Source organism: Thalassophryne amazonica, chromosome 8 (genome assembly GCF_902500255.1).
Source record: "Thalassophryne amazonica chromosome 8, fThaAma1.1, whole genome shotgun sequence".
Taxonomy (NCBI): Eukaryota; Metazoa; Chordata; class Actinopteri; order Batrachoidiformes; family Batrachoididae; genus Thalassophryne; species Thalassophryne amazonica.
In genome coordinates this window covers 52356964-52501142 of record NC_047110.1, presented here as the reverse complement: position 1 = coordinate 52501142, position 144179 = coordinate 52356964, and the positions used below count along the sequence as shown (strand labels likewise).

At 41.5% G+C, this 144179-nt stretch overlaps 4 protein-coding genes across 9 annotated transcripts in view; 2 read left to right on the top strand and 2 right to left on the bottom strand.

The window, feature by feature from the left end:
* lmo2 (LIM domain only 2 (rhombotin-like 1)) overlaps nt 1–13059 on the bottom strand; it is a 15230-nt gene extending 2171 nt beyond the window's left edge. The window contains exons 1-2 of the mRNA XM_034176260.1: nt 12574–13059; nt 3635–3850 (exon numbers count right to left, since the gene is read on the bottom strand). Of these exons, the coding sequence (XP_034032151.1) occupies nt 3635–3850; nt 12574–12614 (257 nt within the window). The 5' untranslated portion in view covers nt 12615–13059. The remainder of the gene's footprint in view (nt 1–3634; nt 3851–12573) is intronic.
* A 31028-nt stretch (nt 13060–44087) lies between these two features.
* Nucleotides 44088–90735, top strand: caprin1b (cell cycle associated protein 1b). 2 transcript variants are annotated; one of them, XM_034176258.1, is made up of 18 exons: nt 44088–44247; nt 48629–48793; nt 49383–49445; nt 49542–49628; nt 49719–49957; nt 50054–50136; nt 81895–82074; nt 84001–84053; nt 84147–84230; nt 85106–85279; nt 85362–85470; nt 85565–85626; nt 85706–85798; nt 86089–86235; nt 87999–88152; nt 89718–89894; nt 90006–90112; nt 90213–90735. In XM_034176258.1, exons 2-18 carry the CDS (start codon nt 48629–48631, stop codon nt 90297–90299), a joined length of 2064 nt encoding a protein of 687 aa, XP_034032149.1. In that variant the 5' UTR covers nt 44088–44247; the 3' UTR covers nt 90300–90735. The 2 variants fall into 2 exon arrangements, with proteins under 2 accessions (XP_034032149.1, XP_034032148.1); XM_034176257.1 differs by having other exon boundaries at nt 44089–44247; nt 86086–86235.
* A 2825-nt stretch (nt 90736–93560) lies between these two features.
* On the top strand, nt 93561–118788 carry nat10 (N-acetyltransferase 10). 5 transcript variants are annotated; one of them, XM_034176253.1, is made up of 29 exons: nt 93561–93709; nt 93940–94066; nt 99729–99820; nt 99904–100075; nt 100161–100283; nt 100366–100427; nt 100521–100635; nt 100736–100843; nt 105832–105965; nt 106078–106171; nt 106252–106350; nt 106445–106581; nt 106737–106861; nt 106935–107085; nt 111592–111688; nt 111801–111917; nt 114092–114193; nt 114269–114343; nt 114424–114540; nt 114643–114776; nt 114859–114907; nt 115715–115811; nt 115892–115996; nt 116062–116234; nt 116329–116448; nt 116527–116625; nt 116714–116787; nt 118428–118508; nt 118586–118746. In XM_034176253.1, the coding sequence occupies exons 2-29, from the start codon at nt 93953–93955 to the stop codon at nt 118713–118715; spliced, it is 3096 nt and encodes a 1031-aa protein (XP_034032144.1). In that variant the 5' UTR covers nt 93561–93709; nt 93940–93952; the 3' UTR covers nt 118716–118746. The 5 variants fall into 5 exon arrangements, with proteins under 5 accessions (XP_034032144.1, XP_034032142.1, XP_034032145.1 ...); XM_034176251.1 differs by having other exon boundaries at nt 118428–118788; XM_034176254.1 differs by having other exon boundaries at nt 116714–116825; nt 118399–118587.
* A 35-nt stretch (nt 118789–118823) lies between these two features.
* On the bottom strand, nt 118824–130986 carry adal (adenosine deaminase-like). The gene is made up of 10 exons (XM_034176259.1): nt 130854–130986; nt 130581–130711; nt 127663–127723; nt 127233–127320; nt 120999–121080; nt 120699–120825; nt 119671–119751; nt 119451–119589; nt 119272–119372; nt 118824–119170 (listed from the first exon to the last, which is right to left on the bottom strand). The coding sequence occupies exons 1-10, from the start codon at nt 130896–130898 to the stop codon at nt 118979–118981; spliced, it is 1047 nt and encodes a 348-aa protein (XP_034032150.1). The 5' UTR covers nt 130899–130986; the 3' UTR covers nt 118824–118978.
* Between the last annotated feature and the right edge of the window lie 13193 nt (nt 130987–144179).

The following is a 144179-nucleotide window of genomic DNA, read 5'->3' as shown; positions in this document are numbered from 1 at the left end:
ACTAAGTTAGATTACTAGTTACTTTTTTAGTTACTTTCCCCAGCTGCCGACAACAACCCTCTGCCACCTCAACATGACAATGATACCTGTTTTGCCAAAACTCACTTTATAGTCACCCTTTCTTGACTTCAATGAAAATAAATACTTGTTTTATAAAAAGTAAAATAAAGACCTCTTTCTTGACCTCATATTTAACTGTTGACAGCACTGTAACAGTAAAACTTGCAATTTCAAACCTACATTGTTTATAAAGGTAACTATTAAATTCTAACATTTTTCTAACATTTAAATTCTCTCTAAACATTTTACTTGTCGAAATTATTATTATTTTAAGCAATATTAGTTGTAGTGAAAAACGGCTTCAAAACTGGACCTTTAATCTAGGGGTGTTGTGAGGGGGGCACATCCTTGCCCCACGCCCCCATTCCATCTGGATTCGCCCCTGCTTTGGCGTTTGAGCACAAAGAATGGATAACATTTATTTATGCAGAAAACATGACCAGATTTACAGGTAAGAAAGTTTTATTGCGTTTTCACATCATGTGGTCCTCAGAAAGAGAGTTTAGGTGCATCTGAGTGGAAAATAGTGTTAATTGTTGACGCGTCGCGGAGGATCAACTGCTTTTAACGACCAGATACAGAGCGGCTCAGCTCAGAATTCTAAATAAAGGAGGAAAAAAAGTATAAAAATGTCTTTGTAAAGTTCAGTGCAGGTGTGCTGATCACCGCGCTTTAAGAGGTGAGGACGAGTCCAGCAGCTGCAAAAAACCGTGGATTAAAAGCTCACAGTTCGCTTAAAGTGGGCAGTTCAGTCGAACCCCGACCTCCTGCCCACAGACCAAGTTTAATGCTGCTATCGACCCACAATGAAAAATAATAGTAACGCACAGTGACATGGAGAAGTAACTTTAATCTGATTACTGATTTGGAAAGATTAACGCGTTAGATTACTCGTTACTAAAAAAAAGTGGTCAGATTAGAGTACCGGCATCACTGGTCATCATCAACCACTTACTCCAATTAAGCGGCACAGTGGTGGTGGTGGGGGTGGCTGGAGCATATCCCAGCAGTGCTTGCTTGTCTCCCAATCAAAATATCCTAGGTTCAAGGCTGCCTGAGGCCCATTTACCTTGTGCAGCTAGTGTGAGAAAAACCAGATCAACATGTTGATTCCAGGCCAAACCTCCCACAGTGGCCCAGAGCGAATGGGATTCACTGTACACTAAGTTATACTGTAACTGCAATTAAATTCCACAGAAATTATTACTAGCATGATAATGTTAATTTAGTAGAAAAATGCAGTTGGATCTACATGTTTAAAACGTACATTTTTGCAAATCAGAGCTTTATACTAAAATTTACAGGATGTTCTCTAAAGGTATTTCCACATTTTTATTGTATTTTTTTACACAATTACTTTTTTAACCATTAAAAAACAATGGATTTTTGTAAATGTTTTTTAACTGTCATCTGGAAAGAAGAAATATAAGCAGAAATCTGTAGAGTTCCAATGAATATACAACAGTCACCATGTCCATCATGTGTTGTGTGGGCCGCTGAAGAGGAGGTACTGCTGGCCCACCACCAGAGGGCGCCCTGCCTGAAGTGCAGGCTTCAGGCACGAGAGGGCGCAGCCGCCTCACGGGAGCAACCGGGAATGACAGCTGTCTCTCATCACCACCTGACAGCTGTCACTCATCACCACCTCATCACCATCTCCATAAAAGCCGGGCAGCAACTCCACCTCCCTGCCAAGATATCGTCTACCAAATAGGTAAACTACTCAGCCGTATTGCTGACCGTTTTGCATCTGTACTTTTGCAGTTGGTGAGTGCTTGCAGCTGGAGGCTGGGTTTGTGGTTCGTGGAGGGCTGACGTTTTCGCTCACCACGCCAAACTGGGATAAGTACTCACAGATTTCTGCACGTGCCTAGTCTTCTGGATTAAAGGTGGAGGTGTTTTTCCCACCCGGCTACAGAAAGAACGTGTTTACTGACTGTTTACTGGGTGTGTACATACACCCACCATTAACTGTTTCTGCTTCCTGCCAGCAGTACTAAGTCTGACAGCTGGAGACGGTGGCCACCTGGGGACTCAGGACTTGGCGGCTCCGGTGTGCTTCAGACCCGTTGGCAGTGGAAATCGTGTGGGGCCCGGCTCTTCTCTGGACAGACGTCTTCTATCCTCGAGCCTGCCCACACGTCACCTTTGTATATTGATTGCATACAAATTCTGTGATTGTCTGTATTTCGTTGTGCACATTCACAACAGTAAAGTGTTATACTTTTGGCTCACCCATTGTCCATTCATTTACGCCCCCTGTTGTGGGTCCGTGTCACTACACTTTCCCAACAGCAAGAATTGCATGCCAACAGTGAACTGAAGGACAATTAGACAGTCCAGCAAAACAAGATTGCAGAGCTGATTTCTTTGTGACCCAACAAAGAGCAGGTAGCTCAGGGCTACCAATATGTAGATGTGGGTTTGATTCCCAGTCATGCAACCTGTCTGTGTCCTTTAACAAGACTCTACATCATCCTAGTTCACCTAAGTGTAAAGGCGCATCAGCCTTGACTAGGGAAGTAACCTGCAATGGCCTTGCAGCCCGTCCGGAGGAAGTTGGGCTCTTCATGCTATGAAGTCGAAAGCAGAGTTTTTCTGCTATTTATACAGTGCAGTATTCAAAAGTAGTCAAAATTGGCGAATTATACCCTGGATTCCAGAGGGTACTGCTACACTGTGTGGGATTTAGTGTCATCTACTGCTGAGGTTGCAGACTGCATTCTGCTTTTGCCAGTTCCAATTTTGTTTCCCTTTATGTTTTTACTTCATTGGCGATTTCACAAAAATGAGGGTTCTTAAACTCTTTAACCTGCATTAGCAACCAGTAGACAGAGTATAGTTGAGCAACCACTGACTCCTCTTCTTTTTGCTTCAGTGTTCTTATTGCACTGCAAACATGAAAGGTGGAGTAACTATGTCTCTTTTGGGCTACTGTATTAACATGGCAGCCTCCATGAGGGTGGAGAGTACCTGTCCTACATGTTTTCCACATCTACCTCCTCAAGTCACACGTGATCTTTTAAAAGTGGTGTTTTCCTGCTCTTGATTGGCTGAGTACACATGATAGAGTTAATTGCCTGAGCGTGAAATAGGAAGAGTTAGGAAACAAGCAGGGCAGGGGCGCTCCAGGAACAGGGTTGGTGAACCCTAGCTTTGAAGGAAATGACAGATGGTTATCTGACTGGTTTATTTCATATTACAACCAAAACACAGACATGATTAATTATTAGACTAACACACCACCCTATGTTTGCGCTCAACAGTCATATGTTTTTTGAGATGCAAGTGTCTTTACACATTTGTGTTTTTATCATTAATAAAGCATAGTTGAGATTAGAGAAGCAAGCTGTGTCTGGGAGTGAATTTAGAAATCTCAAAAAAGATGGAATAACATGATTTTATATCTGTTAGATTTGGGCTCATTCTTGATGTTCACTATGTGAGACAGTATGGCATCAGTTCTGCAACCATTTACATTTAAAACAGCACTCACTCCAGAACCAATCAAAGCGATGTCTGTCTAAGCACATGTTATAGTTTGGCTCTTGCCAACAGTTCTGTTGAGACCAACCTGAGGTAATCTCGCCGGCACAGTTTCCTTCCCAGTTTATAATACAGCCGGCGGCCCACCTCCCCGAGTCGGCAACCACAGAGGTCACAGCTCAGACAGTCTTCATGCCAGTACTGTTCTATGGCCTTCAGGAAAAAACGGTCACCGATACTCTGCTGGCACCCACCACATGTTAGCAGAGATGGGGGTATCTGGAGGACTTCATCCACTGGCTCCCTGCAGAATATAGGTTAAAGTCATCTCATATTCAGTGGTTGTAAAAATGCAAATATTAGAGCACATAAAATATTCTGGTTGATCCAATTTATTTTGAGCTGATAGGCAGCCAGCTTAGTGGTTAGCACTGTTGCTTCACAGCAAGAAAGTCGTGGGTTCAGTCGCCACCTGTGGCCTTTCTGTGTGGAGTTTGCATGTTCTAGCAGTGCTTGCGTGGGTTCCCGCTGTGAACTCCAGCTTCGATATCCAAAAAAAAAATATGTGTTGGGTGAATTGGAAACTTTAAATTGACTGTAGGTGTGTGAATGGGTTTGTCTTTTTATTTGTGGCCCTGTGATAGACTGGCATCCTGTTCAGGGTGTACCCCGCCTAATGCCCTCTGACCACTGGGATAGGATCCAGCCCCCACCCCCACCCCTGGGACTCTTAACTGGAGTAAGCCGGTATAGAAAATGGATGGATGAATGAAATCATTGAATTATTCAGGTACTCAGTTGCAGCCCAGTCTCACGTTTTTGTTTTTTGTTTTTTTGTGCTACTGTCACAAAATGAGTCAAATTTTCGTGACGGTCACTATTCCTAACCCTGTTCCTACCCCCAACCCTAACCTTAACCATAAGCTAATCTTACTCCTTCCCCCCACCCTAAACATAACCATCCCCGACCCCCCCGCTTCACTTTTAATTTCGTGCAGCCATCACAGAATGAATTAGAATGAATTTGTGCTGCTGTGATGATAATGAGCCGCTTTTTGTCACAATATTACAAACTAATAGATTAATGTATATTTCGTGCTGCTGAATCACGACTTGCCATGAGACCATCTTGCCAGTTGAGAAAAATAAATATTTTCTTCATTATCCACTTCCACCATATAGATTTAATTTTATTTGTCTTCCTTAACTCTGAATATTAGCCACAATTTTAGACTTTGGGTCTGGAAAAAATAACTGTTTCATCAACAACTTGAAGCTTCTTTTGACAAAACATTACAGATTACTGTCATCTAGTGGGCAAATAATTAAAATCACACTAACTGATATTACAACCTGGAGGCCACATAGCACAATTTCTCTCACTCGTCTGTGCCTCGTTGAATGGTATGCAGTGGTAGGCACTTCATATAATCCGATAACAGATAATTATCGAAGCTAATGTTTTTGGTAGCGGATTAACTTTTCAGATAAGTTTCAAAATCATCATCGGACCAATTATCTTCCGATAAATTTAGTTCAGATAACTTTCAGTCCATTAACAATTTTTTTGCTGGTAAAGTGAACAAAGTTTAAAGGTCAAAAACATTTGTAAACCCTAAAATCAAACATTTTAGTCCTTCGGTTGTGTGTTTGTGGCAGACTGGCTGCCTGTCGCTTGCTGATGACATCATCATGAAGCACAAAACATGATTGGCCGGTCGATGCAGGGAACATTGTGGGTAATGTAGTTCAAGTTCACTTTGGGTGTTACAGTGAGTGTTATTGCCGACTCGACACAAAAACAAAACGGACTATTTTTAACATTATTTTATTTCTCTGTGGTTGACGGTATAATTTAATAGCCAAGACTTGGTGTGGAAGAGGAGTTCTCACGGCGCAGCTGTGTACAGGGGGACTTTTCTTCACCGTTTTGACACTGTTTTGGATTTTAAAAAAAGGATACTTTATGTGGATTATTTCTTCAGATGAATCCCACTGAAATTAACAGGTAAGAATTTCTATTTACTACGTGTCTTTTACTCTGCCAATCAATGCATTAATGGACATATTTCAGTTGTTTAAGTTGCAGGGTTCAAAGCATGTGAAAAAAGCAGCAGCTTTTTAGTTCGGAAATTATATATTATATGATATACAGGGTGGGTCAATAAAATGTTACCACCTTTTTAATTTGTACAATTTCCAATATAACAAAGATTTCTTTTTCATTTTCAGGAATATCAATTCCTGAAAATGAAAAAGAAATTCAGAGAATCTCTCTTGAGATGTGTGGCAATGTCATCACAAACTTCAATGTGCGTGTTGCAGCTGTAATCCAAAGAAGAGGAGCGTGGATTGAACATGTCATCAATTATTGAACTGTGCGGAAAACAAGAGACAAAGTGGGAAAACTTTGGTATCAAATGTTAATTTGATGCTTCTGTTACAAGTCTGTAAATAAAATTTTAGAATAAGTTCTCATTTCAAAAACTTGTGTACGATCAAAAACTGGTGACATTTTATTGGCCCACCCTGTATAACACAGAGATAAACTATGACTTCTAATACTGTGTTTTACTGCTTTTGAAAGATGATGACAGTGTTTGGAGTTTTATTTTTTATTCATTCATTTTTCATGCATTCTTATGTGTTTGTTATCCTTGAATTTACCCAGCAGCCCCTGCAGTGCTTAAAGTGAAACTGGTTTATCAGAAGCCGATAGTGTAATCTGATGTGGCTGTATCCGAATCAGTACTAAAAGGTATCGGTTATCTGTAATAAAAATTAATTTTTTTAGCAGTTGATCGGTTTAGTGTCATAAAAGATAACTTTTGAGTCATCGGATTAATGGTAATTGAAGCTAACTTTTTGATTAGCTGTGCCCACCACTGATGGTCCCTTACCAAAAAATAGTACTGATAAGTATATAAAAAGTAAACTGGAAGTATACTTGAAACATACTTGCATGTACTACTTTTTGGTAAGGGGTATGTTACATTTTTCAACTTGTGCAAAGATTCCTTCCATTGCACTAATTGCAAACATTCATTATTTGTTTTATATGACACCTAAATAGATCCATGTCCCTTGAAATTTTACTTAAAATTAGATGAGTCTTTCTTGTAAGAACAGGAAGCCAACAGCAAAGGGCAGAGTCACTTTTGTGATTGCCCAACAGTGCATTCTGGCTGGCAGGTGAGCTGACACACCACTAAGCTCAACGTGCACCTTTTCGCTCCTCAATGATGTGTGGAGGGACACGTCTGCCTTCCTCAATCCAGTGAAAAATCACCATAAGTAGATGTCTAATTCTTCATCTGATAGTGCTTTGGGACACTGAATATATCCCCATAAACACTGCAGCTATTGTATTTAGCTTCCTCATATCATGGATACATTTTTACAAAAAGCTAATAGACTGAATCATATTGTAGAAAAATGCATGGTAAACAGAACTCAAATGCACGATACATGACATCACATACAATGGGACAAATAATGAATGTCACATGATGATGATGATCCACCACTCAAATGACAATGATCATTTTGGCATCATATAATAAGCATAATATGAGGCATCACAATGGGCTCTGGAAAACATTCATCAACATTGTTTCACCATTTTCTGAGGTTTTATAGACTGAACAACTAATCAGTTGATTATTTTGGCTATTAATCGACTATGAATTGTTTGTTGCATCCAGAATTATTATTTTATTTATGTTATTATTACAATAGAGATAAGGTAATAACATCTTCTGGTGATCTTTAATACAACACGCTTTTTGGTCCACATACAGGACAAATAATGCTTTCTTTTAGCTGTGCAATGTAGTGAAGATTTGCCCTATGTTGTTGATGGTTGATGCAAAGATGCTGCTACATGCTTTTTTTTTTTATCTAGAATTGCTTAACCCATAATATTATTATTCAGAATGCTGCTGCTGTAGTTCTAAAGCAGATCAGCAAATTTGATTGTATTACCTCTATTTTACCCATCGATTTGTATTTAATGCACTAGATGGCGGATGCAGCCTGTGAGCTGTTGCCATCAGCCTCCATGTTGCTTAGCATTATTTCGCGTTGTCAGTCATTAGATTAAATAGACATCTATGATGCGTTGACTTAAACTTGGGTTAAAGTGATCTGAAAATGCTGTTTTGTGCAGCGTTCAGGTCCAGCAAAAAGCTGACAAAACATTATCAGCTGATTAAATAAATACAAAATAAATAATAAGAAATTGTGTTGTGAGCTTTCATAAGTGTGTATTATATGTAATATAAATGATGTAGGGAAATGACTAAAATGGCTGAAAAAGGTTATAAAGTGATTTATTTTTTGTGTTGGGGTGTATTCTGTTAAGTACTGACTTCAGTTTTACTACCTGTTTTGTGTGATAAATATCGCACCATTAGAAGTCTCAATTTATCCCTTTTTAATTAGCCTTGGGGTTTTTCGTCACATTGGGTTTTCCATCCTGAGATATTCTGTAAGAGCAAATTCATAGAATGGAAGTGTTTTTTCTCTCAATTTGGTGGGTCACATGACAGTCACTTTGACATTGTATATTCTGCTAATATAAGACTATACACGAATGAGATTAATTTCTCTGTGATATACTCCGTATTTCAGCGTGTTTTCAGATTTCTTTCAACTTGGTCCAGAAATTATTAAATAATCTTACTTTCACCCTGGCTGGCAGAGAAGCGCTCCATAAAATCATGTGATTTTCAACTTCCGGCTCCAAACAAAAAAGGCGCGCTCTCATTAACACTGAGAACTGCACTGAGACGATCTGATCAGGCTGCGCTTAAACCGCTGCACACGGACAACAGCATTAACATCGCAACATAAAACTCTTTGTATATTGTGCCTAAAACTCTCCTGGATATACTAACTGGGTTTATAGACGTTGTTACTGCGTTTGTTTTATGTAAAAATGTCAGACGCTCAGGTTGTTTCTCCGTTATTTTCAGTGGTTGTTGCTGCGAGCTGCGATCGCTTCCTGTTTGCACTTTAACGTCCTGTTTATTGTAATAAATAATTTTTTAACAACAAACAGACATGTATATTTTACCTGTGCATAATAAAATATGTAAAGTAAAAGAAAAAAGTTTTATTAAGTGTTCTGACAATAGAACCAGACGAATGTGTTTAACGGAGGTGGAGGCGGAAAAGGGAGGGACGCAGGTTTGCGCACAATGTAAACACAAACTAAACTTAAACTGTAAATCCTTAAAAGGATCAAACAGACGTATCTTTAATTGTAAACTTGGAGGTCTTTGGACCCGGAAACAGATTTATCACGTGATGCGTTACGTCAGCGCTTAACCAGATTGTGAAAGACATGAATATAATGTCTTTTATTGACGGTAGAAAGTACAGAGATAGCAAAGCAAGATTTGCACGAACGCCAGACAAAATCAAGCACCGGTGGAAGACGTGCGTCACTGTTTAGATGGGGATATTCCAAATGATACCTGTGACCATACAGGAGTAACTCTGTCTGCTTAAGCATGTAAACGGGTTATTCCTAATGATTCAGAAACCGGAATATTGACCTTATCCCGAATATTAACGGCATGTAAACGTAACCACTGCCAGTGTACCTATGGTCCCACTCTGACCAGAGTAGGACCATAGGTACACTGGCAGTGTTAATTTAACACTGTCAGTGTTAGGTCTACACTGGTGATTTTACTGTGTAGGCTCCGGGAGCCTCAACAGGACTAAACATGTTAAGAAAATGTTCAGTCACAAAACATGTTCAGTCACATGTCTCGTTGTGCGAAGCAAGGCGGGGGTGTTGCTTTTATCTATAAATCCAAGTTTACCTTCTTGACCGTCGGGGGGCATAAATATAATTCATTTGAGCATCTGACTCCCCGCTCTGCCCATGATGCTACATATTGTCAGGGTCAGAAGTATGGAAATCAGTCATGCCATGTTGTCACTGTTTATAGGCCTCCTGGCCCATATTCTGAATTTTTAGATGAATTTGGTGCATTCATCTCTAGCCTGTCAGCTAGTGTGGACAACATTTTGATTATTGGTGATTTTAATATTCACATAAATAAGCCCTCTGATCCCCTTTGCAAGTCATTTATGGAACTTGTGGATGCGCTGGGATTCCAGCAATGTATTCAGGATTCAACACATACTAGTGGAAATACCCTTGATCTGGTACTCACACGTGGCCTTGCTGTCACAAACATTGACATTTTGCCTCTTGCCTCAGTGATCTCTGACCACTCATTTGTTAGGTGTGCATTTATGTTGCCGCGCCTAGAGGATCGAAAGCCTTGTCTTTCTTTGCGGCGACGCAATACTCCTTCAATTATAATAGAACTCAAAGCCAGACTGCCTGAAATTTTGGCCTCGGGGTTAGAGAATATTCAATCAGTAGATAGTCTTGCAGATGGCTTGAACTCAGCGCTCAAGGCCACAGTGGACAAGGTTGCGCCTCCTCTCTTGAGGACACGCCTTCCCAAGGCATACTCACCTTGGTTTAATGGTTACCTGCGTGACCTTAGGCAGAAGGCTCGAGGTTTTGAACGGAAATGGCGTAGTTCTAAGTTAGAGGTGTTCCATCTTGCATGGCGAGATGCTGTCTTGGATTATAAGCAGGCACTACTGGCTACAAAGCGTGCCTATTATTCTGATTTGATTAATAAAAATAAGCATAATTCCAAGTTTTTGTTTGAAACTGTAGCACTTCTTATTCATGGGCAGCCAGTTATTCACTCTCCTTTCTCAGCACAGGACTTTTTGGATTACTTCGAGAAGAAAATTGAGGATATTAGGTTGAGTATATCTCAGCAGGCTTTGGCCCAACCACTGCATACTGCTGTGGAGGTGGATGCGCCCACTGAGGTGGTATCCAGATTTACAGATTTTGATGGTATCTCGCTAGGTGCACTGACGAAGCTCATGACGTCTACTAAAAGCACAACCTGTTTAATTGATCCTATACCAACAAAACTGTTTAAGGACCTGTGGCCCATTCTTGGACCAACTGTGCTGGAAATTATAAATCTCTCATTAACTTCTGGATCTGTTCCTAAGTGTTTTAAGTCTGCAGCGATCAAACCATTACTTAAAAAATCTAATCTCGACCCTAGTGTATTGAACAATTATAGACCGATATCAAATCTGTCATTTTGTTCTAAAATCGTGGAAAAAGTGGTCTCGCGACAGCTCGTGGACTACCTCACTGAGAATAATCTTTTTGAGCCACTGCAGTCTGCTTTTAGAAAATTTCACTCCACAGAGACAGCACTTACTAAAGTAGTGAATGACCTTTTGCGAGCAATGGACTCGGATATCACTACGGTCCTGGTGCTGCTGGATCTTAGTGCTGCATTTGACACTGTGGATTACCATATTCTACTCAATAAGATGGAAAATCACTTTGGGATTACTGGAACTGCTCTTGCATGGTTGACGTCGTACCTGTCCAGTCGTTCTTACTGTGTATTGTGTAATGGAACCTCCTCCGATCGTAGAAACATGAAGTTTGGGGTTCCTCAGGGATCTGTTTTGGGCCCCTTGCTTCTTTCTCTTTATGTAGCACCCCTCTGGAATATATTGCGGCGTTTTGGGATTCCCTTTCATTGCTATGCTGATGACACTCAATTGTATATGCCAATAACTGCTGGTAATCTTACTCACATAAAATCCTTGGAAGATTGTCTTGCATCAGTAAGAAGTTGGATGTCTAGGAACTTCCTACTTTTAAATTCTGATAAGACTGAAGTTATGGTTTTTGGTCCAGCGAGATATCAGCATCAATTTGATCAGCTAGCATTTAGCTTAGGTCCGTGTGTTATACATCATACGGATAAAGTGAGGAACCTTGGAGTAATTTTTGATCCTGCGTTGTCCTTTGATCTCCACATTAGAGACATTACAAGGACTGCCTTCTTCCATTTGCGAAATATAGCGAGGATTCGTCCTATTCTGTCTATGGCTGATGCTGAGACTTTGATTCATGCGTTTGTCTCTTCTAGATTGGACTATTGTAATGCTCTATTCTCTGGCTTACTGCAGTCCAGGATCAGGGGTCTTCAGTTGGTTCAGAATGCTGCTGCCAGACTTTTGACACGGAGCAGAAAGTTTGACCACATTACGCCAATCTTGGCGTCCCTGCACTGGCTTCCTGTTTCTGCAAGATCGGATTTTAAAGTACTGATTTTAGTTTATAAAATTGTTCATGGACTTGCACCTCCCTATCTGGCTGACCTGGTAAGCCCCTATGTACCAGCTCGGGCAGGACTTCTGTGTGTTCCCAGGATGAATTAAAAAGTCTGCTGGTCACAGAGCTTTTTCCTACCGTGCCCCAGCTCTGTGGAACGATCTCTCGGCACACATTCGGCAGTCTGATACTGTGGAGACCTTTAAATCACGTTTAAAGACTCATTTATTTTCCCTGTTTTATCATTAGTGTTATGATGTGTTTTTAATCTTGTATTCTTTTACTGCTGTCTTTCTTTTATGGTTGTTTTTATTGTGTTTTAAATTTGTAATTGTTTTTTATGTTGTGAAGCGCCTTGAGACGATTTTGTCGTGAATTGGCGCTATATAAATTAATAAATTTGAATTTTGAATTTGAAAATGAATAAATGAAAGAATGTGTCTGGTATGTGTTTGGCTATTGTTGATTATATAGTGTGCTGTATTTTATAGTGTCCATATACACTTTAAATATGACTCTGTACAGTTTATACTACTTTAGTTACATGTTAATAATGTTAAAGCACTTTGAATACTACAGCTTGGCACTAAAAAGTGAATACATGAATATATGTAAATTGTAAACTGATCCTTCCGGATCACCCGAACTTTTGCTGTCCACTCATTTTCTACTTATTATCTTGAAGCTTTTGTGCTGCACAATATAAACAGTGGCGTTTCTCTAGTTTTTAAACGCATTCACGATGGTGCGTTCACTGACTTCTCCCATTACATGTCTATCGATGTAATATCGTCTATAATAATACCAATAATATCACCATTTATACAACTTACTCATTGGCTTCCAGCGTCTTCCTCTCTATGGTGGATGTCATTCCAGGCTGATGATGTCCGAGCTGATCCAGATGGTTTCACAGTCCTGATCCTGCAGGGCGCACCTGCTCCGGCTGTTCGGTCTTAAACTTAAAAATACGCCACAAATGGCCGCAAGACACGAAAATGTGTCAATACTGAGCTAAACGGAGATGGAGGACACTGTCATCATTTGCTGAGGTGACACTTCCATGTCTCATCTGATCATCCTGCGGCCACTTTGAGGTCCGAGCGTCAAAACGTCATCAATCGGCCGAGAGGGTCACTGGCGCGGCCGTGCGTGCGTTTTCCGCGCTTCTCCACATCAAGCCGTTATGATGGTGCAGCATCGTGTTTAAATAGGTCTGAGCTTTCGTTTCCCTCTTCCTGCTCACGACTCTTTTTGACAATGGGGGGAAATGGCTCTTAAAGCGGTAGTGACGCGTCGTGACTCAGACACATGAGCTCTTGACGCGCTTCACACCGCACATACGGTGCGTCGTGATGCAATAAACCTGTCTTTTCTTATCAAGTTCATCTTTAAAAAAAAAAAAATCGCGAATAATACGTTGAACTTGCAAAAATGTTTGTGTATTCTACAGTAACACGTTTTTGGTATTCTGTGGGGGAGACCGGGATGGTTGTCACAGGTTGATTCCTTTTCTTTTTCTTTTTTTAAATTAATATAGGTATTCATGAACTGAAGAGTTGCTCGTTCAAATCCTGTTTGTGTATATGAATGTCCATCAAAAAGAAGGTGTTGAAGATAAAGCATTGTATTTGAAGAGTCTGCTCTAAGATGAGAAACCACTACAGAAACGTTTTCCTTTACTAATCGATTTCATATCCCCATCAGACTGGAAAATCACTCAAGGTCCTTGGGCAAGGCTCTTAATCCCAAAGTTGCTGGCAGTGTACAGTGAGTGTCTTGTGTGGCAGCATCAGTGTGTGAATGGGTGAATGTGAAGCATCACTGTAAAGTGCTTTGATCATGAAAGTACTATATAAATGCAGTCCTTTTAATGATAAGTAAGTAACATTTACTTAGAAGAGAAAATGCCAAAGCGGTTAAGTGAATTCGTTTCCAGTAGTCCACGAGCCAGTCATGGTCAAACTTTAAAAATGCTCCAGTCATGTTGAAAATTATATCACATTATTTGTCTGATCATAATAATTCCAAAATTGTATAGTTGGGACTATCTATGATGGAATGTTCTGGGGTTATGGGGTAAAAACAGCAAAAATGGTGACAAAGGTCAGTTTCAGTTTGTACAGGGGTCAAAAGTTAAAGTTGCTCCAATTTCAGAAAAAAAAATGGTGCAAATTATTGGTTGAAATAAAAGGATCAATAAATGGAATAGTTTTGACTGTGTTGAATGTTTGGTCTCCAAAGTAAAGGTCAAACAAGGTCAACATTCATTGAATTCTATGACGTGTGACATATGTTACTCTGTCACATGATAACTAGCATGGCAGATGGTGCAAACTATTCCTTATTAGAACCCTATTAACCCAAACAATGATTTGCATATTTTTTACTGAAATTGGAGCTACGTTAATATTTGACCCCTGTACAAACTGAAATTGACCTTTGTCACTATTTTTGCTGTTTTGACCCCATAACTCCAGAACACTCCATCATAGATAGACCAAACTATACCTTTTTGGAATCACTATGATCAGACAAGTAATGTGATATATTTTTCAACATGATTGGAGCATTTTTAAAGTTTGACCTCTGTGTAATTCTTCATTGACCCCTGCCTGGCTACAGCTACCACCCTGGGATGGCTATCATACATTTTTGTGTAGGCCATGATACACTGAGGCTGGATTCTAAGTGTCGTTTTTTTTTTCCCCCTTAAGTGGTACCGAAAACCTGCTTGGCCCATGGACTACAGTGTAGAAAGTTCCTGGTTCGAGGTGACCACCCCATTCTCTATGTAATGGCATCAGGAACTTGTACCACAACAACATGCAGATCCACCTCACATCTGCTCTGGTGAACCCAAGTGAAACAGGAGAGAAGCTGAAGAGGACATACTCATACTTACAAGAGGAAAATACACAGTGAAGTTTACTTGGAAATTCTTTTAAGTAAATTATACTCCATATTTTTTCAGTGGATGCACTGATGCTGCCCAATTCTGCCAGTCTAACAGCCATCCACACAGTTGATGACTCCATAATATTGTTGACATGGAACAACAGCAGTTTGGGTATAATTTCCTATGTCTTTCATCGCCGTGGTATCTGCTTGTTGTACCAGCTGGCCATTTCCAGAAAATCCAGACAATACCTGACTCATGTCATGACCACTGTTTTCTAATCTATTCTGCTACCAACAATTGCAACCCACCAATACGAGATGAAGGCGTCATCCAATGATGGACCACTGTCTGCCAGCTTGCACTGCACATTAATACACTCATCTGAGCACTACTCCAGAATCTACCCGCTGTGGTGTCTGTACACAACAGCAAGGAGATGTGCATGCACTGCACACCACTGCACAGACTGGCCAGGTTACAAAGGTGTTACCCCTTCCACTAAGGAAAGGTAAAAACAAGCATTTAGGTGGACAAACTTTTTTGTTGTTGTTGTTGTTGCCGTTTTCAAATATGATTCTTCGAGAAATGTACTTCAAAATAGATTTTCTTTGCAAAGCGCTCACATTGCTGTACAGCATAATCCAGTGGAACGGTTCACTGGACAAATTCAGAACTTGTGAAGGTTTTGTCTGTGAGAAATGAATGCAATAATATTTCTGCATCATTGGTGTCCTTGCAGCCACACCAGAACTGTTGTGGACCCTTCTTCTTATCTACTGCCAGCACCTCAGGGCCGCCTGCAGGAGGGAGGGCCACAGACAGCAGTTGGCCGGCACTCGGAGATAAACCACCCAGCAGCCAGAATCAGGTCCTCACACAGAAGGAAGATCGCAGGCGAACTCCAAATGTAGGCCGAAGGCATCCTCGGGCTACACAGTTGTTGGTCTGTGTTTAGGCTCACTGAATAAATATCACACTAAGAAGGCCCAGGAGCAACGTGAGCCTGATACATGAAAACTACAACAGTGTGACAGGAAGCAAAAGTACACAAAATTCTAATGAAACCACTTTGAGGAGAGAAGATTATGAGTTGAGCATAATGCAGCTAAATATGTTGGCTCCAAAAAAAAAAAAAAAAAAACATCCAGCTTTAATCAGGCACAGAAACTTAGTCATCCACAGCAAAATGACACCTACAGTACAAAAAATAAAAGTATCCCAATATTGCTGTGTAAATGTAGTTTGTTGATTTGTTTTCTACATTTGAATTCCAGTAAAAGATTGCAATTCATTTTCAAGGAAAAAAAAACAAAATCAAGGGTTAAACAGAATTTTTAAAAGTTTATTAATAAACAAGTGTGGTCAAGTCCAGCGTTGTGTTCAAGACCATCTAAACCGAAACCAACTCATCACCAAGACCAGATTGTACGAAGACAAGACTAAAGGCTTTGTGGAGTTGAGACGGTTGAGTCCAAGTTCAGCCTGAGACTAGGCAGAGAAAGACCTATTCGAGACTGAGACCAGACAAATGTGAGTCCCACACTCCATGAAACTTTTACGATAAAATGTGGTCTGTGCAAACAACATGTACAATTGATCTGAAAAAACACATTTTCATTTCCATAAGAATACCCACATGCAAACAAATAACTAAAAATAATAAGTGTATCACTGTCCACTGGACCTGACTAGTGTTGTGCATTTTCACTCAGTCTTGTTTCTATCTCAACTGAGATGAGTCTGCACTTTATTTCAAAACCAGTCAAAATCGCAACAGCAGCCATATCTCTAAATTACCTGCATTTAGGCCACTGAATGTTAGACCTCTTTGGATTCAGTGTCTTATGGTGCTGTGAAAATATATCAGTTTAATTGGAAAGACCTCTTGACACTGATTCGTTCAGTCAAATGCAACCTTAAACCTGCAAAACAGTGACAACTCTTTTAGTTCACACTCGATGATTGTTCCTAAGCATCTTCATTTTTAATTGCTACATATTACTTCTAATATTGTTTTATACTTGCTGAAATAATCCATAACCCTCAGTACATCTTGGGTATTTACAGGTTGTACTAGATTTAGCTATGTAGTCAGCAAATTGAACACATCTATACAAGGCTTGCTGTAAAACAACAAAAACTTAGTGGTTTGTATTTAGTAACGAATAATTACATCTGCCAAGGATGTAATAAAATCCATCCATCCATCCATCCATTTTCTTCTGCTTTATCCGGAGTCGGGTTGCGGGGGCAGCAGCTCAAGCAAAGCCGCACAGACCTCCCGATCCACACACACCTCGCCCAGCTCCTCCGGGGAGACCCCAAGGTGTTCCCAAGCCAGCCAAGAGACGTAGTCCCTGCAGGGTGTCCTGGGTCTTCCAGCATGTCCTGGGACTCCTCCCGATGGGACGTGCCCAGAACACCTCTCCAACGAGGTGTCCAGGGGGCATCCGGAAAAGATGCCCGAGCCACCTCAACTGGCTCCTTTCGACGTGGAGGAGCAGCGGCTCGACTCCAAGCTCCTCCCGAGTGACCGAGCGCCTCACCCTATCTCTAAGGGAGCCCCAGTCACCCTGCAGCGGAAACTCATCTCGGCCGCTTGTACTCGCGACCTATGGTCATGAGCCAAATCTCATGACCACAGTTGAGGATCGGAACGTAGATCGATCGGTAAATCCAGAGCTTTGCCCCCCTACTCAGCTCCCTCTTCACCACAACGGTCCAATACAGCGACCACATCACTGCAGATGCTGCACCGATCCGTCTATTGATCTCACGCTCCATCCGTCCCTCACTCGTGAACAAGACCCTGAGATACTTAAACTCCTCCACTTGAGGCAAGGACACTTCACCAACCTGAAGAGGGCAAAGCACCTTTTTCCGGTCGAGAACCATGGCCTTGGATTTGGAGGTTCTGATTTTCATCCCGGACGCTTCACACTTGGCAGCAAACCGCCCCAGTGCACACTGAAGGTCCTGATTTGACAAAGCCAACCACATCATCTGCAAACAGCAGAGACGAGATTCTGTGGTTCCTAAGCCAGACCCCCTCTACACCCTGGCTGCACCTAGAAATTCTGTCCAAAAAGATAATGAACAGAACCGGTGACAAAGGGCAGCCCTGGCGGAAGCCAGCGTGCACTGGAAACAGGTTTGACTTACTACCGGCAATGTGAACCAAGCTCCTGCTGCGGTCGTACAGGGACCGGATAGCCCTTAGCAAAGGACCCCGGACCCCGTACCCCCGGAGCACCCCCCACAGGCTGCCCCAAGGGACATGGTCAAACGCCTTCTCCAGATCCACAAAGCACATGTGGACTGGTTGGGCGAACTCCCATGAACCCTCGAGCACCCGATGGAGCGTGTAGAGCTGGTCCAGTGTGTCGCGACCAGGACGAAAACCACACTGCTCCTCCTGAACCCGAGGTTCGACTATCGGTCGAATTCTCCTCTCCAGTACTCTGGAATAAACCTTACCGGGGAGGCTGAGGATAAAATCATTGATGTTTATTCATTTGTCTGTCTGTTAGCAGGATTATATCAAAACTACTGCACGGATTTTGATGACATTTTTACCATAGATACTAGGCCATGGAAGAAACATTAAATTTTGGAGGTGATCCAGATTCTGGATCAAGATTTCACTTAATATAGGCTTTGAAGGATTGTATCAAATCTTCTCTATGGATTTTCACCAAATTCGCACCACAGATAGATATTAGAGCATGGAAGACTCCACTACATTTTGGAGGTGATCTGGATCCAGATTGCTCTTGTTGTTTAATACGTTCCTTACTTGATGATGGTTTGTATGGGAAGACAAGAGTCACAAAACCTGATGCTTGCACATAAATTGTATTGTGTTTGGTAGATGGTAAAGCATAGAAAAGAGTGTTGAATAAAGAGTTTTAGTTGACTTCTCTTAGTGTTTGTTTATATGTGGGTGTTTTTTATAGGAATATGGAACTATACCATGTCTAAGATTTTTGCCCAGGTCTTTACGTACATGAAGTTGACAGCATGACACTGACTATATATTACACTTATTCAGACATATTCAAGATATTTTTATTTTGTGCAAAATTAAAGACAGTCACAGATTATCATGGAGCTCCTAATGAGAAATTAAAATTAGCTTCCAAAAAGGTAAGGACTGTTATATTGAATACTGTGTTGTTGATGGTGAAAACTAAACAAAAAGTTAAATAAAATAAAAAATGAAGTTCCATGTTTTGTGCAGTTGGAAAACATTTGTAGTTATGGACTCAATAAAGGCCTTAAAAAAGATCATTAGAAAGGCACACAGTGTCCAAAAATTTCAACATACAGTACAATGCCAAGCTCAAATGTGTCATAGATACAAGGGAAGAGAAAGTCAGCGCTGATATGATAAGCCTTCCTGTGGTGGTGGTTGTGAAAGCCCAGAGGATGTGTCGCTGGCATGCAGAGATGAAACCTGCATCTCATGGCTTTCCATTTAGACCGGCTGACTCCAGATGGTTCAGTGTGATACAACTAACGAAGCTTGTGACATCCTTATCTGTGTGGTAAGGTTTCCTAAATGCCACTAAAACGCAGTTGCACAAACGTGGTGTGTTTGGCTGCAGAACTGACATGAACACACATCCTGCCCTCCACAAACTGAAAAAGGTGTAATTTGCATTTCCATGTCTCAGTTTGAGTTTTTATTCACAGTTACAGTTCAATCCTTCATGTCATATTGCTTCCTGCAGTCTTCGGTGTTTGTTGCTGACTGGGGAAGGAATGTGGGACGCAAACAGTTTAGATGGTAGACCAGTTTTTGGGAAGTGGCGTCACTCGTGTCCAGCTTCCTGTTTTGCCTGTTTGCTACTGAGTGCTTTATGGAGCTGAAAGCAGTGTGGAAAATGAGGGCCAGCGCTGCACACTGTGAAATCCTTCTAAAAACAGCTCCTGTTCATTTGTGGTATTTTCAAACAAATTATGTGACTTTATCAATAATATAAATTACTACCTGAGTTACCCATTCTACGTACCGGTAATAGAGACGAATTTTGCCCATGTCATTGTACTGTATATTTCATGTCACTTTAGTTAAGGTGTAGTAAGTTGCATTGCATTGTGTGAATGTTGTCGTCATTAATTTTTATCAAGCAATTTGTGACATTCATGAAACTGAAGTGAATGATGATAAAAGGTGACAGCATGTCATATCACTGCAATGCTCTGGGATATATAATGTTCTTAGTGTGACCTTGAGGTGCACAAATTAAAAGTCCTCGGGAGCATCTTACATATAGTTGACCATGTGAGATTCATGCTGCAAAATTGCAAAAATGCGTGCTATAACTCACACGCGACACACTCGGGCCCATTTGGATTCTAATTAAAGTGCACCCTAGCCATCTGCTGCTACATACTAAGTAAAGTGTGATGCTTGACCTGACCTGAGCACCACGTGAACTGTGAAAATAAGGGCTCCAGTGAGTGTCATGGTTGTAATTAAAGCGTACATACACTTTCAACCTAAGGGCCCCAGTGACCTCCCACTTGGTGCCCCAGTCACCATAGCCTAGTCTGGTGTCGATTGCTTAATTACTGTGGCTGTGCATAGCGAACACACATGCACACATACCAACCCACTCTCACAGATTGTTGTGATTGAGCACCACAAAATATACATTAATCTATTGGTTCATCATACTGTCACGAAAAGTGCCAAATTTTTGTCATGGCAGCATGAATTCACTCTAATTCATTCCACGATGGCTGAAGGCAGTGACGGTCCTAGAGTGATTTACTCACCGGGTGAAACCCCCTGCATGCGCCCCCCCGCACACACTAACATGGCCACCACCTCCGCCCCACCACCCATGAAAACACTAACTTCGTCCAGAACACCCACAATCCCACAAATTAACTCACAACAGCTATTTTCAAGAACAAATTTCCGGTTTTAATGACTACTGCAATAACAAACACAAAGAAATTGGCACAGTCTAATGTGTCATCATCCATGGACTTATCTGCAATGATCATCTCAAAAGTTTGCAGGAGGGCATCATAATTGTTTGCCCCAGTGCTCACTATCCGTGATGTGAAATTCCATCGAGTAGGAGCATTTCTGGGCAACCTTGAGCAGCCTGCAGACTCAAGAAAAGACATCCTCTTTGTGGATTTTGAGAAAAATGTGGCAAACCCAGAGAGTAATGCAAAAAATATTCTGCACTCAGATAAGCATTTAGCCCCCTGAGACAGAACCAGATTCAGTCTGTGTGCATAGCAATGCACAAACATTGCACTGGGGGCTATTGCTTTAACTTTGGCCTGCAAACCATTGAGAGCTGAAGCCATGACAGCAGCCATGGCTTCTTCATAAGGAAGACTATCAAATGGCTTCGCCAAAATCCGGTCCACAACATTCAAATTGTCTGCCATTATGTGCAGCTTGCTACCTAGCTAGCTCGCTAGCTGGGACTGGCGCAAGGCTCGTGTGAAGTGTGTCCGCCTGTGAGTGCTTTGTGACGGTGGAGGAGCTCAGCAGCACCCGCTGCTCGGTAGGGACAGAAACTGTGATAGAAGTCAGAAAGAGTGATAGAAGTCAGTCTCCAAACACAAGCAGCTACAAAAAAAAACCCCACCAGAAATAGAAGCTCGATTTGTCGCTAGTCGTTTTTAACAAAGAAAATGCCGCTAAGAGGATTAGGAAAGTCTCCGGTTCAACTCAGAACAGAATGAAAATGCTCCCACGGATGTTTACACCAAAAGATCACTGATTCGCTCGTTTCGCTGTCAATCAAAAAGGGATTCAGCCTCAGACAGATCATCCAATCATCATGCAGAAGCTGAGCGTCCGGGCCAGCCGAGGCCAGCCCACTGCCCCATAGACCCCCAGACACGCTGAGCGTCCGATGGGCGGGACAAAGCCCAGCATTTATCCAATGACTCGTCTCGTTTCGCTGCATGCTTTGTGTCGCTATTGAACTCTGTGGACCGTTTAAAGCACTGTGAAGCTGCGGGAATGAGTGAGGGGAAAGCCGCGTCGTTACCAGTGATAAGACGCTGATTCTGAACAAAAGTTGAGCGCGTTGTAACCACGAACCCCCCCGTCAGGACAACCGCCCCACCCCGTTTTTTTTTTCCCCGCACGGTCGTGCCGCCCCCACCCCGCGGTGCCGCCCCGGGCGGCTGCCCGGTCGGCCCGCCTTCAGAACCGCCCCTGGCTGCAGGTAATTAAAAGTGCAGCGGGGGGTTGGGGGGTAGGGTTAGGGATAGTAGTAGGGTTAGGTTATGGGTAAGGTTAGGGTTGGGGGTAGGAGTAGGGTTAGTAATAGTGAGTTTAAAAAAATTTTTTTGAATGATTTCGTAACGGGAGGACAAAAAAAAAAATGTGAGACTGGGTTGCACATACACACACACGGTCAGCCTGATTTATTAGATTAAGCATCCTATGCTAAAGAACACAGTATGGAAAGTTTGTTATAGGATACAGCGAAATCCATAATTTTTTGGGTACTGGAACAGTTTTTGTAGTTTTGCTTCTTTGCACCAACATAATGAGGCTGAAATCAAACAGTCAACATGTTCTTGTAGTACAAATTGTTCGCATTGATCCAAGGGGTTTAACATGAGTATTGCATTTACCATTTCAGATTTACGGACATTTGTATATATCGTGCCTCCATGTTCAGAGACATTGTTATTCGTCAAACTAAAAACATGGATTATTGTTAATGCAAATCATCACTTTTACAGCCAGTTTTCTTTACACGACTCAGGGGGTGAATGCATTAACTTTCTCAAGTCACTGAATAAGTCTTGGATTTCATTTACACCCATCACTAAGAAATACAAACAGTATGGTACTGTGTGGAAAATCTATATGGGAGTAGGTCCTGTTCAAAAATTAAGTGACTGCACAACGACGAAACAAGTGAAGGAAGCTTCCAGAACAGCTGTAATAGGCATCTGTGGTTGTGATTGGAAAGGGTGTACATGGTTCAGCTTTCATCTGTCGCACCACCAGTTATACAGCTTTATGTCGGAGTGGCACGGAGAAGGATTTTCTTAAAAACAAGACAGGGAATTTCAGGAGACACAGAGCTTTCTCCTATCGTGCCCCTGTTCTGTGGACTGATCTCCCTGCGTCAATTAAACAGTCAGATTCTGCAGACATTTTCAAGTCCAGACTTAAGACACACTTATTTTACCTCTCATACTGACATAGTATGTTACTATGCCTTTTACTCTTTTAAATTCATTTTATTAGTAAAGAGGGCAGGCCAAGGCCTCAACTTTATCTAAATTCTGAGTCTTTTAGTGAAGCTTATGGCTAGTGGCCGGCGATCACCTTAGTATTTCTTCTGGTTTTCTTGTTGCTTAATGCTGACAAATTATACTGTATTTGTTGTCTTTCTGCCACCTGATTGTTTTTTTTTCTCTCTGTTTGAGGTGTGGCTCCATCCAGAGATGGGAGTGGGTGTCTTCTTCTGCAAGTATCCTGTCCTGGACACCAGCATGACTCCCAAAATTTCCTCATGGGTGATTCTTTAACTACGGGCACTATTGGCCTTGTAATTTCCACCACACCATTGCCTTACAATATAAAGCGCCTTGGGGCAACTGTTTGTTGTGATTTGGCGCTATATACATGTGCTCTGATGTCACTGTTTATGTCCATAGAAACTACCCAAACAATCTTTCATACAAACTGTTTAAAGGGACATTACAGTGTTGTGGTGGAAATTACGGCAATAGTGTGGGACAAAAAAATCACAACAGTTGTATGACATTGAATACCCCAATTATGTTTTGATTATTTTACTGATATTTTATTCTTATTTTATTTACTGATATTTTTATATTCAGAGAGATTTTTGAAACATTAGAAAAAACGTTTCTTTACCATTCATTTTTATCATTGAAGATCAAAAGTCTGGGTGTGGGACAAGCACAAAACAGCAATATTTGCATATAATGAGGCTGAAAAAAGGTGAAAAAGTCATCATAGACTACGAGAACAAATTTCTTAACACACTTTCATTGTAAAGATAACTATAAAAGTGTGAAATTTCCCCTTTTTTCTGTTTTTCATACAATATGATCAAAGGACATAATAAGTGCCCGTAGTCAAAGAATCACCTCTATATTTGTATTAAGTGTGTCGGTAGCATGGCCCAAGCAGAGGGTCACCGCTTTGAATCTGGTCTGCTTGAGGTTTCTTCCTCAAATCATCAGAGGGAGTTTTTCCTTACCACTGTCGCCTGTGTGCTTGCTCTAGGGGTTGGTAAGGTTAGACCTTACTTGTGTGAAGCACCTTGAGGTAGCTTTCTTGTGATTTTTGCTATATAAATTGAACTGAATTGACAAAAAGTAGAAACCTAGATTTGGTCTGTTTCTGTGTATGAAAATCATTCCACTCCAACTTGAAGCTGTGATACTTCATGCAGCAGTCAAAAGCTACACCTTTCACATATTCTACAGTTATGATCATAAAAGCCGTAAATAACTGAGCGCTGTCTGAGTGACTTGGTGGCTTCCCTCACTCATATCCATCTTGCATGGTTACTCGCTTTTTCATAAGTGTCTATTGCAGACTGATTTACCATACAGTACTTTTTGTATTCCTTGATGTGTTGGGAAAGTGAAATGCATGGACCCACGCCAGGGGGCATAAATGAACGGCCAATAGGAATTCAAATAAATGACACTTTATTATGCAAATGTGCAACACAACCAAATATGCTTAAGTCAATCAGTAACCAAAAGGGTGACGCGTGGGCAGGCCTGAGGGTAGGAAACGCCTATCCAGAGAAGAGCCGGGACCCACGAGGTTCCACCGCCAACGGAGACCTGCAACACACCAAAGCCGCCAAGTCCCGATTCCCCCAGGTGGCCGGCTGTCAGACCCGGTACTGCTGGCAGGAACAAAAACAGAACAGGTTAGGGTGGGTGTGTGAACACCCAGCAAACAGTCAGCAACTCACAGAAATACTCTTGTAGGAATAAATCCAAATACTCCCAGAGTGCAGAGGAAAAACTGGAGGACGTGCAGTGTCAATTGTTATACTTAGTAAGTCAGAAGTGAGGAGTGGAGACGCCAATTCTTCCAACTTCCACAAACTCGGCTACAAGCTGCAAGTACAACCCCTGGCAAAAATTATGGAATCACCGGCCTCAGAGGATGTTCATTCAGTTGTTTAATTTTGTAGAAAAAAAGCAGATCACAGACATGACACAACTAAAGTCATTTCAAATGGCAACTTTCTGGCTTTAAGAAACACTATAAGAAATCAAGAAAAAAAGATTGTGGCAGTCAGTAACGGTTACTTTTTTAGACCAAGCAGAGGAAAAAAATATGGAATCACTCAATTCTGAGGAAAAAATTATGGAATCACCCTGTAAATTTTCATCCCCCAAATTAACACCTGCATCAAATCAGATCTGCTCATTGACATTGACTCTATGTGTCTTTTTGCAAGGAATGTTTTTGCAGTTTTTGCTCTATGGCAAGATGCATTATCATCTTGAAAAATGATTTCATCATCCCCAAACATCCTTTCAATTGTCCAAAATATCAACATAAACTTGTGCATTTATTGATGGTGTAATGACAGCCATCTCCCCAGTGCCTTTACCTGACATGCAGCCCCATATCATAAATGACTGTGGAAATTTACATGTTCTCTTCAGGCAGTCATCTTTATAAATCTCATTGGAAAGGCACCAAACAAAAGTTCCAGCATCATCACCTTGCCCAATGCAGATTCGAGATTCATCACTGAATATGACTTTCATCCAGTCATCCACAGTCCACAATAGCTTTTCCTTAGCCCATTGTAACCTTGTTTTTTTCTGTTTAGGTGTTAATGATGCCTTTCGTTTAGCTTTTCTGTATGTAAATCCCATTTCCTTTAGGTGGTTTCTTACAGTTCGGTCACAGACGTTGACTCCAGTTTCCTCCCATTCGTTCCTCATTTGTTTTGTTGTACATTTTTCGATTTTTGAGACATATTGCTTTAAGTTTTCTGTCTTGACGCTTTGATGTCTTCCTTGGTCTACCAGTATGTTTGCCTTTAACAACCTTCCCATGTTTGTATTTGGACCAGAGTTTAGACACAGCTGACTGTGAACAACCAACATCTTTTGCAACATTGCGTGATGATTTACTCTCTTTTAAGAGTTTGATAATCCTCTCCTTTGTTTCAATTGACATCTCTCGTGTTGGAGCCATGATTCATGTCAGTCCACTTGGTGCAACAGCTCTCCAAGGTGTGTTCACTCCTTTTTAGATGCAGACTAACGAGCAGATCTGATATGATGCAGGTGTTAGTTTTGGGGATGAAAATTTACAGGGTGATTCCATAATTTTTTCCTCAGAATTGAGTGATTCCATATTTTTTTCCTCTGCTTGGTCTAAAAAAGTAACCGTTACTGACTGCCACAATCTTTTTTTCTTGATTTCTTATAGTGTTTCTTAAAGCCAGAAAGTTGCCATTTGAAATGACTAGTTTTGTGTCATGTCTGTGATCTGCTTTTTTTCTACAAAATTAAACAACTGAATGAACATCCTCCGAGGCCGGTGATTCCATAATTTTTGCCAGGGGTTGTATAAGTCACAACCGCAAAGACTTCAGTAACAATGAATGTGCGAACGGCACAAAACGGCTGAGTCGGTTTACCTGCGTGGTAAGCTGATAACTCGGCAGAGTAGTGGTGTCTCTCCCAGGCTTTTATAGATGAGATGATGATGAGTTTAGATGACTGACAGCTGATACGGTGCACCTGGTGGATCCACCTGGCCAGTGCGCCCTCTGGTGCCTGAAACCTGCCAACAGGTAGGGCGCCGTCTGGTGGTGGGCCAGCAGTACCTCCTCTTCGGTGGCCCACACAACAGGACCCCCTCCCTCAACGGGCGCCTCCTGGTGCTCGACCCGGTTTGTCAGGGTGCTGCCGGTAGAAATCTGCCAGGAGGGCGGGATCCAAGATGAAGCTCCTCTTCACCCAGGAGCGTTCTTCTGGGCCATATCCCTCCCAGTCTACCAGGTGTTGGTACCCCCGACCCCTCTGACGTACATCGAGGAGTTTCCTTACAGTCCATGCCGGTTCGCCGTCAATGATGCGGGCAGGAGGAGGCGCCGGTCTGGGGGTGCAGAGGTCCGAAGTGTGCTATGGTTTGATTTTAGAGACATGGAACACCGGCTGATGACTTTGAAGATTTTGTATGGTCTGATGAACCGGTCAGTAAGCTTCGGTGAGTCCGTGTGCAGAGGTGTGTTCTTTGTTGACAGCCAAACCTCCTGCCCAGGCTAATAAGCTGGGGCTGATCGGCGGTCTGCATGGACCTTAGCCCACATCCAGGCTCTCAAGAGAGCAGAGTGGGCTGTCTTCCACACCCGACGGTATCTCCTGAGGTGGGCCTGGACCGAGGGCACCTCGACCTCTCCCTCCACGGCAGGAAACAATGGGGGCTGGTACCCCAAACAGACCTCAAAGGGGGAGAGGCCAGTAGATGACGTGATCTGGCTGTTGTGGGCCAGATGTTGACTCCAGGCCGTTGGGTGCGCAGAGGTAACACACCTTAAAGCCTGTTCCAAGTCCTGGTTGGCCCGCTCTGCTTGACCGTTGGTCTGGAGGTGGTACCCGGATGACAGGCTCACCATGGCCCCCAGCTCCCTACAGAAACTCCTCCAGACTTGTGAGGAGAACTGAGGACCACGGTCCGATACGATGTCAGTGGGGATACCATGCAGACGCACGATGTGGTAGACCAGGAGGTCTGCAGTCTCCTGGGCAGTCGGGAGCTTCGGGAAGGCCATGAAGTGGGCCGCCTTGGAAAACCGGTCCACTATCGTCAAGATGACACTCTTCCCCTGAGATGCAGGGAGGCCCGTGACGAAGTCCAGGCTGATGTGGGACCAGGGGCGACGAGGCACGGGCAACGGCTGGAGGAGCCCCTTCTCAGGTTGGTGAACTGCCTTGCCCCTGGCACAGATGGTACAGGCCCGGATGTAGTCCCTGGTGTTGGCTTCGACTGACGCCCACCAGAACTGCTGCCGGACCACTGCCACGGTTCTTCGCACCCCCGGATGGCAGGAGAGCTTGGAACCGTGACAGAAGTCCAATACGGCAGTCCGAGCGTCTGGTGGGACGTACAGCCTGTTGGGTGGTCCACCTCCGGGATCTGGGTGTTGCGTCAGGGCCTCCCTGACCATTTCCTCCACGTCCCACGTGAGGGTGGCGACGACAGTGGAATCTGGAATGATGGTGTCTAGTGGGTCTCTTCATGCACCCTGTCCTGGGGCGATACGTGATCTTGAAATTGAAGCGTCCGAAGAACAGTGACCATCGGGCTTGTCTGGGGTTCAGATGCTTAGCGGTCTGGATGTATTCCAGGTTCCGATGGTCAGTGAGAACCACAAATGGGACCACAGCTCCCTCCAACAGATGTCTCCACTCCTCAAGGGCCTCTTTCACCTCCAGGAGTTCCCGATTGCCAACGTCATAGTTCGGCTCAGCGGGGGTTAACCTGCGGGAGAAGTAAGCACAAGGGTGGAGAACACTATCGGACTCCCTTTTCTGGGACAGCACGGCTCCTATCCCTGAGTCAGAGGCATCCACTTCAACAATAAACTGGAGACTAGGATCGGGCTGCACCAGAAGTGCTGCAGTCGAAAACCAGTGTTTCAACTCCCTAAACGCGGCTTCGCACCGATCCGACCAGGTGAAGGGGACTTTTGTGGAGGTCAGGGCTGTAAGGGGACCAACTACCTGACTATAGCCCTTAATGAACCTCCTGTAAAAATTGGCGAACCCTAGGAACTGTTGCAGCTTCCTACGGTTTACCGGTTGGGGCCAATCTCTCACCGCCACTACCTTAGCCGGATCAGATGCAACGGAGTTGGAGGAGATGATAAACCCTAGGAAGGACAAAGAAGTGCGGTGGAACTCACACTTCTCGCCCTTCACAAACAGCCGGTTCTCCAACAACTGCTGCAAGACCTGACGGACATGCTTAACATGAGTCTCAGAGTCTGGGGAGAAGATGAGGATATTGTCTAGATATGCGAAGACGAATCGGTGCAGGAAGTCCCACAGAATGTCATTAACCAAAGCTTGGAACGTCGCGGGGGTGTTGGTGAGACTGAACGGCATGACCAGGTACTCAAAGTGACCTAAAGGGGTGTTAAATGCCGTCTTCCATTCGTCTCCCTTCTGTATCCAAACCAGATGATAAGCATTTCTGAGATCCAGTTTTGTGAAAATTTTGGCTCCATGCAGGGGCGTGAACACTGAATCCAGTAGAGGTAACGGGTATCGGTTGCGAACCGTGATCTTGTTCAGCCCTCTATAATCAATGCATGGACGGAGTCCGCCGTCCTTCATGCCCACAAAAAAGAAACCTGCACCTAATGGGGATGAAGAATTTCGCATTAGCCCGGCAGCTAAAGAGTCCCGGATGTAGGTCTCCATTGATTCGCGCTCAGGACGTGAGAGGTTGTACAGCCTGCTGGACGGATACTCAGCGCCTGGAACCAAATCAATGGCACAATCATACGGTCGGTGCGGGGGCAGGGTGAGTGCCAGATCTTTGCTGAAAACGTCAGCAAGATCATGATACTCAGCCGGCACCATCGTGAGATTGGGGGGACTCGGACCTCCTCTTTAACAGCATCGCCAGGTGGCACAGAGGATCTTAAACACTCCCGGTGGCAGGTTTCGCTCCATTGAGCCACAACCCCAGACGGCTAATCGATCCGGGGATTGTGCTTCACCATCCATGGAAATCCCAAAATAATCCTGGAAGTAGAAGGTGTTACAAAGAACACAATCTCCTCCCTGTGATTTCCAGAGACAACCAAAGTTAAAGGCTGTGTCTGGTGTGTGATTTGTGGTAGTAGGGTGCCATCTAGTGCCCGCACCTTCAATGGTGAAGGAACGGCCACCAGAGGGAGCCCCACCTCCTTAGCCCACCTACTGTCCAGTAGGTTCCCTTCCGACCCCGTGTCGATCAGTGCTGGAGCAGTAAGGGTTAAATCCCCACAGAAGATTGTGACTGTGAGTCGTGCGAATTTGCTTGGGACACCCGTATGGTTAGTATGGCTCACTCTTAGCCCAGTCTCTAAGGTTGAGCCTTGTTGTTTAACCGCCTGGGGCCCCTTACTCTGCGCATGCTCATTCGAGCCGCAGTAGACACAGTCTCCACGTGCCAGTCTCCTTTGTTTTTCCTTTTCAGTCACTTTTGCCCTGCTCGTTTCCATAGCAACATCAGCAGGGGGAGCTGGTGTAATGCGGAGAGCCCTGGCTTTGGAGCGGGGGGGAGGACGGCACTAACTCGGATCTGGATGGGAGAGGGACGGCGCGCACCCGGCCACGCCCTTCGTCTCGCTCCCACTTGAATTCCTCTAACCGATTGTCCAAGCGAATAACCAGATCAATAAGCCCATGTAAATCCCGCGGCTGATCCTTAGCCACCAGATGCTCCTTTAGGGCCGGAGACAGCCCGTTTACAAAGGCGCCGCGGAGTGCTACTGAGTTCCAACCGGCCCTCACTGCCACAACACGGAAGTCGATTGCGTAATCAGCTGCACTCCGGCGTCCCTGTCTCATTGACAGCAGCATATTTGAAGCGGACTCGCCTCTATTGGGATGATCGAACACCTGTCGAAATTCCCTGATAAACCCAGTATATGTCGAAAGGAGCCGTGAGTCCTGCTCCCAGAGCACCGTAGCCCAGCCGCGTGCCTTGCCCCGAAGCAAATTAATTACATAAGCCACCCGGCTGTGGTCTGACACATACATCACGGGGCGTTGCAAAAAAACAAGCATGCACTGCATCAAGAAGTCCGCGCACGTTTCGACACAACCCCCGTATGGTTCCGGGGGGCTAATGTAAGCTTCAGGTGACGGGGGGGGGGAGACCTTTGAATGACCACTGGATTTTCTGTGTTTAGCAACAGGTCCACAGGAGGAGTGGCTGCAGCCGCGCCTGACGCGCACATCTCCACCTGAGTGGTGAGAGCCTCCATCCTAACTGATCACCTGCAGAGGAATGGTCTATTTGAAGAGTTTCAGTCAGGTTTTAGAATTCATCATAGTACAGAAACAGCATTAGTGAAGGTTACAAATGATCTTCTTATGGCTTCGGACAGTGGACTTATCTCTGTGCTTGTTCTGTTGGACCTCAGTGCTGCTTTTGATACTGTTGACCATAAAATTTTATTACAGAGATTAGAGCATGTCATAGGTATTAAAGGCATTGCGCTGCGGTGGTTTGAATCATATTTGTCTAATAGATTACAGTTTGTTCATGTAAATGGGGAATCTTCTTCACAGACTAAAGTTAATTATGGAGTTCCACAAGGTTCTGTGCTAGGACCAATTTTATTCACTTTATACATGCTTCCCTTGGGCAGTATTATTAGACGGTATTGCTTAAATTTTCATTGTTACGCAGATGATACCCAGCTTTATCTATCCATGAAGCCAGAGGATACTCACCAATTAGCTAAACTGCAGGATTGTCTTACAGACATAAAGACATGGATGACCTCTAATTTCCTGCTTTTAAACTCAGATAAAACTGAAGTTATTGTACTTGGCCCCACAAATCTTAGAAGCATGGTGTCTAACCAGATCGTTACTCTGGATGGCATTTCCCTGATCTCTGGTAATACTGTGAGAAATCTTGGAGTTATTTTTGATCAGGATATGTCATTCAAAGCGCATATTAAACAAATATGTAGGACTGCCTTTTTGCATTTACGCAATATCTCTAAAATCAGAAAGGTCTTGTCTCAGAGTGATGCTGAAAAACTAATTCATGCATTTGTTTCCTCTAGGCTGGACTATTGTAATTCATTATTATCAGGTTGTCCTAAAAGTTCCCTAAAAAGCCTTCAGTTGGTTCAGAATGCTGCAGCTAGAGTACTGACGGGGACTAGCAGGAGAGAGCATATCTCACCCGTGTTGGCCTCCCTTCATTGGCTTCCTGTTAATGCTAGAATAGAATTTAAAATTCTTCTTCTTACTTATAAGGTTTTGAATAATCAGGTCCCATCTTATCTTAGGGACCTCATAGTACCATATTACCCCATTAGAGCGCTTCGCTCTCAGACTGCGGGCTTACTTGTAGTTCCTAGGGTTTGTAAGAGTAGAATGGGAGGCAGAGCCTTCAGCTTTCAGGCTCCTCTCCTGTGGAACCAGCTCCCAATTCAGATCAGGGAGACAGATACCCTCTCTACTTTTAAGATTAGGCTTAAAACTTTCCTTTTCGCTAAGGCTTATAGTTAGGGCTGGATCGGGTGACCCTGGACCATCCCTTGGTTATGTTGCTTTAGACGTAGACTGTGTTTCATAATTATTGTATGGCCTTGCCTTGCAATGTGGAGCGCCTTGGGGCAACTGTTTGTTGTGATTTGGCGCTATACAAGAAAAAAGTTGATTGATTGATTGATTGATTGATTGATCCTACGGCTGAGGTAAATGTCCTGCTCGGTTAATAGATCCAACCGAGCAGTGAGGTTGGTGAGAATGTGTTGCAGCTCACCCAACACACCTCCTGGTGGAGCCTGCACACCTTGCATCTCCATTGGCTGTTCAGTTGGTGGTGAACGCCCCTCGGAGTCCATGACGTGTCCGAGTTATCCTGTTGGGAAAGTGAAATGCACGGACCCACGCCAGGAGGTGTAAATGAACGGCCAATAGGAATTCAAATAAATGACCATTTATTATGCAAATGTGCAACACAACCAAATATGCTTAAGTCAATCAGTAACCAAAAGGGTGACGCGTGGGCAGGCCCAAGGGTAGGAGACACCTATCCAGAGAAGAGCCAGGACCCACGAGGTTCCACCGCCAACGGAGACCTGCAACACACCAGAGCCGCCAAGTCCCGATTCCCCCAGGTGGCCACCGCTTGTGGCTGTCAGACCTGGTACTGCTGGCAGGAACAAAAACAGGTTAGGGTGAGTGTGTGAACACCCAGCAAACAGTCAGCAACTCACAGAAATCCTCTTGTAGGAAGAAATCCAAATACTCCCAGAGTGCAGAGGAAAAACTGGAGGACGTGCAGTGTCAATTGTTATACTTAGTAAGTCAGAAGTGAGGAGTGGAGATGCCAACTCCTCCAACTTCCACAAACTCGGCTACAAGCTGCAAGTATAAGTCACAACTGCAAAGACTTCAGTAACAATGAATGTGCGAACGACACAAAACGGCTGAGTCGATTTACCTGCGTGGTAAGATGATAACTCAGCAGAGTAGTGGTGTCTCTCCCAGGCTTTTATAGATGAGATGATGATGATGAGTTTAGATGACTGACAGCTGATATGGTGCACCTGGTGGATCCACCTGGCCAGTGTACCCTCTGGTGCCTGAAACCAGCCAACAGGCAGGGCGCCCTCTGGTGGTGGGCCAGCAGTACCTCCTCTTTGGCAGCCCACACAACATGATGATTGATATAAATACGTCCAAGACATATTTGCTGATGTGAAAATGTATGTGTCCATCCGCTGATGTGTCTGAAGTAAACTGGATGTAAAGGTGTTGATTTGTATTAAGATAATCCTTGTATTTAGATTGAACAGTTAGTTATGGCTTCTGTCTTGTAATTTGAGATCACCTATAAAATAAGTTGTATTTGGTAACTGAATAAAAAAAAAGATTATTATATTAAGCTCAACTTAGAGGCCTGTTTCCTAAAACAAGATGACTGAGGACATGTTGTTGGCATTGTGATAGTCCAAACTCTGGAAAAGTAATAACAAACCTATCGTACCTCTTCCTGTCTAATCTGAAGTGAAACAAAAACTGGTTGCTAGTGCAAAACACCCCGAAAAATAAAAAACAGGAAAATCTGTAATGTTCACTGTTGTCAAGTGGATTTTTAGCAGAAAAATTCTGATGTGGAATGGATCATTCTAAAAGCTCAGTTTGTCTAGGTCAGAGGTCACACGAAGAACACAATAGTTTGGTGATGGACTTTGTTGTTCTTTGACTGAAATGCAGCAGGATGTGGAAATGAGTCATCTGTTGGAAGAGAGCTTCACTTGCTCCTGGAATCCTCCCGTAATCAGTATTATCCTGAAAAGAAAACACTCTTTCAGTGGAACAGTGCAATCAAAAAGCTGTGCAGCCTTGTTAACTGCTTCCTGTATTTGACAAAACAAACGGGAGTGAGTGTCACAAACCTTTTCACAAACCTCTTCACCAACAAGTGAAGTTTATGGGCGAGTCACTGCTGTGCGTTACTGCATTACTGCCACCTACTGTACTGACTGAAAATGAACAAAGACAATGAAGAATAGACCCTTGATTGAAGCAAGCTGGTACAGAAAGTGAATGAATGGCTGAATTATGACGCCTCTCGACTCAGTTTGGTTCATTTAACTCTTAGGTGTGGCTACAGTTTGATGTAATTTTAATATTCCAGTTGCTTTCAGATGTCTATATTTTTTTTTAGACATTTGAGAATTACAATTTAAACTAGGACTGCAAGCAGTCATGTACGGGCCCTCGTTCCGCGCAACCGCCTACCCAGGCCAGTGGGTGCCCTTGTGACCACATGTGAGCATGTGCATGCAGGGGTAACCACTCATCACACAGTTAAAATTTTAAACAAATCACACAATGCATCAAGGAGTTATGACATGTTGATTGTTCATCCACTAGGGGGCGCTCAGTGTACAAACAGAGGGGCTGGGTGTGTTCAGGGGCCAACCGTCATCATACATGTGAAGTTTCAAGTCAATCAGGCAAAGCATGAAGGAGTTATCATGACTTGATGTTCCATGGCAAAGGGTCAAAATGGCGGCACCATAGTGGCCACACCCTTCAACATAGAGAAAAGCTTTCAATAACTTTTGGTCAGTATCATCTTTGGATGCTGTCAAAGAAATTTGAAGTGCATTGGACAAAATCCCTAGGAGGAGTTCGTTCAAATACAACATGTGGAAATCACGCCAAAATGACAAGAAAATTCAAAATGGCCGACTTCCTGTTTGGAGTAGACCCATGATGCAAGAAACTTTTTTGTACGTCTATGCAAGTCACACGTGTACCAATTTTCATCTCCCTACTCCAAAAAACCCCTATGCGGAGGGGTTTTTGAAAGTTTCAGGGGGGCGCTATTGAGGCATTTTGCCCCGCCCATGGGCAACGCCCCTATGAATTGTAAGAGGTTGTCATGCTCGACCTGTGTATCAATTTTCATGATGATGTGACAAAATTAAAGCTGTCAAATGGAAGAACGTAATTTCATGGCGAATGGGCAATATTCGGCACGCCGCCACACGGACGTCGTTACTCGTAACTTCACGGCGTTCATCGCCTACGTTCACCAATTTGTTGTGCATGTTTTAGAAGTGGAAGGAAGTTGATGGTGTTAAGTATGTGACATCAGTACCTGTTTAAGTATAATGTTCCATGGCGAAGGGTCAAAATGGCAGCACCATAGCGGCCACACCCTTCAACATAGAGAAAAGCTTTCGATAACTTTTGGTCAGTATCATCTTTGGATGTTGTCAAAGAAATTTGAAATGCATTGGACAAAATCCGTAGGAGGAGTTCGTTCAAATACAACGTGGAAATCACGCCAAAATGAGAAGAAAATTCAAAATGGCCAACTTCCTGTTTGGAGTAGACCCATGGTGCAAGACACTTTTTTGTACGTCTATGCAAGTCACACGTGTACCAATTTTCATCTCCCTACTCCAAAAAAACCCCTATGGGGAGGGGGTTTTGAAAGTTTCAAGGGGGCGCTATTGAGGCATTTTGCCCCGCCCATGGGCGACAACCCTATGAATTGTAAGAGGTTGTCATGCTCGACCTGTGTAACAATTTTCATGATGATGTGACAAAATTAAAGCCATCAAAAGGAAGAACGTAATTTCATGGCGAATGGGCAATATTCGGTACGCCGCCACACGGACGCCGTTACTCGTAACTTCACGACATTTATTGCCTATGTTCACCAATTTGTTCTGCATGTTTTAAAAGTGGAATGAAGTTGATTGGGTTAAGTATGTGACATCAGGACCTCTTAAAGTAAAAATAGGACATTTCCCACCACCACCGGGGGGCGCTATGGTGCAGGTGGGAACTTAAGATATGTAGACGTTCAGGGCGGAGCCCTCATCATGTCCAGCAAGTTTGAAGGATCTACGATTAAGTATGTGGGCGTGACAGCCGTTCGAAGTGAAATGGCGTGCTCCGAAAAGCTCGCCAAAGTTTGACGACCCCTAGCAGCCACGCCTTTTGACTTAATTAGAATCTTTTGATAACTTTTGATCACCATTGTGTTGTGATGATTTTGACCAAATTTGAAGTCGATCGGATGAAATCCCTAGGACGAGTTCGTTCAAATGTAAGTAGTGGAAATGGCCAAAAATGGCAAAAATTTGCTCAAAATCGAAAACTTAAAATCAAAATGGCCAACTTCCTGTCGATATTTCACCATGACAGTAAGAGACTTTTTCCTGCGTCCTGGCATGGTAAATATGTGTACCGAATTTCGTGAGGCTACGACGAAAAAAGCCCAATGCGGAGGGGTTTTTGAAAATTTCTAGGGGGCGCTATTTGGTGATTTTTCTGCGACCATGTGCAAGGCCCCCAAAATATCGAATTTCGGATCCGGCCGGACGACTTTGGAAAGTTTGGTGAGTTTTTGAGCATGGGAAGAGGCCAAAATTTCGATTTCAAGAGTGAGAATAATAATAATAATAATAACAATAATAATAATAATAATAATAAACAGCGCAATTACAATATGGTCCTCGTAGGACGTTGCCCACTCGGGCCCTAATAATAATAATAATAATAATAATAATAATAATAATAATAATAATAATAATAATAATAATAATAATAATAATAATAATAATAACAATAATAATAATAATAAACAGCGCAATTACAATAGGGTCCTCGTAGGACGTTGCCCACTCGGGCCCTAATAATAATAATAATAATAATAATAATAAATAATAATAATAATAATAACGCAATTACAATAGGGTCCTCATAGGACGTTGCCTACTTGAGCCCTAATAATAATAATAATAATAATAATAAATAATAATAAATAATAATAATAATAATAAACAGCGCAATTACAATAGGGTCCTCGTAGGACGTTGCCTACTCGAGCCCTAATTAAAATCCATCTTACAAATCGGGAATACGGGGTCCAACGTCTTGCTCAAGGCCACTTCATAAGAAAGAGACAAACATGGGAATCAGACCAACAACCTTGAGCTGAATAAACATCACACTCTTCCATCCGAATTACGGTTGCCTCAGCTGCAGCTTTGACATATGGTCGGTGTAATGCCGGTGGAAAATAGAAAAACATTCACACCCACACACAACAGCAACAGTTAACATTTAAAACAATTAGCATAAGCAATACAAAGTACATGAATTTTTCACTCTCACTCTCTCTCACACATACACAGACAAAACCATTGCAACAGCAACCAACAAACAAATACAACTGATGCAATAAATGATAAAATACAAAAAACAATTAAGAAAAACATTGTATAAGAAAAGAAAAGGAAAATAATGATTCAACACAACTCCAGCCTATGTCAGTTATAAGAAAGAGAAAACACATGAGTCTTTAACAGAGGTGGAGCGAAGTCACCATCAAGTCACTCTGAAGTCATGAATCAGGAAGTCCCAAGTCAAGTCTCAAGTCATAATGACCACCAATTGCTTGCAAGCTGGCTTGAGACTTGACTTGGGACTTTCAGATTGGTGACTTGAGAATGACTTGACAGTGACTTTGTTCCACCTCTGGTCTTAAATGTAGATTTAAATGCGTTCACAGAATGCAACTGTCTTATCTCAGTGTGTAAACTGTTCCACAAAAAGGGTGCATGATTAGAAAAGGCTCAGTCCTTTTTCTTTCGGTTGCTCCCGTTAGGGGTCGCCACAGCAGATCAACTGTAACTTCCTCTGTCATACCAACCACCTGCATGTCCTCCCTCAGCACGTCCATAAACCTCTTATCCTCCTACCTGGTGGCTCCATCCTCAGCATCCTTCTCCCTATATACCCTGTATCCCTCCTCTGCATGTCCAAACCATCTCAATCTCACCTCTGACTTTGGCTCCAACCCCCCCCCCCGAGCTGTCCCTCTGATATGTTCATTCCTAATCTCGTCCGTCCTTGTCACTCCCAAGGAGAATCACAACCTGTCTTTTTCTTCATGCCACCGTCTCTAAGCCATACAGTAAAGCTGGTCTCACTACTGTCTTGTAAACTTTGCCCTTCACTCTTGCTGATATTCTTCAGTCACAGGTCACTCCTGCCACCTTTCTCCACCCACTCCATCCTGCCTGCACTCTCTTCTTCACATCTGTACCACACTCTTCATTACTTTGGACAGCTGACCCCAAGTATTTAAACTCATCTATTTTCGCAACTTCTGCTCCTTGAAACCTCAATATTCCACTTTGCTCCCTTTCATTCACACACATGTACTCAGTCTTGCTCCTACTGACTTTCATTCCCCTGCTCTCCAGAGCATATCTCCACCTTTACAGACGAGACTCAACCTGCTCTCTACTGTCACTACAGATCACAATGTCGTCTGTAAACATCATAGTCCATGGAGACTCCTGTCTGATCTCATCAGCCAACCTGTCCATCACCATTGCAAACAGGAAAGGACTCAAAGCTGCTCCTTGGCGTAACCACACCTCCACCTTGAATGAGTCTGTCATTCCTATTGCACATCTTACTGCTGTCACACTATCCTTGTACATGTCCTGCACTACCCTCACTTCTGTCACTCCAGACTTCCACATAGAATACCACAACTCTTCTCTTGGCACCCTGTCATAAGTTTTCTTTAAATCCACAAACACACAATGTAACTCTTTCTGGCCTTCTCTATACTTCATCATACTCCATCAGTATTCTCGGGGCAAACGTCGCATCTGTAGTGCTCTTTCTTGTCATGAAACCATATTGCTGCTCACAGAGCTTCACCTTTTTTCTAAGCCTAGCTTCTACTACTGTATCCCTTAACTTCATGCTGTGGCTGATTACCTTTATGCCTCTGTAGTTACTGCAGCACTGCACATTACCCTTGTTCTTGAAAATAGGAACCAGCACACTTCATCTCCACTCCTCAGGAATCCACTGACTTATCAAGATTTTATTAAACAATTTGGTTAGAAACTCCACTACCACCTCTCCTCGACATTTCCATGCCTCCACTGGAATGTCATCTGGACCACCTGCCATTCCACTCTTCATCCTCTTCATGGCTGCCCTCACTTCATCCTTACTAATCTCTTCCTGATTTACTCTCTCCATATTATCCAGCCTTTCCTCTCTCTCATTTTCTTCATTCATCAGCTCCTCAAAATACTCCCTTCACCTACTCAACACAGTCTCCCCACTTGTCACCACATTACCATCTGCATCTTTTACCAGTGTAACCTGATGCACATCTTTTCCAGCTCTGTCCCTTTGTCTGGGCAATTGGTACAAGTCTGTTTCTATTCAGCTTGTTGTACTGCTCACTAAATGCCTTTTAGCTTTTGCCACTTCTGTTTTCACCTTACGCTGCATCTCCTTGTACTCCTGTCTACTTACTTCATCTCTCCCACTATCCCACTTCTTTTTTGCCAGCCACTTTCTCCTTATGCTTTCCTGGACATCTTCACCACCACGTCTCCTTGTTTTCCTTCTGCTGTCCAGATGTCACACCCAGTACTTTTAAGTTGTCCAAAATTGCTTCCCTTGTGTCCAGTGCCTTTCTCACCTGCTCACTGAATTTAACACAACAGTCTTCCCCCTTCAGCATCCACCATCTGATCCTTTGTTGAGCTCTCACTCTCTTCTTCTTCACCTCTAAAGTCATCAACAGACCACCATCCTGTGCTGTCTAGCTACACTCTCTCCTGCCACCACCTTACAGTTTCTAATTTCTTTTAGCTTGCATCTCCTACAGAGAATGTAGTCCACCTGTGTGCACCTTCCTCCACTCTTTTATGTCACCCTGTGCTCTTCCCGTTTCTTAAAGTACGAGTTCACCATAGCCATTTCCATCCTTTTTTGCAAAATCAACTACCATCTGCCCTTCCAGATTCCTGTCCTTGACACCATATCTACCCTTTACTTCCTCATCACCTCTGTTCCCTATGCCAACATACCGATTGAAGTCCACTCCAATCAACACTCTTCATACTTGGGCACACTCTCCACCACCTCACTGAACTCACTCTAGAAATCTTTTTTTTTCTCCTTCATCTCACAACCTACCTGTGGGGCATATGCACTGATGATATTCATCAGCACCCCTTCAATTTCCAACTTCACACTCATCACCCTGTCAGACATTCACTTAACCTCCAACACACTCTTAACATACTCTTCCTTTAAAATGCAACCCAGCACCATTTCTCTTCTTATTCACACCATGATACAACAACTTGAATCCACCGCCTATGCTCATTGGCCTTACTTCCCTTCCACTTGGTCTCTTGCACACACAGTATGTCTACCTTTCTCCTCTCCATCATATCAGCCAGCTCTCTCCCTTTACCAGTCATACTGCCAACATTCAAAGTCCCGACTCTCACTTCTACCCTTCTAGTTTTTGTCTTCTCCCACTGTCTATGGACATGTTCTCCTCCTCTTCTTTTTCTCCCAGCAGCAGCCCAATTTCCGCTGGCACCCTGTTGGGCAGCAGCACCGGTGGCAGTCATTGTTATCCAGGCCTTGAGTGATCCGGTATGGAAATTTGATTTGTACTCTACATCTTTAATTTTTTGGCATGTTTTACACTGGATATCCTTCCTGCTGCAACCCTCCTTATTTATCTGGGCTTGGGACTGACACTCAGAATGTACTGGCTACACACTTCATGTGGCTGAGTTAGAAAAGGCTCAGTCCACCCACTGTAAATGGGTATTGGCCTTGGCTGGGGAAGTAACCTGTCATGGACTGGCGCCATTTCCAGGTTTAGTCATAGACTTTAATCCACTTCATGCTACCCAGTTGTAAGATAAGCTTGGGCTTCGGGGCCTATATAGGACATACCTCTTCTTACATGTATACATCGGTGTGTGTACACTCTCAAACTACAACTAAGCTAAATTGAAAACTCAGTTAAAACAAATACAAATGGAAAACCAAATGGGAAATGACTTAACTTTGTACCAGGTGTTCCCTATATTTTTCTTCCTCTCCACTTTTTCAGACAAGGAACAGCAGGATGGGGCTGGCCACAGGATGGTCCAGGCCACACAATGGTCCAAGCATGAGGGCTTTCTAAGCCTGGTTGGATATGGAGGAGACTGGGTGGACTTGGAAAAGAAGCGCTCAACTGCTTCACCTGAGGGAGCTTTGATGGATGATGCTCCCATAAATAATTTACTGTGCAGTTTGACACCTTGCGTGCAGATGCATTCCCTCACCAGAAAAACCTCTCCCTTCTGTAATCAACTCAGTCCCTCCATCTTAATAGCAATGTATCAGATTGCCCTAAGGGTATTTTCTTGATTTTACCATGCCTTAAGAAATTCCCTAAGGTACATGCACACAGTAAAATGTACATGCATTTTTTTTTTTTTTTTTTTTTGTTATTGTTTTGATTTTTTAAATATTTATTTCATTCATTTAAGAGAAAAAAAAACAGAAAAGCAGAAATAACAAAACATTACAAACCATTGAATGAAAAGGAGCAGATTGGAAGAACAAGTCTTATATATTCTGCCCCTTTTTTACAATACAATCTTGCAGTATCAAGCATCATTAATCAACATAACATTACATTTCTATGACTTTGTCACATGCCACCGACTTATCTCATAATTTTAACCATTATTTAAAAGATTACATCCCTAACAGATTACATTTTAAACTTCAAACATTCTAAACATTATTAACAGATTACATTTTTGGCTTTATCACAGCCCACTGAGTTATTTCATAGTTTCATACTTATGAAATACATCAAGTTTAATACATTTTTTAAATAATTTAAGCGTCCTTGATTCTTTGATTTCTTTATTGAGGTTGTTCCATAATTTTACACCATTCACTGCAATACTCCGTTCCTTTATCTTGGTTCTGAATCTTGGTTTTTTAAAGACTTCTATGCCCTTCAAATTATAACTACTTACTCTTTTTTCAAACATATTTTGAATGTTTATTGGTAAGGTATTGTTATTCGCTTGGTACATTGTTTGTAATAATTTCAAATCAACTAAATCATGAAATTTAAGTACCTTATACTTAATGAACAATGGACTAGATGGATCTCTAAAACGACTGTTGCTGATCACTTTTAAAGCTCTTTTCTGCAAAATAAATCAAAGTTGTGTATAAGTTGTACATGTTGATCCCCAGATTTCTACACAATAAGTAAAATATGGAACAATCAATGAATTGTACAATGTTAATAATCCATAACTATTTAATGAATATTTAACTTTATGCAAAACAGCAATGGCTTTCGCTAGCTTTCCTTTTATGTAATTTATGTGTGACTTCCACGTAAAATCTTCATCAATCATAACTCCTAAAAATTTTGTTTCTTTTACCCTTTGAATGTCCTTTCCATCTATTTTTAATGACACATCTTTTTTTTTACTCTGTCATTAAACAATATGAAATTTGTTTTATTAAGATTAAGTGACAATCTGTTTATATCAAACCAGTATTTAACTTTTTCCAACTCTGTATTTTTATCACTTGTGCTACTTCCTGTATATCTGATCCAGAGTAAAATAATGTTGTATCGTCAGCAAATAAAATGCTACCAAGTACATTAGATACATTCACAAAATCATTGATATACAAAATAAACAGTTTGGGTCCAAGTACTGACCCTTGTGGTACTCCACAAATAATATTACACACTTCTGATTTAGTATTATTTATCTGAACAAACTGTTTTCTATTTTCTAAGTAGCTTTTTACCCACTGATGTGCAATCCCTCTTATTGCATATTGTTGTAACTTGTGAAGCAATCTTGAATGATCGATAACATCAAAAGCTTTTTTCAGGTCAATAAAAACACAAAATAATCCTCATTATCTATTGCTGTTGATATTTTCTCTGTTAATTCCATAATTGCCATAGCTGTCGAATGTTTTGTTCTGAATCCATACTGAGCATTATTTAAAATATGATGTTTCTCAATGAATTTATCCAACCTTGTCACAAAAACAGACATGATGCCATTCACAGACTCGGTGAACGGTGACTTGCTGTTGCTCAGCAACTTAAATGGAATGGAAGTTGCCAAAGTCACAAAAAGTCACCAGATTTGTTGTGAGGGAAGATTAAAAAAAAAGCAAGTTCCTTCTGCTTCTCCCTTTTTTTCTACATGGGGTTGCCACAGCACATCTGATAGTAGAGGTGGGCGGATCGATCCCAATATCGATACCAACACTGGTATTGATATTTAACGATCCTCCTTTAAAAAGATCGATACTCAAGCTTTTTTTCTGTCCCGCACGCACTGACTGCTGCGTACACAGATTCATCAAAGTCTACTCTCTGTCTGTAAGAGCAGCGCTGTGTCACACAACACGGAGAAGCGCACCCTTGTATTGTGGTTTGTCAGCCCTCTACCTCAGGAGATTTTGTTTTAAGTTGTGTTGAATGATATATATATATATATATATATATATATATATATATATATATATATATATATATATATATATATTATGTTGATTGTGATAATAAAGTATTTTGTTGTCACGTACAATGTTTGGCGAAATTCTATCCTAGGTCTTTTGGATCCTTTGGGTCTATGAAGCTTAAATATGAAAAAGTATCGTATCAATATCGGCGATACTGGGCCTGTATTTACTTGGTATCGGATCAATACCAAAATTCCTGGTATCGCCCACCTCTATCTGATAGAAATCTGCATGTTGATTTGGCACAAATTTACACCAGATGCCCTTCCTGACACAACTCAACATGACATGGAGAATGGACAGGGGTGTTCTTGAACCTTCTACTCCAGAAACAAAAGAACAGATCAAAAAGTGGCTAAACACTAAGTGTGTGTGGGGAGGGGGTGCTGTATCACGAATGACCTTGTTATTACTCTTATTTCATTAATGTGTGTAATGAACTTAAATACTTTGCTGTAAATAAACAGCTGTAGAGCAGCACGTGAAGAGACAGCAGGTGCTGCTCGTCGCTCTTCTCTATATGGCATAATCAAAGCTAATGATTGTGCAGATTTTCTGCCAACAGGCTGTTGACAATTGTGCCTGTTTACAAAATGTACGTTTAAAAGCCTAATGGCGAAAGAATGTCTTATTTTCAAAATCGTAAAACATGCTGTATATCTGTAAATGTATGTACATTTTTAATTTGTTATTTTGCTTTTGCGAGGTTTGTTTTTCTTATGTTTCTCAGCTAGGCATGTATTGGACAGCCGAATGAGGACCTTCGCCTTTATAAAGAGTTTCTACGCCTGTCGGACCGTCTCAGTTGTCGGTGAGGCCGGCGGGGCGGATCCCACGCTAGAGTGAAAGAGAAAATAAAGCAACACAACAACAACAACAGTAATAACAACAACAACTCGGTCGTTTGGTCTGTTTTGATATCAAGCTACCCTGTGGAAACTGAAACACCAAGGTGGGTAAATGTGGAGTTGAGCGCGCGACCGACCGGCTGCTTGCTAACGCACGCTTTTGGTGGCCGAAAGAGGCTAGCTGTAGCGATGCTAACACAGCTAATGGCAGTGCGTTCAGGGCCATTTTACCAAAAAAACATCTGACCCCTCTGCTGGCCTACAAAGCTCAAAAGCATGACATTATATGGTTATAAAACAGTTACTATCAACGTTTACTCTGTTTGGACGAGCCAGGGGCAAGGAAATGGAGGGAGATCGTTATTTTCTATCTTAACTCGTGTAGTTTACATTTTAACATTGCTCTTATAACACTAAGACTTTTGGTCTTGTGAATTTGGACTATTAATTTGTGCTGTTAACATTACATCTTGATCTTTCTGTGGTCTTCACACTGATTCCTGGTCTGTTAGTGTCCAGCAGATACTCTTTTCAGCGTCTTTCAAGTGTGGTTGTGTGTTCTGTAACATCTTTGATTGATCTCTGTTAAATGCAGTGTACTACTATCAAAAGAAGTACACGTCTGCAATGAGAAAAGGAAGTATGTTTTAATGAGGCATCTTGAATGGAAGGGATCAGATTCTGCCAGTGTCAGCTTTTCAAGTTGATCAATCTACCTTTTGTTGGTTGCCATGTCTACCTGTCTAGGTCTTTTGTCTTCTGGAGCCCAACCAACATACAGGTTTGGCCAGTAATTTTGGCTGATATGAGACTTTCACCAACATATTGCTATCTGCGTTGTTTTTCCACATATGAAAGCTTTTATCTTACTGAATAAACTATGCAGAAAAAGCACTGGCTGTTGAAAGTGGTGTCATTACATAGTTAGTTCAGCAGAGAGTACTCTGCATTGGTGTCCAGCATAGCCGGAACCCCCATCACCCCTTGGTCACATTATCTACAAGATATGATAGCAAAGCTACCAGCTATCATTCATTTTCAATAGGAGTAGGCGTTTTACAGTGACGAGAGAAAAGTGGTCCATATGCTAGTATTGTACCTGCATCTCCCCCCCCCCCCCCCACCCAAAAAAAACCATGTCAGTTGGGCTCGAGTATGTTCTGTTGCTGACTGTAGTACTGTATGCAGAAACAAGTGTCCTGTAACCATGCATCATGTACAGTCATGTTTAGAAATTTAGGTGAGCAATTCCATGAGACTGTCATGTCCATTACCGCTTTCAGTGTGGCCCGACTGTAATCTAGCCGTCCCAGAGAATTATGGTTTGTCAGTTATTTCTACTGTCATTATTTTTTCCTACTGAGAGCAAGAAGTCTGAGCCTCATGGAATTGCCTAGATGCATCATGGATAAAAATGTCATGGCAGTATTGGGTTTATGGTGATTTCTTTCTGTAGTGTAGCATGAATACACAATGTACCCATTTAACTGAACCATTATCATCCAAGAAACTTGTGCACATGCTTAAATTTGGGGGGGGGGGGGTCTGAAACACAAGATTACAAAAAATATTTGCATCTCATTGAGATTATTAATTCAGTGGTACATTCAGTGAATTGCTAAAATGTCTTAACTTGTCGAGGCTATTTATGCTTCTGTTAGTCATCATGATTGACTACAGCCAGAATTGTTCCTCATATATTGGCAAACTCCCAGAATGCACTGAGTGGCACAACCTATGAAGTGGGAAAAGACAAACATTAAGTAAACAATATTTCTCTGAAGAAAGTTGAATTTATGCAGAAAAGGTTTGTAAAAACGGCTATATTTTTGGTAGGGTTGGGTGATGTCTTGTTAATTTGAAAATCACTTATTAAAACATGATGTATGATTAAATTAGTGGGTTGGGGTTGTGCACATATGATTTATATTGTTCAATTTCAATTTATTTCATTTGTATAGCACCAAATCACAAGTTGCCTCAGGGCACTTCACACAAGTAAGGTCTAACTTTTCCAACCCCCAGAGCAAGCACACAGGAGACAGTGGTAAGGAAAAACTCCCTCTGAGGGAGAAACCTCAAGCAGACCAGACTCAAAGGTACCCTCTGCTTGGGCCATGCTACAATACAAATTACAAAACAATTCACAAAACGAATATACAGGAAATGTTGCCGATGGACAGGAGGGTTTCAGAAACGGACACCACACCCATGTCTGGATGGAGCCGCACCTCAAACAGAGAGAAAACAGTCAGGTATCAGAAAGACGACAAATGCAGTATTATTTGTCAGCATTAAGCAACAAGAAGAACAAAAGAAATACTAAGGTGATCACCGGCCACTAGCCCTAAGCTTCACTTAAAGACCCAGAATTTAGATAAAATTGAGGCCGTGGCCCACTTCATTTTCTAATAAAAATAATTTAAGTGTTCAAAATGTTTATAAATTTAAAAGAAGTTCTTTCATCTTCTCCTATTTTGCTCAGGGGTCACTTCAGCGGATCAGATATGGACCCACATGTTGATGTGGCACATGTTTTATGGTGGATGCCCTTTCTGATGCAACTCCAAATTATATCTATCTGCTCACTGCAGATATGACGAGAGAATCATAGATTTCAGCCATCCTCACATTGAATGAGCCAATAGGAGATGACGCGTTGCAGTCAGGATGTGTCTGGCTGTGTTGTGTCCTTTTGGCTCATGCAGTGATACTCTGGCTATGTCATACTGCTGAGTGGTTATGATGAAAGACCAAAGTGTGCACAAATGTCTGAAGTGATACAGCACAAGATCAGATTTACAAGTGCCAGTAAGGAGGATACAGACATCGTTGTAACTTCTTTTGCCATCTTTGAGCCAAATTTCACAACTGGTGCTAATGATGGCCATAACTACTATGTATACCAAGTATCTTCAACGTTGGCAAATACATTTGAGCCAGATTCTCAAAATGGTCACTAGTCCGAGGTAACCTTCAAGTGTTTGTAGTCTCAACAGCTTCAACCATGTTCAAATGTCTTTTAAATGCGGTAGTCCTAATGAGTACATCTTGAAACTTGTTTTATCATGATCCATCTGGGTAAAAATTTGAAGCCGAAGCAGTGTTTGTTGCGGTTTTGGCCGAGGGGGCCGCATCTTACTTTTCGTCTTCGGGTGGTTTGCCAGGTCTGCACTTTATAAGCCAGCCTGTTAGGAGGCAAGCCCATCCCGTGTTTGTTTTTTGACTGGGTGATCATAGTAGAACGGCACTCTGTGGAAAAGGGATGTAAAGTCTATGCCAGGAGACAAAAATTTTGATTGAACATTTGTGTAAAGAAGACTAGTCAAATAGTCCAACTAGAATTCCAACATTAGGTTGTTGATTGCCATATTAGGTGTGCTGTATGTAGGGGTGTAACGATACACAAAAATCACGGTTTGATACATACCTCGGTTTTGAGGTCATGGTTAGGTTCATTTTCAGTACATTATGGGAACAAAATGCAAAACCTAAATTTGCTTGTTGTTTAAACCAACAATTTATTGCAATTTTATACAGACAGGAAAATAAAATAAAAATAAAGAAATAAAAAGTGCTGCCTGGTAATAAGTTAAATAAAATGTTCTCAAACAACAAATATGTCAATTGATTTCCTGAAAGCTGCGCTCCTCATGCGCTGTGATTTCACACACAGTGTAAATATAAGGTCTTGCCTATGTGTTTTAGTGAACACACAGGCACTGTGGCACTTTGTGTTGTCAGATCAGTTAGCGGAGCGGAGTCTTCTCCCTTCTTTGTAAATATCACACGTTACAACGTGGATGCCTGCGGCTTATAGACAAGTGCGGCTTATTTATGTACAATTTCTTTTTTCTTTTTAGAATTGGTGGGTGTGGCTAATATTCAGGTGTGCTCTATAGTCCAGAAATTACGGTAAACGCACGCAACTGTGCACAACCCTGTACCGAACCGAACATCCGTACCGAAACGGTTCAATACAAATACATGCATCGTTGCACCTTTAGCTGTATGTATAATTTTAACCATGTTGATTTTAGAAAATCAAAAAAAATTTATTTGAGCTTGTGTGCCCCACTACAGATGTAGTGCACATATTGTGCCGCAGAATAGCGGGGCAGATACAAATTTTTTTGTTGTTGTTTTTTCTTACATTCTGGTTACATTCAAAGCACAATTACATAGTTTTTTTTTTTTCATACACACACACACACACGCATAGATAGATATCAAATAATGTCTGCAAAATTTGGTGAATTTACCTTGAAATGCACAGTCCTAGTGATATGTCTGCCCTGTAGAAGTAGAACAATTTTACAGACCTCATTGAAAGTCCAATACTGCTTTGAAACACAGCTATCTGATGGGTTTGAAAAGTCATGGTTGGACCTCACACTGATAACAGTAATACTTAATACTTCTGGAATGTTCAAAGTAATGAGGTACTTCTTACCAAAGCCAACTGTTCCTCTTGGTGATTTATAGATGCCCTCAGCAACGAATGCAAATAGGACAGTGATGTCTGCCAGTCCAGATATGGGATCCGCTCCAGGGTCAGTGGGCAACACTGCATTTGGTGGACAGTCTGAAGTTTTGAAGCAAGTGCTATGTGTCATCGACAAGAAAGTTCGCAACATGGAGAAAAAAAAGGTGATTAGTTTGGCTTCTCTCTCTCTCTTTTCCTAGACCCCTCAAAATTGCCATTGCCACTGATGTCGCTAGACCTATTATTTAAGCATGATTGACAGGTGTTTTAATTCATTCGGAATATGTAGGTGAAGTGCTTCTGGCTGCATTAAGTTCTTTGCTTTCAGCTCAGTTTTTGCCACTTTGCTGTATGTCAGCCTCTTTTGGCTGCTGCAGAGGAAAGAATTATGGGTGTTCAAATGGTGTGGAGGCATTTTGTGGTGATGTGCATCCACAGCAGCTCTGCTGCACTATGGGGTTGAACCGTGACAAAATAATGCAGAAAATAAGTAGTTTAAAGTTCATCTCTAATGTTACATTTCATTTATTTTCAGCACTAAGAAATAAGATGCTATGCAAATAAGATGAAAACTCACGGTTTCTCTTAGGCTTCTTTTATATTGCGCTTTCTTGTACTGAATGCAGTACTGCCCCCAGTGGCATACTGTCAAGATTAGCCTATGGCCACCTCTATGAATACTGTATCAATGTGCAGTAGCACAGGACTGAAAATCTGACTTAAGTTATGTCGCATTTACATGTTCTACCACAGAGTAAACTGGACGATTATCAAGTCAGAAAGGACAAAGGGGAGCGTCTCAATCAGGACCAGCTGGTAGGTACAGAGAAGCCTCCATTGTTATTTATTAGCCCAAATCAATCATTTACACACTGTGTGAATCTCAAATGCATTGTTTTGCTTTCTTTTCAGGAGGCTCTCTCAAAATATCAGGAAGTTGTGAATAACTTGGAATTTGCTCGGGAGTTGCAGAAGACCTTTCTTACACTGGGACAAGATGTAAATATAATTATTGTGAGTTTCTTTTCCATAGTGTTGCCCTAGTGCGTGGTTGCATGGCTTTGTGTGTTCCTTTTAAATTGCAATTAGATTCAGAAGGTGGTGAAGAAGACAGCGAGGAGGGAGCAGTTGCAACGGGAGGAGGCAGAGCAGAAACGGCTTAAGACTGTTCTTGAACTGCAGTTCCTTTTGGACCGACTGGGAGATGAAACTGTGCGCCAAGAACTGAAGCAAGGAGTCAGTGGTTTTCCGTTACTTTCAGATACTGATCTCACTGCTCTGGATGAGTTTTACAAGTTGGTGGGGCCAGACCGTGACCAAAATGTCAGGTTGGTCTGAGACAAGTAATATTTCTGGATTAATATGAAATGTTAAATTATTTTCATAAGGAAATTAATAACAGCACATTACAATTTATTTTGCAGGTTGGTTGACCAGTATGAAGAAGCATCTGTACACCTCTGGGACCTGCTAGAAGGGAAGGATAAAGCTGTGGTAGGAACAACATGTAAGTCAAGCATATTTTAGAACAAGAACCAGAAGTTTGTATTTATTCACTTTAACTGCTTGCTTTAGTTGCAACTCATCCACATTGTAGTTCAGATGAAAGAATTGATTACATAGATGAAAACTGACTTCTTAACTTTAATTATAAAGATGACCGTTCATACTTGGATGAAAATCCTTTCCACTCTGCCTGGCAGCTGGAACGCATGGTTTCCTTTCTTGGGGTGGTTTACCAGACTTTTACTGCAGCCTCATTCAGTTGTTGCTTTTGTGGGTCTTTCTGTTTTTCATTTAGTATTTAGTTAGTGAAAAACATGCTCTGAGATCAGTTTCAGTTTCTTCATCTTGAGATGTTCTTGGATTGTTTTGGCAGAATGTCTTGGGTCATTATCTGCACTGTGAAGCTCCCTTCTATTGATGTGACAACATTTGGCTGAATCTGAGCAGATGGTATAGTTCCATTTGCTTCTTCCATCAGCAGTCTACATAACAGCACTGTTCTCCTTGTCAAGCCACAACAATGCATTGTACCTTGCTAGTAACCCTGTTTGCTTGCATTCTGTTAGTGCTACTTCACGCCCTCCAGAGGTGCCAGTCATTACGATTTTGCCATAATCATTGTAGTGTATGGCTGAAACAATTAGTCGAGTAATTCGATTACAAAAAATGTTCGAGGCGAATTCTGTGCCTCGAAGCTTCGTTTAATGTTGTGGTACATGTGCCAGGCCTATGTGCGGCGCTGTAATGTCCCCAGAAAAACAGAAGTAGAGCAAGCGCTAATCAAATTAGCGCAAAAGCTACAGCTTTCCAACGCGAGTGAAACAGAGTGAAATAAAGCCTTTTAGGAAAAAGACGGTCCACGCTGATCATCTGAAATAGTGCATTTAAAGCAAAGCAGTTTTTTTTTTTTTAAACGGTTTCATTCGCTGGCCGCTCTACGCGCGGCGGCCGGCTGCTGTCTCTCTCTGCCCGGTGTGAGCGGCTCAGCACTGCCCTCACACAGCTCCGTCCTGGCCACAGTCTCTGGAAGAAGTCCGCACTATCTTATGTGTGACTTGCAATGAGTGTTTCGCTTTTTAATTTTCACTTTTTGGGCAACACACAATGCTTCACAAACATGGGAACTCAAATAAAATAATAATAATACATTATTATTATCATTATCGCAGTGACTGCGAGGCTGCATGTTCAGCCTCCAGCCGAAAATTAAATGCACTGGCTGAATCGCAGAGAGAGTGTTAAAAAGAAATTCATGCAGGGACCCAGTCCACCAACTTAATAAATAAATAAAAATGGTTAAATTTTACAAGCTGGGGAAAACAAAAAACAGAAAGCCACATCCCATCACCATTTCAGCAAAATGTCAAGACTTTGACTGAGCATCTGACACTAGGAAAGATCCAAAACTTGTAAAGATGTGAAAAAATAATTACCCAGAAAAACAAAGGGATACACTAAATTTGAACTCCTTCACTTGGGGCAAGACCTCATTCCCTACCTGGAGTAGGCAATCCATTGGTTTCCTGCTGAGAACTATGGCCTCAGATTTAGAGGTGCTGATCCTTATCCCAGCCCCTTCATGCTCTGCTGCGAACCGATCCAGTGAGTGTTGGAGGTTAGAGGCCGATGAAGCCAACAGGACCACATCATCTACAAAAAGCAGCGATGAGACCCTAAGCCCACTAAACTGGAAACCCTCCTCCCCTGACTACGTCTTGATATCCTGTCCATGAATATCACAAACAGGATTGGTGACAAGGCGCAGCACTGGTGGAGGCCAACCCCCACCTGAAACGAGTCTGACTTGATGCTGAGCACTTGAACACAGCTCTCACTTTGAGTACAGAGATTGGATGGCTCCGAGATAGGAGCCCCCTCACTCTGTACTCCCTCAGCACCTCCCACAGTATCTCCCAGGGTACTCATTCATATGCCTTCTCCAAGTCCACAAAACACATGTAGACTGGGTGGGCATCCTCCAGGATCCTTGTGAGAGTAAAGAGGTGGTCGGTTGTTCCACGACCAGGACACAACCCACATTGTTCCTCTTCAGTCAGAGGTTCGACTTTCGGCTGAACTTTTCTTTCCAGCACCCTGGAGTAGACTTTACCAGGGAGGCTGAGTAGTGTGATGCCCCTGTAGTTGGCACACACTCTCTGGTCTCTCTGTGAATTTTATTATTTAGATGAAAAAATTGTTGCAAATATGATTATATATTTTTTTTTCAGAGCATATTCAGGTTTTCTGAGAATGACCAGTGGATGTATATAATCATTTCAACAATTTTCTGTACCAATAAACTAGTTTATTGCTTGATAACATAACAATATTTGAATCATTTCTGAAAATAAAGAATGTCATTCATTTTAAAAAGTTAAAACTTGTGATTGAAGAATATATGATCAGTTTAAAATTCAGATTTTTGACTATTTTTGCAAGCGCAATTGCGCCGTATTTCCACAGTGAATGATGGTGTTCTTGATCAGCCAGCGCATAATACCCCGGTGGTATTTCTTGCAGCACCTCTCATTGGTCAGGTTTTTGAAATGTTGTCATATCTTCACCTCTCTCACACTGTCACTCCCGGTTGTGTCCGTGGCGGCAGCGCCCTCTCGTGCCTGAAGCCCGCACTTCAGGCAGGGCACCCTCTGGTGGTGGGCCAGCAGTACCTCCTCTTCTGGCGGCCCACACAACAGGTTCGAGAATTTAGACTCAGATGATGTGGTGCTGTGATTCGTAGGTAGGATGAAATGTCAGGACACCAGCGTTTTGAACGGCCCTCTTGTGGTGCCTCTACTTGTGGTTGACTCTCACTGCGGTATTGTATCACAGCGGTGTTCTGCTGTATCTGTTAGCTGTTTAATCTGCGCAGTTAGATTGATCTAGTTAACTAGATAACGATTTGTTTCACAGTGTAATCTTCACGTGCCTTAACTAAAGCACTCCCTCTGCTGAATCACCTCTAAATTATTTACACATTATTCACTTTGTGTGTTTTTAGGAATCTGCTAGCTTAGCGCAGCTACTAGCTCTTAGCCGGTTTAGCATGGCGGCTTCTCCTATCTCTCCCGCACTTTTCTGCTCTGGGTGTGAAATGTTTAGTTATTCCTCGGCATCCTTTAGCAGTAATGGTACTTGTAATAAGTGTAGCTTATTCGTAGCTTTGGAGGCCAGGCTGGGTGAATTGGAGACTCGGCTCCGCACCATGGAAAATTTTACAGCTAGCCAGGCCCCTGTAGTCGGTGCGGACCAAGGTATCTTAGCCGCCGTTAGTTTCCCTCCGACAGATCCTGAGCACCCGGGAAAGCAGGCCGACTGGGTGAATGTGAGGAGGAAGCGGAAGCGTAGCCCTAAACAGAAGCCCCGTGTACACCGCCAACCCGTTCACATCTCTAACCGTTTTTCCCCACTCGGCGACACACCCGCCAAGGAACAAACTCTGGTTATTGGCGACTCTGTTTTGAGAAATGTGAAGTTAGCGACACCAGCAACCATAGTCAGTTGTCTTCCGGGGGCCAGAGCAGGTGACATTGAAGGAAATTTGAAACCGCTGGCTAAGGCTAAGCGTAAATTTGGTAAGATTGTAATTCACGTCGGCAGTAATGACACCCGATTACGCCAATCGGAGGTCACTAAAATTAACATTGAATCGGTGTGTAACTTTGCAAAAACAATGTCGGACTGTGTAGTTTTCTCTGGGCCCCTCCCCAATCGGACCGGGAGTGACATGTTTAGCCGCATGTTCTCCCTGAATTGCTGGCTGTCTGAGTGGTGTCTAAAAAATGAGGTGGGCTTCATAGATAATTGGCAAAGCTTCTGGGGAAAACCTGGTGTTAGGAGAGACGGCGTCCATCCCACTTTAGATGGAGCAGCTCTCATTTCTAGAAATCTGGCCAATTTTCTTAAATCCTCCAAACCGTGACTATCCAGGGTAGGGACCAGGAAGCAGAGTTGTAGTCTTACACACCTCTCTGCAGCTTCTCTCCCCCTGCCATCCCCTCATTACCCCATCCCCGTAGAGACGGTACCTGCTCCCAGACCACCAATAACCAGCAAAAATCTATTTAAGCATAAAAATTCAAAAAGAAAAAAATAATATAGCACCTTCAACTGCACCACAGACTAAAACAGTTAAATGTGGTCTATTAAACATTAGATCTCTCTTCTAAGTCCCTGTTGGTAAATGATATAATAATTGATCAACATATTGATTTATTCTGCCTTACAGAAACCTGGTTACAGCAGGATGAATATGTTAGTTTAAATGAGTCAACACCCCCGAGTCACACTAACTGCCAGAACACTCGTAGCACGGGCCGAGGCGGAGGATTAGCAGCAATCTTCCACTCCAGCTTATTAATTAATCAAAAACCCAGACATAGCTTTAACTCATTTGAAAGCTTGACTCTTACTCTTGTCCATCCAAATTGGAAGTCCCAAAAACCAGTTTTATTTATTGTTATCTATCGTCCACCTGGTCATTACTGTGAGTTTCTCTGTGAATTTTCGGACCTTTTGTCTGACTTAGTGCTTAGCTCAGATAAGATAATTATAGTGGGCGATTTTAACATTCACACAGATGCTGAGAATGACAGTCTCAACACTGCATTTAATCTATTGTTAGACTCGATTGGCTTTGCTCAAAATGTAAATGAGTCCACCCACCACTTTAATCATACCAGAGATCTTGTTCTGACTTATGGTGTGGAAATTGAAGACTTAACAGTATTCCCTGAAAGCCCCCTTCTGTCTGATCATTTCTTAATAACATTTACATTTACTCTGATGGACTACTCAGCAGTGGGGAATAAGTTTCATTACAGTAGAAGTCTTTCAGAAAGCACTGTAACTAGGTTTAAGGATATGATTCCTTCTTTATGTTCTCCAATGCCATATACCAACACAGGGCAGAGTAGCCACCTAAACTCTGTGAGTGAGATAGATTATCTTGTCAATAGTTTTATATCCTCATTGAGGACAACTTTGGATGCTGTAGCTCCTCTGAAAAAGAGAGCCTTAAATCAGAAGTGCCTGACTCCATGGTATAACTTACAAACTTGCAGCTTAAAGCAGATAACCTGTAAGTTGGAGAGGAAATGGCATCTCACTAATTTAGAAGAGCTTCACTTAGCCTGGAAAAAGAGTCTGTTGCTCTATTAAAAAAGCCCTCCGTAAAGCTAGGACATCTTACTACTCATCACTAATTGACGAAAATAAGAACAACCCCAGGTTTCTTTTCAGCACTCTAGCCAGGCTGACAGAGTCAGAGCTCTATTAAGCCGTGTATTCCTTTTAACTTTAACTAGTAATGACTTCATGACTTTCTTTGCTAATAAAATTTTAACTATTAGAGAAAAAATTACTCATAACCATCCCAAAGACATATTGTTCTCTTTGGCTGCTTTCAGTGATGCCGGTATTTGGTTAGACTCTTTCTCTCCGATTGTTCTGTCTGAGTTATTTTCATTAGTTACTTCCTCCAAACCATCAACATGTCTATTAGACCCCATTCCTACCAGGCTGCTCAAGGAAGCCCTAACATTAATTAATGCTTCGATCTTAAATATGATCAATCTATCTTTATTAGTTGGCTATGTACCACAGGCTTTTAAGGTGGCAGTAATTAAACCATTACTTAAAAAGCCATCACTTGACCCAGCTATCTTAGCTAATTATAGGCCAATCTCCAACCTTCCTTTTCTCTCAAAAAAATCTTGAAAGGGTAGTTGTAAAACAGCTAACTGATCATCTGCAGAGGAATGGTCTATTTGAAGAGTTTCAGTCAGGTTTTAGAATTCATCATAGTACAGAAACAGCATTAGTGAAGGTTACAAATGATCTTCTTATGGCCTCAGACAGTGGACTCATCTCTGTGCTTGTTCTGTTAGACCTCAGTGCTGCTTTTGATACTGTTGACCATAAAATGTTATTAGAGATTAGAGCATGCCATAGGTATTAAAGGCACTGCGCTGCGGTGGTTTGAATCATATTTATCTAATAGATTACAATTTGTTCATGTAAATGGGGAATCTTCTTCACAGACTAAGGTTAATTATGGAGTTCCACAAGGTTCTGTGCTAGGACCAATTTTATTCATTTTATACATGCTTCCCTTAGGCAGTATTATTAGACGGTATTGCTTAAATTTTCATTGTTACGCAGATGATACCCAGCTTTATCTATCCATGAAGCCAGAGGACACACACCAATTAGCTAAACTGCAGGATTGTCTTACAGACATAAAGACATGGATGACCTCTAATTTCCTGCTTTTAAACTCAGATAAACCTGAAGCTATTGTACTTGGCCCCACAAATCTTAGAAACATGGTGTCTAACCAGATCCTTACTCTGGATGGCATTACCCTGACCTCTATTAATACTATGAGAAATCTTGGAGTCATTTTTGATCAGGATATGTCTTTCAATGCGCATATTAAACAAATATGTAGGACTGCGCTTCGCTCTCAGACTGCAGGCTCAATTGTAGTTCCTAGGGTTTTTAAGAGTAGAATGGGAGGCAGAGCCTTCAGCTTTCAGGCTCCTCTCCTGTGGATCCAGCTCCCAATTCAGATCAGGGAGACAGACACCCTCTCTACTTTTAAGATTAGGCTTAAAACTTTCCTTTTTGCTAAAGCTTATAGTTAGGGCTGGATCAGGTGACCCTGAACCATCCCTTAGTTATGCTACTATAGACTTAGACTGCTGGGGGGTTCCCATGATGCACTGAGTGTTTCTTTCTCTTTTTGCTCTGTATGCACCACTCTGCATTTAATCATTAGTGATTGATCTCTGCTCCCCTCCACAGCATGTCTTTTTCCTGGTTCTCTCCCTCAGCCCCAACCAGTCCCAGCAGAAGACTGCCCCTCCCTGAGCCTGGTTCTGCTGGAGGTTTCTTCCTGTTAAAAGGGAGTTTTTCCTTCCCACTGTCGCCAAGTGCTTGCTCACAGGGGGTCGTTTTGACCGTTGGGGTTTTTCCGTAATTATTGTATAGCTTTGCCTTACAATGTAGAGCGCCTTGGGGCAACTGTTTGTTGTGATTTGGCGCTATATAAATAAAATTGATTTGATTTGAACAAAAGTGAGATTTTGGCCTTGTCCACGCTGTAAACACATGATAACATAAGGAAGCTGAATGCATCTGGTGTTAGGACCACTTGATGCATGTGGAAAATGGTGCCTCCGTGATGATGGCAAAACAGTGAAACACAGTTTCCCAAAAGTCTTTGCTGGAAGTTGTGTTGACTAGTGTTTAACACTACAAAGAAGCCTATAAACAGTCAGTTCATTGTAAAAATGATTGGTTCTTGAAAAAACATTATTTCCTGAATTTCTTGTGTTCATGAAGTGATGGATTTCCTGTTGATTCTGGGCTTTTGCTGAAAGACAGATGATTTGTTTTCCATGTGTTGACTGTGCTTTCTCCAAATGGTTCAGGTGTCCTATTGGCTCAATAATATCTTACTTCAATCTCTGCTGTTTCATTCTCACCGATACATACACTCAACAAAAATATAAACGCAACACTTTTGGTTTTGCTCCCATTTTGTATGAGATGAACTCAAAGATCTAAAATGTTTTCCACATACACAATATCACCATTTCCCTCAAATATTGTTCACAAACCAGTCTAAATCTGAGATAGCACTTCTCCTTTGCTGAGATAATCCATCCCACCTCACAGGTGTGCCATATCAAGATGCTGATTAGACACCATGATTAGTGCACAGGTGTGCCTTAGACTGCCCACAATAAAAGGCCACTCTGAAAGGTGCAGTTTTGTTTTAATGGGGGGGTACCAGTCAGTATCTGGTGTGACCACCATTTGCCTCATGTGCAACACATCTCCTTCGCATAGAGTTGATCAGGTTGTCAATTGTGGCCTGTGGAATGTTGGTCCACTCCTCTTCAATGGCTGTGCGAAGTTGCTGGAAGTGCAAAGTTGTACACGCTGTCGTATACGCCGGTCCAGAGCATCCCGAACATGCTCAATGGGTGACATGTCTGGTGAGTATGCCGGCCATGCAAGAACTGGGACATTTTCAGCTTCTAAGAATTGTGTACAGATCCTTGCAACATGGGGCCGTGCATTATCCTGCTGCAACATGAGGTGATGTTCTTGGATGTATGGCACAACAATGGGCCTCAGGATCTCATCACGGTATCTCTGTGCATTCAAAATGCCATCAATAAAATGCACCCGTGTTCTTCATCCATAACAGACGCCTGCCCATACCATAACCCCACCGCCACCATGGGCCACTCGATCCACAACATTGGCATCAGAAAACCGCTCACCCACATGACGCCACACACGCTGTCTGCCATCTGCACTGAACACTGTGAACCGGGATTCATCCGTGAAGAGAACACCTCTCCAACGTGCCAAACGCCAGCGAATGTGAGCATTTGCCCACTCAAGTCGGTTACGACGACGAGCTGGAGTCAGGTCGAGACCCCGATGAGGATGACGAGCATGCAGATGAGTTTCCCTGAGACGGTTTCTGACAGTTTGTGGAGAAATTCTTTGGATATGCAAACTGATTGTTTCAGCAGCTGTCCAAGTGGCTGGTCTCAGACGATCTTGGAGGTGAACATGCTGGATGTTGAGGTCCTGGGCTGGTGTGGTTACACGTGGTCTGCGGTTGTGAGGCTGGTTGGATGTACTGCCAAATTCTCTGAAACGCCTTTGGAGATGGCTTATGGTAGAGAAATGAACATTCAATACACGAGCAACAGCTCTGGTTGACATTCCTGCTGTCAGCATGCCAATTGCACGCTTTCTCAAATCTTGCGACATCTGTGGCATTGTGCTGTGTGATAAAACTGCACCTTTCAGAGTGGCCTTTTATTGTGGGCACTCTAAGGCACACCTGTGCACTAATCGTGGTGTCTAATCAGCATCTTGATATGGCACACCCGTGAGGTGGGATGGATTATCTCAGCAAAGGAGAAGTGCTCACTATCACAGATTTAGACTGGTTTGTGAACAATATTTTAGGGAAATGGTGATATTGTGTATGTGGAAAAAGTTTTAGATCTTTGAGTTCATCTCATACAAAATGGTAGCAAAACCAAAAGTGTTGCGTTTATATTTTTGTTGAGTGTAATAAAGCAGCACTGACATGCAATTTTTAAAACTGAGCATTTTACCTGATATCATGTAGAACCTTATTCTTTTGAATAGACACAGCTATGAATGACAAAATTATTCTGCTATTGAATATTAGCTCAAATAAGTTCAACTGAATATTGTTCAATCAGTTTACTGTGCATTGATGTGCAGTTTTAAGTTTTGCATAATTGTGTTCTTGCTGTGCCTCCCATTCTGTGTTATACGAGGTCTGTTAGAAAACTATCTGCCTTTTTATTTTTTTTAAAAAACTATATGGATTTGAATCGTGTGCTTGCATCAGCCAAGCTTGAACCTTCGTGCGCATGCGTGAGTTTTTTCGCGCCTGTCGGTTGCGTCATTCGCCTGTGCGCAGGCTTTGAGTGAGCACTGGTCCAGCCCCCTCATCAGATTTTCATTGTCAGACAAATGGCTGAGCGATTGGAGCAGCGCTGAATCAAATTTTTCCAGAAAATGTGAGACAGCCAGGTGGAAACCATTCAGAAGATTCAGACGGCTTTGGGTGAGGATACTCTGGGCGTCACACAGATTAAGGAGCATTACAACCGGATTAAAGACGGCCCACAGCGGCGGAGGGCGCGCCGCTCTCCGAGCGGCCATCGATAGGCTGAAACGACCAGATCATTTCTAAAGTGAACGCTGTGCTGTGCAGTGTTGGTACTTGCAGTCCAATATTTATTTTATTTATTTTTTTTTATCTCACCCTATTTGTGTGTTTGGAATGAGAGAAAATGCTTAATTTTTACTTTTCTATTTGCCAGTCGTTTTATTTTTTATTAGCCTATTCTACATATGAAGAGAAAATCAAACCACTTAAAATTTCCGTTCATCCTTTTTTGACCAGGAAAAAGAAACATCTTTTGTATTTTAAAAGATTTCTGTTTTTTCTGATTCTTTTCTTAGCTGTCTTCACCATTTTTCCTTAAATCCTAGGATGTGATCACAAAAGGGTTTCTTTACAAAGGTAGATGTGAACAGCTTATGATTTGGGTGTCTAAAAAGACACAAAAAAGACACTCCTGCACATTCCGGCCAGTGTGTGCATCCGTGCGTCAGGCTGCAGTTCACCTGTGTTCCAGAGTCATTAAATGCAGCAGTTCTGTGGGTGCACCCAGCTCTCTGTGACAAACAAAAAGACACCACAGTGAGGTGGCCACTTTGAATGAATGAATGAATTTATTCAGCACGCACATAAACAAAACAAAATACCAACAAACTCTTACTAACATACATAAAAAACAAACAAAAGAAAAATACAACAATAACTCAGTTTCTCAAATTAGGTGCAGCTGAAAGGGCATGGGCCCACACCGTACACCCGTTACCATCCACAGTTAAATACACTCAAATAAGATAGAAATCAGAAAATAACATAACTAAACAGAATAGAACAATTTCATATTTACATTTACATTTTATATCTACATTAGAATATAGTTAGGTACTAACAATTGCATCAATGGCATTCCATTATTTTCAATTCATTTAAAGTTTAAAACATTTTTACCTTCTAAGCAATTACAAATAGTCTTGCACCCTGATCATTACTGACATAATGTCATACACCAAGTACTGTTCAATGTCTATGTAATCGTCTACACTTCTTACTAACTCTATTAACATTTTTACTCGTTTGTGTACTGTGCTAACATAATTTCTTTATTTCTTTTTGAACTTATAAATGTTTCTACACAATTTAATGTGGTTATCCAAATGATTCCATAATTTAACTCCACATACCGACACACACCAACTTTTCAGAGTAGTTCTTACATAATTTACTATAAAGTTACCACATCCCCTCAATCCATACTGTCCTTCTCTCTTACAGAACAGTTTCTGTATATTACATGGCAGTTCATTTTTATTGGCTGTAAACATTAGTAATGCAGTATGAAACTTTACCAAATCAGTCATTTTTAATAATTTTGACCTGATAAACAATTCATTTGTGTGGTCTAGATATCCTACTTTATGCAAAATTCTAACTGCGCGTTTTTGTAATATAACGAGGGGATGAAGTGAACTCTTATAGTTGTTACCCCATACTTCTATACAGTAAGTTAAATCAGGCAAAATCAATGTACAGTATAACACTCGAAGGGCATCATGCTCCAAAAAATATGTAACTTTATTAATAACTGCGAGACCTTTGGAAACTTTACTCTGTATATATCTAATGTGCTTTTTCCAACTTATTTTTTCATCTATTATTACACCAAGAAATTTACATTCTGATACTCTTTCAATTTGAACACCATTTGTACATATCTTTATCTCAGTTTACTTTGTAATTTCTGAAAAACATTTTAGTTTTATCTAGATTTAAAGATAATTTATTTGTCCATCCAACTTTTTAGTTTATTCAATTCCTCAATAATAATACGGGTAAGTTCACTATAATTTTCATTTGCATAAAATGTTTGTGTCATCCGCAAATAAAATCATTCTCATCACTTTGGATATATTAAATATGTCATTTATATATAAATTAAATAACTTTGCTCCCAAAATTGAACCTTGGGTTACTCGGCATAAAATCTCCAAGTTATTTGATGTAAACTCACCCATTTTCACAAACTGCTTTCTCTCCGTTGTAAAGAAACTGGTCTATAGTTTGTAAAAATGTGTTTATCTCCACTTTTAAATAGAGGGACAACTTTAGCCATTTTCATTTTGCTTGGAAATTTTCCTGTTATAAAAGATAAATTACAAATATATACAAGTGGTTTGACAATACTTTCTATTACTTTTTTAACCAGTATCATATTAATATCTTGAAAATCAGTTGAAGATTTACTTTTAAATTTTCTAACAATAGTAATAATTTCAAGTTCATCTACAGGAGAGAGGAAAAAATGAATTTCTATTTCTCTTAAGTATTGGAGAATCAGGACCTTTACCAGAAATTTTATTGGCCAAATCCGGGCCAATATTAACAAAAAAAAATCATTAAAATGATTTACAGTTTCACTCATCTCATAGTTATCTTTATCCTTCTCAATAAAATAATCTGGATATATCGTTTTTCTCCTTCCATGCTGCATAAGATCTTTTAATATTCCCCAAACCTTTTTGTATCACATTTATTCCTTTCCAGTTGTTTTCTATAATATAATTTTTTACTAGTTCTTAATAGCTCTGTTAGTTTATTCTTATATAGCTTATATTTTCTTTCAGCTTCCTTAGTTTTCAATTTAATAAATATTTTGTAAAGACTATTTTTCATTCTACAAGCATTCTGTAGACTTTTGGTCATCCAAGGACGTTCCACAAATCTTTTTTTACAACTATATTTCTTAATTGGACAGTGTGTGTCATCTAATTCCATGAATATCTCCATAAACTTACTATAAGCCCTGTCCACCTCTTTCTCACAATAAATTAAGTTCCAATCCTGGGAATTTAAATCATTGTTCAGGGATTTATTTGCTTCCTCCGAACAAACCCGTTTATAGATGTGTTTTTTCCCTCTACAATCTGTAATTTTGTTGTTATATATAATAAACACTGGTAGATGGTCCGATATATCACAGACCATTAGGCCGCCTGTAATGTCATTCATAGTGCTATTTGTGAAGATGTTATCAATTAAAGTGGAACTGTGATCTGTTACCCTGTTAGGTCTAGTTATAGTCGGATAAAGGCTCATGCCAAACATCATATTAAGAAAATCATTAGTCCATTTGTGCTTTGTGTGATTTAGTATATCTATATTAAAATCTCTACATATAAACAGTTTTATTTTCCTTCTTTGAAAATATTTTTCCTACAGTCAATGAATAATTCTACATCAGTTCCTGGAGACCGATACAAACAACTCACAATTACATTTCTCTCCATATCATTATGGATTTCAATTGTAACAACTTTCTATAGCCAGAGTCATATCCTCTACTAATTTAAACCTAATGCTATTATGAATATATAGTGCCACTCCTCCACCTATTTCATTTTTCCTATTAACATACTTAAGTTCATATTCTTCTATTTCAAAGTCAATACCTTTGTCCTCATTAAACCAAGTTTCTGACAAAGCCATTATACTAAATGGATGTGCAAACTGCTGTATATATTCTTTGATAACATTAAAATTAGCATACATACTTCTACAGTTAAAGTGGATAATTGACAGTTTTTCCTTCATTGTCATAGCATGTAGAAAATCATCAACAGTATAATATTTAGAATCAACATTAAATGTAGAGTAAAAAGTATTATCCGGGTCTAGTTCATTTTCTAAGTCTTGAAAATTATAATCAGTATATGAAAATAGATTCAGTTGCTCCAAATGCATTGTCCTTTGATATAATTCTGAATCTGTACTCATCTTTTTTTTTTTAAATAAAAATGAATTCTATACTATTAGTAATAATTGATCAAGAATTACCATCTCTTGATTCATCTTTGCCTTTGTGTTCATCAAAGGCTCAAAATTCACCAGTAACTAAATCTCTAGTAGTAGTAGTAGACGTCCCCTCATAAATATCTAAGTCACTGAGGTTCTTAACCACCAACACCTTAGCCTCCTCCGGTGACCCACTGAGCTTAATAAAGACTTTACAGTTATTTACCCAAGTGCTTTGGATCTTTTTTAGTTTCCTCAGGTGTCTGGCTTTTCTGGCAATTTCGGCATTTTTCCGTGTCAGGTGATCGTTCATATAGACATTAGTACCTTTCAGTTTTCTTCCTTGTTTAATTAAGGTAATCTTTTTCTTGAGATTTGCAAAACGTAATATCAGGGCTGGCACGTCCTCTCGTCTTCTTCTCGGTAATGTGTGACAGGCTTCCAAATCACTTACATCCAGTGAAATATCGTGCACATTGAGAAAGGCTGCTTGACTCTTCCTCACTGGGCTCATTCTGTTTGTTATTCGCAATCACCGCATGAGCATACAACCTGGGTTTGATCTTAAACCCCGTGATTACAATATCTTTCATTCTTGTATATTGTTCCAACTCATCAACTTTCCTTTCAAGCTCTGTGATCCTCCTGTTCTTTTCCTTATTTTCTTCTCGTAATTGCTTCACTTCATCCAGAAGCGCAATGATTCTCTTTTGGTCCTGACGGATTAAAGCAACATCTTCCGTTAAAGTATCAAGTGACTTTCTGATTTCGTCACACTCCTCCAAAGAAAGGTTTCTCTTCGATGGCATCTTTGGACACAAATAGTTTGTTTGCTAACCTACTTCTCGGCTAACTCAGTAGCTGGCTCACCGCTGTCGCCTGCGTCGGATCTGGTGGAAGCTGGCTCACCGCTGTAGCCTACGTCGGGCCTGGTGGATGATGGCTGTAGCCTACGTCGGGCCTGGTGGATGATGGCTCGCTGCTGTAGCCTGCGTTGGGCCTGGTGGATGATGGCTTGCTTCGGGCCTGTCGGTAGCTGCTCGCCGCTGTAGCCTGCGTCGGGCCTGGTGGATGATGGCTCGCCGCTGTAGCTTGCTTCGGGCCTGTCGGTAGCTGCTCACCGCTGTAGCCTTTAATTATACACCTGCACCTGTGTGGACGCCCCCAAAGAAAAACTAGACAGACTGACTTTATTTCTTCCATGGCTTTACAGTCATTTTGACGCCAGTGATCCAACTTTTAATTTTGTGTTTGGCCGTTATTGTCTGCAGAATTGCTCTTTTGCACGCTTGCGTTCTGTGTAAATGCTCGTCTTGAGTGCAAGTCATTGCGCCAGTGCGCACACAGCGGAGCTCATCTGATCCATTATAACAAGATGTTAAATCTATCATGAACATACTTTTACAGCTGCTTATAAAGAAGGAATGAACATGCAACTGTATTACCAAGCCATTGCAATATAAATGTTACAAATAATGACCTTTTAGGTCTGTTTCAAATATGTTCTCCACCTCACGCAGCACAAGAGAGAAGAGAGAGAGAGAGGGAAAAAAAGCTCCAGCTGTAATTGTTGTCTGTGATTCCAGAAGCAATTAGAGGTGTTTTCAACATCCAAACTGTGACAGAAAATGATTAATCCGCTACAAAATAATTATTTTATATACAGCATCAAAATTGTCACAATGAAGTTTGCGAGAGGGCAGCGCGAAAATAGCCTGTCCTGTACTCGGATAATGGGCTTCTATCAGCCTTGATCTCACCACAAACATGCCTCTAAAATCCTTGTTTGTCGTCGTAGTACCCCATACACAAACTGCCCCATGCTGTTGTTGCTACATTTTGAACTTCTTGACATTAGCGCCATGCTCAGAGATGAGCCTCGTTAGCTATTCTGCCTCTCAGAGCCACCATTCTCCCAGATTTGTTGAATAACTGGACGCTGTGTTTTATCCGGGACGTCGTCTGGACTAGCACAGGAATTGTGAAAAGACGTGGACATCAGCACTTTTCGGCAAATTGAGACAGACGTCCGGAGGAATTCCGCGTCGTGATGAAGCGTCACAGAACATGTTCTGGCATGTCCAGGCTTGTCCACAATTTCTTGGATAATTACTCGACTGAAAAACCACCGACAGCTGTCTGAACGCCATCTGAAAGCCGTCATGTGAGACCAAAACGGAGGTGATTTTGTGTCGGTCCAGCAGCAAATCCATCGGCTTTCCATGACAAAATCTCTTGTTAAAAGTGAAATCTGCAGGAAAATAGTTGATGTCCAGCTCTTGTGATAACCAGAGAAATTGCACACGATGGTCACGGATCCACAGAGCGATCCGTTTAGAAATGAAATGGTCGCTCAGCTTTTCGATGGCATTGTCTGAGAAGTTGCTGAGACTGTCGCTGTGCTTGATCAAAATTTTTTCAAGAACTGTGAGGCATATCCAAGTGGAGACCATTCGAGAAATTCAGCTGGTTTTCGGTGTAAATTTTAACGGCTGAGAGATTTTGGATTGTTTCTATTGCTGTAAGGACTTCCCACGGAGCGGGATGTCGCGCAGCGCTCTGAGGCGACGTCGTCATCCTGTTTCAAGCTGAAAACCTCCAAATTTAAGTCTCTGTTGACCCAGGATGTCGTGAGAGAACAGAACTTTCAGAAGAGGTCGGAATCAGCAGTTTATCCGGACATTCCACTGTTAAAGGAAAGAAAGACGTACGGACGGATTGGCGCGTCGGCTCGCAGCCGGCCACAGGAAAAACACCTCCGTGTTGATAACCATTTGTAAAATCCAGGCGGCTTTTGGTGGCTTGCAGTTGAGTATCTGAGAAATTGTTTAACAGCAGGGCATGTTCCATCTTGTCCTTAAGGCTTCCAACGGAGGTGTTTTTCCTGTGGCGGGCGCACCGTGTCGGCTCGCAGTCGATCCGTCCGCACGTCTTTCATTAAAAAAAAATCTCCCCTCAAATCCATATGGTTTTTTAAAAAATGTCGGATACTTTTCTCACAGACCTCTTATATCTATCTATATATTAGGCCATGGAAGAAGATTTCAATGAATTTTGGAGGTGATCTGGAATCTGGATCAAGTTACACTTTATAGGTTTTTAAGGATTATGTCAAAATTACTTCACGGATTCTCAACACATTTGCACCACAGATGGCTATAAGGACCTGAAAGACTCTACTGAATTTTGGAGGTGATCTGGATTGGTGGACGTCAGAATTCTCAGATTGCTCTTGTATTGAGTTGTAATGAACGGCTACTAAATAAAAGTTCAACATTTGGAATTAACTCCAGAACTTACAACCTCAATTCCAATGAAGTTGGGATGTTGTGTGAAATGTAAATAAAAACAGAATACAATGATTTGCAAATCCTCTTCAACCTATATTCAATTGAATACACCACAAAGCAAGATATTTAATGTTCAAACTGATAGACTTTTTTGTTTTTGTGCAAATATTTGCTCACTTTGAAATGGATGCCTGCAACACGTTTCAAAAAAGCTGGGACAGTGGTATGTTTACCACTGTGTTACATCACCTTTCCTTCTAACAACACTCAATAAGCATTTGGGACCTGAGGACACTAATTATTGAAGCTTTGTAGGTGGAATTTTTTCCCATTCTTGCTTGATGTACGACTTCAGTTGTTCAACAGTCCGGGGTCTCAGTTGTCGTATTTTGCGCATCATAATGCGCAACACATTTTCAATGGGTGACAGGTCTGGACTGCAGGCAGGCCAGTCTAGTACCCGCACTCTTTTACTACGAAGCCATGCTGTTGTAACATGTGCAGAAGGTGGCTTGGCATTGTCTTGCTGAAATAAGCAGGAATATCCCTGAAAAAGACATTGTTTGGATGGCAGCATGTGTTGCTCCAAAACCTGGATGTACCTTTCATCATTGATGGTGCCGTCACAGATGTGTAAGTTGCCCATGCCAAGGGCACTAACACACCCCCATACCATCACAGATGCTGGCTTTTCAACTTTGCACTGGTAACAATCTGGATGGTCGTTTTTTTTCCTCTTTTATCTGGAGGACACGACATCCATGATTTCCAAAAACAATCTGAAATGTGGACTCATCATACCACAGCACACTTTTCCACTTTGCGTCTGTCCATTTGTTCCATAGGACAAGTAACCCTGGTGGTTTACTTACTGTTGCACCAAATGGACTGACATAAATCATGGCTTCAACACGAGAGATGTCAATGAGGAACGAATGGGAGGAAACTGGAGTCAATGTCTGACCGAACTGTAAGAAACCGCCTAAAGGAAATGGGATTTACATACAGAAAAGCTAAACGAAAGCCATCATTAACACCTAAACAGAAAAAAACAAGGTTGCAATTGGCTAAGGAAAAGCAGTCGTGGACTGTGGATTACTGAATGAAAGTCATATTCAGTGATGAATCTTGAATCTGCATTGGGCAAGGTGATGATGCTGGAACTTTTGTTTGGTGCCGTTCCAATGAGATTTATAAAGATGACTGCCTGAAGAGAACATGTAAATTTCCACAGTCATTGATGATATGGGGCTGCATGTCAGGTAAAGGCACTGGGGAGATGGCTGTCATTACATCATCAATAAATGCACAAGTTTATGTTAATATTTTGGACACTTTTCTTATCCCATCAATTGAAAGGATGTTTGGGGATGATGAAATCATTTTTCAAGATGATAATGCATCTTGCCATAGAGCAAAAACTGTGAAAACATTCCTTGCAAAAAGACACATAGGGTCAATGTCATGGCCTGCAAATAGTCCGGATCTTAATCCAATTGAAAATCTTTGGTGGAAGTTGAAGAAAATGGTCCATGACAAGGCTCCAACCTGCAAAGCTGATCTGGCAACAGCAATCAGAGAAAGTTGGAGCCAGATTGATGAAGAGTACTGTTTGTCACTCATTAAGTCCATGCCTCAGAGACTGCAAGCTGTTAAAAAAGCCAGAGGTGGTGCAACAAAATACTAGTGATGCGTTCTTTTGTTTTTCATGATTCCATAATTTTTTCCTCAGAATTGAGTGATTCCATATTTTTTTTTCCCTCTACTTGGTCTAAAAAAGTAACCGTTACTGACTGCCACAATTTTTTTTTTTCCTGATTTCTTATAGTGTTTCTTAAAGCCAGAAAGTTGCCATTTGAAATGACTCTAGTTTTGTCATGTCTGTGATCATCTTTTTTTCTACAAAATTAAACACCTGAATGAACATCCTCCGAGGCCGGTGACTCCATAATTTTTGCCAGGGGTTGTATTCTTCAAAAGGCGTGTTAATCGATGCGACGTTCGTTATCTAATGTTTCCCGCCACAGCATCTTGCAAGAAGATGCTACTAAGGCACCCTCCATACAGTGGTCTCGTGTACACGATACAGGGTTCTCCCCCAAAAAATTTTTAGTATAGCGGTGCTGTTGGCAATTATCGCCCGAGGCGGCGCGTTGCGAGTCATTTTGACTGGTTTTAGATGCATTGAAAGCCAGAATAATAGACCAAAAATTTACACTTATGTTGTAATATCAAAGTTCTTTTTTGTATTTTTCTGTCTGTTAAGAAAATATATCACATCGAAAGTTTAAAAACACATTAATATTTGATGGACATAACATTTGCTCTCTTCTTTAAAAATGACACACTGTCTCTTTAGTCCAGTAAGAGTCCAGGCAGAGTTTTTGTCATGTTGACAGTTTAGCTTTTTTTTTTTCTTTTTTCTTTTTTTCCCCCAACATTTTGAGTGGAATTGCATACTTATTAAAATATATATATAACCCCTAATTGTCTTGTTTGAACAAGAGCTAAATCTGGGCTGATTTGATTGTCAAATCAGAATCAAATTTATTGCCAAGTAAGTTCTCACATAAAAGTAATTTGATCTGGTGTCATTGGTGCATAAACAACAATAAGAAAATGAAAAAATAATTCTGGAAGAAGTAAAGGAGCAAGTCTGCTCTTTTAAAGATGAATCCTGGATGAAAAAAACTTTCTGAATCAGTTTTTCACACTTCACTGTTTCACTGAGGCTGTGTGGTGAAGATGATCATTTATTAAAATTGTTTCGCTGCTTTTTTTACGTCTAATAACACTTCTCTGTCTCTCTCTCTATCTCTGTCTCTCTCTCTGTGTGTGTGTGTGGCTACACCGGTCAGCTCTCTAATGCTACATTAGGGAATGGGTTACCCCGTTCAGGGTGATAACACCATCCAGATATTTCATCTTGGTACAGTCTTACTTCATTACATAGGATGATCTTATTCAGACAGGATATGAAGTAGCAATTTGTTTTTCCTGAAGTGCCAAAGTTGAGGTGGCTATGCTTTTCTAGGAAATACAAGCTAATAGTTATTGTAAATGCCATAGTTTCAAAACCAAAAAACACCTCCTGCTCAGCTGTTTGACCTCCTATAAACAAACCTGGCCCCATTGCTTTAGCTCACTGGGGTCATAGTTCAAAGAAAAACTCCACAGAGGCAGAATTCTGTTGAATGAAATGTTTTGCACTGTGGAATCTTTTGACCTGTTTGTACAAATTTATGTATCCAGTGTTTAATTGTGAATGTTTGCCCCAAAAAGGCACAACATCATTGAGCAATGTGTTTCTTTATGATGTTCTGCTACCTTGGTGGTTAGCTCCTTGAGGTTAGATCATAATCACTATGGCTAGAAGGGCTGTCACATGAACACAAAAAGTGACAAATGCTTGGTCTTTGTCCAAGTGAACAAGTGTAGGCTTAATGTCTATTTTGAATTCATGGCTTCGTCCTTGAGTGACAGCTGTGGCAATGAATATTTTCTTCTCATGTGCAACAAAAAAATTGTGTATATGCTTAATTGCAGTGCTGCCGCATAATTGCTGGTGGTGTGGTTTCATGAGATTACAAATGAGGTATCATACTTTTGCTGTTGGTTTTCTGTCCTTTTTATTTTTCTTGTCTCTTTTTAATACTGACGAGCACTGGTTGTGATGTTTTCCTTCAAATCAATACAGCTGTATTTCATCATAATGGGGAAAAAAAAACCCGGAACACATTGCTGACATCTTTGTTGGTAGATGTGTATTCTTTACTTTTTTTGTGTGCGAGTGGCATGTCTGTGTTCCCTATCAAATTGCATAATTATGGAAAATGTCTGTATGCATTGCTTCTTTCATATTTACCATTAATATTTACAGGGTGTCTAAAGAACAATCAAAATAATGTAATTAATAAAACTGCACAAGAAAGGAATGCAGCCAAATCTAATCTCTCCACAAAATGGATGTATGCACTGACAGTATCTTTTATATAAACAGCAGTAATACTCGTATGATGCAGTTTCAATTTACTGCAAGTGTGAAAAAAGAAGAAAGACACGTTTGTATGCAGTGCATCCAGAAAGTATTCACATTTCATTTTTTCCACATTTTCTTATATTAGGGCCTTCTTCCAAAATGGAATAAATACATTTTTCCCTCAAAGTACTACTCACAACACCACATAATGACAACATGAAAAAAGTTATTTTTAAATTTTTGCAAATTAAAAAAATAAATAAATAAAATGTGCCTAAGTATTCATACGCTTTGCTCAATACTTTGTTGAGGCACCTTTGGCAGCAATTACAGCCTCAAGTCTTCTTGAATATGATGCCACAGGCTTAGCGTACCTATCTTTAGGCAGTTTGGCCCATTTCTCTTTACAGCACCTCTCAATTTCAATCAGGTTGGATGGGGAGCGTCGGTGCACAGCCATTTTCTGATCTCTCCAGAGATGTTCAATTGTATTCAGGTCTGGGCTCTGGCTGGGCCATTCAAGGACATTCACAGAGTTGTTCTGAAGCCACTTCTCTGATATCTTGGCTGCCTGAAAAGTCAAAAGTTAGTCGCTCCAATTTTGGTAAAAAGTGATGAAAATTAGTTAATGAGGTTTGAAAAAGGAATAGTTTGCACAATCTGTCAAGCTTAGTTATCATGTTACAGGTAACATGTTGTAGAATCCAATGGATGTTTCCTTGTTTGACCTTTTACTTTGGAGACCAAGCATTCATCACAGTCAAAGGTATTCCATTTATTGATCCTATTAGCTCAACCAAGAATATTTGTAGATAAGGTTGTATACCCTTAGATTTTCCCTGTTTTACCACCAGATGCTCTGCATACATATTGTCAGAGCTGTGCCTACATTACACACATTCCTAACTAGGGACGAGTAGCGAGAGCCACTTATCGGGTATCGTTAAGAAATGTTTCGATCCACTGCTATCAATAGCTTTTTTGCTTAATTGTTCCCTTATTGGTCCTTCACAGCAGCCGTTGTTTTTGAGGATGTTTGTCGGGAAAAAGATCATTTCTTTACGTTGATTGCAGACCCTGTAGCAGGTCTGTAATCAACAGCTTCTGTAACAGTTCCGCTTTAAAGCTTGAAGCAGTGCTATGACCCGCTGCTTCATTGGTTCTTTGCTTTACTGCTTTTCAGCAGCGGCAAGGCCGCTTCTTAACCTCTCTCAAAGCCATTTAAAGATGTCAATCATGAGTCACTTTTGTGCAGATTAGTCATTAACTGGGACTCTGGTCTTGGTGCAGGAAAGAAACGAGAATCGTTCTCCATTCCATTTGCACAGCTCCAAACACTGCGCCACTCTGCTGAGTAAAGATAGTCTAGTCAGAATTAATAACTTCAAAGTGAATTTTTAAAATTAAATGACACCTCTTTCCAAACATTATAATACAGACAAACTACAAGAAACTAAAAACATTTTTTTTTCCCTCCCAAAATGAGACGTCCTGTGTTCTTTATGAATTACATCCTGACGTGCAGCACAGCTGAGATCAGTGGTATGGAGTGACATTAATGGCATGAATGTCTGAAAGGAAACACTTTTGACAAAAACTGCCGATTTTATTTATTTGTATTAATGTCTAGAGATCAAGGATCCAGTTTCAATTTATTTCCTTTATATAGCGCCAAATCACAACAGAGTTGCCTCAAGGCGCTTCACACAGGTAAGGTCTAACCTTACCAACCCCCAGAGCAACAGTGGTAAGGAAAAACTCCCTCTGAGGAAGAAACCTCAAGCAGACCAGACTCAAAGGGGTGACCCTCTGCTTGGGCCATGCTACAAACATAAATTACAGAAATAATTCACAGAACAATTCACGGACGACTATACAAGAATTGCTGTTGGTGCACAGGACAGGAGGATCACCAACACAAACACAACTCCCATCTCTGGATGGAGCTGCACCTTAAACAGAGAAAAAACAGAATCAGGCATCAGAAAGACAAAAAATACTGTATAATTTGCCAGCATTAATTAACAAGAAAAACAGAAGAAATACTAAGGTGATCGCCGGCTGCTAGCCCTAAGCTTCACTAAAAGACCCAGAATTTAGGTGAAGTTGAGGCCGCGACCCACTTCAATTACTAATAACATGAGTTAAGAGTAAAAAGCGTAAAACAAAACTGCACCAGTATGCTAGCCATATGAAAGGGAAAATAAGTGCGTCTTAAGTCTGGACTTGAAAGTCTCCACAGAATCTGATTTGTTTTATTAACGCAGGGAGATCATTCCACAAAACAGGGGCATGATAAGCGAAAGCTCTGTGACCCGCAGACTTCTTATTCACGTTAGGGACACAAAGTAGTCCTGCACCCTGAGAACGTAAAGCCCGGGCCGGTATGTAAGGTTTAATTAGGTAGGGAGGTGCCAGTCCATGAATAATTTTATAGGTTAGTAGCAGAACCTTAAAATCTGATCTCACTGGGACAGGAAGCCAGTGAAGAGACGCCAAAATGGGTGTAATGTGGTCAAACTTTGTTTCGTGTCAAAAGTCTGGCTGCAGCATTCTGAACCAATTGGAGACCCGTAATGCTAGACTACGGTAAACCAGAAAATAGAACATTGCAGTAGTCCAATCTACAAAAGATGAACGCATGGATCAGGGTCTCAGCATCAGCCATAGACGGGATGGGACGAATCTTCGCTATATTTCGCAGGTGGAAGAAAGCAGTCCTAGTAATATTTCCAATGTGGAGACCAAAGGACAACGAAGGATCAAAAATTACCCCAAGGTTCCTCACTTTCACTGTGATGTATGACACACGAGCCTAGGCTGAGTGTTAACTGGTCAAATTGATGCCGATGTCTCACTGGACCAAGAACCATCATTTCAGTCTTTTCAGAGTTTAAAAGTAGGAAGTTTCTAGACATCCAACTTCTCACTGATGCAAGGCAATCTTCTAAGGATTTTATGTGAACGAGATTACCAGCAGTTATCGGCATATACTATTATTGTATGGCCTTGCCTTACAATATAAAGCGCCTTGGGGCAACTGTTTGTTGTGATTTGGCGCTATATAAAAAAATTGATTGATTGATTGATTGATATACGACCCCTGGCAATAATTATGGAATCACTGGCCTCGGAGGATGTTCATTCAGTTGTTTAATTTTGTAGAAAAAAAGCAGATCACAGACATGACACAAAACTAAAGTAATTTCAAATGGCAACTTTCTGGCTTTAAGAAACACTATAAGAAATCAGGAAAAATAATTGTGGCAGTCAGTAACGGTTACTTTTTTAGACCAAGCAGAGGGGAAAAAATATGGAATCACTCAATTCTGAGGAATAAATTATGGAATCACCCTGTAAATTTTCATCCCCAAAACTAACACCTGCATCAAATCAGATCTGCTCGTTAGTCTGCATCTAAAAAGGAGTGATCACACCTTGGAGAGCTGTTGCACCAAGTGGACTGACATGAATCATGGCTCCAGCATGAGAGATGTCAATTGAAACAAAGGAGAGGATTATCAAACTCTTAAGAGGATAAATCATCACGCAATGTTGCAAAAGATGTTGGTTGTTCACAATCAGCTGTGTCTAAACTCTGGACCAAATACAAACAACATGGGAAGGTTGTTAAAGGCAAACATACTGGTAGACCAAGGAAGACATCAAAGCGTCAAGACAGAAAACTTAAAGCAATATGTCTCAAAAATCGAAAATGCACAACAAAACAAATGAGGAACGAATGGGAGGAAACTGGAGTCAACGTCTGTGACCGAACTGTAAGAAGCCACCTAAAGGAAATGGGATTTACATACAGAAAAGCTAAACGAAAGCCATCATTAACACCTAAACAGAAAAAAACAATGTTACAATGGGCTAAGGAAAAGCAATCATGGACTGTGGATGACTGGATGAAAGTCATATTCAGTGATGAATCTCGAATCTGCATTGGGCAAGGTGATGATGCTGGAACTTTTGTTTGGTGCCGTTCCAGTGAGATTTATAAAGATGACTGCCTGAAGAGAACATGTAAATTTCCACAGTCATTGATGATATAGGGCTGCATGTCAGGTAAAGGCACTGGGGAGATGGCTGTCATTACATCATCAATAAATGCACAAGTTTACGTTGATATTTTGGACACTTTTCTTATCCCATCAATTGAAAGAATGTTTGGGGATGATATCATTTTTCAAGATGATAATGCATCTTGCCATAGTGCAAAAACTGTGAAAACATTCCTTGCAAAAAGACACATAGTGTCAATGTCGTGGCCTGCAAATAGTCCGGATCTTAATCCAATTGTAAATCTTTGGTGGAAGTTGAAGAAAATGGTCCATGACAAGGCTCCAACCTGCAAAGCTGATGGCAACAGCAATCAGAGAAAGTTGGAGCCAGATTGATGAAGAGTACTGTTTGTCACTCATTAAGTCCATGCCTCAGACTGCAAGCTGTTATAAAAACCAGAGGTGGTGCAACAAAATACTAGTGATGTGTTGGAGCGTTCTTTTGTTTTTTTATGATTACATAACTTTTTCCTCAGAATTGAGTGATTCCATATTTTTTTCCCTCTGCTTGGTCTAAAAAAGTAACCGTTACTGACTGCCACAAGTTTTTTTCCTGATTTCTTATAGTGTTTCTTAAAGCCAGAAAGTTGCCATTTGAAATGACTTTAGTTTTGTGCCATGTCTGTGATCTGCTTTTTTTTCTACAAAATTAAACAACTGAATGAACATCCTCCGAGGCCGGTGATTCCATAATTTTTGCCAGGGGTTGTATAACTGAGTCTCATCTGCATAGCAGTGAAAGGTAATCCCAGAATGCCGCAATATGGGCCCAAGGGGTGCTATATAAAGGGAGAAAAGCAGGGGGCCTAAGACAGACCCCCGAGGAACCCCAAATTTCATGTCACTAAGGTTAGAGGTAGTGTTACTATACAAAACAGTGAGAACGACTGGTCAAGTATGACGTCAGCCATGCAAGGGCACTCCCAGTAATCCCAAAATGATTTTCCAGCCTATCAAGTAGAATATGATGATCCACTGTATCAAATGCAGCACTGAGATCTAACAGCAACAGAACCATAGTGGTGTCCGAATCCATTGTAAGCAGAAGATCATTCACTTTAGTGAGAGCCGTTTCTGTGGAATGATTTTTTCTAAAAGCAGACTGCAGCGGCTCAAAGATTATTCTCAGTAAGATAGTCTACAAGCTGCCGTGACACCACTTTTTCCAGAATTTTAGATAATGATAGATTTGATATCGGCCGATAGTTTTTCAATACACTAGAGTCAAGATTAGGTTTCTTAAGTAATAGTTTAATCACTGCATATTTGAAATGTTTAGGAACAGATCCAGAAGTTAAAGAAAGATTAATAATTTCCTGCACAATTGGCCCAAGAGTGGGCCAAAGGTCCTTAAACAGTTTTGTTGGTATAGGATAAATAGGTTGTGCTTTTTGTTGACGTTACGAGTTTCGTCAGCATGTCTAGAGAGATACCATCAAATTCTGTAAATCTAGGTAATACCTCAGTACTGGCGCCCACCTCAATAGCAGCGTGTAGTGGCTGGGTTAAGGCATGCTGGGATATGTTCAACCTAATGTTATCTATTTTCTTCTCAAAGTAATCCAGGAAATCTTGTGCTGTAAAAGGAGAGCGAACTACAGGTGGTTGTCCATGAATAAGTGTTGCCACCGTGTTGAACAAACCGATTGCAAAACTGTTGCAAACCGATTCTTTCAGCAGCTGTCCGAGTGGCTGGTCTCAGACGATCTTGGAGGTGAACATGCTGGATGTGGAGGTCCTCGGCTGGTGTGGTTACATGTGGTTTGCGGTTGTGAGGCTGGTTGGATGTACTGCCAAATTCTCTGAAACGCCTTTGGAGACGGCTTATGGTAGAGAAATGAACATTCAATACACGAGCAACAGCTCTGGTTGACATTCCTGCTGTCAGCATGCCAACTGCTCGCTCCCTCAAATCTTGCGACATCTGTGGCATTGCGCTATGTGATAAAACTGCACCTTTCAGAGTGGCCTTTTATTGTGGGCACTCTAAGGCACACCTGTGCACTAATCGTGGTGTCTAATCAGCATCTTGATATGGCACACCTGTGTGGTGGGATGGATTATCTCAGCAAAAGAGAAGTGCTCACTATCACAGATTTAGACTGGTTTGTGAACAATATTTGAGGGAAATGGTGATATTGTGTATGTGGAAAAAGTTTTAGATCTTTGATTTCATCTCATACAAAATGGGAGCAAAACCAAAAGTGTTGCGTTTATATTTTTGAGTGTAGCTTCTAGTTCAGTCTTAGTTGAGTTGATGCATCGCCGTAATGATAAATAAGGTTGTTCCACTAAACATGGCAGTGAAACTGTAAACGTAATAAGTGAGTGATCAGAGACCACTAATGTAAGAGGCATGATGTCAGTATTCGTGACAGCAATACCACGTGCGAGAACCAGATCCAGGGTATTTCCACTAATGTGGGTCAAATCCCGAATGCATTGCCGAAATCCTAATGCATCCACTATTTTCATAAATGATTTGCAGAGGGGATCAGAAGGCTTATTTATATGACCACCATGTAGAGTTTATTATGTCCACAGTTTAAGGATCGAGTAACCAATTTCATATTTGGACAAGTTGACTTCGGAGTTGGTGCACATGAACTGAACGCCGACCCCACCCACCATTAAGTATGATGTCATGATCCTGGAGCTGGCTGTATTGAAGCGACTGTTGTGTTCAGATCTCTGTTTTATAATTGGTCTTAAATCTGAGTAGTACCATTCAGATTCAGAAAAATGCTATCCTGCTTACTCTAGTCAGATTCAGCCAGCATCTGAGATGACCAGAATTAAAAGCCCCAGTCTGAAGGGGGTCTTAGTCTTGATGAAGAACAATTGCAAACCCAGAACCTCCAACTCTTCATTTAAGCCCCTTTCACACTGGCGTATTCGTAGAGCTGCTTATTGTGGTGTATCGTCTACGCTGAGTTTAGCAGCTCTACGCGAGTTTTTTTCTCCCTCCGCAGCAGTATGTTGAGCGCTATGTGCATAGGATGGAAGAAATTAAACATGTTCAATTTTCTTCGGCGTAGAGCGCTGGACACAGTTTTAAGCAGGTCTGCGCAGCACAGTGTTACTTCATGCAGGTCTGTGCAACACGGCACTCCTGTACACAACTAAAAACTGAGTGCGTGCATCCAGAGGAATCAGCTGGAGAAGAGGATCACACAGCCCACAGCGCCTCTGATCAGAACACCTGATGGACGTGTATGTGCTCAGAACAGGGAATCGAACCTCAACACAGAAATCCAGAAACAGCAGGTCGGCCTGTCGCTCTCTCCCTCTCTCTCTCTCTGTGTGTGTGTGTGTGTGTGTGTGTGTGTGTGTGTGTGTGTGTGTGTGTGTGTGTGTGTGTGTGTGTGTGTGTGTGTGTGTGATCAAACAATAAGTGCTCTGTCATTGTGCTGTGACATCGTTGTTCACTTGCGTCCCCACTGCTGAGGCCGTCTCAGCTGTGAGGCAGAGGCTGCTGGACGATGCGTCTCTACTTGGAAGGACCAAACTTACACCAGACCACATCTGCCAACTCTTGGAGATCTGTCTTAATATCATGTATTTCTTGTTTTAGGGGGATTTACTACGGGCAGATCCATGGTTGTGCGATGGGGTCTCCAGTATCCCCAATTGTGGCCAATCTGTACATGGAGCTAGTGGAGAAGAGAGCCTTCATCCTTCATGGGCATCTCTGTCACTGGTTCAGATATGTCAGTGACACATGGGTTAAAATCAAGCAACAGGAAGTGGAGGCCTTTACAGAGCACATCAACTCGGTGGACCCCAATATCAAGTTCACACGTGAGGATGCCAGAAACAACCATTTAGCCTTCTTGGATTGTGATGTTACGATTGGAGAGAACAGGCAGCTCCAGACAGGGGTTTACAGAAAACCCACTCATACTGACCAATATCTGCTCTTTGGCTCAAACCACCCCCTTGAACACAAGCTTGGGGTGATCAGGACTCTTCAACACAGAGCCCTACAGGTGCTCACAACTGCAGAGGGAAGGACTAAAGATCAACATGTCCGGAAAGCCCTCACAGTATGTGGGTACCCACGATGGTCCCTGGATAAAGTGCAGAAGTCCCAAAGAACAAAGACACCAGACAGAGATGAGACGGAGCCAAGAAGAAGAGTGTCTCTCCCTTATTTAGCTGGAGTAGGGGAAAAACTACAAGGGATCTTCAGACAGCACCAAATCCCATTTTACTTTAAACCTGTTAACACCTTGAGACAGAAATTAGTTCACCCTAAGGACAGGATCCCTAGTTACAAACAGAGCAATGTAGTGTATTCCATCAGATGTCAGGAAAACTGTAACGAACACTATATAGCTGAGACTAAGCAGCCGTTACACAAAAGGCTATACCAGCACCGCAGAGAGGGCGCCGGTGGACCGCAGTCTGCAGTTCATCTCCACCTTAAAGACACTAACCATACATTTGAGGACAAGGAAGTTAAAATCTTAGCCATAGAAAAGAAATGGTTTGAGAGAGGAGTCAAGGAGGCATTGTATGTGAAACAGTTGAAACCCAGCCTTAACCGGGGAGGGGGTCTGAGATACGCTTTGTCCCCTCTTTACAATGGGGTACTCAGGTCAAAGCAGTTTCAGTCTTTTGTTCATGGTAATGAGTCATTCACGTCATCAGGAGAGGCGTCAATCCCATCGTTAGGAGGGACAGCTACCCTATCATTAGGAGGGTGCTAACTAAATGGACTGCATTTATATAGCGCTTTTCCATCTGCATCAGACGCTCAAAGCGCTTTACAATTATGCCTAACATTCACCCCGATGTCAGGGTGAATGTGAGGCTAGTTTAGCTAGGCTAGAAACTAGAGCACAGTGGGTGCTAATTAGAGCAATTGTTTAGTCACTAGCCAATAGCAGTCTGCCTCTCAGTAGGAGGGGTCTGGTTAGGTTTAAAACTCCAGCTTTTGTGGCTTCATTATTCTTCTCTATAAGAGTCAAGACAGAGGTCAGACTACCAGAGCAAGAATTTTAGCTGAGGAAGCTTCTGCGATTTGAAGCGTCAAACAACCCAGTCCAGTCGAAGAGTCAAGCTTCTCTACTATGGAAACCACCTGGACAACTGAGAGCCTTCACAAAAACTGCTCTGACTTTAAAACAAAAGCCTCGTCGCTGCATGTCAGTGTGATCATCACATGCCATAATACGCGCTGTGACTCTTTAAAATAAAAGCGCAGTCGATGCATGTCCGTGCACTCATCAGACGACCTGATTGATCAGGTCTGATCGAATCAGCAGACCTGATCGGAGCAACCGGTGCTTTAAAAGTGTAGAGTCACAGCAGCCTTTACCACAGCCAGACTCGGCAGCATCTGTACACGATGAAAATGATCCACCAAGACTAATAATAATAATAATAATGATGATGATGATAATAATAATCTTGATTGACTGACTGTTTCTAAGCCGCACCACACGGTGCAGTAGAGAACAGAGCGCACTTCCACAGAGGCAGAAAATAGCAGCTTTGGCTACATATGTGGCAGTAATGAAACTAAAAACCTCATGATATAGTCCACTGTTTTCCAAGCGCAATGATGTTCTGCACAGCCAACAGGAAGGAACTGGATTTAAATAGCGGCTACACGCGACTGTGCACACATTAAAAAGCGAACACATGCAGCTGCAAGCAGATCTATGAACACGGAAAAAGGCTGAGTATGCGCGCATTACGAATACTCCAATGTGAAAGCTGCTTTAGTCTTTCAACTACAGCAGTCAAGACACCAGTCAAGTCCATAAAGATCACAGCACTGTCTGCCAAGTCAGGGGCAGTGAATGTTGACTCTCAGGCAAAGACACGCCTGGAAGTGGACTTCATGACCTGACCCAGCAGCCAGTTCTTGCATGCACTGAACACATTGGGAGCCAGAACACAAGACAAGACAGACTTTACCTCCACTCTGCACAGTAGGGGGGCAACAAATAAAACAAAACTGAAGAACCATAAGATTTTAAATGGAACAAACCACTTATTAAATATATCATGTGATTTTAATTTTATACAAGTTATTTGTTCTGTACCTGTATGAGGAAATGTGAAAGGAGTCTTACCATGATTTGAACTGTCCTGTGACCTTGAAATCACAATTCATACCAAACCATGAATGGTGTTTACCGTTGCACCACATCACACAGTACTCAGCCTGTGTGTAGGCCCCCACTGTGATGTCCACAGGTTAGTGAGAATCTTGAAAATTTCCACTTACCAAGTGCAGACCTGGCAACCCGCCCGAAAATGAAAGACAGGAGTTGCGCCTTTGTCCATACATTGATTGAGCTGTTCAACTTTGAACAAAAACCGCAACAAATGCTACTTCTGCTTTAAACGTTTTACCCTGATGGAGTGCAATGAAACAAGTTTCAAGCCGTAGTCACTACAAATCTGTCATTTATAAACTAATAAACTAAGAACACCCTGAAGTTACCACATACTATTAACGATTTTGAGAATTAGGATGAAATTTTTGAACGATGCAAAAATTGGATCCAGATTTCAAATCTGGTGCAGATGTTGGCTGTAACCACTACATGAACAAAGTTTGTTCAAGGTTGACAAAGCTGGATCAAAAAGTTACTATGATGCATAAAGTCATTCCCCAATTTGCTATTCAGGATTAAACAAAACTCTGGGAGATAAGATGCAGTCAGTGATTGACTTCGTAAGCATGAAAACTAATTTATAGTGACAAACAAATAGAAACAAACAGCTGCCGCTGAATTTTGTTGAGAATTACCCTTCCAAAAATCCTCCGGCACAGAGAACAGTGTGGGAGACATCCCAAACATTTTCACTGATTTAAAAAAAATAAATTACTCAAAAAAAATAAAAAATTCTGTCCGAAAATAAGTGTTTAGAATGTCAGGAACGAACTTTCCAGTAACATTATCATTCTTGACTCTCTTCGTAGACAAAGCACTGAAAGAAACTTTGGACCAGGTTCTGCTGAGCGGGTACTTTGACCGGAATCCATCACACCAAAATGGAGTGTGTGAGGTGGAGGAGCCAGAGGAGGAGGAGGAAGAGCCAGCAGGAGCTGCAGCCATAGTAGCTGAATCGTCAGAAGCAGAAGAGCAGACTGTTGATCCAGGTCACAGCTGTTTTCTAAAGTCATACTACATCTATGGCTGTCACATTACTCATTAATGAAAATTAATTATTTACAGCACCTATAACACCTTTTTTTAAAATCTCAACTATTTGCACTTTGATCTGTTTAGTTTTGATGCTTACTTTGGTTGGTAAGCAGTGTTTTGTTTTTTTTTGTTTTTTTGCATGTGCCTTGGGAAACTTTTTTGTACAATATAGTGTCTATACTATAGTGTCGATAAAAAATAGTCAGAATATCCACGTCACATGGATCTGCTTTATGTTGTTCTCTGACATGAGGAATTAAAACAGCCTTGTTAATAATGCGCCCTGATGCTCAGCTCCAGATGAAAGTCTTAACACCTGCTAAATACTTATCTTACAATAATAACTTTCTTTAATAACTGTTAATGATATAAATGGGGGTTTTAGCCAGCAGGTGTTTAGTGCTGGGCTGCTAGTTTGGCTTTAACAATTAGGTGGCCACAGAGTTCTGACAGGCTAAAAACTGTGTAGAAATGTTTGATGTTCAGTCAGCAGATTTGAAAATGACTCCGTTTTGGATCTAATAAAATAATTATTACAGGGGTCATATTGTACGACTTCTATCTTTTTATATTTTCATGTTTGTTATTTAATGGTCACTGTCTTCAAAGTCCTGCAAATCTGAGAGTCCGTCCATCCATCCATTTTCCATACTCACTTATTCCTATTAAGGGTCACAGGGGCTAGAGCCTATCCCAGCAGTCATAAGGCGTGAGACGTGGTACACCCTGGTCAGGATGCCAGTCTGTCGCAAGGCCACATATAGACAAATGTATTCACGCCCGCCCGCACGCCTACGGACAATTTAAAGTTTACAATCCACCTAACCTGCATGTCTTTGGTTGTGGAAGGAAGCTGGGGCACATGGAGAGAATCCACACAAACATGGGAAGAACACGCAAACTCCCCACAGAAAGACCACAGGTGGGAATCAAGCCCATGACCTTTTTTGCTGTGAGGCAACAGTGCTGACCACTAAGCCAGTGCAACATGGTGGCAGATCTGAGTGTTTTCAGATATTCTCCTGATTTAAGCGGAATTTGTGACTGACAGCTTGTTTGACCTCTGATACGTGTAACAGAAATACCCTCACCCCCTGAGAGGCTAATATTAGAAAAGCCACCCACTCAGACCCCCACACAGACTTTACACACAGGATCATGTCTGTATTGCAAAATCAGGGGAAAACAAATGCTGATATGCAAAATGAAAATTGCTACATCACATGTACACCACCTTAATTGAAGTGACAAAAATTGTTGAAACTACACTTTGTAGTGCAACAATAAATCATGCCTAGTGTGTTCATGATGCACCATTTTTGTAAATGTCACGGATTGCAGATTATTTCTGTAATTGGTTGCAAGAGTGAAGTTTTCTTTTTGTTCATTTTTGTGTTTCTGCGAGACTCCTCATTTTTAACAGATGCTAAAACATGGCCATCGGGTATTGTGAAGACTTTACGTCCTTCCGTCCATCCTCAGCATAACTCCAATCCGATTTCTGCCAGGGTCTTCAAATTCACAGGGAATGTTCTTGGGACACAGACCTTGGACAAGTTCAAAGATGGCTAATCTTGACCTATTCTTAGGGGTCAAAAAGTCACATTCTTTCTACACATACATTCATTAATTACATGCTCATATGGCCAAGGGTATTTTAGCATTGCGTTATTTTATTTTTCTGCTGTATATGTGTCTTGCAATTTCAAGGGGATATATTCAGAAAAATTCACAAAATTAAATGTAATTAATGTAGATTAACTGCCAATCTTCAAATTTTTTAATAGCGTGACAGCAATACATAAACAAAGGTATGGTTCAAATGCTGATTTAATTGAGCAATAAATATACTTAACATGTTGGCTGGATTGTCTTTACAGAAACTGAAATCATTGAAGAGTACACGGAGCCCATTGCAGTGGAAACCACAGAGGTGAGAATGATTTTTCCTTATGCCATTGAAGTCATGTTTGCTGATCTTATTTTCCACTGCACTGTTCTGACACTTGAATTTGTTTCTGTCCAGTTTGTGAACAGACAGTTCATTCCAGACAGTACATACAGCAGCAGTGAAAAGGAGCAGGGGCATGAGTGGACCTCCGAGACAGAGGTACACTGCAGGCTTATCAGCCATTAAAACTTACATTCAGGATTATGTAAAGCGGACGTGTCATTTGGCCACCTAGCCGCAAAATTTCACGATTTATCTATTTTGACATCCCTTTTGAATCGTGCTGCTCACCCCGTTTGTGGCAATAATGCACAACACAATTGCTAGTGAACATCGCAGTAGTAGTTGCCACATCATCACATAGTGAAAAGGACCAGTGAACCAGTACTCAAGGATGTGCTGGACAAAGCCTGCGTGACCATTTTTTCTGTAGAGACCCGGAACAACTGAATACATAGAGGTGAAGCGCGGGTGGCTCAGTGTGTGATGAAAACAACCTGAACACTCCCATCTTTTTGACTGTTTTTTGTTTTTTGCTAACTGGGACGTTAAACATGTGACATCCTTTACATAAGACGAGGGTTTCACTGTGTGAATATTTCAACAGAGACCTCTTAGATGATTCCTTAGAACATTTCACTGCACAAGAAGACCGCTTATTCCAGGTGTTTGTAATAAATAACCAAACAGACACGCAACAACACAACAGCAAGTGAGCACTAACAGTGAACGCTCGGTAACGATCAGAGGCTACGAGAAGAGGAGTCACTGAACTCAGCACCTGTCACTCAAAGCAACCGCGCCCACAGTTATACAGAACTTTATGGATTAAAATGTCTTTGCATGTCTACAAATGAGTATCACTTGCAAGCTCCTGCACCTGACCTGTCTTAATAGAAGATGAACAAATTAAAATCACTTTCTAGACAAATAATATTTATAAATCTAGCCTCTAAAGACCGGAGACTACTTTTCCTCTTAATTTATGATAATCAAGCGTTTTTTGTTTTTGTTTTTCTGCCTTTGTCTTCCAGGCAGTCACTGCCATGCAGCCCCAGCAAAGTGTGCAGACTGCGCCTCCTCCTGTTACCATGGAGACTCACTCCTTGAACATGGTGTCTCCTGTACCGCCTACTGACCCCATGGTCAGGAAGCAGGTGGTGCAGGACTTGATGGCACAGATGCAGGGAACTTACAACTTCATGCAGGTGGGAACTTGGTGATATTGATTTACTATTTATCTTTGCCATAGTGCTATTTGTTTATTTATTTATTTGTAACTGATCTCAGGACTCCATGCTGGAATTTGATGGACAGCCAATAGACCCAGCTATTGTATCTGCGCAGCCCATGAAACCCACTCAGAACATAGAATTACCCCAGATGGTGTGTCCTCCAGGTATGATTTCTACATGGAAGTGCTGCCAAGATGTATAAATGCAACACTAATTGGCTTTCTGGTTCACTAAGACACTGTACTTGAATCTTCCTAGTTCACCCAGAATCCCGGCTATCGCAACCTAATACTGTTCCTGTGCAACCTGAGCCCACACAAGTGAGTTTGGAAACATAATTGGTTGTATAGGTTTCCTTCCAGTAACACGACATGTCAGACTTCTAATCTCTGACTTCAGGTCCCCATCATCTCCCCAACACCACCCCCCATGTATCAGACGTCGCACACGCCAGATCCTAGAGCTTCAACAGAACCCATTGACCCAATCCAGGTAAACTGTGCTGCAATGTCCCAGCTTGAACTGTATTTACATTATTTCTTGTGTGGAAGTGTATAAGATGAGAACAGTGAGCTGTTGTCCAGATTTAGCATTGTTCAACCTCAACAGTACAGCCAGTTAAAAATATACATTCTGGGGGTTTTGCAGCCTAGTTTGAAGGTGGTCACTTGGATGGTGTCTGCTCCCACCTGTACTGTGCTGTGCTGGAGAGGTGTGTGTGTGTGTGTGTGTGTGTAAATATAAATGCTTCATACTACTTGTGGTGTTTCTTTCTTCAGCAGGCCTCCATGTCTTTGTCATCAGAGCAGCCTGCACCTTCTACAGCACTCCCGCCTGCTTCTCAGACACAGGTTTTCCAGCCTGTTTCCAAAACCCCTCACAGCAGTGGCATCAACGTCAACGCAGCACCATTCCAGTCAATGCAGACAGTAAGACCCATTTGATTTAATTTCATCATCTGACTTTTTTTTTTTGGTCTTCACTTAAAGTTGATTAACAGTGACAGAAAATGCTTCATTCTAAACCACTGCATATGTAAGGGTGCTCTCACCCCAACTTGTATGTCAAGTGAAGTGGAACATTTGTACTAATCTTTGGATTCAGTTGGGGAAGCATGAACATGCCATAGATCTGTTGTGCAGCCAATGTTCTGCCTGAAAAGTCTGGGATAAGTAGAGTGGTGGAATGTAACAAAGTACAAATATGTTGTTACAGTACTTAAGTACATTTTTTTATGTATCTGTAGTTTACTTAAGTAGAATCAGTAGTGCATACTTTCGACTTTTACTCAGTTACATTTTGCAGCAGGTATTTGTACTTTCTACTGTACTACATTTCTTCTCTTACTTTTTTAGTCCACACCATTTTGCCACACTTATGCTAACTGTTTCCACACCTTGTAAACAAATTCACTGCTGCATTTTGTAGTAAGTTAGTGTTTGTTATATAACATAATGCACAATTTCTGAAGAGGGAGTAATCCTGCATACTGTAGTACTGCTTTAAGTAATTTGAATTCAGTGTTTGGGACTGCTTATGTGTCTATCACACAAGTGTTTTGTTTTGTTTTTTCCCCAAAGTGAAGTATAAAATCTTTAACAGTGTTTAAAGGAAATGGAATAAATCTTTTAAAGATGTATAACAAGTGTTCCTTGTTTGATTTTGCTTAATGATATTTAATTCTCCAGATAACTTTACAATATCCAGAATTGTAAGTCATGTAACACAAATGGTAAGCATAATTACATTATCCTAAAACTAGCAAGTCCATACACTTTTTATTAGAATATGGACATTAATAAATATGCAAGTACTTTTAATACTTAAAAGTACATTTAAAAGCAGGTGATATTTACGTTTACTTAAGTAGCCGTACTTCTATTTTTACTAAAGTAAATATTTCTTTGGTTATTTGTATTTTTACTTTTTTACTTAAGTACTGAGACTTGGTACTTCCTCCACTACTGGATAAGTATGGTTCAGAGTGAACTGTGGTAGGTTTCTTTTGGGGTGAGAATACAGTCTGACCCAATGGAAGGAATGTCTGACTCGTATGTAAAATCCAGGTTGAACAGTAGGCAGTATAATTTTGTTTTGCTATCAGATGACACTGCAAAATGTGTTTTGGATTGACTGGGAGTACAGTTGTAGAGCCTACAGAAATATCTAGTGCAAAGTACTTGTCATGAAGGACTTTCTCCTGACAGCAGTACAGGGTCATATCAAAGCTAAATGAAATAAGAGCAGTGTAGTCTTAGGTCTGATGTTTCACCAGACTTCTGGGGTTGCTGCTGTCCACAGAACAGTGACAAGACCGTTTGTTTGTGTGATTCTTCTTTTTTTCATGTTTAGGTCTGTGTAGAAATTGTGTGGGCACAAACTGGACTGTGCAACATTGTAACAGTTTAGCTCCTGGTGTGTAGCTGAAATGAACTCCAGGCGTGAAAGTGGCCCAAGTTTACACAAAGACCAGACTAGCTGAACAGTCACACAGTTGTAATAGAGATTTGCAACATGTTACCACCGACGTAGAAATGCTCCATCCTCTAGTGACCTCTCATACTGAAGCTGAGTTGCTTTGTGGTCGAGCAGCTATGTCCAGGAAATATTGAATAACGGGCTTTATTCCTAAGCCTGTAACCTTTCCTCTGGTTTTGGATTCACCACAATGTGGCCTTTGTTTGTTCCTTAGGTGTTCAACCTCAATGCCCCAGTCCCACCAGCTAGTGAGACGGAGGCTTTGAACCAGGCCAATCAGTACCAGAACACCTACAACCAGGCCTTCAGCAGCCAGCCCCAGCATCCTGTGGAACAGACTGAGATGCAGCCAGAACAACTGCAGCCTGGTGTGCAGATTTTAATGACAAATTTTCATTTATTAATCAACAAGACGGTAGTTTGTATCTCCTGCAAACAGAGTTGTGGGGTGGGTGGGGGTATGGGAATCACCCACTGTCTGTCCATGCATCATTTAAGTGCAACTGCTCCAAAATGGGTTTGTCAATTTCAGTGAATTGTCATACTGTAATGGCACACCATATGATGTAAATCAGTCCCATATGATAGACCCTAAGACCAGCAGGTGCAAGTACTTATCTGCAGAGTCCAAATGATGTGCAAGAAGGAAAAATAAGGTTGAGTTTGATAATTCAGGTATTTCTTCATGAAAATGTACCATATAATGTATGCAAGCAGCTAGTACGGCACTACTAGGGGAGGTATAATTTAGTGATCTTATTCACAGAACTTGGGGGGGTGTATCTCAGACATGAACAGATTTCATTTCAGAAATTTAGCACAGTGACACTTCTTGGGGCAAGAAAGTTGATAAATTTGTGGTGCAGATCCAAGTTGGCTTTGATCTTGCTTTAAGTCTTGCATCTTGATTCCTTTATCCCTGATCCTACAGGTCAAGCTCTGACTCTTGGCCCAGTTTTATAAAGCAGTCTAATGTTTTAGTCTACTAGACTTAGCTGACTAAGATTGTCACCCAACACTAGCCATCTAATCTCCATTTCACCTAGACGGCTACACTTGTAGATTAGCTGTCTAACGTTAGTCAACGATTTTCACAGCAGGCATAAGTGGCCTTGTCAGTGCTGTTGCCAAAAAATGCCTCCAGTGCGCAAGAGTTTTGTTTTCTTTCGGGTTGGTTGTCTGCTACAACCATGGCAGAGTCCAGCGTACCAGTGGAGGGTGTTCTTCCTTGGTGGTTGATGGCTGAGGCTATCATGTCCACGATGAAGAGGATTTTAGGCAGACAAAAGCGGTATCGTTGAAGCTCTGCATCCATAAACATCTCCAGTGGATTATTCCGGTTCTGGAACACTCGCTCCCTCCGCAAGGCTCTCCTTCCTTACTGATCCATCAAGTGGGGGTACATGATAGTTGCCATTTTTGAGGTAGGACAATGAACTCTTGTTGATTAAATAAGATTAACCTCCTCTGTAGCAGGCTAAAAGTTTTAGTCAACTAACACGAAACTAAGGGCGTTGTGCAATGACTAATGTCGAAAGATGAGTCCACTAAACAAAATTAGACCACTTTGAGGCCTGGCCCAGGTCCCAGTTACAGGATCAAAGCAACACAGACAAACTGCAATGAAATTATAGCCGCCTTGGTGGTGATTTAAGATGCATGAATAGGATCAAAGAACAGCTGTCTGGATCTAAGAATGGTAAAATAAAGGAAAACCCACTAAGTAACTGTTGGAACTTGGCGGTAGTATGTCCTCTGACTGCTCTTCTAGTTTTCATCATTAGAGTGGGACAGCTGGACAATTCAGTCACCATTGACTGACTGACATGACGATGGTGGTTCCACATCATGCCTTGCACAAACTCATTTCATTGGTCTCAGAGCATTATATGAAATGTTGTCTTATTGTTCTCTTCCATTTGTGTTCTGGCAGTTGGTGCCTTCCACTCTCAAGACCAAACAGGAGGCCATCAGCAGCCTTCCCAACAGGGCCCAGGCTTTGCTCGGCAGGCGCAATCATTTTACAACAGCAGAGGCATGTCCCGTGGTGGACCCCGCAGTGCCAGGGGCATGATCAATGGCTATAGAGGCTCCTCAAATGGTTTCAGAGGTAAACCCATAATCTGCAGCCCCAAATGAAGACAGAATCTCTGAGAAATCCCATCTCACGTTGCTGTAAATGACAAGGAATATTGTAAGTCAAATGACTTTCAATGTTTAGGTGGCTATGATGGTTATCGTCCTCCTTTTGCCAACACTCCAAACTCTGGTTATGCTCCAACTCAGTTCAACACGCCTCGGGATTACTCAAACGGGAATTATCAGAGGGTATGACAGACTGAATCAGACTTCTCTCTGCCTTTGTTTGTGTGAGCTTTTCAGCCTGTAGAGTAGTTTTAAAATGTTTTTTCTCCCCATGTTGCTGAAGGATGGTTACCAACAGAACTACAAGCGAGGAGCGGGCCAGGGACCCAGAGGAGTGTCACGAGGCAATACTCAGGCAATGCGATCCTGAAAGGCCTTTCATAATGACTGTGACTGATATAACTTGCACCACACTGAAAATCCTAAATTCAAAAATCCATTTTCCCAAGCTCACCCATGGTTTTTGTTTTTCCCACCCCAGTGGTATTTTTCCTGTCATCAAAGTATGCCTGCTTTGATATTCGGAAATATCAACATTTAAATTCGAAACACGTGCTAAGTTGTAAATCCAGTCATTGATTTACACAAATGCGTGTTACAATATTCCTGTAAACTTGAAAGATTTCATAAGTTATTTTTTGTATTAAAAAAACTTACCAGACTGGTGGTCCAATCCTTGTGATCCCTTTCTCAGTTCTTCTATCATTTTGGTTCTCAAAAGCATTTTATGTTCATTCAGCTCCCATTTCCTTGTTTGTAAGTTGATGTTGCTTCAAAAGTTTCAATAAAGTTGTGTTGCATACCCATGCGCTAACTTTTGAGTTTGTATTGTTTAACTTTGTCATTCTTCAACAGGGCAACTTTAGAAGTTTTATTTGGATTTGCTGCGCTGTTTACAACCAAGCACTATGTGAATTTGATAGAATCAGGTCGGATTTCCACATAGTACCATTCACATGCCCATCTTTTCTTCAAAAAGCACTGCAGCTAAAAACATGATTCACCGCAGTTGTGTGGAAATCTGACCCCATAGTAACTGCAAACTGCTCTAGAGAATATGTGAACAATAGTAGTGCAGCAGATAACTGAAAAATTCCTGCAAATGGTGATACGTAGAAGCAACAAATTTGGAACAAATACTCTTTAGACATTACTCTTTTTGAAAAAAAAAAAAAAACGATTGGCCATTTGAATTTTCAATAGACAGCCAGGAAGGGGTCAATTGAAGAATTACACAGGGGTCAAAATTAAAAGATGCTCCAGTCATATTGAAAACTATGCCACACTTTGTCAGAGAATAAAGATTCCAAAAGAATAGTCCTCCTATCCCTCCAACTTCTGTAGAGATCAGTGTATAAAATATACAAAAGTGTAGAGATAGCACTACCTTGTGGTGTCCTGGTGGAGGACTGGGTCTGATCAGACAAGACCCCATTTACTCTAACGTTTTGTGTCCTGTTAGTGAGGAAGCTCAGAATCCAGCCCACAAGATTGCAACTTAGATTAAAATGTTCTAAAAGTCTTGAGGCTAAAATGTGGGGCTGAATTGTGTTAAAAGCAGAAGAAAAGTCAATAAATAAAAGTCTGGCATGTGCACCTTTCCCTTCAAGGTGTCTGAAAAGTAAGTTCATTAAAGTGACTGTGGCATCCTCGACCCCTCTATTTGGCCTATAGGCAAATTGCATAGGGTCCAAGTTGGCACCTACTTGATTAGTAATTTAAGTTCTCACCAATTTCTCAAAGGTTTTCATGACAATTGACGTCAAAGCTATAGGCCTAAAGTCATTTAGAACCTTTGGAGTACAATTTTTGGTGGCAGGGACAACAACAGCATCTTTCCACACATTTGGCACAGTTTGCATTTCCAGAGACATTAAAAATAAATTGGAAAATAAGACTCAGCTCTTTAGCACAGTTTTTTAAGAGGCGACTGCAAACATTATCAGGGCCCTGACTTTTTGGTTTGAGGGCACAAAAAGATTTTTCTACCTCTTGAGAAATAAAGTGCTGACTGTTTTTCACTTTATGCTTTATTTCCTTAATCTCTGAACTGTGATCTGAGATATCAAACCTTGTGTAAAAAGTATTCAGAGCATTTGCAAATTCAGCATCTGTCTGAAAGTCCTTCAACAAGGTGATGGATCTGGACTTGGGCTCCTGAAGTCCAGCTATCGTTTTCATACACGACCAAGCAGATCCAAGATTTTTATTTGCCATCTTTTCCTCTATTTTCCCTGCATAATTTATCTTGGCCTTTTCCAGCACCATTTTCACTTCATTAGTAGCATTGCGTAATTCCATGACTGACCCAGATCTATTTTGTTGTAGTTGTAGTTTGTGTTTTTGGGGGCCTTAGCTATATGATGATTTAAGACCATGTCATTGTCAACCCAAGATATGAATTCACCTCACGACTGCTCAGAGGGCACTCAACTGGTTTTACTTTCTCTGGTTCAATTCAGGTATGTCTGAGTGTCCAAATACCTGTACACGTACTACCGGTCCTTTAGGAGAGGACATATTTTTAGGATTTCTAGGTAAGTGCCATAGAGCCTCTGTGGTGTGATAACACTTATTACAACAACAAAAAAGAAATGGCCTCTGTAGGAATGTTTTGTACCCAGTTCAATCCTGGTTTCCATCCTACATCATTTTGATTAATGAATATGCTGTCAAAGTTACTGTGGCAAATCTTGACCATGTCCTGCAAACTAGTCAACTTGCAAGAGTTCTCTTCAACTACACCATGACCTAATTACAGCACAGACCATGATGCATTATAACTGGATCAAGAACCCCCATGATGTAACGCAACACTGTGAAGACCACTTAAGATGGAGCTATGGCTGTTGGTAAGGTCATCGTAGTAAGTGAGATACCCTCATTTGAGTTTTTTGTTGTTTGTTTTTTACCTGGTTAGATTTAATTCTACCAGGTTAGTCCCAGCGAGATCGACACCTCATAAAGGGATGACAGTGCCCACAGGGGTGTGATTATATGGCAGCTGGTCCAGAACCCATCTTGACAATATCCCACAGCAGTTTAAAAATGTGGAACTTTTTAAAATCCATAACTCCACTGAGGCAAAACTGTAGTACATGGCATTTTATCCACATGTTGCCATTGCGAAGCTTATAGTTCTAGTTATGTGAGTTTCGTATCTCCATACACACAATTTACTTGGGGTTAAATGTAGCTGGAACTAACTCAGGTCACCTTCTGAACCCAAAATTGATCCATGAGCCAGTGGGCAAATTTGACCTAATCCGTCTCGAAAGTATACCACGTTGACAGGAGCGAATAATATTATGATTGAAGCTGATCGCTGATGTAATTTGGGTGGATAAAAAATGAACCAGTAATGTGTGGCATTCCAAACATACATACAAAGCGCTTTCTCAGAAATGTAACTCGCTTTGTTTAAGGATTTTTGTATTATTTGACACAACCACCAAATGGCGGCTTTTATGCAATAAATGTGTCTGAGCTCATAACAATCTCTCTCCCAAGATGGCGGACAAAATTTTGCGGAAAGCGCTTGATGTCCCCTCTAGTATTTATTCATCCGTATGCGTCTGGTGTATCTTGACTGCCGTAAACGGATAACATCTTTGAGATTTTTGTAGGAGCACGTCACTTGCTGGAAGCGGTTGGAAGACAGTTTAGCCTGTTTTGGAGCAAAAGGGTTTTTTTTTTTTTGTTTTTTTCGGAGCAAAAATAACAGTTGTGAGTCTGTCGCACAATTCTGACGTCACTTCGGGGTCCGACTGCTGGGTCCACGTGAGTGGTGATTTTTTTTTTTTAATTCATCATAACTGCTTTATCTGAAGCTAATGTACAGGAGGCAAACCACGGTAAATGAACACGTTACTTTTCAAGTTTGTTTTCCAAACTTGTTGTGGCCTATTTAAAATTTTCTGCTGAGTTCTTCACTGTTTTAGTTAGCCAGTTAGCTTTTCGCTGGCACTTGACGCGTCTAACTTTAGTTGCACGGTTGTGTGTTTTCTCAGTGTTGAGGAGACAATGTCAACCATCCGTAAGAAGGTAGATAACCGGATCCGTGTGCAGATAGAGAATGGAGTGTCCATGCAGCACCGCACAATGTTCGTGGTGGTGGGAAACCGTGGCAGAGATCAGGTAAACACAAAGCCTCATGAAAATGACAACCGTTTACTTTTTCTTTTTTAAAAACCTAGAAAGTTGTACCTGTTAAAACGTGTAGCTGGGATGGCATATTTCCCCTAAAATTGTTGATTTTAGGCTGTGACGTACGTAGCGTCTCTGTCCTTGGTCAATATAGGTCACGTGTTCATAATGCCGCGTTCACACTGGACGCCGCGCGAGCGACGGCGGCGACAAGTTGCCATGTAATCCCTAAGGAAGGACGCGTTGTGGCGCCACAAAAGTCCAAGCCACGCAATGCGATGCGAATGAATCACGTTTGTGGTGCGATATCGTGTGGCAGTCGCATCGTCCTCCTCCCCAAGTTGAAAAATCGGAACTTTTTCATCTTGTCGCACCGTGATGACCAATCAGGGACTAGATATGTAGTGACGTGGAGATGTCTGGAGTTTATACTTGATATGGACATGTCCCGTCTCTGGCAGCCAGCCTGTGAGCAGGACTTATGTCCCTTTTGTCCTTTTTCACAGTTATGACTGAGTTTGAGGGGAGAGCGAGCAGCAACACCGCAGCAGCCAGTTTCTTTTTTTTCCCCCCCACGTGCGCGTGCGAACAAATTGTCTGTGAAAATAATTTTATTAACTACACAGATGTATAATAAAACAAATGGTGACTGGTTTATAACACAATTATGACAGAGTTGGAGAGGAGAGCAAGGAACTGCAGCGGCAGCCAGTTTTTGTTTTTTTTTTATTGTTCACATGTGCGAACGGGACAGGAGGTCCTCAAACTGGGTCCTGGAGAGGCAGAAGTACTACTGAATGCGGATGATGCAGCTCCTGCTGCAAATAATGAAACTCCCCGAATTGGGAATTGTGAACCCAGGGATAGTGCCGCTGGCGACATTTGGCAACAGATTTCCACAACAAATACAGCACAGCAGCTCGCTCCATGTGATCAAGGTCTGTCATGTTGACTTGACGGCGAGCGGAATGGAAGCTCCTCCTATTTGATGACGCATTGGGGCGAATTTTCACAGTGAAAGCAACGCGACACACCGGGCGATGGTGGCGCGTTCATCGCCATGCGAGGGATGCAAATTTGTGGCATCACGCGGCATAAGAACTTGGGTTTCTAGAGACCTCGGAACCAGACGCGGTTGTTGATGTGGGCGAAGCGGGAAGCTGCCCATGTTGCATTTTTTTTTTTTCATGACACACAGGGCGGCATAAATGCTTAAGAAAAAAAAATAATCATCGTCTGCGTCGCACAATGGTGATCATATCACTGTGCGGGGAATTAGCAAATTGGCGCCCCTGCTTGCTGAGCTGCACAGAACAGAACCAGTGTAAAAGGTTCGGCGGTTCTTTTCTGCGGTTGTACCCTGGGACAGGTGCTCTGCTCTGCTTTCATGGTCAGAGCATCCTGCAGGGCTCCCATTTCTCCGCTGTTCCGCTCATCCTGCTGTCTGGTGTCAAAGTCCACTTAGGACGCAACACAGAACCAGAACTCTGCTCCCAGAACAAGCATTTGAAAGTGAACAGAGTGTAAGAACGGATTCGAATTTCACCAGAGGACAAACTGCCCACTCATGAGGGGAAAAAAAGTTTACAGAAGGAGAGGCTGCTTTATTGAGGGTTTAGACATTGAGCTACGTTCACATTACTAGCTGAAGTGACTTGAATAATTAAATGTATTGTATTTTACAGTATATTCTGTTTAATATTTAAACAACTGAGGTATGTAGGTTTACAGAACTAGATTAGGTAAATATAGCAGTCTGAACATCAAGTTTAAATTGTGTTTTTCTTGTTACCTTCCTTTGTGTTTGTGCTCAGAGATCAGTTTCAGTTCTGATTTCATTCTGCTTTCTGTGTCATCACTGGTGATATGACTGATGTGAAATCAGATAACGGTCACTTACAAACAGGAAAAAACAAAACAAAAAAGATTCAGGAACAAATATCACAAGGACTCAGAAATGGACGGAGTTTCATCAGAAACTGTAATGATGAAAACAACTGGAAGGAAAGTCAGGACTGCAGAATCACTGGCATCTACAACAGGCGTCTGTCTTCATATGTCAGAAATGTCATAGAGGATGTAAATCTAAGATTGGTCCACACAGTCAAATAAGATGATCCTTTTTGGTGATACACCATAGTCAACATGACTGATGGTTGACAAGATATAAATAAGTAAGAAAATGGTGAGACCACTTTAAAGCTTTAAAAATGCAGAACTGTTTTAGGTGGTTTACAAACATCAAGCCAAATATTTAGCTGAATGTTGAGACACATATGCATCTTAATAAAAGAGCTAATCATTACTCCCTAAAAGACAGATTAATATAGCGTCTAATGACAGACATTTAGCATGTGAGGGAATGTTTATTCAAATTTGCAATTTGTGGATTTTTTTTTTTTGTATAAGAGTTATATTGTAGCCTGCATTCTTTTGATGTCAATTGCAATTTCAGGGGCACTTCTAAAACATTAAAAATAATAATTAAATAAAAAAAACTGGCTGTTTGTGCAAAATTTTGACCTTGGGGGGGCACGGCAGGGGCGTCTCACCCGGGGAGTAATTCAGTGTAGAACCGCCACTGCTCGGGACCACACGATCCTGGGAAAGTACTTGATGTCCCCTCTAGGGTAGTTGTAAAACAGCTAACTGATCACCTGCAGAGGAATGGTCTATTTGAAGAGTTTCAGTCAGGTTTTAGAATTCATCATAGTACAGAAACAGCATTAGTGAAGGTTACAAATGATCTTCTTATGGCTTCGGACAGTGGACTTATCTCTGTGCTTGTTCTGTTGGACCTCAGTGCTGCTTTTGATACTGTTGACCATAAAATTTTATTACAGAGATTAGAGCATGTCATAGGTATTAAAGGCATTGCGCTGCGGTGGTTTGAATCATATTTGTCTAATAGATTACAGTTTGTTCATGTAAATGGGGAATCTTCTTCACAGACTAAAGTTAATTATGGAGTTCCACAAGGTTCTGTGCTAGGACCAATTTTATTCACTTTATACATGCTTCCCTTGGGCAGTATTATTAGACGGTATTGCTTAAATTTTCATTGTTACGCAGATGATACCCAGCTTTATCTATCCATGAAGCCAGAGGATACACACCAATTAGCTAAACTGCAGGATTGTCTTACAGACATAAAGATATGGATGACCTCTAATTTCCTGCTTTTAAACTCAGATAAAACTGAAGTTATTGTACTTGGCCCCACAAATCTTAGAAGCATGGTGTCTAACCAGATCGTTACTCTGGATGGCATTTCCCTGATCTCTAGTAATACTGTGAGAAATCTTGGAGTTATTTTGATCAGGATATGTCATTCAAAGCGCATATTAAACAAATATGTAGGACTGCCTTTTTGCATTTACGCAATGTCTCTAAAATCAGAAAGGTCTTGTCTCAGAGTGATGCTGAAAAACTAATTCATGCATTTATTTCCTCTAGGCTGGACTATTGTAATTCATTATTATCAGGTTGTCCTAAAAGTTCCCTAAAAAGCCTTCAGTTGGTTCAGAATGCTGCAGCTAGAGTACTGACGGGGACTAGCAGGAGAGAGCATATCTCACCCGTGTTGGCCTCCCTTCATTGGCTTCCTGTTAATGCTAGAATAGAATTTAAAATTCTTCTTCTTACTTATAAGGTTTTGAATAATCAGGTCCCATCTTATCTTAGGGACCTCGTAGTACCATATTACCCCATTAGAGCGCTTCGCTCTCAGACTGCGGGCTTACTTGTAGTTCCTAGGGTTTGTAAGAGTAGAATGGGAGGCAGAGCCTTCAGCTTTCAGGCTCCTCTCCTGTGGAACCAGCTCCCAATTCAGATCAGGGAGACAGATACCCTCTCTACTTTTAAGATTAGGCTTAAAACTTTCCTTTTCGCTAAGGCTTATAGTTAGGGCTGGATCAGGTGACCCTGGACCATCCCTTGGTTATGTTGCTTTAGACGTAGACTGTGGGGGGGTTCCCATGATGCACTGTTTCTTTCTCTTTTTGCTCCGTATGCATCACTCTGCATTTAATCATTAGTGATCGATCTCTTTTTCCTGGTTCTTTCCCTCAGCCCCAACCAGTCTCAGCAGAAGACTGCCCCTCCCTGAGCCTGGTTCTGCTGGAGGTTTCTTCCTGTTAAAAGGGAGTTTTTCCTTCCCACTGTGGCCAAGTGCTTGCTCATAGGGGGTCGTTTTGACCGTTGGGGTTTTTCATAATTATTGTATGGCCTTGCCTTGCAATGTGGAGCGCCTTGGGGCAACTGTTTGTTGTGATTTGGCGCTATATAAGAAAAAAGTTGATTGATTGATAGTATTTGCCCATGCGATCTTGGAACCACTACACAAAACTTGTGAAGAAAATGTTTTTTTTGTTTGTTTTTCCTTTTTAACAGAAGGCTCTTGGTTCAAACCTCACCCCTGTCACATTCCTCCATGTAATGTGGAGTTGCATCAGGAAGGGCATCCGGCATAAAACGTGCCTATTCAACATGCAAGATCTACCTCAGATCTGCTGTGGTGACCCCGAGTGGGGAAAAACAAGGGAGCAGCCAAAAGGACATACCTTTTTTTTTTCCCCTTTTAACAGCATTTCTGACGCTGAATGGCATATACTCTTCAACCCGTCTTAATGTCTGCTGCAGAAAACACGTGCTTTGTAGCAGTTTTGCCAATGTAGTGGCTCTGAGATCATATCAGTACCGCTGTCGCTGAGGTTGTTTGGTTCTGAGGCCTTCAGTTACAGTACTTGGACATGTAATTGCTATTAATATGTAGATTCTTAAACTACATTAACCACAACCACTAATCCTAACCATAACCATTACAGTAATCCGTAATCTTCACTATAACAAGATTGCTCTACGTCCAAATAGATACGTCTATGCACGAATAGCCACTTCCTTCATTTTAACCCTACCATTGTCTTGTAGAGTTTGATTATTCATAAAAAATGACACAAGGCCGTTCCTTGTGTTTAAGCATTGATGGGTCCCCTGTTTGATTCTCGTGTATTCATGCTCTTGTGTTTGTCACAACCTTTTTGTACATTTCTCTAATGGAATAAGCTGCCAAAGCCAGTGAGAAGAAGCAGCATGTGTTCATCAACTGTGAAACAGCTGGTTTGATGCCAGGCTGTGTGGTTCAGTGTTGTTGTGCTCCTGAGCCAAACTGACTCAATCTTGGGGCACGCTGTCAACACACATTGACCTTCATGGCCATGGGGGAAAATGCACGGAAAGAACATTAAACTCAAGAAAAATCTACTCTATTCTCCTGTGGTCTGTGCTTCAAGCCAGCCATCCTTTTAAGTTTTAGTCAGTTTCCAATCCAGATGTGGTTTATTAAATTGTCTAAAAGGTCATGTCTGGTTTGAAACGTGAGTGATTTTGTGTATGAAAATGTAGGGATTTTAGTTGAACTGACAAATTACCACACCAGAGATAATCCAGTATTGGGTGTCACTGTGATGTTTCCTGGTAGAAGTCACAGCACAGAACTTCAACTTTTGTATGAAAGCCACAGAAGTCCATTTGTATCCATCTGAGTAAAACCTCCATGTGTTCACTGTCACAGTAGTGATGCACTTCTATTAACATTGTTTTGTCTTTTTTTTACGCGGACTTGTGAGATACGTGTTGTCATTGTGTGATCCAGGTTGTCATTCTACATCACATGTTGTCTAAAGCTACGGTCAGGGCTCGACCCTCAGTCCTCTGGTGCTACAAAAAAGAACTGGGATTCAGCAGGCGAGTATAAACATCTCACAATGTAATTCAGTCATACTGAAGAAAATTTCATTTTTCTTATATTTTTTTCTTTTTCATAATAGCAATCGCAAGAAGCGCATGAGACATCTGCAAAAGAAAATTAAAACGGGCACATTGAATTTGAACCAGGGCGACCCATTTGAACTCTTCATTGCTGCGACAAACATCCGCTACTGTTACTACAATGAGACGCAAAAGATCCTGGGAAACACTTTCGGCATGTGCGTCTTACAGGTGATGCTTGTTAACTTGGAACTAAAATACATTCGTGTCGTCAGTGTGTTAAATGTTTTTAGAGGTGCATGTTGATGTCTCATAGGATTTTGAAGCGCTCACTCCAAATCTCCTGGCAAGAACGATCGAGACTGTTGAAGGAGGCGGGATCGTGGTCATACTGCTGAGGACCATGAACTCTTTGAAGCAGCTCTATACGATGACCATGGTAAGTCCACACTGATCTTGCTCTGCACGTAACGCCAAGTCAGATGAACCAGGCTGACTGACCGTGGCTGCTTTTCCTGCAGGATGTGCACTCGCGCTACAGGACTGAGGCTCATCAGGATGTGGTGGGAAGGTTCAACGAGCGGTGAGTGCTTGTGACACATTTATGAAATCTTATACATTTTCTGCAAGTCAGTGAAACGAGAATGAAGTCGTAATATGTTTGTATGACATTCAGGTTCATTCTGTCTCTTGCGTCATGCAAAAACTGTGTTGTCATTGATGACCAGCTCAACATCCTGCCCATCTCCAGCCACATGGCAAATATCAAGCCTCTTCCTCCTAAGACTCTGGTATCTGAAAGCTCTGCAGTAATTAGTCTCAGAATGTTCAGCGCTTTGTTGGTTTTATTTAAGCTCTTTGATTTCTGACCAGTTGTGGCCTTCCCTACAGGAGGATGGTTTATCTCCAAGAGAAGAAGAGCTGAAGGACCTAAAGGAGTCTCTGCAGGATACTCAGCCTGTGGGTGTGCTGGTGGATTGCTGCAGGACCATGGACCAGGTTAGGTTTAAAGAGTGTGTACTTTTAAAATGTTAAAAATCAATTTCTGAGACTTGTGAAATGGTTGCACATACAGTGAGGTAAATAAGTATTTGATCTGCTGTCGATTTTGCAAGTTTTCCCTCCTACAAAGAATGGAGAGATCTAAAAAAAAAAAATCAGAAAATCACATTGTATGACTTTAAATTATTCATTTGTGTTGGATTGCATGAAATATGTATTTGATACAATACAAAAACAAAACTTAATATTTGGTACAGAAACCTTCCTTTGCCATTACAGAGGTCAGACATTTCCTGTAGCTCTTGACCAAGTTTGCACACTGCAGCAGGGATTTTGGTCCACTTCTCCATACAGATCTTCTCGAGATCTTTCTGGTTTTGAGTTTCAGCTCCCTCCAAAGAGTTTCTATTGAGTTCAGGTCTGGAGACTGGCCAGGCCACTCCAGAACCTTGTAATGCGTCTTACGGAGCCCCTCCTTAGTTGCCCTGGCTATGTGTTTGGGGTCATTGTCATGCTGGAAGACCCAGCCATGACCCATCTTCAATGCTCTTACTGAGGAAAGGAGGTTGTTTATCAAAATCTCGCGATACATGACCCCATCCATCCTCCCTTCAATACAGTGCAGTCGTCCTGTCCCCTTTGCAGAAGAGCACCCCCAGAGTATGATGTTTCCACCCCCATGCTTCATGGTTGGGATGATGTTCTTGGGGTTGTTCTCATCCTCCAAACACGGCGAGTGGAGTTGATGCCAAAAAGCTCTGTTTTGGTTTCATCTGACCACATGACCTTCTCCCATGCCTCCTCTGGATCATCCAGATGGTCACAGGTGAACTTCAAACGGGCCTGGACATGTGCTGGCTTGAGCAGGGGACCATGATGGTGTAGTGTGTTACTAATGTAATCTTTGTGACTGTGGTCCCAGCTCTCTTCAGGTCATTGACCAGGTCCTCCTGTGTAGTTCTGACCTTTCTCAGAATCATCTTACCCCACTGAGATCTTGCATGGAATCCCAGACCGAGGAAGATTGACAGTCATCTTGTGTTTCTTCCATTTTCTAATAATTATACCAACAGTTGTTGCTTCTCACCAAGCTGCTTGTCTGTTGTCCTGTAGTACATCCCAGCCTTGTGCAGGTCTACAATTTTGTCCCTGGTGTCCTTAGACAGCTCTTTGGTCTTGGCCGTGGTGGACAGGTTGGAGTGTGATTGATTGTGTGGACAGGTATGTTCTATACAGGTAACAAGTTCAAACAGGTGTAATTAATACAGGTAAAGAGTGCAGAATAAGAGGGCTTCTTAAAGAAAAACTAACAGGTCTGTGAGAGCCAGAATTCTTGCTGGTTGTAAGGTGATCAAATACTTATTTCATGCAATAAAAAGCAAATTAACTATTTAAAAATCATGCAATGTGATTTTTTGATATACAACCCCTGGCAAAAATTATGGAATCACCGGCCTCAGAGGATGTTCATTCAGTTGTTTAATTTTGTAGAAAAAAAGCAGATCACAGACATGACACAAAACTAAAGTCATTTCAAATGGCAACTTTCTGGCTTTAAGAAACACTGTAAGAAATCAGGGAAAAAAAATTGTGGCAGTCAGTAACGGTTACTTTTTTAGACCAAGCAGAGGGAAAAAAATATGGAATCATGAAAAACAAAAGAACGCTCCAACACATCACTAGTATTTTGTTGCACCACCTCTGGCTTTTATAACAGCTTGCAGTCTCTGAGGCATGGACTTAATGAGTGACAAACAGTACTCTTCATCAATCTGGCTCCAGCTTTCTCTGATTGCTGTTGCCAGATCAGCTTTGCAGGTTGGAGCCTTGTCATGGACCATTTTCTTCAACTTCCACCAAAGATTTTCAATTTGATTAAGATCCGGACTATTTGCAGGCCATGACATTGACCCTATGTGTCTTTTTGCAAGGAATGTTTTCACAGTTTTTGCTCTATGGCAAGATGCATTATCATCTTGAAAAATGATTTCATCATCCCCAAACATCCTTTCAGTTGATGGGATAAGAAAAGTGTCCAAAATATCAACGTAAACTTGTGCATTTATAGATGATGTAATGACAGCCATCTCCCCAGTGCCTTTACCTGACATGCAGCCCCATATCATCAATGACTGTGGAAATTTACATGTTCTCTTCAGGCAGTCATCTTTATAAATCTCATTGGAACGGCACCAAACAAAAGTTCAAGCATCATCACCTTGCCCAATGCAGATTCGAGATTCATCACTGAATATGACTTTCATCCAGTCATTCACAGTCCACGATTGCTTTTCCTTAGCCCGTTGTAACCTTGTTTTTTTTCTGTTTAGGTGTTAATGATGGCTTTTGTTTAGCTTTTCTGTATGTAAATCCCATTTCCTTTAGGCGGTTTCTTACAGTTCGGTCACAGACGTTGACTCCAGTTTCCTCCCACTCGTTCCTCATTTGTTTTGTTGTGCATTTTCGATTTTTGAGACATATTGCTTTAAGTTTTCTGTCTTGACGCTTTGATGTCTTCCTTGGTCTACCAGTATGTTTGCCTTTAACAACCTTCCCATGTTGTTTGTATTTGGTCCAGAGTTTAGACACAACTGACTGTGAACAACCAACATCTTTGCAACATTGCGTGATGATTTACCCTCTTTTAAGAGTTTGATAATCCTCTCCTTTGTTTCAATTGACATTTCTCGTGTTGGAGCCATGATTCATGTCAGTCCACTTGGTGCAACTGCTCTCCAAGGTGTGATCACTCCTTTTTAGATGCAGACTAACAAGCAGATCTGATTTGATGCAGGTGTTAGTTTTGGGGATGAAAATTTACAGGGTGATTCCATAATTTATTCCTCAGAATTGAGTGATTCCATATTTTTTTCCCCTCTGCTTGGTCTAAAAAAGTAACCGTTACTGACTGCCACAATTTTTTTTCCTGATTTCTTATAGTGTTTCTTAAAGCCAGAAAGTTGCCATTTGAAATGACTTTAGTTTTGTGTCATGTCTGTGATCTGCTTTTTTTTCTACAAAATTAAACAACTGAATGAACATCTTCTGAGGCTCGTGATTCCATAATTTTTGCTCTATATAGATATATATAGATTCTGTCTCTCACAGTTGAAGTGTACCTACGATAAAAATTACAGACCTCTCCGTTATTTGTAGGTGGGACAACTTGCAAAATGGACAGTGTATGAAATACTTATTTTTCCCCACTGTAGGTACAAAGTAGTAGCATGCTAATTAATCGGTGACCTGATTAATTTGTTTTGTAAGATAATCAGCCATGGCTGATGTCTGCGTTCATGAGGCAAATTAAAAAAAAAAAATTTCCTGAAGACATACGGTGCTTGACCATGTGGCTTCTGTGGAATGATGCTCTGACTTCCTTGTGTTAATTTACACACAGACGAGTGCCTTTAAACAATGGGAATGGGTATTTTGAAACAGCTGGAAACATGGCAAATCATTTGATACAATTAAATATTGCGACATCTGCTGGCCAATTTTTAACATAGCAAGACGTCAAAAACAGGCTCGGTTATATATGTTTAATAATAATGGTTCTGTGTGCATCTTGAAATTTTTGACTGTATTTTCATTTAAAGACAATACTATATAGAGGCAGTAATAATATACTTGTTATAATGTGATTGTGCCATCATAAAATACGGGTATGCAATAAAAATATAAATTGAGAAATGCTTGTGTAACTGGGGACTTATAAAAAGTTGTACAAAATGATGGGGATTTGGACACTTAAAAGGTTTTTATTTAAACACAACCTCATTTCAGTCATGTTAGGCTTGAGTCTGTTCCTCTTCTCTTCAGTTTTGGAGAAGACTCACATGTCACAGAAGTTGCTGGCATATAAAGATAGATTTTGTCCAGTTTGTAAAGAGTTGGAAAACAACTGCCTCCATCCTCCCTAACTCTCCTTGCAAATTCACTGCAGAAAATGGTTCTGGGGAGCATTAGCTTCTGGGGGACCATAACAAATCTTTAGTGTTCACATAACATCAGGTAGATTCTATCTGGTGTTCTTTCCAGCAAGATTTCTGGTAGCCATTTGAAAATGTATTTTATTCATTTAATATCTCTAAACATTTTACATGCTTGTAGAAGTCAGATATTGATGTGAAAAATGTTTGTGCGTCATTTTGCATGTAAGTTGTGAGTATCCCAGAAATGCTGACGTCGGCACTGGATGAAAAAAATCTGTTATTGTTTCCCATTTGTAGAAGTGAGTAAGAATCTAATTTAAACCCAAATCAGTGTTCCTGAGAACTAAAAGTTATATTGGTGACTTAATAAACAGTAGATGCTGTTTTACGTCTATCAAATTTTGTCTTTTGTTCATGTTAAGACACTGTCGGTTGTTATAAAAGCACAAATTGCTGAAATATCAAATGTATTGATAAATGTAGAGAGAGAACAGTAACAGTCCAATGCAATTATTTGGTTTTATGAAATAGTAATAACACTGTATTCATCTGACAGACTGTGTATTATAGTTCTGTCATCTTTCCAATATGGTAAAAACTTGTCATCACGATGCAAGTTGTGTGAAAAAAACAAATTGAGCCAAAAAAAATGGAAAAAAAAAAAACTTTTTTTTTAGAGATTTTTGTTGTTGTTTTGGTGGGTAAATTGACCTGAATATGCAACAGAATGCTTCTAAGAGTTCAAATTTTTCTAGGGGAGAACCCCCAGACCCCTGCCAGGGCGTCGCACCTTTGTCAAAAACTTTCAGGGTTTTTTTTTTTTTCTTCTTCTTCTTCTTCATGCATAACCCACTTTCATCACTGTCATTTATTATTAATATGTTTTGTATCACATGCACCCCCCCCCCCCAAAAAAAAAAAAAAAAAAAAAGGTTGTTAGACGTATATGTTGGCCACTGTTGTCTGAAAATTAGCCTTGGCCACTTTTACAAAGATGGTGAGTGTTGGTAAATTAGTAGTTATTTGATTGAGAACACTGTCTTTCTCTAGGCCAAGACCGTGCTGAAGTTCATTGAAGCAATCTCAGAGAAGACGCTGAGGAGCACTGTGGCTCTGACTGCTGCACGTGGGCGAGGAAAATCGGCAGCTCTGGGGCTGGCTGTCGCTGGAGCTGTAGCTTTTGGGTTAGAATAGTTTGAGATAGATATATATATATATATATATATATATATATATATATTTCTGTGATCATCTAAGGTAATGGTTGTGATTGCTAAACTTTTTATTTTTTGACAGCTACTCAAATATCTTTGTGACCTCACCGAGCCCAGACAACCTCCACACCATGTTTGAGTTCATCTTCAAAGGCTTTGATGCCCTCCAGTATCAGGTTTCCTGTCTAGACACATCCTTCTGTGTGTATGTAAGTTTTGCATGTGCATGCCACTTTACTTCCCCTTAAACCCGTAGGAGCATCTCGACTACGAGATCATCCAGTCGTTGAATCCTGATTTCAATAAAGCTGTTGTGCGTGTGAACATCTTCAAAGAGCATCGACAAACAATTCAGGTAATCAAGAGGAGATTGTTAGTAAGTCTTCATTCTCTGTGAATCATTGAAACACAGACTTGAACTGTGAGTTTTTTGTATCTGTCAAACGTAGTACATCCAGCCAGGTGACGCCGTTAAATTGGGCCAGGCAGAGCTGTTGGTCATCGACGAGGCTGCCGCTATCCCTCTACCTTTAGTTAAGAGCCTGCTGGGGCCATACCTGGTTTTCATGGCCTCCACAATCAATGGGTGAGAAATGGACCAGAATATTTATATAATTAATCATCAGTTTTGTCCCCACCCTAAAAAAAAGAAACCCAGAGTGTCAATAATGTAACAGTGTTTTTGCATAAATACAGATGCCATGCTGTTTGTGTGTATTTGTTTTCCTGCTGCCTGTGCAGCTATGAAGGCACTGGGCGTTCCCTTTCCCTCAAACTGATCCAGCAGTTGCGAGAGCAGAGCGCAGACAGCCAGCAGAACCTGTCGGCAGAGAACAGGAACACCAGCACAGCCAGGCTAGCAGCATGTAAGCATGTTAACGTGCAGCGTTAGCCAGTGGCCACCGTTTGACATTTGATGTTGAAATTCTTCCTTTGCAGCTCGTTCTTTGCATGAGGTTTCTCTTCATGAGTCCATTCGGTACGCCCCTGGTGACCCTGTGGAGAAGTGGCTGAATGAACTTCTCTGTTTGGACTGTCTGAACATTCCCAGGCTCATTTCCGGCTGTCCTCTTCCACAGGACTGTGAGCTGTATCCTTAGTCATCTAAAAATATATGGTGATGGTTACATCATGTGTTCACGTGACCTGTCACACCTGGACCTGTCACGCCCATGAGTAATGGAAGCAGTCAAATTCAGACCCAAACATCAGGGTCATCATGATATTTGTGGGATAAAAGCAAAGACATGGACTAGTAAAGTTGTGGAGATGACAGAGTGTGTAACTGACAAGTGGTATGAGTCAGATATGTATTACGTTAAACATTGAGCAGTTATAAATTTACCAAACATGAGCATGGGTGTCAGAAACTAGCAAATTGTGTGCGTGTCCATCATTAGAACTGTTTTGACTTTTAAACCTTCAGAGAGTCTGTTTTTGTAGCCCCTTTTCCTAAATCTCTCAGAGAACAGTTTGTGTAAAATAACACTGAAGAGGCAGATAAATGCACTGATTACATTTTTGCCCAATAATATTTTTTAAAACTTAAAAAGCAGTATAATCAGAGGAGCGCTGTTGGATGAAATAGTGTAATATTCCCTAATAATTCCCTAATAACGTTGATGTAATCGATTATGTAAATGCATTGATTTACATAGCTTGTGCTGACGCATCACAAGGAGGGAGTAATATGGCTGTGTGTAAGAGCATGGACTCCGCCAAAGAGCAAGCTGAAGTGGAAAAACTTCACTCACGATCATCTAAAGTGTGGGACAGATGGGTTACTGAAACGGTGTTAAAAGGGCCTCTGTGACGGGTGTTCAGACAACTAACTGATAAACGCACAAGAAGCATGTATTGGTTAAATTTGAGCTCACAACAAAACAAGGTACCAAAGCCACATTGTCTGTTTTATTTTAATTTTTATGTATTTTATTGAGGAGTGACTGCTGTGCATCTGGCATGTTTGTTCACTCTGTCATTTCTGTCAAGCTGCTGTTCGGTCATGATAAATATTACACTCATCCACCTCCTTATACCTAATGTCATCAGAATAGTGCTAAACTCAGGTATCTCCTTTTTCCTGGCTTTTTATTTATTTTTGCTTGCTCTGCCATGATTATGAACACGTAAGAAATAAAGTCTTCATTGGCTGTTTCTTACAGCCGCTAGTAGTGGTGGGCACAGCTAACCAAAACGTTAGCTTCAATAACCATTAATCCGCTAACTGAGAAGCTAACTTTATAAAGCTAAACCGATAAATCCCTTTTAAAAAAAGTAGCAGAAGTTACAGGTAAAAGTTAAACCAATAACTTTCAGTATTGACTTCAGTACACTGCAGCTACTGACACGAGTCAGCGCTTCTGTCTCAGATCAGCCGTCTCTCAGCAAAAGAGACCTGGTGACCAGAGAGAAAGGGGGTGGGGGAAGATAATTTCTCTTCACACCATGCAGACCTGCCAGCATATCACTAGAATCATGCGTAGGCAGACAGCTTTGACTTATGGTTATAATTTTAAACAAACCAATTCCGGACAAGTTATTAACATCACGTCTGTTGTTTTACAAAGTGAAAATATCAGCTATATGTTTTAGTTTTAAAGTAATGCACTAATTTTGAAGGTTTTAGCATTTAGACACACATGCCACAATACATTATGGGAAGATTGCAGCATGTTCATGATGTAGATGGCAATGCTCATGACAATGTGAAGAGCATTTACCACACATTTGCTAAAAGTGATGAATCACTTAGTAAACAGAATTTTCAGTTTTCAAATTGCCTTTTTTTTTCCAATGGAAAAAAAACCAAACATATTTACAAATACAGATTTATTTGTAAAACCCACCACGCATTTCAGTATATGGTTATACTGACCAACCAACCACTGATGTCAGGAAACTAATGTTCCCAGAATGCATTGCGGCATGTGTGTCTAAACGCTAAAACCTTCCAAATTAGTGCATTACTTCAAAGCTAAAACATACAGTAGTTTTCAGAATAATAGTAGTGCTATGTGACTAAAAAGATTTTTGAGTATATTTCTTATTGTTACATGGGAAACAAGGTACCAGTAGATTCTCGCAAATCCAACAAGACCAAGCATTCATGATATGCACACTCTTAAGGCTATGAAATTGGGCTATTAATAACAAAAAGTAGAAAAGGGGGTGTTCACAATAATAGTAGTGTGGCATTCAGTCAGTGAGTTTATCAATTTTGTGGAACAAACGGGTGTGAATCAGGTGTCCCCTATTTAAGGATGAAGCCAGCACCTGTTAAACATGCTTTTCTCTTTGAAAGCTTGAGGAAAATGGGACGTTCAAGACATTATTCAGAAGAACAGCGTAGTTTGATTAAAAAGTTGATTGGAGAGGGGAAAACCTATACGCAGGTGCAAAAACATATAGGCTGTTCATCTACAATGATCTCCAATGCTTTAAAATGGACAAAAAAAAACCCCAGAGATGCGTGGAAGAAAACAGAAAACAACCATCAAAATGGATAGAAGAATAACGAGAATGGCAAAGGCTCACCCATTGATCAGCTCCATGTTGATCAAAGACAGTCTGGAGTTACCTGTAAGTGCTGTGACAGTTAGAAGACGCCTGTGTGAAGCTAATTTATTTGCAAGAGTCCCCTGCAAAGTCCCTCTGTTAAATAAAAGACATGCAGAAGAGGTTACAATTTGCCAAAGAACACATCAACTGGCCTAAAGAGAAATGGAGGAATATTTTGTGGACTGATGAGAGTAAAACTGTTCTTTTTGGGTCCAAGGGCCGCAGACAGTTTGTGAGATGACCCTCAAACTCTAAATTCAAGCCACAGTTCACAGTGAAGACAGTGAAGCATGGTGGTGCAAGCATCATGATATGGGCATGTTTCTCCTACTATGGTGTTGGGTCTATATATCGCATACCAGGTATCATGGATCAGTTTGGATATGTCAAAATACTTGAAGAGGTCATGTTGCCTTATGCTGAAGAGGACATGCACTTGAAATGGGTGTTTCAACAAGACAATGACCAGGCACACTAGTAAACAAGCAAAATCTTGGTTCCAAACCAACAACATTAATGCCTTGCAGATGTGAAGAAATCATGACTGTGGTTATACAACTAAATACTAATTTAGTGATTCACAGGATTGCTAAAAAAGCAGTTTGAACTTGATAATTTTGAGTTTGTAGCGTCAACAGCAGATGCTACTATTATTGTGAACACCCCCTTTTCTACTTTTTTACTAATAGCCAATTTCATAGCCTTAAGAGTGTGCATATCATGAATGCTTGGTCTTGTTGGATTTGTGAGAATCTACTGGTACCTTGTTTCCCATGTAACAATAAGAAATATACTCAAAACCCAGATTAATCTTTTTAGTCACATAGCACTACTGTTATTCTGAACACTGCTGTATAGCTATTTTCACTTTGTAAAATGACAGATATGACATTAATTTCAATAACTTGTCCGGAATTAGTTTTGTTTAAAATGATAACCATAAGTCAAAACTGTCTGCCTGTGCACGACTCCAGTAATATGCCGGCAGGTCTGTATGGTGTGAAGATGAACCTTTTTTTCCCTCCCTCTTACTTTCTCTTTGGTAGTCAGCTCTCTTCTGCCTGCAGAGGCTCGAGCTCTACCATTCATGTCTCTCTGTCTGCTACAAAACATGTAACAGGTAGGCACTAAAATCTTTGATTTCAGACTTTATAAATGTTTTTAACTGTTAAGCTTTATTTACTATGCCCACAAAAATATGCTAGTGGTCTAAAAGTTACCGGAACTAAATTTATTGGAAGCTAATTGGTCCACTGATGGTAGTCAAAGTTATCTGGAAACCTAATCTTCTAATGGAAATGTTAGCTTCGATAATTAGCGGTTAGCAGATTGGCGGAACTGTGCCTTCCACTGGCTGCTAGCTCATCGGCCAGTGGTCAGCGTGTATGTGCTGTTGTTGTAGTGCTGTAAAGCAGTTCATGTTTCTTGTGAGGCCAGACTTTCGTACACGACTCTGGGTTGATTTATCCAAAGTTGCAAGGCTGGTTTTCTGCTACGAGACCCTTGGTGGGAAAGAGAGAGCCCCCATTCTTCCCAAAACAAGTCATTTAATCATTGCGGTTACTCCCAAACTGTAAAATTAAGGTCAAAAAGTTACTCAGTTCTCCTTTAAATAATAATAAATAAATAAATCATTAGGTGCAGACCTATTATTCACCAATATATTTTTCAGATCCAGCTCAAACATCAAAGTGTAGTTCTCTGTTATGTTACACTCAAAAACAAAGTCTGCATCCATTTTCTGTACCCACTTGAAACTCCAATTAAGTGTCACAGGGAGCTGGAGCCTGTCCCAGCAGTTTAATGTTAAACATACAAAATTTAATTAGTGGTTACTTTGCATTACTGTTCTTGAGACGTCATTGTATCTTGATTATAGATTCAATTCAGTTTTAAAAACATTTTTAGTGTCACCTCCTTGATACTGCTTTCTTACAGATATTTTAATTTTCATTTCATTAAGGAATTCCCTTGCTTAATGTGTATATTGATGCAAGTGAAAATTTTGATGTTCTCCTCAGCCTAAACTGTCCAGATACTATGTGAACAGAGACACACTGTTCTGTTATCACAAAGCATCTGAAGCCTTCCTGCAGAGACTGATGGCTCTTTATGTGGCGTCACACTACAAGGTATTGTACTTAACACAATCCAGTAATGAGCTTTTACTCAGGGAGTACAGTGTCTTACACAGAGCGTTGTGGAACATCTGTCTTGTTGAACGACCATTTTGTTCGGTTCCAGAATTCGCCCAATGACTTGCAGATGTTGTCAGACGCTCCATCCCATCACCTCTTCTGCCTTCTGCCACCCGTCCCTCCCACACAGAACTCGCTACCTGAAGTCCTCGCTGTGGTGCAGGCAAGATGCTCACAACCTGCACTTTTAAACAGGCCTGGTATTTTTCCGGCCTGAACCAGATTTCCGGCTTTTGGATCCGGATATAATGCAGCGAAGGCAGCAGGTTTCCATGTAATCCCTACGGAAGGACACGTTGTGAATATGTAGTGACGTGGAGATGTTTGTCTGGAGTTTATACTTGACGTGGACATGTCCTATCTCTGGCAATCAGCCTGTGAGCAAGACTTATGTCCCTTTAGTCTTTTATTTAACGCAATATGTCTGAGGGGGAGAAAGCGAGGAAGTGCAGCAGCAGCAGCCAGTGTTTATTTGTTTGTTTGTTTTTCACATGCGTGCATGCGCAAACATATCGTCCGTGAAGATAATTTTATTAATTACACAGATGTATAATAAAACAAATGGTGACTGGTTTATAACACAGTTATGACAGAGTTTCAGTGGATGATCCGCGAATGACGTTTAGTGCCGGGAAATATACCGGTTCTTTTTTAATAAGAGCCACGAAATATACCCTGTTCTTTGTTTAATAACACAATTTTTCATTGGTCTAGCTCGAAGTGATAACCAATCATTGAACGTGTTTTAATGTGGCTCGATCTGTATCAGAACACAAATCTTAGCATTTTGCAGACACCTGTTAGACAAAGCGATCAAATTGAAGAAATAGATTATTTAGTGGATGATTGTGACCAGTGCAGCCGATTGTCGTAAGTAGACATGGGCCAATAACCACTTTCACGGTATACCGCGGTATCAAAACCACAAAAATTTCCCATTGTACCGTCCTACGGTATGAGCGGGTTATGAGAATTCTTGACAGGCAGAGCGGAGACAGTCGCTGCCGCCCTTCCCCCTGGTGCGCACCTCTGTCTCTGTTTACACACAGGTAGCTGTCATTAGCTAGCTCTGCATCATGACTGAAGGAGGCGAAGCCTGCACTGAACTTTTCTCTCCATCTAAAAGGACCAAGTCGGCATTTTTGTTTTATTTTCCGCGGAATAGCCCTTCAAGCCACAAACGGTGGCAACAAAGCACCATAGCTTTGGCCTGTGTCGGATTCAGAGCAATTCAAGGTACCCGCAAAGGATTACATGGAAGGAGTAAACTTTATCCCATCTTTGAAACCACTGAGAAGTACAAGTGGTGGACTCGAGTCGTGCTTGTGGTCGACAAAACTTCTCCCACAAACATGTCAAGAAGGACAAATGCATCTATTCCAAGCACTTTGTTGGTGATGCTGGGCCAGTATTGAGCATCCGGAGTTCTGGATGTTATTCCAGCCACGTTTCTCCCTAAGCAAGTACGTCATGTTTCCCATGGGGCAGATGCTACATGTCTAAAAGAGTGACTGTCATTTTGGTATTTTTTTTTCTAAATTTATCAGTGGTATAGTGCTTGTAGTGGTAGACATCGCGTCAATTAGTGCGCCTGAATCACGCGTGCTTCATATGCAAATAGCCATAATGTTGTTAAAGCACATTTTAAAGCTATACATAATACTGTAAAACCGCAGTATTTTTGCCAACGGTTATCATACCATCCAAATCTCATACCGGCCCATGCCTAGCCGTAAGTAGTATTTTATGTTTTTTATCTGTGTAGTTTGAAGAGGTCTTAGTGAAAGGATTAAGCATCCATGACAAGTGTTCGATAAATTTCAAAATTCAAATTGCTTACGAATTTTGGCATTTCGAAAACGAAATGCTTAGCTCATGTTGTAAGTTAATAACCATTCATTTATTGAAATAATAATTATTTTTCACATACTCGGAGTGGATGCGAACCCAACACTTTTCATTTTCTGCCTTGCTTTTCTTTCCACACTGATGTTCGCTTGGACTGGTCTGTTGAATAAACTAGAAAATAATTGCCCCGAAAATATGAGCCCAGCAGCAACAGTGTTCAGTGATGATAGTATGTAGTCAAAACCTGCAGATGTTAGGGGAACCTATGCCCAATTTTTGTTTGGTTATTTTATTTTTGCTTTAGAAAAAGCTCCCAGCCCAGGGCTTTGCCCCTGGACCCCATTGGGGACCTGGACAGCCCCCAAACCCCTCAACAAATTAGTTTCAGGCTTAGCCATATTGCCTCAGTGCCAGCCCTGTTTAAATAACATGGAGTAAAAATTATTTTAAAAATAAATTCGATTTGAATGATGCTTCTTTGATCATCAGGTGTGTCTAGAAGGAGAAATATCACGCCAGTCCATACTTAACAGTCTTTCGAGAGGAAAGAAGGCTTTTGGTGACCTCATTCCCTGGACTGTGTCAGAACAGGTACACACTGTGCTTCCATTGAATCCTCACTCTTTGTTTGCTTCACATTGATCAGGAATCAACTGTTTCTTGCAGTTTCAAGACTCAGAGTTTGGCGGGCTCTCTGGTGCCAGAATAGTGCGAATCGCTGTCAATCCAGACTACCAGCGGGTAAGAACTTGTGGAGATCTCTGCTTATTTTTCCACTTGTCAGATAGCTGGATGTGACTGTACTTTGACCCACGCCACAGATGGGCTATGGTTCCAGAGCACTTAAACTGCTGCAGATGTACTTTGAAGGCAAGTTCCCCACTATGGATGAGAAGACGTGTGCCAGCCACAGTGAAATCACATCAGTCAGCAGCGAGGTAAAGCCAAGACAGCCCAAGTCTCAGGCATCCATGCCTCTAAATGGCACTGGCATAGAAATATGAGCTCTGACAGCGGGCCCTTTGTTGTGACTTGTGAAGGCTGTCAGTCTTCTGGAGGAGGTGGTCACACCACGAAAGGAACTCCCACCTCTGCTCCTGAAGCTGAGTGAGAGGAGAGCAGAGAGACTGCACTATCTTGGCGTTTCGTACGGCCTTACTGCACAGCTGCTCAAGTGAGTGTCTTTGAAGTCAGTTGTACGTTTAAAAGACAGAAAAGGGGGAGATTATTTTAACATCTTATTTCTACAACAACAGGTTCTGGAAGAAAGCTGGTTACACTCCTGTCTACTTGAGACAAACTCCTGTAAGTGGTCAGATGAGAAGTCTGTTTTTTAGTCGAGGCCAACCTATGGCCAGTTGTCCAGTTCTATGTTCTATTACTGTCACAGTCTTCAAATTCACAGGGAACATTCTTGGGACACAGACCTTGGACAAGTTCAAAGATTGCTAACCTTGACATATTTTAAGAGTCACATTCTGTTTGAATGTGTGCTGCTTTGTTTTTGAGTGGCGGAGGATGACAGCCAATCAGAGTAGAACTGCACCGTGACATCAGTGGCTGGTCTCTTCAAAACCACTTTGCTTTGTGTTTATAGGCGTGTCTCATATATTACGTAAAAGGTAGTGAGAAATAGCATGGCGATGTCACAGGCTGGTAGTCAGCTGCAAAACGCTTTCATTTTTGTGTAAATATATCCTCTTTGTCATGTATTATGTAAAAGATGGCGCAAAATAAATGGCTCTTTTTGTAACCCGATAACACATTTTGCTGCGTTAGCGTGCACGCTAACTTCCTATGGAGTTAAATATGTCATTAATACCAGCAAATGCAGAGGGTGATCTACAAATATTCCTTGATTTGTATGAATTCCACTTTTGTCAGAGGCTCACACACAAGCAAAGCCTTCTGCAGACGCTGTTAAAATGTAAACATTGTTTTTGATTTATAGAGAGGCTTCATTGAACATGTACACATTGTATTTAAGACAAGATCTTAATAATTAAACTGCAAATTATAAATAACACAAGGCTCATACGGCCAATTGTATTTTAGCATTGCGTTATATTCACTTTATTTTAGTGAGTGCTAATGCAGTAACACTGTGTCTAGAATGATCTGACAGGAGAGCACTCCTGCGTGATGCTGAAGGAGCTGAATGCAGATGAAGCATCGCAGCAGACTTTGTGGCTAACAGCCTTCTGGAAAGGTGAACATCTACACCTGTCTCACACCAACTGCTTTGTGTAAACTCTGTTATCATCTCCCTGAACAAACTATTTTCCTCAGACTTCCGGCGGCGCTTCCTGTCTCTGCTGTCCTACCAATTCAGCAGCTTCCCTCCAAGCTTGGCACTAAACATCCTGCAGAATAAGACCAAGGAGGATACAAGCAGTAAGACTTGCACTAAACAGCCTGATGTCCTCATTGTTATGACCTGACCTCTCATGTGTTTGCAGAGCTCAGCAGCTCTGAGCTGGCTGCTCATTTCAGCCCTTATGACCTCAAACGTCTGGAGCTGTATTCCAGGAGCATGGTGGATTACCACCTGATCATGGACCTGATCCCAGCTGTGGCTCGCATTTATTTCCTTGGGCAGATTGGTGATGTGTCTCTGTCAGTTGCACAGTGTGTAAGTTTGCTAAGAGCTTGAATTTAGTTATTTATTTATTTTTTTGTAGTGAGCATTAATATCCTGGGTGTTGACGGTTGCTGTTCCTGTGCAGGCATTGCTGCTGGGCATCGGATTGCAGCACAAAACTGTGGAACAGCTGGAAAAGGAAATTGACCTCCCATGCTCCCAGCTCATGGGCCTCTTTAACCGTCTCGTCCGTAAATTTGTGCAAGTGAGTTGTTAATGTCTGAAATCACCATCAGGGAAAGCAGGTTCTATGACATCTATAAACTACAAACTGCTGTGGTAGGTCTTCACTGGCATCCAAGAAAAAGCCATAGAAGCACAGATGGCAGCCACGAAAGATGTGACTATTGAGCCAACTGGCCGGAGTCTAAATGATGATCTGGTATGTGATCGCACATCTCGTGACTGTGTGTCATATGGACTTGAAGATAGAAAGTAGAAAACTGAATCACCTTCGCTGTATTCATCAGAATGAAGCAGCTAAAGAGTTTGAGGAGCAGCACAAACAGGATGTAGAGAAAGTGAAAGAAATGGACCTTGAAGAGTAAGTGGGCACACTGGAGGCATCCTGCATTCATGTGGATGTCTGCAACCCCTGGCAAAAATTATGGAATCACCGGCCTCAGAGGATGTTCATTCAGTTGTTTAATTTTGTAGAAAAAAAGCAGATCACAGACATGACACAAAACTAAAGTCATTTCAAATGGCAACTTTCTGGCTTTAAGAAACACTATAAGAAATCAAGAAAAAAAGATTGTGGCAGTCAGTAACGGTTACTTTTTTAGACCAAGCAGAGGAAAAAAATATGGAATCACTCAATTCTGAGGAAAAAATTATGGAATCACCCTGTAAATTTTCATCCCCAAAACTAACACCTGCATCATATCAGATCTGCTCATTGACACTGACCCTATGCCATGACATTGACCCTATGTGTCTTTTTGCAAGGAATGTTTTTGCAGTTTTTGCTCTATGGCAAGATGCATTATCATCTTGAAAAATGGTATCATCCCCAAACATCCTTTCAATTGTCCACTTATTGATGATGTAATGACAGCCATCTCCCCAGTGCCTTTACCTGACATGCAGCCCCATATCATCAATGACTGTGGAAATTTACATGTTCTCTCAGGCAGTCATCTTTATAAATCTCATTGGAAAGGCACCAAACAAAAGTTCCAGCATCATCACCTTGCCCAATGCAGATTCAAGATTCATCACTGAATATAACTTTCATCCAGTCATCCACAGTCCACGATTGCTTTTCCTTAGCCCATTGTAACCTTGTTTTTTTCTGTTTAGGTGTTAATGATGGCTTTCGTTTAGCTTTTCTGTATGTAAATCCCATTTCCTTTAGGCGGTTTCTTACAGTTCGGTCACAGACGTTGACTCCAGTTTCCTCCCATTCGTTCCTCATTTGTTTTGTTGTGCATTTTTGATTTTTGAGACATTGCTTTAAGTTTTCTGTCTTGACGCTTTGATGTCTTCCTTGGTCTACCAGTATGTTTGCCTTTAACAACCTTCCCATGTTGTTTGTATGTGGTCCAGAGTTTAGACACAGCTGACTGTGAACCAACATCTTTTGCAACATTGCGTGATGATTTACTCTTAAGAGTTTGATAATCCTCTCCTTTGTTTCAATTGACATCTCTCGTGTTGGAGCCATGATTCATGTCAGTCCACTTGGTGCAACAGCTCTCCAAGGTGTGTTCACTCCTTTCTAGATGATGAAATCATTTTTCAAGATGATAATGCATCTTGCCATAGAGCAAAAACTGCAAAAACATTCCTTGCAAAAAGACACATAGGGTCAATGTCATGGCATAGGGTCAATGTCAATGAGCAGATCTGATTTGATGCAGGTGTTAATTTGGGGGATGAAAATTTACAGGGTGATTCCATAATTTTTTCCTCAGAATTGAGTGATTCCATATTTTTTTCCTCTGCTTGGTCTAAAAAAGTAACCGTTACTGACTGTCACAATCTTTTTTTCTTGATTTCTTATAGTGTTTCTTAAAGCCAGAAAGTTGCCATTTGAAATGACTTTAGTTTTGTGTCATGTCTGATCTGCTTTTTTTCTACAAAATTAAACAACTGAATGAACATCCTCTGAGGCCGGTGATTCCATAATTTTTGCCAGGGGTTGTAATTCTTATAGTTGTAATACCGCCCTTTGCTTCACAGGTACAGGATCCGTGGAGATGATGATGAATGGGACGAGGTGTTGAAGAAAGCAGGAAACACGGCTGTTATCAGCATAAAGAGGTGCAGGGACGGGCAGAATTTTGGTGAATGTTGTGATTGTTGTAGAAATGTGTGTGACAGTATTGTCTTTCTAACAGTGACAAGAAGAGGAAACTGGTCGCAGGGACACTCGGAGCAAACTACAGTGAGCCACAGCCGAGTAAATTAAAGAAGGACAAGCAATACGGCAAATTCAAAAAGGACAAGCATGGAAAGAAGGCACGATAGTAAAGCTGATTATGAAATGACACTGGTTCTCCATCATCTTGGCCAATAACACCAAAGGAAAAAGACAGATGATGAGGACCTTAAAAAAAAAATCCTTCAGTTTGTGATGTTTGCATAAATGTCCACTAACTGACTCCTGAGGCTTGTACATGTGGTGCATGTTAGTGACATAATTTAACAATTTTCCTTTTTTTTTTTTTATTTTATTGCATCTGTAAAAATATACTTTTTTTTTTTAGAGCAGCGTTATTCGTTGGTTTAAGTTATCGGAACACTTGAGGCTGTAAGTTTTTCCACTTCTCTTTGAGCTCCTGTTTTAGGAGTTCTGGTGCAAAGATGTAGTCTATGGCCTGCTGGGAGAGTTTCCATGTCGCTTCATGACTGAGACCAAATGTGGAAGCTGCCACCTGATATTCTTGAGACAAGTCGGTGCAGAAGACTCCTTTATCGTCAGTCTGTAATGGAACAAGAAGTGTAGTTTACGTTTTTCCTGAATTGTGAAGTAGCCTCTGATTTTAGATGTGGTTAAAGTAATTAAAAAAAAATGGAAGCTTACACAAATGACAATGGGATGTCCCAGCTGATGCCAGTAGTTGAAGTGATGTTTGTCGTAACATGATACAGTTTGTCCTTTGACATTTGATGTCAGACACATTTCTACAAGAAAAGTTATTTTTAAAGGTCTGACAAAATGCTGTGCAAACCAAATGCAGTACCCTGTACCCTCAGTCTTACCCAGTGGTATCTTGTTCTTTACCACTTTATAAACATGGTCTTGGGATCCACCTGCTTCAGGATGCAAAAAGGTACCGTGACCAATCCTGTCTGGATTAAGATTTAGCAGCAACTCTGCCTCATCCAGCTTTGATGGCACCTGAAACAGTTTAAGTGAATTCATCTCTCTCTCACTCACACACACACAAAACAGGTACTACAATTAGTGTTCGGGTTGTACCTCTGCAATGTGGAGTGACAGCTTCAGTCCACAGTTTTTGGCTCTTTGCAGGGCTGGAAGAAGAGCTTTGACATGGCCCACCTTCAAATTTAAACTTGTCAGATGTTGAGTACAGAAAAACCTTTTTCTTAATTTACAGCAAAGAATGTTTCCAAACACTCAAAAAGGTAATCATACATGATAAATTAGTTACAAATTTAATTCAGAATCAGCACTGAAGAGGAAATTTACAACAAGTATAATGATGAATTTCAAAATGAAAGCATCACTGTCAGACTGAATCACAGCTGTTGTGTTCTAACATCAAGTTGTCAAAACTCCGCAAAGAAAGCTACATTCTGTTGGGGTGTTTTGGTGAACTCAGCATTTGCGAAATAGTCCTAGTTATAAGATGCACTTTTACAATATCCATATATTAAAAGGCAAGTCGCTCTGAAAACGGAAAAATTATAGGACTGATATTTTTGGAGAAATTAGGGATATTACATAATGGTGAACAATGGACGTTATTTAAATTCTGGACTCGCCCTTGCAGCAGGGAGCAGTAAATCATGTATAAAAAGCAAAGTGAGCTCCATGTATGGCATGTGTGTACCTTCCATCATGGACAAACGGGAGAGCAAACATTTGCTATGTTTCTGTATTTTGGGTCAAGGATGAACGCCGCCAAAACAACGTTGATAGGACTAATATTTTTGCATAAATTACAGATATAAGCTAACAACAGTGAACAACCAGTTTTAAAACATAACTGAATGTGCCAAATAATAGTATTATTCACAAAATGTCATTATACAGGATTTGCTCATAATTTATTACCACCATTTATAAACACTACCCAATCTAGAACCAGTGGAACCCCACAGGCAACATGCTACTACTTATTTTACGTTGTTCTGTTCAACTATTATAAAGGGCTGTACATTCATATGAAGCACCACAAGTTTGAAATATCTCACGACAGTGAGACAGCACTTTTTTTTTTTCTCCAACTGATTTTGTATCACATCAAAAACGCAAAAACTCACCATTGGATCTCCACTGAGATCGAGTCCTACCACCAGTCCATCAGAGGACAGTTTGAAATCCTCAGCCATTTTCACAGTCTCCATGGCGACTTCAGCTCCATTTCTGCGATCAACTGCCAGCAGGAACCTTAAGGACACAGACACCTTTAATATCACAATCAGTTTAACAGTTACCAAATAGTTGCACGATGGAGAAACTAGACATTTATTGATATACTGTAGCACTTTCAGTTGTACTTGTGAAGTGCTGCTGCACAAATTACAGCAATGACTAAACCGCAGGTGGCGCTCTATAAGTACCTGACATCAATGTCCACGCCGTCTTCTTTGCACTGCTGGATGGCTTTGAGGACAGTTTCAACATATTTCCTTTTTGTCAGCCCTAGAAAAGTAAAACAATCATCAGTTACTTTCGCCCAAACTTTGAGAAGCAGGTGATGGTCCGCATTCAAAATAAAATAACAGTGAGAGTCAGATCACTGAAACACTCCAACAACAATCTAATGTGGGATTTTACAGAGTTGCCATTAATGTTGATAAACTGTCTGAAATTAGTTTTGTTTATAAATTAAACCATGAGTGAAAAGTGCCTTGCTTTTCAGTTCTCCTGCCACTCACCTGTGTCATTGCTCTTGTAAAGTAAATGCCACTTTTTTTTTTTCTTTTTTTGCAGCTGGCCAAACCTCTTCTGCTGGGGGAGGGCTGAGCTCACAGCGATCTTACTGTTGCATGAAAACTACCATGAATGATTTTAGGGTTTACAAATGTTTTTCACCATTAAGCTTTATTCACTATGCCAGCAAAAAAATGTCAGTAGACTGAAAGTTAGCAAAACTAAATTTAGCAGAAGCTAACTGGTCAGCTGATGGTTCTCAAAGTTAGCTGAAAAGCTAATCTGCTAACAAAAAAGTTAGCTTTGCCAATTAGTGGTTAGCAGAACTGTGCCCACCACTGATTTTAGATAGATATATATACACACACATCCATCCATTTTCTTCCGCTTTATCTTAGGTGCATGTCCACTGTGAGACACATAATACACACACACACACAAAAAAAAAATCACAATGTATGATTTTTTAAATTTATTTGTATGTTAATGCTGCAAATAAGTATTTCAGCGCCTGTGAAAATCAATGTTAATATTTGGTACAGTAGCCTTTGTTTGCAATTACAGAGGTCAAACATTTCCTGTACTTTTTCACCGGCTTTGCACACACTGCAGCAGGGATTTTGGTCCACTCCTCCACACAGATCTTCTGTAGATCAGCCAGGTTACTGGGCTGTCGCTGAGAAACAGAGTTTGAGCTCCCTCCAAAGATTTTCTATTGGGTTTAGGTCTGGAGACTGGCTGGGCCACTCCAGAACCTTGATATGCTTCTTACGGAGCCACTCCTTGGTTATCCTGACTGTGTGCTTCGGGTCATTGTCATGTTTGAAGACCCATCCATGACCCATCTTCAATGCTCTAACTGAGGGAAGGAGGTTGTTGCCCAAAATCTCGCGATACATGGCCCCGGTCATCCTCTCCTTAATACAGTGCAGTCACCCTGTCACATGTGCAGAAAAACACCCCCAAAGCATGATGCTTCCACCTCCATGCTTCACAGTAGGGACGGTGTTTTTGGGATGGTACTCAGCATTCTTCTTCCTCCAAACACGGTGAGTGGAATTAAGACCAAAAAGTTCTATTTTGGTCTCATCTGACCACATAACTTTCTCCCATGACTCCTCTGTATCATCCAAATGGTCATGGGCAAACTTAAGACGGGCCTGGATGTGTGCTGATTTAAGCAGGGGAACCTTACGTGCCATGCATGATTTTAACCCATGACGTCTTAGTGTATTACCCACAGTAACCTTGGAAACAGTGGTGCCAGCTCTCTTCAGGTCATTGACCAGCTCCTCCCGTGCAGTTCTGGGCTGATTCCTCACCTTTTTTAGGATCATTGATATGCCATGAGGTGGGATCTTACATGGAGCCCCAGTCCGAGGGAGATTGACAGTCATGTTTAGCTTCTTTCATTTTCTAATAACTGCTCCAACAGTTGATCTTTTTTCACCAAGCTGCTTGGCAATTGCCCCGTAGCCCTTTCCAGCCTTGTGGAGGTCTACAATTTTGTCTCTGATGTCTTTGGACAGCTCTTTGGTCTTAGACATGTTAGTAGTTGGAGTCTTACTGATTGTGTGAGGTGGACAGGTGTCTTTATGCAGCTAAAGACCTCAAATAGGTGCTTCTAATTTGGAATAATAAGTGGAGTGGAGGTGGACTTTTTAGAGGCGGACTAACAGGTCTTTGAGGGCCAGAATTTCTGCTGATGGGCAGGTGTTGAAATACTTATTTGCAGCAGTAACATGCAAATAAATTATTTAAAAAAAAAAAAAAAAAAAAAAATCACACTGATTTCCGGATTTTTTTTTTTTTTTTGGATTTTGTCTCTCACAGTGGACATGCACCTAAGATGAAAATGTCAGACCCCTCCATGATTTCTAAGTGGGAGAACTTGCAAAATCGCAGGGTGTTCAAATACTTATTTTCTCACTGTAGATACATAGATAGCATTTATAAAATGTGATCAAGTTAGCCCCTCCACCATCTCTTCATGTCAAGATATGTGAATTTATGATTTAAACATGTTTAATGTATGGTGCTATGCGTACACATTAAAATTACATTTCACCTGTCAGTTTAATTCTTCTCCTTTTGGCTGCTCCCCTTAGGGGTCGCCACAGCAGATCAATTGTTTCCATCTCATCCTATCCTCTGTAACTTCCTTTGTCACACCAACCACCTATAATTCCTCCCTCAGCACATCCATAAACTTTCTCTTTGGGCTCCCTCTTCTACTGCCTGGTGGCTCCATCCTCAGCATCCTTCTCCCTATATACCCTGGGTCCCTCTGCACATGTACCAACCATCTCAAACTCACCTCTCAGTTTAATTGTTATTTACTACTAGTTAATTTACCCAGATGGCGCACACACACACACACACCTTTTAACTATGGAATACACACTTGAATGTAATTAAGAAATCCAGCTCCATTAGCATCATTCTCTGTTAATTTTCTGATCAGTCAGTCCTTATCTGCTTAACTCTGCCCGTCTGAACCTGAAAGCCACAGTAGCTATGAATTGAAACGGGGAAAAAAAAATTATGTATGTTTTTCACCTAATAATGGAATAAAGTGGTGAAAATGATCATAGGCTTCTTTTTTTCAAAGTGATAGTCCACAAAATGATAAGAAAAATGTTCAGGACACTAAATATGACTAAACATTTGTACTTATTATTGCATTTATTTCCAGAAGGATGTTGAAAAATCCTTCTGTTCCCTCAAACCAAGCAAAAGCTGTGGTTCTGATAATATTGGTGGCCGTCTGCTGAAATCATGTGGCAAAGAGCTGAGCTCTATTTTTCAGTACATTTTTAATCAGTCTTTAAAGATGCAGCACGTACCAAGAGTCTGGAAGGATGCTGTAATTATCCCTGTGCCAAAAATCAGTTCTCCCAAGACCCTCAATGATTTCAGACCAGTCGCACTAACATCGATTGTCATGAAATGTTTTGAGAAACTTGTAAGATCTGAAATCTTGACGACAACGGAACATGACCTTGATCCCATGCAATTCGCTTATAGGCCCAACAGAGGAAGAGAAGATGCTACAGTCAGTTTATTAAATTTGCTTTTTAAACATCTGGAGGGGAAAGGAACACATGCAAGACTTTTATTTATTGACTTTTCATCTGCTTTTAACACAATCCAGCCCCACGTGTTAGCCTTGAGGCTTTTAGATCATTTTAAAAAAAAGTAACAATCTTGTGGGCTGGATTTTGAATTTGAATTTTTTAACTGGCAGGACACAGTGAACGGAACTGTTTCGGATCAGGTTATATCTACTGGTTCCCCACAAGGATGTGTGCTCTCTCCACTTTTGTTCATCCTCTATACAAACTTGTGCCGTAGCAGCAGAGAGGATAGAATGATTTAAAAGTATACAGATGACAGTTATTGTGAGCCTACTGAAAGACAATGGTAGTAGGAGTCATGGCCCAGTTGTCAATGATTTTCTTGACTGGTGCAGTAAATCTTTTCTTAAGATGAACATCTCAAACAAAAGACATGATTACTGATTTTTGTAAAAATAGTGCTCCCAGTCAAGAGGCAACAGTTTTAAAAGGTCAGACAGTGGAGTGTGTAAGCACATATATCTTGGAACTGTCATTGATGACAAACTGAACTTTGAGGCAAACTGACGCTGTGTACAAAAAGGGATGCCAGCGCCTCTATTGTTTGAGGAAACTGTCCACTTTTAACACTGACAGAACCGTGCTGACCTTGTTTTATCATGCTTTATAGAATCAGTTTTATCCTTCTGTCTTGTTTCATGGTTTGGAAGCCTGTCCCTCAAAAACAAAAATTGTTTAAACCAATTTGTGAAATGGTCGAGTCTCAGATTCAGCCAGAACCCCTGTATATCAAACAGGTACAGAGGATCGCTGGTTCAATTTTGAGAGATGACTCTTCATGGTGAGTTTCAGCTGCTCCCCTTGGGTCAGAGATTCAGGATACCAGCTTGTAAAACTAAACGGTACAAAAACAGTTTCGTACCAGTGGCCATCAGTGTTGTAAACAAGTAACAGAAACTTAAATATAACTTATTTTTTGTATAGTCTCTTACCTTGTTTTTATGAACAGCACATTTATTTTTATTTATTTAGTTTTTATCCTTTTGGCTTGGTATGTTTTTAGACTTTTTATCTACTGATGTTTTAACTCATCTTGCTTTTATTCTACTTTGGGGCCGTCCTTGTGGTTCTTTTAGCTTTTTTAGCACTGTTGTCGCTTTGTCTTGTTCTGTGTTTTGCTGTGTGTTTACCAAACGAGATGACTCACTCACTGTAAACTAATTTTACCCAAGGGTATAATAATAAATTGAATCTGAACCTGCACAATAGAGTGTGTGTATATACATATATATGTGTACACACACACACACAACCCCTGGCAAAAATTATGGAATCACCGGCCTCAGAGGATGTTCATTCAGTTGTTTAATTTTGTAGAAAAAAAAAGCAGATCACAGACATGACACAAAACTAAAGTCATTTCAAATGGCAACTTTCTGGCTTTGAGAAACACTATAAGAAATCAAGAAAAAAAGATTGTGGCAGTCAGTAACGGTTACTTTTTTAGACCAAGCAGAGGAAAAGAAAAAAAAAAAAAAAATATGGAATCACTCAATTCTGAGGAAAAAATTATGGAATCACCCTGTAAATTTTCATCCCCCAAATTAACACCGGCATCAAATCAGATCTGCTCATTGACATTGACCCTATGTGTCTTTTTGCAAGGAATGTTTTTGCAGTTTTTGCTCTATGGCAAGATGCATTATCATCTTGAAAAATGATTTCATCATCCCCAAACATCCTTTCAACTGTCCAAAATAACAAACTTGTGCATTTATTGATGATGTAATGACAGCCATCTCCCCAGTGCCTTTACCTGACATGCAGCCCCATATCATCAATGACTGTGGAAATTTACATGTTCTCTTCAGGCAGTCATCTTTATAAATCTCATTGGAAAGGCACCAAACAAAAGTTCCAGCATCATCACCTTGCCCAATGCAGATTTGAGATTCATCACTGAATATGACTTTCATCCAGTCATCCACAGTCCACAATTGCTTTTCCTTAGCCCATTGTAACCTTGTTTTTTTCTGTTTAGGTGTTAATGATGCCTTTCTGTATGTAAATCCCATTTCCTTTAGGCGGTTTCTTACACTTCGGTCACAGACGTTGACTCCAGTTTCCTCCCATTCGTTCCTCATTTGTTTTGTTGTACATTTTTTGATTTTTGAGACATATTGCTTTAAGTTTTCTGTCTTGACGCTTTGATGTCTTCCTTGGTCTACCAGTATGTTTGCCTTTAACAACCTTCCCATGTTTGTATTTGGTCCAGAGTTTAGACACAGCTGACTGTGAACAACCAACATCTTTTGCAACATTGCGTGATGATTTACTCTCTTAAGAGTTTGATAATCCTCTCCTTTGTTTCAATTGACATCTCTCGTGTTGGAGCCATGATTCATGTCAGTCCACTTGGTGCAACAGCTCTCCAAGGTGTGTTCACTCCTTTTTAGATGCAGACTAATGAACAGATCTGATATGATGCAGGTGTTAGTTTTGGGGATGAAAATTTACAGGGTGATTCCATAATTTTTTCCTCAGAATTGAGTGATTCCATATTTTTTTCCTCTGCTTGGTCTAAAAAAGTAACAGTTACTGACTGCCACAATCTTTTTTTCTTGATTTCTTATAGTGTTTCTTAAAGCCAGAAAGTTGCCATTTGAAATGACTTTAGTTTTGTGTCATGTCTGTGATCTGCTTTTTTTCTACAAAATTAAACAACTGAATGAACATCCTCTGAGGCCGGTGATTCCATAATTTTTGCCAGGGGTTGTATGTATATACATATACACACACACACATATATACATATATACACACACACACGATAAGTAACCACACCTGACTTTAGTTCCTCCCGTGGTGTGCTTCTCAGTTCTAAATATTTGACACCATCAGCTGCAAACTCTCTGATGACATCTGTTGCTACCTGTAAACATAAAGCAGAAGCATCTGTTTTTAATAGTTGAACTATGATGGGGAAAAAAGTCACACCCACAGCACAAATTAGCAAGCAATAAATACATTCCTGGTAATAATTTTCCTTCTGCACAAATAACTAGCAAAGGTGTACACTTAGAATACATTTTTAGTGTAGCATTAATTGGTAGACTGAATTTAAGGTAAACAGAGCTGAGACAAGGAGAATTAAGCACCTGTCATGAACGGGGAAACTAGCAATAGAGATCAAACCCTTTTTTTAAAGAGGAGCGAAGGTGCCTGGTGACTACTGGGTAATTCAGGTTTAATACCACTGATATTCCACCCTCACCATAAGGATGTCCTCCTCTGTGTCCACCAGCTGATGGATGACTTTGAAAACTTGAAAGCACCTGTGGATAAGGTCATATTGATTGAGTGAGGGAATTGTGTATTATAAACCTTCCCCTCACTGTGCTTTGGGATCAAATAAACATTTTCACTAAACAAGTGAACAACATGAAAGAGGAACACCAATTAAAGCTGTTACTTCAAGATGAGACTAAAGGTACAGGGCCACTGAATTTTTTAAGATTTAAGGCATAAAAAGAATTTTCGCTGGCAGTACTGTAATTTTATTTATTAGCCTTTAAGTAGGGGATTCATAATTACAAATATGATCAAAATTCACGTTGTCTGTAAAAAGTGTCAAATTGTTCCCCCGAAGGGTAAAATTTTAAAAGAACAGATGACCTTGAACTACTTACAGCAGCGACAGAGACCAACAGTGATGTCATAGATCACATGGGGGCTTCCCCAGACTTGTGAAGCATTATGGGAAGCACACAGTGGCAGCCAATCAGAGTAGAGAGGTACGGTGATGTATGCTAGCTCATCTCTCTCTGGCTCCTCCTCCAACATTGCAGAAAACACTCAAAAACTGCAGCATTTATGTGTAAATCTAACATGTATTATGTAAAAACTAGCGAGAAACAAACATTTCTAAAATGAAAAATGCTGTTTTTGTATCCTGATAACACCTCGGGAGTGATTTACAGATGTCAGCATCACATCAAGGTAACTTTTGTCTGTCTTTTCAAAAGCTCATGCATGCAAACACATGACCTCCTGCAGACACCGTTAAAAAGAAAATAAACTATTTGTTATGGAATTCCACCCAGATAAATATGCTTGATTTAATTGCTTGATTAAAATGACCTTTACTTTTACAAGACATTTCTAAAATAAACAGACATTATAATGCTTGGATTTCAGTAGAAACTAAATTTTGTCAGTTTAGTGAAATGTGGGCTGGTGGCCCTATAGCTTTAATGCACTGGCCTGGGCTATAATAAGAACCCCCAAATCACATACAGTGGCAAGAAAACATGTGAACCCTTGAGCTATTACACATTTTAATTTTGAAATTACATCAATTAAAAAAAACAGGCTTCTGTATATAACATTTTCTAAAATGATGGCCTTTACACCAATGAAAACTAAACTAATCTCTACAACATGACATAAATAACAAAAATATAAAACCAAAAATGATGATAAGTAATTGCACCCTTTAATGTAACACAAGTAGGCTAAGTCTTCAGTTTTACAGCCAATTTTCTTCAGACACGTCAGGGGATGGAATTTCCAAGTCATTGAATAAGTCTCACACAATAAAACTTTAAGAAATATAAACAGTATGGTAAATCTGTCTGGAGGAAGAAGTTCTCAAAAACTGAGTGCCTGTGGAAAAAGGAGGGTAATGAGGAAAGCCAACAAGACACCCAGACAACTGAAGTTAGAGACGTGTGTGAATGTAATACAAAAAAAAAAAAAAAAAAAAAAAAAATTGTGCATAGCACAAATTGAGGAAAAAAAAAAATCCATGTTGGAAGGAGAGGGAACACCAAGATACCCAGACTACCCTGAAGGAATTGAATTTTGTCTGCTGCCAGGGCTCGTAAAAAAAAAAAAAAAAAGTGACTTTTTCCCAAAAAGTCATGATTTTTTTTTATTTATTAGCAATTTAAATTGACTTTTTTCATTTATATTTATTTTACTCTTCTAAATTAGACTATACAAATATCATGTTAAAATCTTTATTGACATGTTAAACATAAATGTGCACATACAACATGTACAAGTACCATTAACTAAAGTTTTAAGTACTGATTTTAAAAAATAATCATTTTTGATTTTTTTTTGTTTTGGTTTTTTTTGTTGTTGTTTTGGTAGTGGATATTTTGCCGGACCCAGCAAACTTACAGCTAGCGATGTGTTGCCAGATCTCCTATCTGATTGGCTAATTCAGATGACAAAGTTGAACTGGACAATATTTCGCCGTACGCGGCTTGCGCTGTTTTGCAGGCCATCTAAATTTATTCATGACGGAAAGGCCGTAGTTGGGCGGGAACTTAAAGGCGGTCGGAGTTTAAGATCTCCTTATTTCACATTCATGATAGTAGCTCGATATTGGTGATTTTCATTATTGAAAATTGGCATACTTTACCATTCACTATTTTTAGGGGTGGACTAATCGAAGGTTTTGCAGACATGACAGAGAAAAAGCAGGATAAACACACGGGCCGATATGGATTTCTGTATTTTTGTTCTGTCTTGAATTTGCAGGTTTTATTTATCATCCCCGCCCCACACAGAAAGATACCAAGACTGCAAAAATTATTTCCACCATGCCCGAAATTATTTCGACCTCGTGGCAAAAAGCGCCTGTGGAAATCATTCTGGGTACGGTGGAATTAATTTTCGCCACACGTTGGAAATAATTTTGGGCATGGCTATGCTATGTTTTTGAGCTGCTTTAGCGTCCGAGAATCCCTCCGCCAGTAGGTGATTTCCTGTTAAGATTCAAACGATTTTATGGTGCCCAAAACGGCATTTAAAGATGAAAAATTAGCACCAACACTCAATGCCAAGGGTGCCGCCATGCTGAAATAAACTCTACGATTATGTCATTTGAACTAGCCAATCAGTGAGGAGATCCAATCAAATATCGCTAGGTGCGTGTTTGCTGTATCCGGCAAACTATCCACTGCCTTTTTTTTTTTTAAACTGCGATTTAAATCATACCAGCCCTGTCTGTTGCATACAGCTACAGCTTCATGATGTACATGCAAATGGAAGACTCCAGCCAAGATCTAATACGTTATACTAGTCCTTCTCTGTGTCCATGAAGATGTAAAACTGGTGATGAAGTAACAGAACAAACATGCTCTGTGCACAGTGTGTCCAGCCACAGCGGCCTGTACTCACTCATCCAGGCTCCTCCGCTGGCCTCTGCTGATCGCCGTCATCCCCCGTCTGATGCTCAGATGCGGCTTCCGGCTGATTAGCTTCTCCGTGGTTTGGAAGCTAACTGAGCCGTTAAGGTGCGCGTGAAGCTCCTGACAAACACAAACATACAGTGCACATTAAACTACAAGGTTAACACAAAGCGTAAACATTTATTTTCCGTACTAATTAGAAGTCACGTTTACTCTTCTCCGACTTATTAAAATGTTAAAAAGATGAACATCGTTAACTTACCACTTTCGGTAGCTCACGATAAAACACATCAGCCTCGCGCTCCATTCCAAAACAGAGCTGGCAATCTGAGGACACGAGACAACCGGAAAAACACAGCTTGTTTTCAGGTTACATTTCTGTGCAGAACCAAAAGTGCAACCAACTAAAACGTCCCTGTAACACACACAGGGTTCCTACACAACAGTTCTGAGGTACACTAATTAGATTAATATGAGAAAAGAATCTGATTTTTTTTTTATTATTATAGATAGTAATAATACGGTTATGCTTGCGCCCCTGTTTGTGAACAGCCTGGAACCCACAATTTTTCATGTATTGTTATGAAATTTTTTACAGAGGATTCATATGATATGCAAGAATTGGGCACCACAGTCTCATTTGAGGGCAGGCACTAAAGGGGTAAAATATGACGCATATCACCTAATTTCTCCATTTCTGGTGGGGAAAAAAAAAAAAAACAGAATTTTTTCGGAGTTTTTGGGCAAATTGCATGCAAACAAAGTGAAAATGCAAAGAAAAAGTGACGATGCAGTGGAAAAGTGGACATGTGTTGCGGTTTGTTTATGACACGGAGCACAAATGTGTTGAGTCGGTTTTGCAGGCAGGAGAACGTAGCTACTCTGGTTAGCTGTGTAGACAACACTTTTCCACTACAAAGCTCCAGCACTACTCGGCTCTACTCGGTTTGGTTCCAAGCGCGAGCTTAGTACCTCTTCAACGTGGGCGGGGTCAGCAGAGCAAACTGCAGTCATGTCGTTTTATACGCGACACAAACATAAACAATGGCGAACTCCGTGTGTTTACTGCTGTGAGTTTTTAAGAGAAAGTTGCTGGCGGCGAGAAAAACACGCTTGAGACGTACAGAAGACTTTGGGAATTCATATGAAGACGAGAAGATACAAGCTGCTAGAGATGAAGAGGCAAAGCATGACGGTAAGCTAATCGTTAGCTTCCTAAGCTCGTAAATAAGTAATAACTGCAGGCTGTCGCTATTATCTATTAAAATTGTGGCTGTCAAAATAAAGCGTTAATTTAGATTAATTACAATACCTGTCAGGCCTTCAGTCACACTTTGCTCCATTTTGTTTAGACGTCAGTGACTTGGTCTGTAAATAAAGACGCGTTTCTGAGCAGTAAACGTGTTAATGTCAATACTTTTTTTTTTACCAAAGTAACTTGCTTTGATAATGTGGCAAAGCGGACAATTTACTCCTCAATCGTCAAGGCAATTAGAAATCATGAATGAACACGGTATGTCGGACTTCTGACACCACCCTGGGAATTTCACCCTGGGAATTCGACAATTGAATAACTTCAACCTAAGACACACAGGTTCGTTGTAATTGAGACAGAGACGTGGTTCCCAAATACAAACAATTTATTAACAATTGAAGTTCTAGTTAAAGACAATTTTATAAAAAACTCATTTAAAACACCACCAATTATGACCACATGAGGGCGCCCTTGCATCACGCAGCCCGGCAGCACACGCAGCTGGCAGAGTTTTCCAAATGTCCACACTCAGCGCAAAGCCGCCGCAGCATATAGGGCACATCTACTGGTCCCACGGGATGAAATCTTTCAGCAGAGAACCAGAGCAAAGCAGCAGGGCCTCCTTCCACAGCTTGGTCCAAAAGCCTACATTTTAAACAAATAAATATAAAACAAATATCTGAAAGAGGAGCTTACTTTGTGCTGTACATACCGAGCAATCAGCTGTAACTCGACACCACCCCAGAGCGTCAAGAGCACCACAAACTCAGCAGCGCACCACCAATGACAGCCCACACAGAGGTCTCTGTACAACAAAACCACCTCAAACACTCACCACTACACCTCAACGAGCCTGCAGCTGTGGCCGGCGCCTACCTGTCTTCACGGGAACATGGAAGTGAACACGTCCAAACACCTGCAGTCAGTCTCCAGAAAGAGAAAGAAGAGCACACACTCTTTTATGCAAACACTCCTCTGCCACAGCCAGCTGCACTCAATCCACCAGCTGAACATCATTAAGGTCATCCATCCTGCTACAATCCACCCCCACAAATTATATCATCACCCCGACGATGGAATAGACCCCATTCCTTAACCTTAATCATACCACCTATATTACATAGGGCCAGAAGGACCCACTTGCACTGCAGACCGTGGAAGATGATGAATATTAGAATGATGATCCGCAGTAACCCTAGTCGTCCGCCGAAGTACACCCTCTTCACTAGGGGGGAGGGAAGACATACTAGACTCCACTGGCAGAGGTGGCACAGCAACCACTGGATCTACTGGTGGACTCAACTGCGGGGAAGCAGGTAAACTCACAACCTCCGCACTTTCCACCTGAGGGGCAACCTGGGTCACCTCTCCCACCCCCTCCACCTGAGGAGCAGGCGGAGTCACCACTTCCCGCACAACTGAAGTAGACGCAGGGTCCTCGGATCCTGACACCAACCACCCGCCATTACTCCACCACCTGTCCTGTAATTGCTCCACCACAGGTGGAGAAAACTCCACAGGGGGCAGAGAATGGGCCACAACCTCATCAGGGGACCCAAGCCCTACCACTACCTTCAACAATGAGCGATGAACCTGCTTGGCTCTGGTTAAATCATCCAGAGGGGCAATTGTATAAACAGTCCCTTCTCCTTGTGGTGCCCTCAGAACACGATACATCACAGAGGACCACTGGTCCTGGATCTTATGATGGCCCTGTACCCCAAAATCTCGCAACCAGACCAACTGGCCCTCCTTCAGGGGAACATCACGGATACGCTGATCATATTCCTTCTTACGCCGCTCTGCAGCGGCCTTCAGCCGATCCCGGGCTCCATCAAAAGCCATCTGTAAGCGGGTCTGGTGCTCCCAGACCCACTCATGAACAAAACCACCCACAGGCTCCCGAACTCGACCCAACAGAAAATCAGCCAGAAGCGTTGGCTCCTGACCAAACAACAAAAAAGGAGACTCACCAGTTGCCTGATGCGGTGTTGTATTATAAGCATACAAAACCTGGGGCAGACAAGAACCCCAATGATGCTTTCGAGACACGGGCAGCGTGCGCAACACATCATGAAGCGTTCTATTATAATGCTCACACTGCCCATTCCCAGATGGATGGTATGGTGTAGTACGAGAGTTCTCTATGCCATAAGAGCCACACAACTGCTGGATCAATACACTCTCAAAACTCCGTCCCTGATCAGAATGTATCCGAGCTGGAACCACAAACCTCGAAAACCACTCCGTAACCAGAACTTGCGCTACTGTAGTAGCTCGCTGGTCACGGGTAGGGACTGCCCACGTGTACTTACTAAAGATGTCAGTCATTACCAAAACATCTTCCACTCCACCATGACTAGGCTCTAGAACAGTAAAATCAATGGCAAGAATCTCATTAGGCCGAGATGCCAACAGGTGTCCCATGGGGCCACGAGCCACTGGTTGGTTCACCTTTGCTACCTGACACCTCTCACATGCCTGGCACCAATCTGCCACTTCCGCAGACATCCCTGGCCAATAACACCGCTGACGTAAAAGCTCTAGGGTCCTCTCAACCCCTTGATGAGCATGCCCTTGATAAACCTCAGTCAACACATCAGCTTTTAAAGCTGCAGGCATCACCAACTGCAACACAGCCCCAGCTCCATTGGACTTAAACACCTGACGGTACAAGACACCATCCCTCGCCACCAACCGGTCCTACTGCCGAAGCAACACCCGGGCTGACTGCGACACCTGATTGTGCTCTTCCTTATCAGGACCCCTTTTACGGGCCCAAAACACCCAAACCTCCCGAATCACTGGATCAACCCGCTGCAATGCAGCCAGGTCAGATGGAAGACAGTGGGGCAAGGCTGCAACCACAGCCTGCCTTACATCTACCCTACTCCCCTGATAAACCTGTTGCAGCGGCTCCGGAAGCTGGGCACCACTAACCATTACCTGGAAGTCCTGCATCCCAGGAGAATGCAACCGAGAAAGGGCATCCATGTTCTTATTACTACAACCCGAACGATACTTAATCTCAAAATCAAATGAGGCCAATTGCGCTGCCCAACGTTGCTCAGTAGCACCAAGTTTTGCAGATGACAAATGACTCAAAGGATTGTTGTCTGTGTACACAATGCACTTATGACCCAGGAAGTACTCCCTAAACTTCTTGGTCATTGCCCACTTGAGTGCCAAAAATTCCAACTTCATAGAGCTGTAGTTCACCATATTACGCTCAGTAGGGCGTAACCCACGGCTTGCGTAAGCAATCGGCCTAACTTTACCATCCTGTTCCTGAGACAACACTGCTCCCAGCCCCCCATAGCTAGCATCCAACTCCAAAATAAATGGAAGACTAAAATCGGCATATGCCAGCACAGGTGCAGAGGTAAGCTTAGCTTTTAAAGTCTCAAAGCTACGGCCACATTCCTCTGTCCAATAACCTGAAACTGGCTGATCTACCAGACTGGGCTTCACCCCAGCCAACTCTGCTACCAACTTGTGTAGGGGCGCTGCCAACCTTGCAAAACCACCTACAAACCGACGGTAGTAACTGGCAAAGCCCAGAAAAGAGCGCAGTTCCGAGAGTGTGACCGGAGGTGGCCAATGAGCAACCACCTCCACCTTGCTAGGGTCAGTAGCCACCCCCTTATCAGAGATGACATGCCCCAGGTAACGCACTTCCTGCTGAAAAAATGCACACTTTGAGTTTCACCTTTAAACCCTCATGCTGCAAACGCTCCAGCACCACCCTCAACCTATCCAGATGTTGGTCAACAGTAGAGGAAAAAATCACAATGTCATCCAAATACAACAATAAGGAGAGACACTGCTGATCACCTAAAATCCTCTGCATCAATCTCTGAAAAGTACCAGGAGCATTGCAAAGCCCAAAGGGCATCCGGTTCCACTCAAACAAACCAAAAGGCGTGCAAAAGGCCGTCTTATGACGATCAGCCTCCGCCACAGGAACCTGATTATACCCGCTCGCCAGATCCATGGTAGAAAACCAACGAGCCCCAGTGAGGGCATCCAAGGACTCATCAATCCGAGGCAAAGGGAAGGCGTCCTTCCTAGTTTTTCCATTCAAGAGCCTGTAATCAACACACGTGCAAACTACCATCCTTTTTCTTAACCAGCACAATAGGAGAGGCATAAGGACTGCTACTCTCCCTAATAACTTGTGTTCCAAGCAGCTGATTGATGTGATCTTCGACAACCTCATACTCAGAAGGCGGAATTCTGCGATACCGCTGTCGCACTAGAATATCATCCAGAAGCGGAATCTCATGTGATATTAGGTCAGTACAACCCAGATCCCCATCTTGGGCTGAAAAGACAGAACTAAACTGACCCAACAATGCTCTCACCTTACCATGTACTTCCAGAGGCAAGTGACCCAATTCCAGGGCTGCAATCTGATCCTGCACTGATCAAGAAATGGACTGCGAGGCCACTACTGCCTCCACCGGGGGCACCTCGGCAACCCCCGCAGGCAGACTCACAACCCGAACTTCCTCTAAAGTGCCAATCATAGCCCGGGGACGTAACTACACATCCACCGATCCCACATTCATCATCGGAATGTAGGGTATACCCTGCTCCACCTGCACCAATGCAGGAGATGCCAACAGTCCAGCAGGCAAGCCAGACTCCACAGGCTCAAACAGAGCCGCCCCACCAGAATACCGCTCCGAGCATGTCGCCCTAACAAACTTCATTACACCGCCCGGAATCTGACAAGCCTCTCCCCCATGAACCTTAACCTCCCCTACTCCTTGATCCACAATACCACTAGCCTTGTGGCACTTCTGAAACGCCTGCGTGACATACTCCGGAGCCTCTGCCACTGCTGGCAAATCAAACAGGGAAACCCCACACTGCCCAAAAAGTTCCCCATAACATCTGCGGATGACATTCATCCCCAGGACCCCAGAAGCCTGCGGAGACACCAGGCACATCTTTAACCACCAAAATGCCACATCCTGGCATCAGTTTACCACAAAGCTCCACATCCAACTCCAAATAGCCCAGGTAAGGGATGGCTAAGCCATTAGCTGCTTTAAGCTGTAGCCAATTACATGATTTCAGCCACCCCAAACCCCCTGGCTCAAACTGCTGATGAAAAAGACTCTGGAATAGTTGACACCATAGATCCTGTATCTATCAAACAAGGGATCCCAACTCCCCCCATGCTCACCATTAAATGAGGACACGGCGACACAAGCTTGGACACCACCTTGTCACACGTCCTACGCAAACCTGAGCCAGTAACTTGCCCCCCCCCCCGAGCTGTGGCTCCGCAGCTCGGCGAGCACTAGTTTCCCGACCCCTGAGCGGCAGAAGACAGTTTGTTCAATGAAGAGGCCGACAAAAAGGATCGACTGTGGGCCACCACCCGAACTCCATCACACTCCCTGGCAAAGTGACCTGATTTCTGGCAGCGCCTACAAATTATAGACCCCTGGGGAACTGATTGACGAAACTGCCCAGAATGCTGCAAATGGGAAATACTGAGTCAGCCGATTCAACTGCTCCTGTTGCCGCTGGAGCATCTCCCTTACTTCCTGTAGTTCCGAGGCCTGAAAAGAACCAGCCTTCACCTGGCCACTGCCCTGAACCCCACACTGAGTGCCCGCAACAGACTGGATGGAAAAATCACTACCCTTCGTACCTCCAGGTGAACCCTCTCGTTCCCATCTAATTGCCTCACCCCTAACCTCCAACAAGGTAGCAGTAGGCTGCCGGCGCACAAATTGCTTCAACTCGCGCCGAAGTGACCCATCAAACACGTAACAAAACCTCTGTATTTGGGACACCATTAGGTGCGCGCTGCTTAACAGATGTCATCAGACTCATTAATGCCAATGAAAACCCTAACAGAGTCTCTCCCTCACGCTGCCTGCGGGAGAAAAAGGCCTCTTGAAGTGCCACATAAGATTCTGTATCCCCATACAGCTCCTGCAACACCCCAATGATCTTTAATGGGTCTGAACGCTCTTCACTGGAACAATGCTTTATTTCCTCACGTGCTTCCCCCTCCAGATGATCAAAATAAAAAAATGCCTGCTCAGCTTTAGAGACATGAAAGGCTCTCACACAAGCCTGCATCTCCTCCAACCATTTAGCCAACCCCATACCTATCTTACCATTAAACATGGGACATTTTCTATCTCGGGGTAAAAAAATAAACTTCTCCATTACTGGAGCATTACCACTAGAGGACACTTTAGATGAGGGCTCTATACTCGGGCCAGGCGCTGCCTCAGCCTGTTCGTGCTTCAACCTCTCATTCTCCATCCTAAGCTGAGTGACTAACTCTCTCAGCTCCTGCGTTTCCTCTGCCATCATAACCCTTGAGACTTTCCCACAATGAGGATGCGACCAAAATAGGGGAAATTACTTGCACCAAGGCCACCTGCTGCTTTGCTCTGGAAAACAAGAAAAAAAACTAATTAAACATACACACACACAAAAAAAAGTTTACTTCACCAAAAAAAAAAAAAAAAAACAGAACACACCTCTTTACATCCCACTTCTTGACACCAAAATGTGGCAAAGCGGACAATTTACTCCTCAATCGTCAAGGCAATTAGAAATCATGAATGAACATGGTATGTCGGACTTCTGACACCACCCTGGGAATTTCACCCAGGGAATTCGACAGTTGAATAATTTCAACCTAAGACACACAGGTTCGTTGTAATTGAGACAGAGACGTGGTTCCCAAATACAAACATTAAATAGTTAAAAAGACAATTTAATTTCATCACGCAGCCCGGCAGCACACGCAGCTGGCAGAGTTTTCCAAATGTCCACACTCAGCGCAAAGCCGCCGCAGCAAACAGGGCACATCCACTGGTCCCACGGGACGAAATCTTTCAGCAGAGCACCAGAGCAAAGCAACAGGGCCTCCTTCCACAGCTTGGTCCAAAATCCTACATTATAAAACAAATATCTGAAAGAGGAGCTTACTTTGTGCTGTACATACCGAACCGTCCGTCACAGCAATCAGCTGTAACTCGACACCACCCCAGAGCGTCAAGAGCACCACAAACTCAGCAGCGCACCACCAACGACAGCCCACACAGAGGTCCTCTCTGTACAACAAAACCACCTCCTTAAACACTCACCACTACACCTCAACGAGCCTGCAGCTGTGGCCGGCGCCTACCTGTCTTCACAGGAACATGGAAGTGAACACGTCCAAACAGCTGCAGTCAGTCTCCAGAAAGAGAAAGAAGAGCACACACACTCCCTCTTTTATGCAAACACTCCTCTGCCACAACCAGCTGCACTCAATCCACCAACTGAACATCATTAAGGTCATCCATCCTGCTACAATAACTTATTGTTAAATCTCAAATGTGGGAGTTTGTGCATTTACTGACGTTCATGCACAAAATGTTGATTCGGTTTTAATGACCGTTAACGTCGTCACTGAACTCGAACATGCTTAAAACATTAAAAACGTTTGTTTTTCATCCAGATTTTAGTGTTCAATGGACAAATTTAAAATATGTGTTGCGGATGGAACCATGGGGTGTCGCTGTTGCCCCATGGACTACTATAAGAAGGGGAAGTGGGGTGGCAAGTGCGAACTTTTCCGTCGGAGGCCGGGGCGTTATCTGGGTTCACGTCTCATGCTGATGCAGTGAATTGTTTGGGTTGCATTTAATTCGACGCTTTGCGTTGGCTGAATAATAGATGCCAGGAGAAGCGAGACGTGTGTGTGTGTGGGAATTTGACGCACAGTGATACACTGTCTTCTGCTGTCCTTAGAGTTGTGTTTTTGTTTTTTTCCTAGTTGGTCCGTCTAAATTTTAGCTTGTTGATGTATGAATTAGTGTTTGTAAGGATGGACTAACTAGTTTATTTTTGTTTTATTGTTTGGTCACTTCCCTAAACCTACGCTGCCGAGGTAAACTTTTTGTCGCCCAATCCTCTGAAATGCTGTGATGTAATGCGGTGCACTGGTCCGTCTGGACACTGGTGTGTTTGTGATCGAGTTGCTCTTAAAGTGTCCTCAGGGTGGCGTAGCTGAAGCAGGAATGTGATTCATTTATTTTGAGTGTAAATAAATATTATAAACTATACTGTTGATTGTCTGCGTATTTGCGACCTGTAACATTTGGCGTCACGAACAGGATGTTGTGGGAAGTGACCATTTAATTTTTAGGTGTTATATTTGGGTTTGTATTAAGTTTAAGGACAGCAGGGGCAGTGGGAGGAGGTGCCAGTGACGGTGGTTTGACATTGGATTGAGCTGCGCAACCATGGATCATGAGGCAGAGAAGCAGGCTATGTCGCAGCGCATCCAAGAACTGGAAAATCAGCTTGCAGTATTAGCAGCTGCTAGCATGGACTCAGAAATCCCCTCCACCTCATGAGGAGCTACAGGTGGGGGATCTGCTTTACAAACACATGCCTCTGTCATATATGTGCAGCAGGATAGAAAGCTGCCATTGTTTTCAGGCAAGGTGGATATTATGGACTCTTGGACTTTGGATGAATGGATTGAGCAAATCAGGCAGTTTGCACAAATAAGAGGTACAACAGAAAAAGAACGAGCGCAAATTGTCTATGATCATTTGGAGGGTGCTGCGCGCACAGAGATAAAATTTTTACCGACACCACAAAGGGAATGCATGGACTCTATCTTTAAGGTTTTAAAAGAGGTCTATGGTTGTATGCATTCACACATAGTATTACAATGCCGGTTTTATAACCGTAAACAACTAGAGGGTGAGACCTTGATTAATTTTTCACATTCCCTGATGGATTTGATGGATATGATTCTTAAAAGCGATGCTCAGGCTTCATCAGTGGTTGCTTCAAAGGATTTGCGTGACCAATTTTGTGATGGTGTTCGAGATCAAGCTTTAAAAATAAGGTTGAGAGATTTGGTTAACGCAAATCCCCATTGGACTATTCGTGAGGCCAGAGCCGAAGCCATTGGGTGGATGGCTCAGTGTGGGGGCCAGTATAAACCGAAAAATAATTTATGTGGTTCAGTTGTAAATGAGACTGTTGCTTCTTGTGAAAGTGTTTTAGGCTCTTCCCAACACAGTGAATTAGTGTCCCTTCTGAAAGCACAGCAGTCTCAATTGGATTTGGTGATTAAAGCACTGACCCCCTCAAATTTCCCTCCATCCAGAACTCATTACAGCAGACCCCGGCGGACAACTGATGGGCGGCCTATTTGTTTTAGGTGTAATCAGGCTGGTCATATAGCACGAAACTGTTCAACTAATGCAAAAAATGAATCAGTGGGCAATCAAAGCCAGCCTAAGTCAATGGGGAAATTGGAGGCCGCCAGTGTGCAGAGCCAAACACTGGTGGAGGGGTTGCATGGCTCCAAGAATAATGTTCATGTCAATTTCGATTTAGGCCACCTTATTGGTGATTGCTTTGAGGCAGAGGTAAATTTTGCTGGCACTAGTTAGTGTTCCTTGTTTGTTAGACAGTGGTTCAATGGTTACTACTTTGACAGAAAGTTATTTTAAGGATAACTTTTCTCATCTTTCTGATGAAGGGCTGAGGGATTGTGGGTGGTTGGGCCTGAAAACAGCCAATGGGTTAAATATACCATATTTGGGTTATGTAGAATTAGATGTGCAGATCCTGGGTGTGTCTCTTCCCCGTCGGGGTGTGTTAATTGTGAAAGATCCCTCTGATAGTCATATGAGGCAGAAAAAAGAATCTGTACCTGGAGTACTGGGTATGAATGTGCTTAACCTTCTCTATTGTGAATTGATGAAACAACATGGCCCCGATCTCTGGGAGGTACCGATGATCCAGTCCACCTCACCTGGCCTGAGAAGAGTCCTGAGGTACTGCCAAGTGATGGAGAAATTGAAACCAAATTGATAACTCACGAGATTCCACTCATAGACGAAACTCCTGTACATCAGCCTTATCGACGGATTCCTCTCTCTCAGTATGAATTGGCTCGTAATCACATACAGCATTTGTTACAAAGCCAAATAATTAGAGAAAGTTGTAGTCCATATTCCTCACCCATAGTTTTGGTGGTAAAAAAGAATGGTACATTGCACATGTGTGTAGATTATCGGCTGCTAAATGTAAAAACAAGAAAAGATGCATTTCCTCTTCCACAGATAGGAGTCTTTGGATGCTTTGGGTGGAGCAAGGTGGTTTTCCACCTTAGATTTGGCCAGCGGCTATAACCAGGTAGAAATGTCACAAAAGGCTAAGCCAAAAACAGCGTTTTGTACACCATTTGGGTTATTTGAGTTGCCGTTTGGTTTATGTAATGCACCAGGAACTAGCGACTCATGGAGTCATGGAGCGTTTGTTTGGGGATTGTCGCTACCCATCAGTACTCCTGTATTTGGATGATGTTATAATTTTTTCCAACTCTGTTCAACAATATCTGGAACGTTTGGAGCAGGTATTTTCCCGGTTATAGGGGCAAGGATTGAAGGTTAGACTGTCGAAGTGTAACTTTTTTCAGAAACGGGTGAAGTACTTGGGCCATATCGTGTCTGCTGAGGGGGTGTCCACCGACCCTGATAAAGTGGCAGTTGTGCAGGACTGGGAGTAGCCTAGTAATCTGGCAGAGTTGAGGTCATTGTTGGGTTTTGCTTCATATTACAGGCAGTTCATTGCAGGCTTCTCAAAAATGGCTGGTCCTTTAAATTGGTTGGTGGCAAAGCTTCTTCCCCCAAAGAAAAAGGGAAAAATGCCAAAGAAGCCTTTAGATGAATGGTGGGACCCTGAGTGTGAACAAAGTTTTTTCAAGCTTGAAACTGCTCTAACGACAACTCCTGTTCTGGCTTATGCAGATTTTCAGAAGCCCTTTGTGTTGGAGATAGATGCCAGCCATGAGGGTCTAGGGGCTGTATTATCGCAAGAGACTTGGGGTAAGTTGAGACCCATTGCTTTTGTGAGCCATAGTTTAAAACCTACTGAGCAAAACACAAGTAACTATAGCTCTATGAAACTTGAGTTGGTAGCTCTTAAGTGGGCAGTTACTGAGAAATTTAGAGTATTTGCTTGGTAATAAGTGTATAGGGGTTATATACGGGTTGCTCTTAAAGTGTCCTCAGGGTGGCGTAGCTGATGCAGGAATGTGATTCATTTATTTTGAGTGTAAATAAATATTATAAACTATACTGTTGATTGTCTGCGTATTTGCGACCTGTATCATATGAAATCTAATAAGATAATTATTAAAGGAGTCATATTGTGCAGAAAGAATCAGCCTCCAAACTCCCACAATTCTGTTTATATAGACATTCTTTATATCCTTTTATTGTCATTGTACACAAATACAATGAAATTTGCCTGCATTTAACCCATCCAAATTACACGTAGACAGTTCTCCCAATTTAAGACCAATTTACAGCTTAATACCTCCTTGATATGTAACAAAAATAACCCTGATCCTTTTTTACCTGATTAGTAAGTGCCCCAAACACACACAGATGAGTTTTTTTTTAAATATACCTGCAATTAAATGATTCATTTAGATTAACTAATCACAAACCCTGTAATCACTTACATTATTTTTTTAATAACCTGACAGCACTAATTAAAATATGTATGCTGTATGTGTGTGTTTCAGATGGTTTTCTCAGAGTCACCGCTGCGGAGGTTCATGCCATGGAATGGGACACCTTTGTCATCATCATGTTATACACCAGTTATGTTTCACTGTGAATTTTTAATACATTTTTGTACTTTTTGCTAAAATGTCTCCACTTTTGTGTAACATCAGTTTGATTTGTAAAAGTTACCAAGGTTTACTGATTTAAAGGCTGACAGTTTGAAAAGCTGTTTAAGCATAATGCAGTAGTAAAATAAGTTTTACATTTAATGGGGTCATAAATGTAAATGTAACAGGCAGTAAAACTGGTTGTTCAAAATTCCTTGATGTAATGGTGCCTTCACTGAAGTGACTAAACCTTTTTGTTTGTTAAATACCATTTGGTAAAATCTCAGTTTAGACATGATTATTCCAGCATCTGTGTAAAGATTCAGCCAGGTGTAGTGTGCAGTGTCTTCTGGAGCGGCAAAAACCCAAATTAAAAATTCTTAGAAATGAACCAAAATGTTTTTTACTGTTGACTCAGAATGAAATGACAAAATATGATACAGTCACATGAGTCAAATTGTTTACTGCAACAAAAAAGAGCAAATACACATAAAATAAAAGCAACAAACTATACAAAAGTTTCATGTGTCTGTAGTCTGGGATGGGGGCACAGGTCACATGCCCCGGTCACGCATCGCGTGCACAAGGTCACCCAGCATGCCAAGATATGCCTGATTAAATGCAGCATCCACCACCGTTGCTTCCTCAAGGATCAGCCG

What these genes read in the sequence shown, in the direction of transcription:
- caprin1b (XM_034176257.1), top strand. Translation starts at nt 48,629, where the DNA reads ATGCCCTCAGCAACGAATGCAAATAGGACAGTGATGTCTGCCAGTCCA. An exon ending in TTCTTACACTGGGACAAGAT is followed by an intron (nt 49,629 to 49,718) that starts GTAAATATAATT and finishes AATTGCAATTAG; the next exon opens with ATTCAGAAGGTGGTGAAGAA. An exon ending in CAAACGGGAATTATCAGAGG is followed by an intron (nt 90,113 to 90,212) that starts GTATGACAGACT and finishes ATGTTGCTGAAG; the next exon opens with GATGGTTACCAACAGAACTA.
- nat10 (XM_034176251.1), top strand. Translation starts at nt 93,953, where the DNA reads ATGTCAACCATCCGTAAGAAGGTAGATAACCGGATCCGTGTGCAGATA. An exon ending in GTGGGAAGGTTCAACGAGCG is followed by an intron (nt 100,428 to 100,520) that starts GTGAGTGCTTGT and finishes TATGACATTCAG; the next exon opens with GTTCATTCTGTCTCTTGCGT. An exon ending in AAGTCCTCGCTGTGGTGCAG is followed by an intron (nt 111,918 to 114,091) that starts GCAAGATGCTCA and finishes TTTGATCATCAG; the next exon opens with GTGTGTCTAGAAGGAGAAAT.
- adal (XM_034176259.1), bottom strand. Translation starts at nt 130,898, where the DNA reads ATGGAGCGCGAGGCTGATGTGTTTTATCGTGAGCTACCGAAAGTG. An exon ending in CAGAGGAGGACATCCTTATG is followed by an intron (nt 127,321 to 127,662) that starts GTGAGGGTGGAA and finishes TTATGTTTACAG; the next exon opens with GTAGCAACAGATGTCATCAG. An exon ending in GACATCCCATTGTCATTTGT is followed by an intron (nt 119,171 to 119,271) that starts GTAAGCTTCCAT and finishes GTTCCATTACAG; the next exon opens with ACTGACGATAAAGGAGTCTT.